Genomic DNA, 144,179 nt, shown 5'->3' on the forward strand with positions numbered 1-144,179 from the left:
TCAAATATAAACTACACAGAATCATTCTGTGAAACTTCTTTCTGATCTGTGCATTCAGCTAAGAGAGTTAAACCATATTTTTATTGAGCAGATCTGAACACTCTTTCTGTAGAAAATGCAACTGGACATTTGGAGCGCTAAGAGAGTAGTAGTGGAAAAAGGAATATATGCAAATATAAACTACACAGAAGCATTCTGTGAAACTTTTTCTGATCTGAGCATTCAGCTAACAGAGTTAAACCATACTTTTGATTGAGCAGTTTTGAAACACTCTGTCTGTAGAAAATGCAACTGGACATTCGTAGCGCTAAGTGGGTAATAGTGGAAAAATGAATATGTTCAAATATAAACTACACAGAAGCATTGTATGAAACTTCTTTCTGTTCTGTGCATTCAACTAACAGAGTTGAACCTTACTTTTGACTGAGCCTTTCTGAAACACTCTTTCTGTAGATACTGCAATTGGACATTCTGAGCGCTAAGAGGCCTATATTGGGAAAAATAATATCTTCAAATAAAAACTACACAGAAGCATTGTGTGAAACTTATTTCTGATATGTTCATTAATCTAACAGAGTTAAACCGTACTTTTGATTGCGCAGTTCTGAACACTCTTTCTGTAGAAAATGCAAGTGGACATTCGGAGCGCTAAGAGGGTAATACTGGAATAAGGAATATATTCAAATATAAACTACACAGTAGCATTCTGTGAAACTTCTTTCTGTCCTGTGAATTCAACTAACAGAGTTGAACCTTACTTTTGATTGAGCCGTTCTGAAACACTCTTTCTGTAGAAACTGCAATTGGACATGCTAAGCGCTAAGAGGCCTACATTGGGAAAAAGAATATCTTCAAATAAAAACTACACAGATGCATTCTGTGAAACTTATTTCTGATCTGTAAATTCAGTTAACAGAGATAAAACTTATTTTTGATTGAGCAGTTATGAAACACTCTTTTGGTAGAAAATGCAAGTGGAAATTCGGAGCGCTAAGAGGGTAATAGTGGAAAAAGGAATGTCTTCAAATATAAAATACACGGAATCATTCGGTGAAACTTCTTTCTGATCTGTGAATTCAGCTAACAGAGTTAAACCATACTTTTGATTGAGCAGATCTGAACACTCTTTCTGTTGAAAATGCAACTGGACATTTGGAGCGCTAAGAGCGTAGTAGTGGAAAAAGGAATATATTCAAATATAAACTACACAGAAGCATTCTGTGAAACTTCTTTCTGATCTGAGCATTCAGTTAACAGAGTTAAACCATACTTTTGATTGAGCAGTTTTGAAACACTCTGTCTGTAGAAAATGCAACTGGACATTCGTAGCGCTAAGTGGGTAATAGTGGAAAAAATAATATCTTCAAATATAAACTACACAGAAGCATTGTATGAAACTTCTTTCTGTTCTGTGCATTCAACTAACAGAGTTGAACCATACTTTTGATTGAGCCGTTCTGAAACACTCTTTATTTAGAAACTGCAATTGGACATTCTGAGCGCTAAGAGGCCTATATTGGGAAAATGAATGTCTACAAATAAAAACTACACAGAAGAATTTTGTGAAACTTCTTTCTGTTCTGTTTGTTCAACTAAAAGATTTGAACCTTAGTTTTGATTGAGCCGTTCTGAAACACTCTTTCTGCAGAAAATGCAAGTGGAGATTCGGAGCGCTAAGAGGGTAATAGTGGAAAAAGGAATGTCTCCATATATAAACTACAGAATCATTCGGTGAAACTTCTTTCTGATCTGTGCATTCAGCTAACAGAGTTAAACCATACTTTTGATTGAGCAGATCTGAACACTCTTTCTGTAGAAAATGCAACTGGACATTTGGAGCGCTAAGAGCGTAGTAGTGGAAAAAGTAATATATTCAAATATAAACTACACAGAAGCATTCTGTGAAACTTCTTTCTGATCTGATCATTCAGCTAACAGAGTTAAACCATACTTTTGATTGAGCAGTTTTGAAACACTCTGTCTGTAGAAAATGCAACTGGACATTCGTAGCGCTAAGTGGGTAATAGTGGAAAAAAGAATATGTTCAGATATAAACTACACAGAAGCATTGTATGAAACTTCTTTCTGTTCTGTGCATTCAACTAACAGAGTTGAACCTTACTTTTGATTGAGCCATTCTGAAACACTCTTTCTGTAGAAACTGCAATTGGACATTCTGAGTGCTAAGAGGCCTATATTGGGAAAAAGAATGTGTACAAATAAAAACTACACAGAAGAATTGTGTGAAACTTCTTTCTGTTCTGTTTGTTCAACTAAAAGAGTTGAACCTTAGTTTTGATTGAGCCGTTCTGAAACACTCTTTCGTAGAAAATGCAAGTGGAGATTCGGAGCGCTAAGAGGGTAATAGTGGAAAAAGGAATGTCTCCAAATATAAACTACACAGAATCATTCTGTGAAACTTCTTTCTGATCTGTGCATTCAGCTAACAGAGTTAAACCATACTTTTGATTGATCAGATCTGAACACTCTTTCTGTAGAAAATGCAACTGGACATTTGGAGCGCTAAGAGAGTAGTAGTGGAAAAAGGAATATATTCAAATATAAACTACACAGAAGCATTCTGTGAAACTTCTTTCTGATCTGAGCATTCAGCTAACAGAGTTAAACCATACTTTTGATTGAGCAGTTTTGAAACACTCTGTCTGTAGAAAATGCAACCGGACATTCGTAGCGCTAAGTGGGTAATAGTGGAAAAAATAATATCTTCAAATATAAACTACACAGAAGCATTGTATGAAACTTCTTTCTGTTCTGTGCATTCAACTAACAGAGTTGAACCTTACTTTTGATTGAGCCGTTCTGAAACCCTCTTTCTGTAGAAACTGCAATTGGACATTCTGAGCGCTAAGAGGCCTATATTGGGAAAATGAATGTCTACAAATAAAAACTACACAGAAGAATTGTGTGAAACTTCTTTCTGTTCTGTTTGTTCAACTAAAAGATTTGAACCTTAGTTTTGATTGAGCCGTTCTGAAACACTCTTTCTGCAGAAAATGCAAGTGGAGATTCGGAGCGCTAAGAGGGTAATAGTGGAAAAAGGAATGTCTCCAAATATAAACTACACAGAATCATTCTGTGAAACTTCTTTCTGATCTGTGCATTCAGCTAACAGAGTTAAACCATAATTTTGATTGAGCAGATCTGAACACTCTTTCTGTAGAAAATGCAACTGGACATTTGGAGCGCTAAGAGAGTAGTAGTGGAAAAAGGAATATATTCAAATATAAACTACACAGAAGCATTCTGTGAAACTTCTTTCTGATCTGAGCATTCAGCTAACAGAGTTAAACCATACTTTTGATTGAGCAGTTTTGAAACACTCTGTCTGTAGAAAATGCAACTGGACATTCGTAACGCTAAGTGGGTAATAGTGGAAAAAAGCATATGTTCATATATAAACTACACAGAAGCATTGTATGAAACTTCTTTCTGTTCTGTGCATTCAACTAACAGAGTTGAACCTTACTTTTGATTGAGCCTTTCTGAAACACTCTTTCTGTAGAAACTGCAATTGGACATTCTGAGCGCTAAGAGGCCTATATTGGGAAAAAGAATATCTTCAAATAAAAACTACACAGAAGCATTGTGTGAAACTTATTTCTGATATGTTCATTAAGCTAACAGAGTTAAACCATACTTTTGATTGCGCAGTTCTGAACACTCTTTCTGTAGAAAATGCAAGTGGACATTCGGAGCGCTAAGAGGGTAATAGTGGAAAAAGGAATATATTCAAATATAAACTACACAGTAGCATTCTGTGAAAATTCTTTCTGTTCTGTGCATTCAACTAACAGAGTTGAACCTTACTTTTGATTGAGCCGTTCTGAAACTCTCTTTCTGTAGAAACTGCAATTGGACATGCTAAGCGCTAAGAGGCCTACATTGGGAAAAAGAATATCTTCAAATAAAAACTACACAGATGCATTCTGTGAAACTTATTTCTGATCTGTAAATTCAGTTAACAGAGATAAAACATATTTTTGATTGAGCAGTTATGAAACACTCTTTTTGTAGAAAATGCAAATGGAGATTCGGAGCGCTAAGAGGGTAATAGTGGAAAAAGGAATGTCTTCAAATATAAACTACACAGAATCATTCGGTGAAACATCTTTCTGATCTGTGCATTCAGCTAACAGAGTTAAACCATACTTTAGATTGAGCAGATCTGAACACTCTTTCTGTAGAAAATGCAACTGGACATTTGGAGCACTAAGAGCTTAGTAGTGGAAAAAGGAATATATTCAAATATAAACTACACAGAAGCATTCTGTGAAACTTCTTTCTGATCTGAGCATTCAGCTAACAGAGTTAAACCATACTTTTGATTGAGCAGTTTTGAAACACTCTGTCTGTAGAAAATGCAACTGGACATTCGTAGCGCTAAGTGGGTAATAGTGGAAAAAGTAATATCTTCAAATATAAACTACACAGAAGCATTGTATGAAACTTCTTTCTGTTCTGTGCATTCAACTAACAGAGTTGAACCTTACTTTTGATTGAGCCGTTCTGAAACACTCTTTCTGTAGAAACTGCAATTGGACATTCTGAGCGCTAAGAGGCCTATATTGGGAAAAAGAATGTCTACAAATAAAAACTACACAGAAGAATTATGTGAAACTTCTTTCTGTTCTGTTTGTTCAACTAAAAGAGTTGAACCTTAGTTTTGATTGAGCCGTTCTGAAACACCCTTTCTGTAGAAAATGCAAGTGGAGATTCGGAGCGCTAAGAGGGTAATAGTGGAAAAAGGAATGACTTCAAATATAAACTACACAGAATCATTCGTTGAAACTTCTTTCTGATCTGTGCATTCAGCTAACAGAGTTAAACCATACTTTTGATTGAGCAGATCTGAACACTCTTTCTGTAGAAAATGCAACTGGACATTTGGAGCGCTAAGAGAGCAGTAGTGGAAAAAGGAATATATTCAAATATAAACTACACAGAAGCATTCTGTGAAACTTCTTTCTGATCTGAGCATTCAGCTAACAGAGTTAAACCATACTTTTGATTGAGCAGTTTTGAAACACTCTGTCTGTAGAAAATGCAACTGGACATTCGTAGCGCTAAGTGGGTAATAGTGGAAAAAAGAATATGTTCAAATATAAACTACACAGAAGCACTGTATGAAACTTCTTTCTGTTCTGTGCATTCAACTAACAGAGTTGAACCTTACTTTTGATTGAGCCTTTCTGAAACACTCTTTCTGTAGAAACTGCAATTGGACATTCTGAGCGCTAAGAGGCCTCTATTGGGAAAAATAATATCTTCAAATAAAAACTACACAGAAGCATTGTGTGAAACTTATTTCTGATATGTTCCTTAAGCTAACAGAGTTAAACCATACTTTGGATTGCGCAGTTCTGAACACTCTTTCTGTAGAAAATGCAAGTGGACATTCGGAGCGCTAAGAGGGTAATAGTGGAAAAAGGAATATATTCAAATATAAACTACACAGTAGCATTCTGTGAAAATTCTTTCTGTTCTGTGCTTTCAACTAACAGAGTTGAACCTTACTATTGATTGAGCCGTTCTGAAACACTCTTTCTGTAGAAACTGCAATTGGACATGCTAAGCGCTAAGAGGCCTACATTGGGAAAAAGAATATCTTCAAATAAAAACTACACAGATGCATTCTGTGAAACTTATTTCTGATCTGTAAATTCAGTTAACAGAGATAAAACATATTTTTGATTGAGCAGTTATGAAACACTCTTTTGTAGAAAATGCAAGTGGAGATTCGGAGCGCTAAGAGGGTAATAGTGGAAAAAGGAATGTCTTCAAATATAAACTACACGGAATCATTCGGTGAAACTTCTTTCTGATCTGTGCATTCAGCTAACAGAGTTAAACCATACTTTTGATTGAGCAGATCTGAACACTCTTTCTGTAGAAAATGCAACTGGACATTTGGAGCGCTAAGAGCGTAGTAGTGGAAAAAGGAATATATTCAAATATAAACTACACAGAAGCATTCTGTGAAACTTCTTTCTGATCTGAGCATTCAGCTAACAGAGTTAAACCTTACTTTTGATTGAGCAGTTTTGAAACACTCTGTCTGTAGAAAATGCAACTGGACATTCGTAGCGCTAAGTGGGTAATAGTGGAAAAAAGAATATGTTCAAATATAAACTACACAGAAGCATTGTATGAAACTTCTTTCTGTTCTGTGCATTCAAATAACAGAGTTGAACCTTACTTTTGATTGAGTCGTTCTGAAACACTCTTTCTGTAGAAACTGCAATTGGACATTCTGAGCGCTAAGAGGCCTATATTGGGAAAAAGATTGTCTACAAATAAAAACTACACAGAAGAATTGTGTGAAACTTCTTTCTGTTCTGTTTGTTCAACTAAAAGTGTTCAACCTTAGTTTTGATTGAGCCGTTCTGAAACACTCTTTCTGTAGAAAATGCAAGTGGAGATTCGGAGCGCTAAGAGGGTAATAGTGGAAAAAGGAATGTCTCCAAATATAAACTACACAGAATCATTCTGTGAAACTTCTTTCTGATCTGTGCATTCAGCTAAGAGAGTTAAACCATATTTTTATTGAGCAGATCTGAACACTCTTTCTGTAGAAAATGCAACTGGACATTTGGAGCGCTAAGAGTGTAGTAGTGGAAAAAGGAATATATTCAAATATAAACTACACAGAAGCATTCTGTGAAACTTCTTTCTGATCTGAGCATTCAGCTAACAGAGTTAAACCATACTTTTGATTGAGCAGTTTTGAAACACTCTGTCTGTAGAAAATGCAACTGGACATTCGTAGCGCTAAGTGGGTAATAGTGGAAAAAAGAATATGTTCAAATATAAACTACACAGAATCATTGTATGAAACTTCTTTCTGTTCTGTGCATTCAACTAACAGAGTTGAACCTTACTTTTGACGGAGCCTTTCTGAAACACTCTTTCTGTAGAAACTGCAATTGGACATTCTGAGCGCTAAGAGGCCTACGTTGGGAAAAAGAATATCTTCAAATAAAAACTACACAGAAGCATTGTGTGAAACTTATTTCTGATATGTTCATTAAGCTAACAGAGTTAAACCGTACTTTTGATTGCGCAGTTCTGAACACTCTTTCTGTAGAAAATGCAAGTGGACATTCGGAGCGCTAAGAGGGTAATAGTGGAAAAAGGAATATATTCAAATATAAACTACACAGTAGCATTCTGTGAAAATTCTTTCTGTTCTGTGAATTCAACTAACAGAGTTGAACCTTACTTTTGATTGAGCCGTTCTGAAACACTCTTTCTGTAGAAACTGCAATTGGACATGCTAAGCGCTAAGAGGCCTACATTGGGAAAAAGAATATCTTCAAATAAAAACTACACAGATGCATTCTGTGAAACTTATTTCTGATCTGTAAATTCAGTTAACAGAGATAAAACTTATTTTTGATTGAGCAGTTATGAAACACTCTTTTGGTAGAAAATGCAAGTGGAGATTCGGAGTGCTAAGAGGGTAATAGTGGAAAAAGGAATGTCTTCAAATATAAAATACACGGAATCATTCGGTGAAACTTCTTTCTGATCTGTGCATTCAGCTAACAGAGTTAAACCATACTTTTGATTGAGCAGATCTGAACACTCTTTCTGTTGAAAATGCAACTGGACATTTGGAGCGCAAAGAGCGTAGTAGTGGAAAAAGGAATATATTCAAATATAAACTACACAGAAGCATTCTGTGAAACTTCTTTCTGATCTGAGCATTCAGCTAACAGAGTTAAACCATACTTTTGATTGAGCAGTTTTGAAACACTCTGTCTGTAGAAAATGCAACTGGACATTCGTAGCGCTAAGTGGGTAATAGTTGAAAAAATAATATCTTCAAATATAAACTACACAGAAGCATTGTATGAAACTTCTTTCTGTTCTGTGCATTCAACTAACAGAGTTGAACCTTACTTTTGATTGAGCCGTTCTGAAACACTCTTTCTGTAGAAACTGCAATTGGACATTCTGAGCGCTAAGAGGCCTATATTGGGAAAATGAATGTCTACAAATAAAAACTACAGAGAAGAATTTTGTGAAACTTCTTTCTGTTCTGTTTGTTCAACTAAAAGATTTGAACCTTAGTTTTGATTGAGCCGTTCTGAAACACTGTTTCTGCAGAAAATGCAAGTGGAGATTCGGAGCGCTAAGAGGGTAATAGTGGAAAAAGGAATGTCTCCAAATATAAACTACACAGAATCATTCTTTGAAACTTCTTTCTGATCTGTGCATTCAGCTAACAGAGTTAAACCATACTTTTGATTGAGCAGATCTGAACACTCTTTCTGTAGAAAATGCAACTGGACATTTGGAGCGCTAAGAGCGTAGTAGTGGAAAAAGGAATATATTCAAATATAAACTACACAGAAGCATTCTGTGAAACTTCTTTCTGATCTGAGCATTCAGCTAACAGAGTTAAACCATACTTTTGATTGAGCAGTTTTGAAACACTCTGTCTGTAGAAAATGCAACTGGACATTCGTAGCGCTAAGTGGGTAATAGTGGAAAAAAGAATATGTTCAAATATAAACTACACAGAAGCATTGTATGAAACTTCTTTCTGTTCTGTGCATTCAACTAACAGAGTTGAACCTTACTTTTGATTGAGCCTTTCTGAAACACTCTTTCTGTAGAAACTGCAATTGGACATTCTGAGCGCTAAGAGGCCTCTATTGGGAAAAATAATATCTTCAAATAAAAACTACACAGAAGCATTGTGTGAAACTTATTTCTGATATGTTCATTAAGCTAACAGAGTTAAACCATACTTTTGATTGCGCAGTTCTGAACACTCTTTCTGTAGAAAATGCAAGTGGACATTCGGAGCGCTAAGAGGGTAATAGTGGAAAAAGGAATATATTCAAATATAAACTACACAGTAGCATTCTGTGAAAATTCTTTCTGTTCTGTGCATTCAACTAACAGAGTTGAACCTTACTTTTGATTGAGCCGTTCTGAAACACTCTTTCTGTAGAAACTGCAATTGGACATGCTAAGCGCTAAGAGGCCTACATTGGGAAAAAGAATATCTTCAAATAAAAACTACACAGATGCATTCTGTGAAACTTATTTCTGATCTGTAAATTCAGTTAACAGAGATAAAACATATTTTTGATTGAGCAGTTATGAAACACTCTTTTTGTAGAAAATGCAAGTGGAGATTCGGAGCGCTAAGAGGTTAATAGTGGAAAAAGGAATGTCTTCAAATATAAACTACACAGAATCATTCGGTGAAACTTCTTTCTGCTCTGTGCATTCAGCTAACAGAGTTAAACCATACTTTTGATTGAGCAGATCTGAACACTCTTTCTGTAGAAAATGCAACTGGACATTTGGAGCGCTAAGAGCGTAGTAGTGGAAAAAGGAATATATTCAAATATAAACTACACAGAAGCATTCTGTGAAACTTCTTTCTGATCTGAGCATTCAGCTAACAGAGTTAAACCATACTTTTGATTGAGCAGTTTTGAAACACTCTGTCTGTAGAAAATGCAACTGGACATTCGTAGCGCTAAGTGGGTAATAGTGGAAAAAATAATATCTTCAAATATAAACTACACAGAAGCATTGTATGAAACTTCTTTCTGTTCTGTGCATTCAACTAACAGAGTTGAACCTTACTTTTGATTGAGCCGTTCTGAAACACTCTTTCTGTAGAAACTGCAATTGGACATTCTGAGCGCTAGGAGGCCTATATTGGGAAAAAGAATTTCTACAAATAAAAACTACACAGAAGTATTGTGTGAAACTTCTTTCTGTTCTGTTTGTTCAACTAAAAGAGTTGAACCTTAGTTTTGATTGAGCCGTTCTGAAACACTCTTTCTGTAGAAAATGCAAGTGGAGATTCGGAGCGCTAAGAGGGTAATAGTGGAAAAAGGAATGTCTCCAAATATAAACTACACAGAATCATTCTGTGAAACTTCTTTCTGATCTGTGCATTCAGCTAACAGAGTTAAACCATACTTTTGATTGAGCAGATCTGAACACTCTTTCTGTAGAAAATGCAACTGGACATTTGGAGCGCTAAGAGATTAGTAGTGGAAAAAGGAATATATTCAAATATAAACTACACAGAAGCATTCTGTGAAACTTCTTTCTGATCTGAGCATTCAGCTAACAGAGTTAAACCATACTTTTGATTGAGCAGTTTTGAAACACTCTGTCTGTAGAAAATGCAACTGGACATTCGTAGCGCTAAGTGGGTAATAGTGGAAAAAAGAATATGTTCAAATATAAACTACACAGAAGCACTGTATGAAACTTCTTTCTGTTCTGTGCATTCAACTAACAGAGTTGAACCTTACTTTTGATTGAGCCTTTCTGAAACACTCTTTCTGTAGAAACTGCAATTGGACATTCTGAGCGCTAAGAGGCCTCTATTGGGAAAAAAAATATCTTCAAATAAAAACTACACAGAAGCACTGTGTGAAACTTATTTCTGATATGTTCATTAAGCTAACAGAGTTAAACCATACTTTGGATTGCGCAGTTCTGAAAACTCTTTCTGTAGAAAATGCAAGTGGACATTCGGAGCGCTAAGAGGGTAATAGTGGAAAATTAATATATTCAAATATAAACTACAGAGTAGCTTTCTGTGAAAATTCTTTCTGTTCTGTGCATTCAACTAACAGAGTTGAACCTTACTATTGATTGAGCCGTTCTGAAACACTCTTTCTGTAGAAACTGCAATTGGACATGCTAAGCGCTAAGAGGCCTACATTTGGAAAAAGAATATCTTCAAATAAAAACTACACAGATGCATTCTGTGAAACTTATTTCTGATCTGTAAATTCAGTTAACAGAGATAAAACATATTTTTGATTGAGCAGTTATGAAACACTCTTTTTGTAGAAAATGCAAGTGGAGATTCGGAGCGCTAAGAGGGTAATAGTGGAAAAAGGAATGTCTTCAAATATAATCTACACAGAATCATTCGGTGAAACTTCTTTCTGATCTGTGCATTCAGCTAACAGATTTAAACCATACTTTTGATTGAGCAGATCTGAACACTCTTTCTGTAGAAAATGCAACTGGACATTTGGAGCGCTAAGAGCGTAGTAGTGGAAAAAGGAATATATTCAAATATAAACTACACAGAAGCATTCTGTGAAACTTCTTTCTGATCTGAGCATTCAGCTAACAGAGTTAAACCATACTTTTGATTGAGCAGTTTTGAAACACTCTGTCTGTAGAAAATGCAACTGGACATTCGTAGCGCTAAGTGGGTAATAGTGGAAAAAGGAATATGTTCAAATAAAAACTACACAGAAACATTGTATGAAACTTCTTTCTGTTCTGTGCATTCAAATAACAGAGTTGAACCTTACTTTTGATTGAGCCATTCTGAAACACTCTTTCTGTAGAAACTGCAATTGGACATTCTGAGCGCTAAGAGGCCTATATTGGGGAAATGAATGTCTACAAATAAAAACTACAGAGAAGAATTGTGTGAAACTTCTTTCTGTACTGTTTGTTCAACTAAAAGATTTGAACCTTAGTTTTGATTGAGCCGTTCTGAAACACTCTTTCTGTAGAAAATGCAAGTGGAGATTCGGAGCGCTAAGAGGGTAATAGTGGAAAAAGGAATGTCTCCAAATATAAACTACACAGAATCATTCTGTGAAACTTCTTTCTGATCTGTGCATTCAGCTAAGAGAGTTAAACCATATTTTTATTGAGCAGATCTGAACACTCTTTCTGTAGAAAATGCAACTGGACATTTGGAGCGCTAAGAGTGTAGTAGTGGAAAAAGGAATATATTCAAATATAAACTACACAGAAGCATTCTGTGAAACTTCTTTCTGATCTGAGCATTCAGCTAACAGAGTTAAACCATACTTTTGATTGAGCAGTTTTGAAACACTCTGTCTGTAGAAAATGCAACTGGACATTCGTAGCGCTAAGTGGGTAATAGTGGAAAAAAGAATATGTTCAAATATAAACTACACAGAAGCATTGTATGAAACTTCTTTCTGTTCTGTGCATTCAACTAACAGAGTTGAACCTTACTTTTGACGGAGCCTTTCTGAAACACTCTTTCTGTAGAAACTGCAATTGGACATTCTGAGCGCTAAGAGGCCTACGTTGGGAAAAAGAATATCTTCAAATAAAAACTACACAGAAGCATTGTGTGAAACTTATTTCTGATATGTTCATTAAGCTAACAGAGTTAAACCGTACTTTTGATTGCGCAGTTCTGAACACTCTTTCTGTAGAAAATGCAAGTGGACATTCGGAGCGCTAAGAGGGTAATAGTGGAAAAAGGAATATATTCAAATATAAACTACACAGTAGCATTCTGTGAAAATTCTTTCTGTTCTGTGAATTCAACTAACAGAGTTGAACCTTACTTTTGATTGAGCCGTTCTGAAACACTCTTTCTGTAGAAACTGCAATTGGACATGCTAAGCGCTAAGAGGCCTACATTGGGAAAAAGAATATCTTCAAATAAAAACTACACAGATGCATTCTGTGAAACTTATTTCTGATCTGTAAATTCAGTTAACAGAGATAAAACTTATTTTTGATTGAGCAGTTATGAAACACTCTTTTGGTAGAAAATGCAAGTGGAGATTCGGAGTGCTAAGAGGGTAATAGTGGAAAAAGGAATGTCTTCAAATATAAAATACACGGAATCATTCGGTGAAACTTCTTTCTGATCTGTGCATTCAGCTAACAGAGTTAAACCATACTTTTGATTGAGCAGATCTGAACACTCTTTCTGTTGATAATGCAACTGGACATTTGGAGCGCAAAGAGCGTAGTAGTGGAAAAAGGAATATATTCAAATATAAACTACACAGAAGCATTCTGTGAAACTTCTTTCTGATCTGAGCATTCAGCTAACAGAGTTAAACCATACTTTTGATTGAGCAGTTTTGAAACACTCTGTCTGTAGAAAATGCAACTGGACATTCGTAGCGCTAAGTGGGTAATAGTGGAAAAAATAATATCTTCAAATATAAACTACACAGAAGCATTGTATGAAACTTCTTTCTGTTCTGTGCATTCAACTAACAGAGTTGAACCTTACTTTTGATTGAGCCGTTCTGAAACACTCTTTCTGTAGAAACTGCAATTGGACATTCTGAGCGCTAAGAGGCCTATATTGGGAAAATGAATGTCTACAAATAAAAACTACAGAGAAGAATTGTGTGAAACTTCTTTCTGTACTGTTTGTTCAACTAAAAGATTTGAACCTTAGTTTTGATTGAGCCGTTCTGAAACACTGTTTCTGCAGAAAATGCAAGTGGAGATTCGGAGCGCTAAGAGGGTAATAGTGGAAAAAGGAATGTCTCCAAATATAAACTACACAGAATCATTCTTTGAAACTTCTTTCTGATCTGTGCATTCAGCTAACAGAGTTAAACCATACTTTTGATTGAGCAGATCTGAACACTCTTTCTGTAGAAAATGCAACTGGACATTTGGAGCGCTAAGAGCGTAGTAGTGGAAAAAGGAATATATTCAAATATAAACTACACAGAAGCATTCTGTGAAACTTCTTTCTGATCTGAGCATTCAGCTAACAGAGTTAAACCATACTTTTGATTGAGCAGTTTTGAAACACTCTGTCTGTAGAAAATGCAACTGGACATTCGTAGCGCTAAGTGGGTAATAGTGGAAAAAAGAATATCTTCAAATATAAACTACACAGAAGCATTGTATGAAACTTCTTTCTGTTCTGTGCATTCAACTAACAGAGTTGAACCTTACTTTTGACGGAGCCTTTCTGAAACACTCTTTCTGTAGAAACTGCAATTGGACATTCTGAGCGCTAAGAGGCCTACGTTGGGAAAAAGAATATCTTCAAATAAAAACTACACAGAAGCATTGTGTGAAACTTATTTCTGATATGTTCATTAAGCTAACAGAGTTAAACCGTACTTTTGATTGCGCAGTTCTGAACACTCTTTCTGTAGAAAATGCAAGTGGACATTCGGAGCGCTAAGAGGGTAATAGTGGAAAAAGGAATATATTCAAATATAAACTACACAGTAGCATTCTGTGAAAATTCTTTCTGTTCTGTGAATTCAACTAACAGAGTTGAACCTTACTTTTGATTGAGCCGTTCTGAAACACTCTTTCTGTAGAAACTGCAATTGGACATGCTAAGCGCTAAGAGGCCTACATTGGGAAAAAGAATATCTTCAAATAAAAACTACACAGATGCATTCTGTGAAACTTATTTCTGATCTGTAAATTCAGTTAACAGAGATAAAACTTATTTTTGATTGAGCAGTTATGAAACACTCTTTTGGTAGAAAATGCAAGTGGAGATTCGGAGTGCTAAGAGGGTAATAGTGGAAAAAGGAATGTCTTCAAATATAAAATACACGGAATCATTCGGTGAAACTTCTTTCTGATCTGTGCATTCAGCTAACAGAGTTAAACCATACTTTTGATTGAGCAGATCTGAACACTCTTTCTGTTGATAATGCAACTGGACATTTGGAGCGCAAAGAGCGTAGTAGTGGAAAAAGGAATATATTCAAATATAAACTACACAGAAGCATTCTGTGAAACTTCTTTCTGATCTGAGCATTCAGCTAACAGAGTTAAACCATACTTTTGATTGAGCAGTTTTGAAACACTCTGTCTGTAGAAAATGCAACTGGACATTCGTAGCGCTAAGTGGGTAATAGTGGAAAAAATAATATCTTCAAATATAAACTACACAGAAGCATTGTATGAAACTTCTTTCTGTTCTGTGCATTCAACTAACAGAGTTGAACCTTACTTTTGATTGAGCCGTTCTGAAACACTCTTTCTGTAGAAACTGCAATTGGACATTCTGAGCGCTAAGAGGCCTATATTGGGAAAATGAATGTCTACAAATAAAAACTACAGAGAAGAATTGTGTGAAACTTCTTTCTGTACTGTTTGTTCAACTAAAAGATTTGAACCTTAGTTTTGATTGAGCCGTTCTGAAACACTGTTTCTGCAGAAAATGCAAGTGGAGATTCGGAGCGCTAAGAGGGTAATAGTGGAAAAAGGAATGTCTCCAAATATAAACTACACAGAATCATTCTTTGAAACTTCTTTCTGATCTGTGCATTCAGCTAACAGAGTTAAACCATACTTTTGATTGAGCAGATCTGAACACTCTTTCTGTAGAAAATGCAACTGGACATTTGGAGCGCTAAGAGCGTAGTAGTGGAAAAAGGAATATATTCAAATATAAACTACACAGAAGCATTCTGTGAAACTTCTTTCTGATCTGAGCATTCAGCTAACAGAGTTAAACCATACTTTTGATTGAGCAGTTTTGAAACACTCTGTCTGTAGAAAATGCAACTGGACATTCGTAGCGCTAAGTGGGTAATAGTGGAAAAAAGAATATCTTCAAATATAAACTACACAGAAGCATTGTATGAAACTTCTTTCTGTTCTGTGCATTCAACTAACAGAGTTGAACCTTACGTTTGATTGAGCCTTTCTGAAACACTCTTTCTGTAGAAACTGCAATTGGACATTCTGAGCACTAAGAGGCCTATATTGGGAAAAATAATATCTGCAAATAAAAACTACACAGAAGCATTGTGTGAAACTTATTTCTGATATGTTCATTAAGCTAACAGAGTTAAACCATACTTTTGATTGCGCAGTTCTGAACACTCTTTCTGTAGAAAATGCAAGTGGACATTCGGAGCGCTAAGAGGGTAATAGTGGAAAAAGGAATATATTCAAATATAAACTACACAGTAGCATTCTGTGAAAATTCTTTCTGTTCTCTGCATTCAACTAACAGAGTTGAACCTTACTTTTGATTGAGCCGTTCTGAAACTCTCTTTCTGTAGAAACTGCAATTGGACATGCTAAGCGCTAAGAGGCCTACATTGGGAAAAAGAATATCTTCAAATAAAAACTACACAGATGCATTCTGTGAAACTTATTTCTGATCTGTAAATTCAGTTAACAGAGATAAAACATATTTTTGATTGAGCAGTTATGAAACACTCTTTTTGTAGAAAATGCAAGTGGAGATTCGGAGCGCTAAGAGGGTAATAGTGGAAAAAGGAATGTCTCCAAATATAAAATACACGGAATCATTCGGTGAGACTTCTTTCTGATCTGTGCATTCCGCTAACAGAGTTAAACCATACTTTTGATTGAGCAGATCTGAACACTCTTTCTGTTGAAAATGCAACTGGACATTTGGAGCGCTAAGAGAGTAGTAGTGGAAAAAGGAATATATTCAAATATAAACTACACAGAAGCATTCTGTGAAACTTCTTTCTGATCTGAGCATTCAGCTAACAGAGTTAAACCATACTTTTGATTGAGCAGTTTTGAAACACTCTGTCTGTAGAAAATGCAACTGGACATTCGTAGCGCTAAGTGGGTAATAGTGGAAAAAAGAATATGTTCAAATATAAACTACACAGAAGCATTGTATGAAACTTCTTTCTGTTCTGTGCATTCAACTAACAGAGTTGAACCTTACTTTTGATTGAGCCTTTCTGAAACACTCTTTCTGTAGAAACTGCAATTGGACATTCTGAGCGCTAAGAGGCCTATATTGGGAAAAATAATATCTTCAAATAAAAACTACACAGAAGCATTGTGTGAAACTTATTTCTGATATGTTCATTAAGCTAACAGAGTTAAACCATACTTTTGATTGCGCAGTTCTGAACACTCTTTCTGTAGAAAATACAAGTGGACATTCGGAGCGCTAAGGGGGTAATAGTGGAAAAAGGAATATATTCAAATATAAACTACACAGTAGCATTCTGTGAAAATTCTTTCTGTTCTGTGCATTCAACTAACAGAGTTGAACCTTACTTTTGATTGAGCCGTTCTGAAACTCTCTTTCTGTAGAAACTGCAATTGGAAATGCTTAGCGCTAAGAGGCCTACATTGGGAAAAAGAATATCTTCAAATAAAAACTACACAGATGCATTCTGTGAAACTTATTTCTGATCTGTAAATTCAGTTAACAGAGATAAAACATATTTTTGATTGAGCAGTTATGAAACACTCTTTTTGTAGAAAATGCAAGTGGAGATTCGGAGCGCTAAGAGGGTAATAGTGGAAAAGGGAATGTCTCCAAATATAAAATACACGGAATCATTCGGTGAAACTTCTTTCTGATCTGTGCATTCAGCTAACAGAGTTAAACCATACTTTTGATTGAGCAGATCTGAACACTCTTTCTGTTGAAAATGCAACTGGACATTTGGAGCGCTAAGAGCGTAGTAGTGGAAAAAGGAATATATTCAAATATAAACTACACAGAAGCATTCTGTGAAACTTCTTTCTGATCTGAGCATTCAGCTAAGAGAGTTAAACCATACTTTTGATTGAGCAGTTTTGAAACACTCTGTCTGTAGAAAATGCAACTGGACATTCGTAGCGCTAAGTGGGTAATAGTGGAAAAAAGAATATGTTCAAATATAAACTACACAGAAGCATTGTATGAAACTTCTTTCTGTTCTGTGCATTCAACTAACAGAGTTGAACCTTACTTTTGATTGAGCCTTTCTGAAACACTCTTTCTGTAGAAACTGCAATTGGACATTCTGAGCGCTAAGAGGCCTCTATTGGGAAAAATAATATCTTCAAATAAAAACTACACAGAAGCATTGTGTGAAACTTATTTCTGATATGTTCATTAAGCTAACAGAGTTAAACCATACTTTTGATTGCGCAGTTCTGAACACTCTTTCTGTAGAAAATGCAAGTGGACATTCGGAGCGCTAAGAGGGTAATAGTGGAAAAAGGAATATATTCAAATATAAACTACACAGTAGCATTCTGTGAAAATTCTTTCTGTTCTGTGCATTCAACTAACAGAGTTGAACCTTACTTTTGATTGAGCCGTTCTGAAACACTCTTTCTGTAGAAACTGCAATTGGACATGCTAAGCGCTAAGAGGCCTACATTGGGAAAAAGAATATCTTCAAATAAAAACTACACAGATGCATTCTGTGAAACTTATTTCTGATCTGTAAATTCAGTTAACAGAGATAAAACATATTTTTGATTGAGCAGTTATGAAACACTCTTTTTGTAGAAAATGCAAGTGGAGATTCGGAGCGCTAAGAGGGTAATAGTGGAAAAAGGAATGTCTTCAAATATAAACTACACAGAATCATTCGGTGAAACTTCTTTCTGCTCTGTGCATTCAGCTAACAGAGTTAAACCATACTTTTGATTGAGCAGATCTGAACACTCTTTCTGTAGAAAATGCCACTGGACATTTGGAGCGCTAAGAGCGTAGTAGTGGAAAAAGGAATATATTCAAATATAAACTACACAGAAGCATTCTGTGAAACTTCTTTCTGATCTGAGCATTCAGCTAACAGAGTTAAACCATACTTTTGATTGAGCAGTTTTGAAACACTCTGTCTGTAGAAAATGCAACTGGACATTCGTAGCGCTAAGTGGGTAATAGTGGAAAAAAGAATATGTTCAAATATAAACTACACAGAAGCATTGTATGAAACTTCTTTCTGTTCTGTGCATTCAACTAACAGAGTTGAACCTTACTTTTGATTGAGCCGTTCTGAAACACTCTTTCTGTAGAAACTGCAATTGGACATTCTGAGCGCTAAGAGGCCTATATTGGGAAAAAGAATTTCTACAAATAAAAACTACACAGAAGAATTGTGTGAAACTTCTTTCTGTTCTGTTTGTTCAACTTAAAGAGTTGAACCTTAGTTTTGATTGAGCCGTTCTGAAACACTCTTTCTGTAGAAAATGCAAGTGGAGATTTGGAGCGCTAAGAGTGTAATAGTGGAAAAAGGAATGTCTCCAAATATAAACAACACAGAATCATTCTGTGAAACTTCTTTCTGATCTGTGCACTCAGCTAACAGAGTTAAACCATACTTTTGATTGAGCAGATCTGAACACTCTTTCTGTAGAAAATGCAACTGGACATTTGGAGCGCTAAGAGAGTAGTAGTGGAAAAAGGAATATATTCAAATATAAACTACACAGAAGCATTCTGTGAAACTTCTTTCTGATCTGAGCATTCAGCTAACAGAGTTAAACCATACTTTTGATTGAGCAGTTTTCAAACACTCTGTCTGTAGAAAATGCAACTGGACATTCGTAGCGCTAAGTGGGTAATAGTGGAAAAAAGAATATGTTCAAATATAAACTACACAGAAGCACTGTATGAAACTTCTTTCTGTTCTGTGCATTCAACTAACAGAGTTGAACCTTACATTTGATTGAGCCTTTCTGAAACACTCTTTCTGTAGAAACTGCAATTGGACATTCTGAGCGCTAAGAGGCCTCTATTGGGAAAAATAATATCTTCAAATAAAAAATACACAGAAGCATTGTGTGAAACTTATTTCTGATATGTTCATTAAGCTAACAGAGTTAAACCATACTTTTGATTGCGCAGTTCTGAACACTCTTTCTGTAGAAAATGCAAGTGGACATTCGGAGCGCTAAGAGGGTAATAGTGGAAAAAGGAATATATTCAAATATAAACTACACAGTAGCATTCTGTGAAAATTCTTTCTGTTCTGTGCATTCAACTAACAGAGTTGAACCTTACTTTTGATTGAGCCGTTCTGAAACTCTCTTTCTGTAGAAACTGCAATTGGACATGCTAAGCGCTAAGAGGCCTACATTGGGAAGAAGAATATCTTCAAATAAAAACTACACAGATGCATTCTGTGAAACTTATTTCTGATCTGTAAATTCAGTTAACAGAGATAAAACATATTTTTGATTGAGCAGTTATGAAACACTCTTTTTGTAGAAAATGCAAGTGGAGATTCGGAGCGCTAAGAGGGTAATAGTGGAAAAAGGAATGTCTCCAAATATAAAATACACGGAATCATTCGGTGAAACTTCTTTCTGATCTGTGCATTCAGCTAACAGAGTTAAACCATACTTTTGATTGAGCAGATCTGAACACTCTTTCTGTTGAAAATGCAACTGGACATTTGGAGCGCTAAGAGCGTAGTAGTGGAAAAAGGAATATATTCAAATATAAACTACACAGAAGCATTCTGTGAAACTTCTTTCTGATCTGAGATTTCAGCTAACAGAGTTAAACCATACTTTTGATTGAGCAGTTTTGAAACACTCTGTCTGTAGAAAATGCAACTGGACATTCGTAGCGCTAAGTGGGTAATAGTGGAAAAAAGAATATGTTCAAATATAAACTACACAGAAGCATTGTATGAAACTTCTTTCTGTTCTGTGCATTCAACTAACAGAGTTGAACCTTACTTTTGATTGAGCCGTTCTGAAACACTCTTTCTGTAGAAACTGCAATTGGACATTCTGAGCGCTAAGAGGCCTATATTGGGAAAAAGAATTTCTACAAATAAAAACTACACAGAAGTATTGTGTGAAACTTCTTTCTGTTCTGTTTGTTCAACTAAAAGAGTTGAACCTTAGTTTTGATTGAGCCGTTCTGAAACACTCTTTCTGTAGAAAATGCAAGTGGAGATTCGGAGCGCTAAGAGGGTAATAGTGGAAAAAGGAATGTCTCCAAATATAAACTACACAGAATCATTCTGTGAAACTTCTTTCTGATCTGTGCATTCAGCTAACAGAGTTAAACCATACTTTTGATTGAGCAGATCTGAACACTCTTTCTGTAGAAAATGCAACTGGACATTTGGAGCGCTAAGAGATTAGTAGTGGAAAAAGGAATATATTCAAATATAAACTACACAGAAGCATTCTGTGAAACTTCTTTCTGATCTGAGCATTCAGCTAACAGAGTTAAACCATACTTTTGATTGAGCAGATTTGAAACACTCTGTCTGTAGAAAATGCAACTGGACATTCGTAGCGCTAAGTGGGTAATAGTGGAAAAAAGAATATGTTCAAATATAAACTGCACAGAAGCACTGTATGAAACTTCTTTCTGTTCTGTGCATTCAACTAACAGAGTTGAACCTTACTTTTGATTGAGCCTTTCTGAAACACTCTTTCTGTAGAAACTGCAATTGGACATTCTGAGCGCTAAGAGGCCTCTATTGGGAAAAAAAATATCTTCAAATAAAAACTACACAGAAGCACTGTGTGAAACTTATTTCTGATATGTTCATTAAGCTAACAGAGTTAAACCATACTTTGGATTGCGCAGTTCTGAACACTCTTTCTGTAGAAAATGCAAGTGGACATTCGGAGCGCTAAGAGGGTAATAGTGGAAAATTAATATATTCAAATATAAACTACAGAGTAGCATTCTGTGAAAATTCTTTCTGTTCTGTGCATTCAACTAACAGAGTTGAACCTTACTATTGATTGAGCCGTTCTGAAACACTCTTTCTGTAGAAACTGCAATTGGACATGCTAAGCGCTAAGAGGCCTACATTTGGAAAAAGAATATCTTCAAATAAAAACTACACAGATGCATTCTGTGAAACTTATTTCTGATCTGTAAATTCAGTTAACAGAGATAAAACATATTTTTGATTGAGCAGTTATGAAACACTCTTTTTGTAGAAAATGCAAGTGGAGATTCGGAGCGCTAAGAGGGTAATAGTGGAAAAAGGAATGTCTTCAAATATAATCTACACAGAATCATTCGGTGAAACTTCTTTCTGATCTGTGCATTCAGCTAACAGAGTTAAACCATACTTTTGATTGAGCAGATCTGAACACTCTTTCTGTAGAAAATGCAACTGGACATTTGGAGCGCTAAGAGCGTAGTAGTGGAAAAAGGAATATATTCAAATATAAACTACACAGAAGCATTCTGTGAAACTTCTTTCTGATCTGAGCATTCAGCTAACAGAGTTAAACCATACTTTTGATTGAGCAGTTTTGAAACACTCTGTCTGTAGAAAATGCAACTGGACATTCGTAGCGCTAAGTGGGTAATAGTGGAAAAAGGAATATGTTCAAATAAAAACTACACAGAAACATTGTATGAAACTTCTTTCTGTTCTGTGCATTCAAATAACAGAGTTGAACCTTACTTTTGATTGAGCCATTCTGAAACACTCTTTCTGTAGAAACTGCAATTGGACATTCTGAGCGCTAAGAGGCCTATATTGGGAAAATGAATGTCTACAAATAAAAACTACAGAGAAGAATTGTGTGAAACTTCTTTCTGTACTGTTTGTTCAACTAAAAGATTTGAACCTTAGTTTTGATTGAGCCGTTCTGAAACACTCTTTCTGCAGAAAATGCAAGTGGAGATTCGGAGCGCTAAGAGGGTAATAGTGGAAAAAGGAATGTCTCCAAATATAAACTACACAGAATCATTCTGTGAAACTTCTTTCTGATCTGTGCATTCAGCTAACAGAGTTAAACCATACTTTTTATTGAGCAGATCTGAACACTCTTTCTGTAGAAAATGCAACTGGACATTTGGAGCGCTAAGAGCGTAGTAGTGGAAAAAGGAATATATTCAAATATAAACTACACAGAAGCATTATGTGAAACTTCTTTCTGATCTGAGCATTCAGCTAACAGAGTTAAACCATACTTTTGATTGAGCAGTTTTGAAACACTCTGTCTGTAGAAAATGCAAATGGACATTCGTAGCGCTAAGTGGGTAATAGTGGAAAAAAGAATATGTTCAAATATAAACTACACAGAAGCATTGTATGAAACTTCTTTCTGTTCTGTGCATTCAACTAACAGAGTTGAACCTTACTTTTGATTGAGCCTTTCTGAAACACTCTTTCTGTAGAAACTGCAATTGGACATTCTGAGCGCTAAGAGGCCTATATTGGGAAAAATAATATCTTCAAATAAAAACTACACAGAAGCATTGTGTGAAACTTACTTCTGATATGTTCATTAAGCTAACAGAGTTAAACCATACTTTTGATTGCGCAGTTCTGAACACTCTTTCTGTAGAAAATGCAAGTGGACATTCGGAGCGCTAAGAGGGTAATAGTGGAAAAAGGAATATATTCAAATATAAACTACACAGTAGCATTCTGTGAAAATTCTTTCTGTTCTGTGCATACAACTAACAGAGTTGAACCTTACTTTTGATTGAGCCGTTCTGAAACTCTCTTTCTGTAGAAACTGCAATTGGACATGCTAAGCGCTAAGAGGCCTACATTGGGAAAAAGAATATCTTCAAATAAAAACTACACAGATGCATTCTGTGAAACTTATTTCTGATCTGTAAATTCAGTTAACAGAGATAAAACATATTTTTGATTGAGCAGTTATGAAACACTCTTTCTGTAGAAAATGCAAGTGGGGATTCGGAGCGCTAAGAGGGTAATAGTGGAAAAAGGAATGTCTCCAAATATAAACTACACAGAATCATTCTGTGAAACTTCTTTCTGATCTGTGCATTCAGCTAACAGAGTTAAACCATACTTTTGATTGAGCAGATCTGAACACTCTTTCTGTAGAAAATGCAACTCGACATTTGGAGCGCTAAGAGAGTAGTAGTGGAAAAAGGAATATATTCAAATATAAACTACACAGAAGCATTCTGTGAAACTTCTTTCTGATCTGAGCATTCAGCTAACAGAGTTAAACCATACTTTTGATTGAGCAGTTTTGAAACACTCTGTCTGTAGAAAATGCAACTGGACATTCGTAGCGCTAAGTGGGTAATAGTGGAAAAAATAATATGTTCAAATATAAACTACACAGAAGCATTGTATGAAACTACTTTCTGTTCTGTGCATTCAACTAACAGAGTTGAACCTTACTTTTGATTGAGCCTTTCTGAAACACTCTTTCTGTAGAAACTGCAATTGGACATTCTGAGCGCTAAGAGGCCTATATTTGGAAAAATAATATCTTCAAATAAAAACTACACAGAAGCATTGTGTGAAACTTATTTCTGATATGTTCATTAAGCTAACAGAGTTAAACCATACTTTTGATTGCGCAGTTCTGAACACTCTTTCTGTAGAAAATGCAAGTGGACATTCGGAGGGCTAAGGGGGTAATAGTGGAAAAAGGAATATATTCAAATATAAACTACACAGTAGCATTCTGTGAAAATTCTTTCTGTTCTGTGCATTCAACTAACAGAGTTGAACCTTACTTTTGATTGAGCCGTTCTGAAACTCTCTTTCTGTAGAAACTGCAATTGGACATGCTAAGCGCTAAGAGGCCTACATTGGGAAAAAGAATATCTTCAAATAAAAACTACACAGATGCATTCTGTGAAACTTATTTCTGATCTGTAAATTCAGTTAACAGAGATAAAACATATTTTTGATTGAGCAGTTATGAAACACTCTTTTTGTAGAAAATGCAAGTGGAGATTCGGAGCGCTAAGAGGGTAATAGTGGAAAAAGGAATGTCTTCAAATATAAACTACACAGAATCATTCGGTGAAACTTCTTTCTGATCTGTGCATTCAGCTAACAGAGTTAAACCATACTTTTGATTGAGCAGATCTGAACACTCTTTCTGTAGAAAATGCAACTGGACATTTGGAGCGCTAAGAGCGTAGTAGTGGAAAAAGGAATATATTCAAATATAAACTACACAGAAGCATTCTGTGAAACTTCTTTCTGATCTGAGCATTCAGCTAACAGAGTTAAACCATACTTTTGATTGAGCAGTTTTGAAACACTCTGTCTGTAGAAAATGCAACTGGACATTCGTAGCGCTAAGTGGGTAATAGTGGAAAAAAGAATATGTTCAAATATAAACTACACAGAAGCATTGTATGAAACTTCTTTCTGTTCTGTGCATTCAACTAACAGAGTTGAACCTTACTTTTGATTGAGCCGTTCTGAAACACTCTTTCTGTAGAAACTGCAATTGGACATTCTGAGCGCTAAGAGGCCTATATTGGGAAAAAGAATTTCTACAAATAAAAACTACACAGAAGAATTGTGTGAAACTTCTTTCTGTTCTGTTTGTTCAACTTAAAGAGTTGAATCTTAGTTTTGATTGAGCCGTTCTGAAACACTCTTTCTGTAGAAAATGCAAGTGGAGATTCGGAGCGCTAAGAGGGTAATAGTGGAAAAAGGAATGTCTCCAAATATAAACTACACAGAATCATTCTGTGAAACTTCTTTCTGATCTGTGCATTCAGCTAACAGAGTTAAACCATACTTTTGATTGAGCAGATCTGAACACTCTTTCTGTAGAAAATGCAACTGGACATTTGGAGCGCTAAGAGAGTAGTAGTGGAAAAAGGAATATATTCAAATATAAACTACACAGAAGCATTCTGTGAAACTTCTTTCTGATCTGAGCATTCAGCTAACAGAGTTAAACCATACTTTTGATTGAGCAGTTTTGAAACACTCTGTCTGTAGAAAATGCAACTGGACATTCGTAGCGCTAAGTGGGTAATAGTGGAAAAAATAATATGTTCAAATATAAACTACACAGAAGCATTGTATGAAACTACTTTCTGTTCTGTGCATTCAACTAACAGAGTTGAACCTTACTTTTGATTGAGCCTTTCTGAAACACTCTTTCTGTAGAAACTGCAATTGGACATTCTGAGCGCTAAGAGGCCTATATTTGGAAAAATAATATGTTCAAATAAAAACTACACAGAAGCATTGTGTGAAACTTATTTCTGATATGTTCATTAAGCTAACAGAGTTAAACCATACTTTTGATTGCGCAGTTCTGAACACTCTTTCTGTAGAAAATGCAAGTGGACATTCGGAGGGCTAAGGGGGTAATAGTGGAAAAAGGAATATATTCAAATATAAACTACACAGTAGCATTCTGTGAAAATTCTTTCTGTTCTGTGCATTCAACTAACAGAGTTGAACCTTACTTTTGATTGAGCCGTTCTGAAACTCTCTTTCTGTAGAAACTGCAATTGGACATGCTAAGCGCTAAGAGGCCTACATTGGGAAAAAGAATATCTTCAAATAAAAACTACACAGATGCATTCTGTGAAACTTATTTCTGATCTGTAAATTCAGTTAACAGAGATAAAACATATTTTTGATTGAGCAGTTATGAAACACTCTTTTTGTAGAAAATGCAAGTGGAGATTCGGAGCGCTAAGAGGGTAATAGTGGAAAAAGGAATGTCTTCAAATATAAACTACACAGAATCATTCGGTGAAACTTCTTTCTGATCTGTGCATTCAGCTAACAGAGTTAAACCATACTTTTGATTGAGCAGATCTGAACACTCTTTCTGTAGAAAATGCAACTGGACATTTGGAGCGCTAAGAGCGTAGTAGTGGAAAAAGGAATATATTCAAATATAAACTACACAGAAGCATTCTGTGAAACTTCTTTCTGATCTGAGCATTCAGCTAACAGAGTTAAACCATACTTTTGATTGAGCAGTTTTGAAACACTCTGTCTGTAGAAAATGCAACTGGACATTCGTAGCGCTAAGTGGGTAATAGTGGAAAAAAGAATATGTTCAAATATAAACTACACAGAAGCATTGTATGAAACTTCTTTCTGTTCTGTGCATTCAACTAACAGAGTTGAACCTTACTTTTGATTGAGCCGTTCTGAAACACTCTTTCTGTAGAAACTGCAATTGGACATTCTGAGCGCTAAGAGGCCTATATTGGGAAAAAGAATTTCTACAAATAAAAACTACACAGAAGAATTGTGTGAAACTTCTTTCTGTTCTGTTTGTTCAACTTAAAGAGTTGAACCTTAGTTTTGATTGAGCCGTTCTGAAACACTCTTTCTGTAGAAAATGCAAGTGGAGATTCGGAGCGCTAAGAGGGTAATAGTGGAAAAAGGAATGTCTCCAAATATAAACTACACAGAATCATTCTGTGAAACTTCTTTCTGATCTGTGCATTCAGCTAAGAGAGTTAAACCATACTTTTTATTGAGCAGATCTGAACACTCTTTCTATAGAAAATGCAACTGGACATTTGGAGCGCTAAGAGCGTAGTAGTGGAAAAAGGAATATATTCAAATATAAACTACACAGAAGCATTCTGTGAAACTTCTTTCTGATCTGAGCATTCAGCTAACAGAGTTAAACCATACTTTTGATTGAGCAGTTTTGAAACACTCTGTCTGTAGAAAATGCAACTGGACATTCGTAGCGCTAAGTGGGTAATAGTGGAAAAAAGAATATGTTCAAATATAAACTACACAGAAGCATTGTATGAAACTTCTTTCTGTTCTGTGCATTCAACTAACAGAGTTGAACCTTATTTTTGATTGAGCCTTTCTGAAACACTCTTTCTGTAGAAACTGCAATTGGACATTCTGAGCGCTAAGAGGCCTATATTGGGAAAAATAATATCTTCAAATAAAAACTACACAGAAGCATTGTGTGAAACTTACTTCTGATATGTTCATTAAGCTAACAGAGTTAAACCATACTTTTGATTGCGCAGTTCTGAACACTCTTTCTGTAGAAAATGCAAGTGGACATTCGGAGCGCTAAGAGGGTAATAGTGGAAAAAGGAATATATTCAAATATAAACTACACAGTAGCATTCTGTGAAAATTCTTTCTGTTCTGTGCATTCAACTAACAGAGTTGAACCTTACTTTTGATTGAGCCGTTCTGAAACTCTCTTTCTGTAGAAACTGCAATTGGACATGCTAAGCGCTAAGAGGCCTACATTGGGAAAAAGAATATCTTCAAATAAAAACTACACAGATGCATTCTGTGAAACTTATTTCTGATCTGTAAATTCAGTTAACAGAGATAAAACATATTTTTGATTGAGCAGTTATGAAACACTCTTTTTGTAGAAAATGCAAGTGGAGATTCGGAGCGCTAAGAGGGTAATTGTGGAAAAAGGAATGTCTCCAAATATAAACTACACAGAATCATTCGGTGAAACTTCTTTCTGATCTGTGCATTCAGCTAACAGAGTTAAACCATACTTTTGATTGAGCAGATCTGAACACTCTTTCTGTAGAAAATGCAACTGGACATTTGGAGCGCTAAGAGCGTAGTAGTGGAAAAAGGAATATATTCAAATATAAACTACACAGAAGCATTCTGTGAAACTTATTTCTGATCTGAGCATTCAGCTAACAGAGTTAAACCATACTTTTGATTGAGCAGTTTTGAAACACTCTGTCTGTAGAAAATGCAACTGGACATTCGTAGCGCTAAGTGGGTAATAGTGGAAAAAAGAATATGTTCAAATATAAACTACACAGAAGCATTGTATGAAACTTCTTTCTGTTCTGTGCATTCAACTAACAGATTTGAACCTTACTTTTGACTGAGCCTTTCTGAAACACTCTTTCTGTAGATACTGCAATTGGACATTCTGAGCGCTAAGAGGCCTATATTGGGAAAAATAATATCTTCTAATAAAAACTACACAGAAGCATTGTGTGAAACTTATTTCTGATATGTTCATTAAGCTAACAGAGTTAAACCATACTTTTGATTGCGCAGTTCTGAACACTCTTTCTGTAGAAAATGCAAGTGGACACTCGGAGCGCTAAGAGGGTAATAGTGGAAAAAGGAATATATTCAAATATAAACTACACAGTAGCATTCTGTGAAAATTCTTTCTGTTCTGTGCATTCAACTAACAGAGTTGAACCTTACTTTTGATTGAGCCGTTCTGAAACTCTCTTTCTGTAGAAACTGCAATTGGACATGCTAAGCGCTAAGAGGCCTACATTGGGAAAAAGAATATCTTCAAATAAAAACTCACAGATGCATTCTGTGAAACTTATTTCTGATCTGTAAATTCAGTTAACAGAGATAAAACATATTTTTGATTGAGCAGTTATGAAACACTCTTTTTGTAGAAAATGCAAGTGGACATTCGGAGCGCTAAGAGGGTAATAGTGGAAAAAGGAATGTCTTCAAATATAAACTACACAGAATCATTCGGTGAAACTTCTTTCTGATCTGTGCATTCAGCTAACAGAGTTAAACCATACTTTTGATTGAGCAGATCTGAACACTCTTTCTGTAGAAAATGCAACTGGACATTTGGAGCGCTAAGAGCGTAGTAGTGGAAAAAGGAATATATTCAAATATAAACTACACAGAAGCATTCTGTGAAACTTCTTTCTGATCTGAGCATTCAGCTAACAGAGTTAAACCATACTTTTGATTGAGCAGTTTTGAAACCCTCTGTCTGTAGAAAATGCAACTGGACATTCGTAGCGCTAAGTGGGTAATAGTGGAAAAAAGAATATGTTCAAATATAAACTACACAGAAGCATTGTATGAAACTTCTTTCTGTTCTGTGCATTCAACTAACAGAGTTGAACCTTACTTTTGACTGAGCCTTTCTGAAACACTCTTTCTGTAGATACTGCAATTGGACATTCTGAGCGCTAAGAGGCCTATATTGGGAAAAATAATATCTTCAAATTAAAACTACACAGAAGCATTGTGTGAAACTTATTTCTGATATGTTCATTAAGCTAACAGAGTTAAACCATACTTTTGATTGCGCAGTTCTGAACACTCTTTCTGTAGAAAATGCAAGTGGACATACAGAGCGCTAAGAGGGTAATAGTGGAAAAAGGAATATATTCAAATATAAACTACACAGTAGCATTCTGTGAAAATTCTTTCTGTTCTGTGCATTCAACTAACAGAGTTGAACCTTACTTTTGATTGAGCCGTTCTGAAACACTCTTTCTGTAGAAACTGCAATTGGACATGCTAAGCGCTAAGAGGCCTACATTTGGAAAAAGAATATCTTCAAATAAAAACTACACAGATGCATTCTGTGAAACTTATTTCTGATCTGTAAATTCAGTTAATAGAGATAAAACATATTTTTGATTGAGCAGTTATGAAACACTCTTTTTGTAGAAAATGCAAGTGGAGATTCGGAGCGCTAAATGGGTAATAGTGGAAAAAGGAATGTCTTCAAATATAAACTACACAGAATCATTCGGAGAAACTTCTTTCTGATCTGTGCATTCAGCTAACAGAGTTAAACCATACTTTTGATTGAGCAGATCTGAACACTCTTTCTGTAGAAAATGCAACTGGACATTTGGAGCGCTAAGAGCGTAGTAGTGGAAAAAGGAATATATTCAAATATAAACTACACAGAAGCATTCTGTGAAACTTCTTTCTCATCTGAGCATTCAGCTAACAGAGTTAAACCATACTTTTGATTGAGCAGTTTTGAAACACTCTGTCTGTAGAAAATGCAACTGGACATTCGTAGCGCTAAGTGGGTAATAGTGGAAAAAAGAATATGTTCAAATATGAACTACACAGAAGCATTGTATGAAACTTCTTTCTGTTCTGTGCATTCAACTAACAGAGTTGAACCTTACTTTTGATTGAGCCGTTCTGAAACACTCTTTCTGTAGAAACTGCAATTGGACATTCTGAGCGCTAAGAGGCCTATATTGGGAAAAAAAATGTCTACAAATAAAAACTACACAGAAGAATTGCGTGAAACTTCTTTCTGTTCTGTTTGTTCAACTAAAAGAGTTGAACCTTAGTTTTGATTGATCCGTTCTGCAACACTCTTTCTGTAGAAAATGCAATTGGATATTCTGAGCGCTAAGAGGCCTCTATTGGGAAAAATAATATCTTCAAATAAAAACTACACAGAAGCACTGTGTGAAACTTATTTCTGATATGTTCATTAAGCTAACAGAGTTAAACCATACTTTGGATTGCGCAGTTCTGAACACTCTTTCTGTAGAAAATGCAAGTGGACATTCGGAGCGCTAAGAGGGTAATAGTGGAAAATTAATATATTCAAATATAAACTACAGAGTAGCATTCTGTGAAAATTCTTTCTGTTCTGTGCATTCAACTAACAGAGTTGAACCTTACTATTGATTGAGCCGTTCTGAAACACTCTTTCTGTAGAAACTGCAATTGGACATGCTAAGCGCTAAGAGGCCTACATTTGGAAAAAGAATATCTTCAAATAAAAACTACACAGATGCATTCTGTGAAACTTATTTCTGATCTGTAAATTCAGTTAACAGAGATAAAACATATTTTTGATTGAGCAGTTATGAAACACACTTTTTGTAGAAAATGCAAGTGGAGATTCGGAGCGCTAAGAGGGTAATAGTGGAAAAAGGAATGTCTTCAAATATAATCTACACAGAATCATTCGGTGAAACTTCTTTCTGATCTGTGCATTCAGCTAACAGAGTTAAACCATACTTTTGATTGAGCAGATCTGAACACTCTTTCTGTAGAAAATGCAACTGGACATTTGGAGCGCTAAGAGCGTAGTAGTGGAAAAAGGAATATATTCAAATATAAACTACACAGAAGCATTCTGTGAAACTTCTTTCTGATCTGAGCATTCAGCTAACAGAGTTAAACCATACTTTTGATTGAGCAGTTTTGAAACACTCTGTCTGTAGAAAATGCAACTGGACATTCGTAGCGCTAAGTGGGTAATAGTGGAAAAAGGAATATGTTCAAATAAAAACTACACAGAAACATTGTATGAAACTTCTTTCTGTTCTGTGCATTCAAATAACAGAGTTGAACCTTACTTTTGACTGAGCCTTTCTGAAACACTCTTTCTGTAGATACTGCAATTGGACATTCTGAGCGCTAAGAGGCCTATATTGGGAAAAATAATATCTTCTAATAAAAACTACACAGAAGCATTGTGTGAAACTTATTTCTGTTATGTTCATTAAGCTAACAGAGTTAAACCATACTTTGATTGCGCAGTTCTGAACACTCTTTCTGTAGAAAATGCAAGTGGACACTCGGAGCGCTAAGAGGGTAATAGTGGAAAAAGTAATATATTCAAATATAAACTACACAGTAGCATTCTGTGAAAATTCCTTCTGTTCTGTGCATTCAACTAACAGTGTTGAACCTTACTTTTGATTGAGCCGTTCTGAAACTCTCTTTCTGTAGAAACTGCAATTGGACATGCTAAGCGCTAAGAGGCCTACATTGGGAAAAAGAATATCTTCAAATAAAAACTACACAGATGCATTCTGTGAAACTTATTTCTGATCTGTAAATTCAGTTAACAGAGATAAAATATATTTTTGATTGAGCAGTTATGAAACACTCTTTTTGTAGAAAATGCAAGTGGAGATTCGGAGCGCTAAGAGGGTAATAGTGGAAAAAGGAATTCAGTTAACAGAGATAAAATATATTTTTGATTGAGCAGTTATGAAACACTCTTTCTGTAGAAAATGCAACTGGACATTTGGAGCGCTAAGTGGGTAATAGTGGAAAAAGGAATATCTTCAAATATAAACTACACAGAATAATTCTGTGAAACTTATTTCTGATCTGTGCATGCAGCTAACAGAGTTAAACCATACTTTTGATTGAGCAGTTCTGAACACTCTTTCTGTAGAAAATGCAACTGGATATATGGAGCGCTAAGAGGGTAGTAGTGGAAAAAGGAATATATTCAAATATAAACTACACAGAAGCATTGTATGAAACTTCTTTCTGTTCTGTGCATTCAACTAACAGATTTGAACCTTATTTTTGATTGAGCCGTTCTGAAACACTCTTTCTGTAGAAAATGCAAGTGGATATTCGGAGCGCTAAGACGGTAATACTGGAAGAGGAATATATTCAAATATAAACTACACAGAAGCATTCTGTGAAACTTCTTTCTGTTCTGTGCATTCAACTAACTGAGTTGAACCTTACTTTTGATGGAGCCGTTCTGAAACACTCCTTCTGTAGAAACTGCAATTGGACATTCTGAGCGCTAAGAGGCCTATATTCGGAAAAAGAATATCTTCAAATAAAAACTACACAGAAGCATTCTGTGAAACTTATTTCTGATATGGGCATTCAACTAATAGAGTAAAACCATACTTTTGATTGAGCCTTTCTGAACACTCTTTCTGTAGAAAATGCAAGTGGACATTCGGAGCGCTAAGAGGGTAATAGTGAAAAAAGGAATATCTCCAAATAAAAACTACACAGAAGCATTCTCTGAAACTACTTTCTGTTCTCTGCATTCAACTAACAGAGCTGAGCCTTACTTTTGAAGGAGCAGTTCTGAAACACTCTTTGTGTAGGAACTGCCAGTGGACATTCGGAGCGCTAAGACGGTAATAGTCGAAAAAGGAATATCTTCAACTAAATACTACACAGAAGCATTCTGTGAAACTTCTTTCTGTTCTGTGCATTCAACTAAATGAGTTGAACATTAGTTTTGATTGAGCCGTTCTGAAACACTCTTTCTGTAGAAAATGAAAGTGGAGATTTGGAGCGCTAACAGTGTAATAGTGGAAAAAGGAATATCTTCAAATATAAACTACACAGAATCATTCTGTGAAACTTCTTTCTGATCTGAGCATTCAGGTAACAGAGTTAAAACATACTTTTGATTGAGCAGTTCTGAACACTCTTTCTGTAGAAAATGCAACTGGACATTTGGAGCGCTAAGAGGGTAGTAGTGGAAAAAGTTGTATATTCAAATATAAACTACACAGAAGCATTCTGTGAATCTTCTTTCTGATCTGAGCATTCAGCTAACAGAGTTAAACCATACTTTTGATTGAGCAGTTCTGAAAAACTCTGTCTGTAGAAAATGCAATTGGACATTCGGAGCGCTAAGTGGGTAATAATGGAAAAAGGAATATGTTCAAATATAAACTACCCAGAAGCATTGTATGAAACTTCTTTCTGTTCTGTGCATTCAACTAACAGATTTGAAACTTACTTTTGATTGAGCCGTTCTGAAACACTTTCTGTAGAAAATGCAATTGGACATTCTGAGCGCTAAGAGGCCTATATTGGGAAAAATAATATCTTCAAATAAAAATTACACAGCAGCATTGTGTGAAACTTATTTCTGATATGTGCATTCAGCTAACAGAGTTAAACCATACTTTGGATTGAGCAGTTCTGAATACTCTTTCTGTAGAAAATGCAACTGGACATTTGGAGCGCTAAGAGGGTAGTAGTTGAAAAAGAATATATTCAAATATAAACTACAGAGAAACATTCTGTGAAACTTTTTCTGATATGAGCATTCAGCTAACAGAGTTAAACCATACTTTTGATTGAGCAGTTTTGAAACAGTCTGTCTGTATAAAATGCAACTGGACATTCGGAGCGCTAAGTGGGTAATAGTGGAAAAAGGAATATGTTCAAATATAAACTACACAGAAGCATTGTATGAAACAACTTTGTGTTCTGTACATTCAACTAATAGTGTTGAACCTTACTTTTGATTGAGCCGTTCTTAAACACTGTTTCTGTAGAAACTGTAATTGGACATTCTGAGCGCTAGGAGGCCTATATTGCGAAAAATAATATATTCAAATAAAAACTACACAGAAGCATTGTGTGAAACTTATTTGTGATATGTGCATTCAGCTAACAGAGTTAAACCATACATTTCATTGCACAGTTCTGAACACTCTTTCTGTAGAAAATGCAAGTGGACATTCGGATCGCTAAGAGGGTAATAGTGGAAAAAGCAATATATTCATATATAAACTACACAGAAGCATTCTGTGAAACTTCTTTCTGATCTCTGCATTCAACTAACTGAGTTAAACCTTGCTTTTGATTGAGCCGTTCTGAAACTCTCTTTCTGTAGAAAATGCAATTGGATATTCTGAGCGCTAAGAGGCCTATATTGGGAAAAAGAATATCTACACATAAAAACTACACAGAAGCGTTCTGTGAAACTTTTTCTGTTCAGTGCATTCAACTAAAAGTGTTGAACCTTTGTTTTGATTGAGCCGTTCTGAAACACTCTTTCTGTAGAAAATGAAAGTGGACATTCGGAGCGCTAAGATTGTATTAGTGGAAAAAGGAATATCTCCAAATAAAAACTACACAGAAGCATTCTCTGAAACTTATTTCTGATCTGTGCATTCAGTTAACAGATCTAAACCATACCTTTGATTGAGCAGTTATGAAACACTCTTTGTGTAGAAAATGCATGGGGACCTTCGGAGCGCTAAGATTGTAATAGAGGAAAAAGGAATATCTCCAAATAAAAACTACACAGAAGCATTCTCAGAAACTCCTTTCTGTTCTCTGAATTCAACTAACAGAGTTTAGCCTTACTTTTGAAGGAACAGTTCTGAAACACTCTTTGTGTAGAAACTGCCAGTGGACATTCGGAGCGCTAAGTGGGTAATAGTCAATAAAGGAATATCTTCAACTAAATACTACACAGAATCATTCTGTGAAACTTCTTTCTGTTCTGTGCATTCAACTAAAAGAAGTGAACCTTAATTTTCATTGAGCCGTTCTGAAACACTCTTTCTGTATTAACTGCAATTGGACATTCTGAGAGCTAAGAGGCCTACACTGGGAAAAAGAATATCTTCAAATAAAAACTACACAGAAGCATTCTGTGAAACTTATTTCTGAACTGTGCATTCAGTTAACAGAGCTAAACCATACTTTTGATTGAGCAGTTATGAGACTCTTTGTGTAGAAAATGCAAGTGGACCTTCGGAGCGCAAAGATTGTAATAGAGGAAAAAGGAATATCTCCAAATAAAAACTACACAGAAGCATTCTCTGAATCTCCTTTCTGTTCTCTGCATTCAACTAACAGAGTTGAGCCTTACTTTTGAAGGAGCAGTTCTGAAACAATCTTTGTGTAGAAACTACAAGTGGATATTCGGAGCGCTAAGTGGGTAATAGTGGAAAAAAGGAATATATTCAAATATAAACTACACAGTAGCATTCTGTGAAACTTCTTTCTGTTCTGTGCATTCAACTAACAGAGTTGAACCTTACATTTGATTGAGCCGTTCTGAAACACTCTTTCTATAGGAACTGCAATTGGACATTCTGAGCGCTAAGAGGCCTATATTGGTAAAAAGTATATCTTCATATAAACACTACACAGAAGCATTCTGTGAAACTTCTTTCTGATCTGTGCATTCAGCTAACAGAGTTAAACCATACTTTTGATTGAGCAGTTCTGAAACACTCTTTCTGTAGAAAATGCAACTGGACATTTGGAGCGCTAAGTGGGTAATAGTGGAAAAAGGAATATCTTCAAATATAAACTACACAGAATCATTCTGTGTAACTTATTTCTGATCTGTGCATTCAGCAAACAGAATTAAACCATACTTTTGATTGGGCAGTTCTGAACACTCTTTCTGTAGAAAATGCAAATGTATATTAGGAGCGCTAAGTGGGTAGTAGTGGAAAAAGGAATATATTCAAATATAAACTACACAGAAGCATTTTATGAAACTTCTTTCTGTTCTGTGCATTCAACTAACAGAGTTGAACCTTATTTTTGATTGAGCCGTTCTGAAACACTCTTTCTGCAGAAAATGCAAGTGGATATTCGGAGCGCTAAGACGGTAATACTGGAAAAAGAATATATGCAACTATAAACTACACAGAAGCATTCTGTGAAACTTCATTCTATTCTGTGCATTCAACTAACTGAGTTGAACCTTACTTTTGATGGAGCCGTTCTGAAACACTCTTTCTGTAGAAACTGCAATTGGACATTCTGAGCGCTAAGAGGCCTATATTGGGAAAAAGAATATCTTCAAATAAAAATTACACAGAAGCATTCTGTGAAACTAATTTCTGATATGGGCATTCAACTATTAAAGTAAAACCATACTTTTGATTGAGCCGTTCTCAACACTCTTTCTGTAGAAAATGCAAGTGGACATTCGGAGCGCTAAGAGGGTAATACTGGAAAAAGTAATTTCTTCAAATATAAACTACACAGAATCATTCTGTGAAACTTCTTTCTTATCTGTGCATTCAGCTAACAGAGTTAAACCATACTTTTGATTGAGCAGTTCTGAACACTTTCTGTGGAAAATGCAACTAGACATTTGGAGCGCTAAGAGGGTAGTAGTGGAAAAAGAATATATTCAAATATAAACTACACAGAAGCATTCTGTGAAACTTCTTTCTGATATGTGCATTCAGCTAACAGAGTTAAACCATACTTTTGATTGAGCAGTTCTGAAACACTCTTTCTGTAGAAAATGCAACTGGACATTTGGAGCGCTAAGTGGGTAATAGTGGAAAAAGGAATATCTTCATATATAAACTACACAGAATAATTCTGTGAAACTTATTTCTGATCTGTGCATTCAGCTAACAGAGTTAAACCATACTTTTGATTGAGCAGTTCTGAACACTCTTTCTGTAGAAAATGCAACTGGATATATGGAGCGCTAAGAGGGTAGTAGTGGAAAAAGGAATATATTCAAATAGAAACTACACAGAAGCATTGTATGAAACTTCTTTCTGTTCTGTGCATTCAACTAACAGATTTGAACCTTATTTTTGATTGAGCCGTTCTGAAACACTCTTTCTGTAGAAAATGCAAGTGGATATTCGGAGCGCTAAGACGGTAATACTGGAAGAGGAATATATTCAAATATAAACTACACAGAATCATTCTGTGAAACTTGTTTCTGTTCCGTGCATTCAACTAACTGAGTTGAACCTTACTTTTGATGGAGCCGTTCTGAAACACTCCTTCTGTAGAAACTGCAATTGGACATTCTGAGCGCTAAGAGGCCTATATTCGGAAAAAGAATATCTTCAAATAAAAACTACACAGAAGCATTCTGTGAAACTTATTTCTGATATGGGCATTCAACTAATAGAGTAAAACCATACTTTTGATTGAGCCTTTCTGAACACTCTTTCTGTAGAAAATGCAAGTGGACATTCGGAGCGCTAAGAGGGTAATAGTGAAAAAAGGAAGATCTCCAAATAAAAACTACACAGAAGCATTCTCTGAAAATCCTTTCTGTTCTCTGCATTCAACTAACAGAGCTGAGCCTTACTTTTGAAGGAGCAGTTCTGAAACACTCTTTGTGTAGGAACTGCCAGTGGACATTCGGAGCGCTAAGACGGTAATAGTCGAAAAAGGAATATCTTCAACTAAATACTACACAGAAGCATTCTGTGAAACTTCTTTCTGTTCTGTGCATTCAACTAAAAGAGTTGAACATTAGTTTTGATTGAGCCATTCTGAAACACTCTTTCTGTAGAAAATGAAAGTGGAGATTTGGAGCGCTAACAGTGTAATAGTGGAAAAAGGAATATCTTCAAATATAAACTACACAGAATCATTCTGTGAAACTTCTTTCTGATCTGAGCATTCAGGTAACAGAGTTAAAACATACTTTTGATTGAGCAGTTCTGAACACTCTTTCTGTAGAAAATGCAACTGGACATTTGGAGCGCTAAGTGGGTAGTAGTGGAAAAAGGTGTATATTCAAATATAAACTACACAGAAGCATTCTGTGAAACTTCTTTCTGATCTGAGCATTCAGCTAACAGAGTTAAACCATACTTTTGATTGAGCAGTTTTGAAAAACTCTGTCTGTAGAAAATGCAATTGGACATTCGGAGCGCTAAGTGGGTAATAATGGAAAAAGGAATATGTTCAAATATAAACTACACAGAAGCATTTTATGAAACTTATTTCTGTTCTGTGCATTCAACTAACAGATTTGAAACTTACTTTTGATTGAGCCGTTCTGAAACACTTTCTGTAGAAACTGCAATTGGACATTCTGAGCGCTAAGAGGCCTATATTGGGAAAAATAATATCTTCAAATAAAAATTACACAGCAGCATTGTGTGAAACTTATTTCTGATATGTGCATTCAGCTAACAGAGTTAAACCATACTTTGGATTGAGCAGTTCTGAATACTCTTTCTGTAGAAAATGCAACTGGACATTTGGAGCGCTAAGAGGGTAGTAGTTGAAAAAGAATATATTCAAATATAAACTACAGAGAAACATTCTGTGAAACTTTTTCTGATCTGAGCATTCAGCTAACCGAGTTAAACCATACTTTTGATTGAGCAGTTTTGAAACAGTCTGTCTGTATAAAATGCAACTGGACATTCGGAGCCCTAAGTGGGTAATAGTGGAAAAAGGAATATGTTCAAATATAAACTACACAGAAGCATTGTATGAAACAACTTTGTGTTCTGTACATTCAACTAACAGTGTTGAACCTTACTTTTGATTGAGCCGTTCTTAAACACTGTTTCTGTAGAAACTGTAATTGGACATTCTGAGCGCTGGGAGGCCTATATTGCGAAAAATAATATATTCAAATAAAAACTACACAGAAGCATTGTGTGAAACTTATTTGTGATATGTGCATTCAGGTAACAGAGTTAAACCATACATTTGATTGCACAGTTCTGAACACTCTTTCTGTAGAAAATGCAAGTGGACATTCGGAGCGCTAAGAGGGTAATAGTGGAAAAAGCAATATATTCATATATAAACTACACAGAAGCATTCTGTGAAACTTCTTTCTGATCTCTGCATTCAACTAACTGAGTTAAACCTTGCTTTTGATTGAGCCGTTCTGAAACTCTCTTTCTGTAGAAAATGCAATTGGATATTCTGAGCGCTAAGAGGCCTATATTGGGAAAAAGAATATCTACACATAAAAACTACACAGAAGCGTTCTGTGAAACTTTTTCTGTTCAGTGCATTCAACTAAAAGTGTTGAACCTTTGTTTTGATTGAGCCGTTCTGAAACACTCTTTCTGTAGAAAATGAAAGTGGACATTCGGAGCGCTAAGATTGTATTAGTGGAAAAAGGAATATCTCCAAATAAAAACTACACAGAAGCATTCTCTGAAACTTATTTCTGATCTGTGCATTCAGTTAACAGATCTAAACCATACTTTTGATTGAGCAGTTATGAAACACTCTTTGTGTAGAAAATGCATGGGGACCTTCGGAGCGCTAAGATTGTAATAGAGGAAAAAGGAATAACTCCAAATAAAAACTACACAGAAGCATTCTCAGAAACTCCTTTCTGTTCTCTGAATTCAACTAACAGAGTTTAGCCTTACTTTTGAAGGAACAGTTCTGAAACACTCTTTGTGTAGAAACTGCCAGTGGACATTCGGAGCGCTAAGTGGGTAATAGTCAATAAAGGAATATCTTCAACTAAATACTACACAGAATCATTCTGTGAAACTTCTTTCTGTTCTGTGCATTCAACTAAAAGAAGTGAACCTTACTTTTCATTGAGCCGTTCTGAAACACTCTTTCTATAGAAACTGCAATTGGACATTCTGAGCGCTAAGAGGCATATATTGGTAAAAAGAATATTTTCATATAAACACTACACAGAAGCATTCTGTTAAACTTCTTTCTGATCTGTGCATTCAGCTAACAGAGTTAAACCATACTTTTGATTGAGCAGTTCTGAAACACTCTTTCTGTAGAAAATGCTACTGGACATTTGGAGCGCTAAGTGGGTAATAGTGGAAAAAGGAATATGTTCAAATATAAACTACACAGAAGCATTCTGTGAAACTTCTTTCTGTTCTGTGCATTCAAATAACTGAGTTGAACCTTACTTTTGATGGAGCCGTTCTCAAACACTCTTTGTGTAGAAACTGCAATTGGACATTCTGAGCGCTAAGAGGCCTATATTGGGAAAAGGAATATCTTCAAATAAAAACTACACAGAAGCATTCTGTGAAACATATTTCTGATATGGGCATTCAACTAATAGAGTAAAACCATACTTTTGATTGAGCCGTTGTGAACACTCCTTCTGTAGATAATGCAAGTGGACCTTCGGAGCGCTAAGAGGGTAATACTGGAAAAAGTAATATCTTCAAATATAAACTACACAGAATCATTCTGTTAAACTTCTTTCTGATCTGTGCATTCAACTAACAGAATTAAACCATACTTTTGATAGAGCGGTTCTGAACACTCTTTCTGTAGAAAATGCAACTGGACATTTGGAGCGCTAAGAGGGTAGTAGTGGAAAAAGGAATATATTCAAATATAAGCTACACAGAAGCATTCTGTGAAACTTCTTTCTGATCTGAGCATTCAGCTAACAGAGTTAAACCATACTTTTGATTGAGGAGATTTGAAACACTCTGTCTGTAGAAAATGCAACTTTACATTCGGAGCACTAAGTGGGTAATAATGGAAAAAGGAATATGTTCAAATATAAACTACACAGAAGCATTGTATGAAACTTCTTTATGTTCTGTGCATTCAACTAACAGAGTTGAACCTTACTTTTGATTGAGCCGTTCTGAAACACTCTTTGTGTAGAAACTGCAATTGGATATTCTGAGCGCTAAGAGGCATATATTGGGAAAAATAATATCTTCAAATAAAAACTACACAGCAGCATTGTGTGAAACTTATTTCTGATATGTGCATTCAGCTAACAGAGTTAAACCATACTTTTGATTGCGCAGTTCTGAACACTCTTTCTGTAGAAAATGCAAGTGGACATTCGGAGCGCTAATACGGTAATAGTGGAAAAAGGAATATATTCAATTATAAACTACACAGAAGCATTGTATGAAACAACTTTGTGTTCTGTACATTCAACTAACAGAGTTGAACCTTACTTTTGATTGAGCCGTTCTTAAACAGTGTTTCTGTAGAAAATGTAATTGGACATTCTGAGCGCTAGGAGGCCTATATTGCGAAAAATAATATATTCAAATAAAAACTACACAGAAGCATTGTGTGAAACCTATTTCTGATATGTGCATTCAGCTAACAGATTTAAACCATACCTTTGATTGCACAGTTCTGAACACTCTTTCTGTAGAAAATGCAAGTGGATATTCGGAGCGCTAAGAGGGTAATAGTGGAAAAAGGAATATATTCAAATATAAATTACACAGAAGCATTCTGTGAAACTTCTTTCTGATCTCTGCATTCAACTAACTGAGTTAAAACTTGCTTTTGGTTGAGCCGTTCTGAAACACTATTTCTATAGAAATTGCAATTGGACATTCTGAGCGCTAAGAGGCCTATATTGGGAAAAAGAATATCTACGCATGAAAACTACACAGAAGCATTCTGTGAAACTTCTTTCCGTTCTGTGAATTCAAGTAAAAGTGTTGAACCTTAGTTTTGATTGAGCCGTTCTGAAACACTCTTTCTGTAGAAAATGCAAGTGGACATTAGGAGCGCTAAGATTGTAATAGTGAAAAAAGGAATATCTCCAAATAAAAACTACACAGAAGCATTCTCTGAAACTCCTTTCTGTTCTCTGCATTCAACTAAAAGAGCTGAGCCTTACTTTTGAAGGAGCAGTTCTGAAACACTCTTTGTGTAGGAACTGCCAGTGGACATTCGGAGCGCTAAGACGGTAATAGTCGAAAAAGGAATATCTTCAACTAAATACTACACAGAAGCAATCTGTGAAACTTCTTTCTGTTCTGTGCATTCAACTAAAAGAGTTGAACATTAGTTTTGATTGAGCCGTTCTGAAACACTCTTTCTGTAGAAAATGAAAGTGGAGATTTGGAGCGCTAACAGTGTAATAGTGGAAAAAGGAATATCTTCAAATATAAACTACACAGAATCATTCTGTGAAACTTCTTTCTGATCTGAGAATTCAGGTAACAGAGTTAAAACATACTTTTGATTGAGCAGTTCTGAACACTCTTTCTGTAGAAAATGCAACTGGACATTTGGAGCGCTAAGAGGGTAGTAGTGGAAAAAGGTGTATATTCAAATATAAACTACACAGAAGCATTCTGTGAAACTTCTTTCTGATCTGAGCATTCAGCGAACAGAGTTAAACCATACTTTTGATTGAGCAGTTTTGAAAAACTCTGTCTGTAGAAAATGCAAATGGACATTCGGAGCGCTAAGTGGGTAATAATGGAAAAAGGAATATGTTCAAATATAAACTACACAGAAGCATTGTATGAAACTTCTTTCTGTTCTGTGCATTCAACTAACAGATTTGAAACTTACTTTTGATTGAGCCGTTCTGAAACACTTTCTGTAGAAACTGCAATTGGACATTCTGAGCGCTAAGAGGCCTATATTGGGAAAAATAGTATCTTCAAATAAAAATTACACAGCAGCATTGTGTGAAACTTACTTCTGATATGTGCATTCAGCTAACAGAGTTAAGCCATACTTTTGATTGAGAAGTTCTGAACACTCTTTCTGTAGAAAATGCAACTGGACATTTGGAGCGCTAAGAGGGTAGTAGTAGAAAAAGAATATATTCAAATATAAACTACAGAGAAACATTCTGTGAAACTTTTTCTGATCTGAGCATTCAGCTAACAGAGTTAAACCATACTTTTGATTGAGCAGTTTTGAAACACTCTGTCTGTAGAAAATGCAACTGGACATTCGGAGCGCTAAGTGGGTAATAGTGGAAAAAGGAATATGTTCAAATATAAACTACACAGAAGCATTGTATGAAACAACTTTGTGTTCTGTACATTCAACTAACAGAGTTGAACCTTACTTTTGATTGAGCCGTTCTTAAACACTGTTTCTGTAGAAACTGTAATTGGACATTCTGAGCGCTAGGAGGCCTATATTGCGAAAAATAATATATTCAAATAAAAACTACACAGAATCATTGTGTGAAACTTATTTGTGATATGTGCATTCAGCTAACAGAGTTAAACCATACATTTGATTGCACAGTTCTGAACACTCTTTCTGTAGAAAATGCAAGTGGACATTCGGAGCGCTAAGAGGGTAATAGTGGAAAAAGCAATATATTCATATATAAACTACACAGAAGCATTCTGTGAAACTTCTTTCTGATCTCTGCATTCAACTAACTGTGTTAAACCTTGCTTTTGATTGAGCCGTTCTGAAACTCTCTTTCTGTAGAAAATGAAAGTGGACATTCGGAGCGCTAAGATTGTATTAGTGGAAAAAGGAATATCTCCAAATAAAAACTACACAGAAGCATTCTCTGAAACTTATTTCTGATCTGTGCATTCAGTTAACAGATCTAAACCATACTTTTGATTGAGCAGTTATGAAACACTCTTTGTGTAGAAAATGCAAGGGGACCTTCGGAGCGCTAAGATTGTAATAGAGGAAAAAGGAATATCTCCAAATAAAAACTACACAGAAGCATTCTCAGAAACTCCTTTCTGTTCTCTGAATTCAACTAACAGAGTTTAGCCTTACTTTTGAAGGAACAGTTCTGAAACACACTTTGTGTAGAAACAGCCAGTGGAAATTCGGAGCGCTAAGTGGGTAATAGTCAATAAAGGAATATCTTCAACTAAATACTACACAGAAGCATTCTGTGAAACTAGTTTCTGTTCTGTGCATTCAACTAAAAGAAGTGAACCTTACTTTTCATTGAGCCGTTCTGAAACACTCTTTCTATAGAAACTGCAATTGGACATTCTGAGCGCTAAGAGGCATATATTGGTAAAAAGAATATTTTCATATAAACACTACACAGAAGCATTCTGTTAAACTTCTTTCTGATCTGTGCATTCAGCTAACAGAGTTAAACCATACTTTTGATTGAGCAGTTCTGAAACACTCTTTCTGTAGAAAATGCTACTGGACATTTGGAGCGCTAAGTGGGTAATAGTGGAAAAAGGAATATGTTCAAATATAAACTACACAGAAGCATTCTGTGAAATTTCTTTCTGTTCTGTGCATTCAAATAACTGAGTTGAACCTTACTTTTGATGGAGCCGTTCTGAAACACTCTTTCTGTAGAAAGTGCAATTGGATATTCTGAGCGCTAAGAGGCCTATATTGGGAAAAAGAATATCTTCAAATAAAAACTACACAGAAGCATTCTGTGAAACTTATTTCTGATATGGGCATTCAACTAATAGAGTAAAACCATACTTTTGATTGAGCCGTTCTGAACACTCTTTCTGTAGAAAATGCAAGTGGACATTCGGAGCGCTAAGAGGGTAATAGTTGAAAAAGGAATATATTCAAATATAAACTACACAGAAGCATTCTGTGAAACTACTTTCTGTTCTGTGCATTCAACTAACAGAGTTGAATCTTACTTTTGATTGAGCCGTTCTGAAACACTCTTTCTGTAGAAACTGCAATTGGACTTTCTAAGCGCTAAGAGGCCTACATTGTTAAAAAGAATATCTTCAAATAAAAACTACACAGAAGCATTCTGTGAAACTTATTTCTCATATGTGCATTCAGTTAACAGAGCTAAACCATACTTTTGATTGAGCAGTTATGAAACATTCTTTGTGTAGAAAATGCAAGTGAACCTTCGGAGCGCTAAGATTTTTATAGAGGAAAAACGATTATCTCCAAATAAAAACCACACAGAAGCATTCTCTGAAACTCTTTCTGTTCTCTGAATTCAACTAACAGAGTTTAGCCTTACTTTTGAATTAACAGTTCTGAAACACTCTTTGTGTAGAAACTGCCAGTGGACATTCGGAGCGCTAAGTGGGTAATAGTCAATAAAGGGATATCTTCAACTAAATACTACACAGAAGCATTCTATGAAACTTCTTCCTGTTTTGTGCATTCAACTAAAAGAGGTGAACCTTACTTTTCATTGAGCCGTTCTGAAACACTCTTTCTATAGAAACTGCAATTGGACATTCTGAGCGCTAAGAGGCCTATATTGGTAAAAAGAATATTTTCATATAAACACTACACAGAAGCATTCTGTGAAACTTCTTTCTGATCTGGGCATTCAGCTAACAGAGTTAAACCATACTTTTGATTGAGCAGTTCTGAAACACTCTTTCTGTAGAAAATGCTACAGGACATTTGGAGCTCTAAGTGGGTAATAGTGGAAAAAGGAATATCTTCAAATATCAACTACACAGAATCATTCTGTGAAACTTATTTCTGATCTGTGCATTCAGCTAACAGAGTTAAATCATACTTTTGATTGAGCAGTTCTGAACACTCTTTCTGTGGAAAATGCAACTGGACATTTGGAGCGCTAAAAGGGTAGTAGTGGAAAAAGGAATATATACAAATATAAACTACACAGAAGCATTGTATGAAACTTCATTCACTTCTGTGCATTCAACTAACCGAGTTGAACCTTATTTTTGATTCAGCCGTTCTGAAACACTCTTTCTATAGAAAATGCAAGTGGATATTCCGAGCGCTAAGACGGTAATACTGGAAAAGGAATATATTCAAATATAAACTACACAGAAGCATTCTGTGAAACTACTTTCTGTTCTGTGCATTCAAATAACTGAGTTGAACCTTACTTTTGATGGAGGGGTTCTGAAACACTCTTTCTGTAGAAACTGCAATTGGACATTCTGAGAGCTAAGAGGCCTATATTGGGAAAAAGAATATCTTCAAATAAAAATTACACAGAAGCATTCTGTGAAACTTATTTCTGATATGGGCATTCAACTAACAAAGTAAAACCATACTTTTGATTGAGCAGTTCTGAACACTCTTTCTGTAGAAAATGCAAGTGTACATTCGGAGCTCTAAGAGGGTAGTACTCGAAATAGTAATATCTTCAAATATAAACTACACAGAATCATTCTGTGAAACTTCTTTCTCATCTGTGCATTCAGCTAACAGAATTAAACCATACTTTTGATTGAGCAGTTCTGAACACTCTTTCTGTAGAAAATGCAACTGGACATTTGGAGCGCTAAGAGGGTAGTAGTGGAAAAAGAAATATATTCAAATATAAACTACACAGAAGCATTCTGTGAAAGTTCTTTCTGATCTGAGCATTCAGCTAACAGAGTTAAACCATACTTTTGACTGAGCAGTTTTGAAACACTCTCTCTGTAGAAAATGCAACTGGACATTCGGAGCGCTAAGTTGGTAATAGTGGAAAAAGGAATATGTTCAAATATAAACTACACAGAAGCATTGTATGAAACATCTTTCTGTTCTGTACATTCAACTAACTGAGTTGAACCTTGCTTTTGATTGAGCCGTTCTGACACTCTTTCTGTAGAAACTGCATTTGGACATTATGAGCCCAAAGAGGCCTATATTGGGAAAAATAATATATTCAAATAAAAACTACACAGAAGCATTGTGTGAAACTTCTCTCTGTTCTCTGCATTCAACTAACTGAGTTGAACCTTGCTTTTGATTGAACCGTTCTGGAACACTCTTTCTGTAGAAAATGCAATTGGACATTCTGTGCGCTAAGAGGCCTATATTGGGAAAAAGAATATCTACAAATAAAAACTACACAGAAGCATTCTGTGAAACTTCTTTCTATTCTGTGCATTCAACTAAAAGTGTTGGACCTTAGTTTTGATTGAGCCGTTCTGAAACACTCTTTCTGTAGGAAATGCAAGTGGACATTCCGAGCGCTAAGATAGTAATAGTGAAAAAAGGAATATCTCCAAATAAAAACTACACAGAAGCATTCTCTGAAACTCCTTTCTGTTCTCTACATTCAACTAACAGAGATGAGCCTTACTTTTGAAGGAGCAGTTCTGAAACACTCTTTGTGTAGAAACTGCCGGTGGAAATTCAGAGCGCTAAGAAGGTAATAGTCGAAAAAGGAATATCTTCAACTAAATACTACACAGAAGCATTCTGTGAAACTGCTTTCTGTTCTGTGCATTCAACTAAAAGAGTTGAAACTTAGTTTTGATTGAGCCGTTCTGAAACACTCTTTCTGTAGAAAAGGAAAATGGAGATTCGTAGCGCTAAGAGGATAATAGTGGAAAAAGGATTATATTCAAATATAAACTACACAGAATCATTCTGTGAAACTTCTTTCTGATATGTGCATTCAGCTAACAGAGTTAAACCATACTTTTGATAGAGCAGTTCTGAACACTCTTCCTGTAGAAAATGCAACTGGACATTTGGAGCGCTAAGAGGGTAGTAATGGAAAAAGGAATATATTCAAATATAAGCTACACAGAAGCATTCTGTGAAACCTCTTTCTGATCTGAGCACTCAGCTAACAGAGTTAAACCATACTTTTGATTGAGGAGATTTGAAACACTCTGTCTGTAGAAAATGCAACTGGACATTCGGAGCGCTAAGTGGGTAATAATGGAAAAAGGAATATGTTCAAATATAAACTACACAGAAGCATTGTATGAAACTTCTTTCTGTTCTGTGCATTCAACTAACAGAGTTGAACCTTATTTTTGATTGACCCGTTCTGAAGCACTCTTTCTGTAGAAAATGCAAGTGGATATTCAGAGCCCCAAGACGGTAATACTGGAAAAGGAATATATTCAAATATAAACTACACAGAAGCATTCTGTGAAATTTCTTTCTGTTCTGTGCATTCAACTAACTGAGTTGAACCTTACTTTTGATGGAGCCGTTCTGAAACACTCTTTCTGTAGAAACTGCATTTGGACATTCTGAGCGCTAAGAGGCCTATATTGGGAAAAAGAATATCTACAAATAAAAACTACACAGAAGCATTCTGTGAAACTTAGTTCTGATGTGGGCACTCAACTAATAGAGTAAAACCATACTGTTGATTGAGTCGGTCTGAAAACTCTTTCTGTAGTAAATGCAAGTGGACATTGGGAGCTCTAAGAGGGTAATACTGGAAATAGTAATATCTACAAATATAAACTACACAGAATCATTCTGTGAAACTTCTTTCTGATCTGTGCATTCAGCTAACAGAATTAAACCATACTTTTCATTGAGCAGTTCTGAACACACTTTCTGTAGAAAATGCAACTAGACATTTGGAGCGCTAAGAGGGTAGTAGTGGAAAAAGGAATATATTCAAATATAAACTACACAGAAGCATTCTGTGAAACTTATTTCTGATCTGAGCATTCAGCTAACAGAGTTAAACCATACTTTTGACTGAGAAGTCTTGAAACACTCTGTCTGTAGAAAATGCAACTGGACACTCGGAGCGCTAATTGGGTAATAGTGGAAAAAGGAATATGTTCAAATATAAACTACACAGAAGCATTGTATGAAACATCTTTCTGTTCTGTACATTCAACTAACAGAGTTGAACCTTACTTTTGATTTAGCCGTTCTGAAACACTCTTTCTGTAGAAACTGCAATTGGACATTCTGAGCCCTAAGAGGCCCATATTGGGAAAAATGATATATTCAAATAAAAACTACACAGAATCATTGTGTGAAACTTATTTCTGATATGTGCATTCAGCTAACAGAGTTAAACCATACTCTTGATTGCGCAGTTCTGAACACTCTTTCTGTAGAAAATGCAAGTTGACATTCGGAGCGCTAAGAGGTTAATAGTGGAAAAAGCAATATACTCAAATATAAACTACACAGAAGCATTCTGTGAAACTTCTTTCTGTCCTCTGCATTCAACTAACTGAGTTGAACCTTGCTTTTGATTGAGCCGTTCAGGAACACTCTTTCTGTAGAAAATGCAATTGGACATTCTGAGCGCTAAGAGGCCTATATTGGGAAAAAGAATATCTACAAATAAAAACTACACAGAAGCATTCTGTGAAACTTATTTCTGATATGGGCATTCAACTAAAAGTGTTGAACCTTAGTTTTTATTGAGCCGTTCTGAAACTCTCTTTCTGTAGAAAATGCAAGTGGACATTCGGAGCGCTAAGATAGTAATAGTGGAAAAAGGAATATCTCCAAATAAAAACTACACAGAAGCATTCTCTGAAACTACTTTCTGTTCTCTGCATTCAACTAACAGAGCTGAGCCTTACTTTTGGAGGAGCAGATCTGAAACACTCTTTCTGTAGAAACTGCCAGTGGAAATTCAGAGAGCTAAGAGGGTGATAGTCGAAAAAGTAATATCTTCAACTAAATACTACACAGAAGCATTCTGTGAAACTCCTTTCTGTTCTGTGCATTCAACTAAAAGAGTTGATCCTTAGTTTTGATTGAGCCATTCTGAAACACTCTTTCTGTAGAAAATGAAAGTGGAGATTCGGAGCGCTAAGAGGGTAATAGTGGAAAAAGGACTATCTTCAAATATAAACTACACAGAATCATTCTGTGAAACTTCTTTCTGATATGTGCATTCAGCTAACAGAGTTAAACCATACTTTTGATAGAGTAGTTCTGAACACTCTTTGTGTAGAAAATGCAACTGGACATTTTGAGCGCTAAGAGGGTAGTAGTGGAAAAAGGAATATATTCAAATATAAGCTACACAGAAGCATTCTGTGAAACTTCTTTCTGATCTGAGCATTCAGCTAACAGTGTTAAACAATACTTTTGATTGAGGAGATTTGAAACACTCTGTCTGTAGAAAATGCAGCTAGACATTCGGAGCGCTAAGTGGGTAATAATGGAAAAAGAATATGTTCAAATATAAACTATACAGAAGCATTGTATGAAACTTCTTTCTGTTCTGTGCATTCAAGTAACAGAGTTGAACCTTACTTTTGATTGAGCCGTTCTGAAACACTCGTTCTGTAGAAACTGCAATAGGGCATTTTGAGCTCTAAGAGGCCTATATTGGGAAAAATAATATCTTCAAATAAAAACTACGTAGCAGCATTGTGTGAAACTTATTTCTGATATGTGCATTCAGCTAACAGAGTAAAACGATACTTTTGATTGCGCAGTTCAGAACACTCTTTCTGTAGAAAATGCAAGTGGACATTCGGAGCGCTAATACGGTAATAGTGGAAAAAGGAATATATTCAATTATAAACTACACAGAAGCATTCTGTGAAACTTCTTTCTGTTCTGTGCATTCAACTAAAAGAGTTGAACCTTAGTTTTGATTGAGCCGTTCTGAAACACTCTTTCTGTAGAAAATGAAAGTGGAGATTCGGAGCGCTAAGAGGGTAATAGTGGAAAAAGGATTATCTTCAAATATAAACTACACAGAATCATTCTGTGAAACTTCTTTCTGATATGTGCATTCAGCTAACAGAGTTAAACCATACTTTTGATAGAGCAGTTCTGAACACTATTTCTGTAGAAAATGCAACTGGACATTTGGAGCGCTAAGAGGGTAGTAGTGGATAAAGGAATATATTCAAATATAAGCTACACAGAAGCATTCTGTGAAACTTCTTTCTGATCTGAGCATTCAGCGAACAGAGTTAAACCATACTTTTGATTGAGGAGATTTGAAACACTCTGTCTGTAGAAAATGCAACTGGACATTCGGAGCGCTAAGTGGGTAATAATGGAAAAAGGAATATGTTCAAATATAAACTACACAGAAGCATTGTATGAAACTTATTTCTGTTCTGTGCATTCAACTAACAGAGTTGAACCTTACTTTTGATTGAGCCGTTCTGAAACACTCTTTCTGTAGAAAATGCAACTGGACATTTGGAGCGCTAAGAGGGTAGTAGTGGAAAAAGGAATATATTCAAATATAAACTACACAGAAGCATTCTGTGAAACTACTTTCTGATCTGAGCATTCAGCTAACAGAGTTAAACCATACTATTGACTGAGAAGTTTTGAAACACTCTGTCTGTAGAAAATGCAACTGGACATTCGGAGCGCTAAGAGGGTAATAGTTGAAAAAGGAATATGTTCAAATATAAACTACACAGAAGCATTCTGTGAAACATCTTTCTGTTCTGTGCATTCAACTAACAGAGTTGAACCTTACTTTTGATTTAGCCGTTCTGAAACACTCTTTCTGTAGAAACTGCAATTGGACATTCTGAGCCCTAAGAGGCCTATATTGGGAAAAAAAATATATTCAAATAAAAACTACACAGAAGCATTGTGTGAAACTTATTTCTCATATGTGCGTTCAGGTAACAGAGTTAAACCATACTTTTGATTGCGCAGTTCTGAACCCTCTTTCTGTAGAAAATGCAATGTACATTCGGAGCGCTAAGATGGTAATAGTGGAAAAAGCAATATATTCAAATATAAACTACACAGAAGCATTCTGTGAAACTTCTTTCTGTTCTTTGCATTCAACTAACTGAGTTGAACCTTGCTTTTGATTGAGCCGTTCTGGAACACTCTTTCTGTAGAAAATGCAATTGGACATTCTGAGCGCTAAGAGGCCTATATTGGGAAAAAGAATATCTACAAATAAAAACTACAGAGAAGCATTCTGTGAAACTTGTTTCTGTTCTGTGCATTCAACTAAAAGTGTTGAACCTTAGTTTTGATTGAGCCGTTCTGAAACACTCTTTCTGTAGAAAATGCAAGTGGACATTTGGAGCGCTAAGATAGTAATAGTGGAAAAAAGAATATCTCCAAATAAAAACTACACAGAAGCATTCTTTGAAACTCCTTTCTGTTCTCTGCATTCAACTAACAGAGCTGAGCCTTACTTTTGAAGGAGCAGTTCTGAAACACTCTTTGTGTAGAAACTGCCAGTGGAAATTCAGAGCGCTAAGAGGGTAATAATCGAAAAAGGAATATCTTCAACTAAATACTACACAGAATCATTCTGTGAAACTTCTTTCTGTTCTGTGCATTCAACTAAAAGAGTTGAACCTTAGTTTTGATTGAGCCGTTCTGAAACACTCTTTCTGTAGAAAATGAAAGTGGAGATTCGGAGCGCTAAGAGGGTAATAGTGGAAAAAGGAATATGTTAAAATATAAACTACACAGAATCATTCTGTGAAACTTCTTTCTGATATGTGCATTCAGCTAACAGAGTTAAACCATACTTTTGATTGAGCAGTTCTGAACACTCTTTCTGTAGAAAATGCAACTGGACATTTGGAGCGCTAATAGTTTAGTAATGGAAAAAGGAATATATTCAAATATAAGCTACACAGATGCATTCTGTGAAACTTCATTCTGATCTGAGCATTCAGCTAACAGTGTTAAACCATACTTTTGATTGAGGAGATTTGAAACACTCTGTGTGTAGAAAATGCAACTGGACATTCGGAGCGCTAAGTGGGTAATAATGGAAAAAGGAATATGTTCAAATATAAACTACACAGAAGCATTGTATGAAACTTCTTTCTGTTCTGTGCATTCAGGTAACAGAGTTGAGCCTTACTTTTGATTGAGCCGTTCTGAAACACTCTTTCTGTAGAAACTGCAATTGGACATTCAGAGCGCTAAGAGGCCTCTATTGGGAAAAATAGTATCTTCAAATAAAAACTACACAGCAGCATTGTGTGAAACTTATTTCTGATATGTGCATTCAGCTAACACAGCTAAACCATACTTTTGATTGCGCAGTTCTGAACACTCTTTCTGTAGAAAATATAAGTGGACATTCGGAGCGCTAATACGGTAATAGAGGGAAAAGGAATATATGAAATTATAAACTACACAGAAGCATTCTGTGGAACTTCTCTCAGTTCTGTGCATTCAACTAACTGATTTGAACCTTGCTTTTGATGGAGCCGTTGTGAAACACTCTTTCTGTAGAAACTGCAATCGGACATTCTGACCGCTAAAAGGCCTATATTGGGAAAAAGAATATCTACAAATAAAAACTACACAGAAGCATTCTGTGAAACTTCTTTCGGATCTGTGCATTGAACTAACAGAGTAAAACCATACTTTAGATTGAGCCGTTCTGAACACTCTTTCTGTAGAAAATGTAAGTGGACATTCAGAGCACTAAGAGGGTAATAGTTGAAAAAGGAATATATTCAAATAAAAAGTACACAGAAGCATTCTTTGAAACTTCTTTCTGTTCTGTGCATTGAACTAACAGAGTTGAACCTTACTTTTGATTGAGCACTTCTGAAACACTCTTTCGGTAGATAATGCAACTGGACATTTGGAGCGCTAAGTGGGTAATAGTGGAAAGAGGAATATCTTCAAATATAAACTACACAGAAGCATTGTATGAAACTTCTTTCTGTTCTGTGCATTCAACTAACACTATTGAACCTTATTTTTGATTGAACAGTTCTGTAACACTCTTTCTGTAGATACTGCAATTGGACATTCAGAGCGCTAAGTGGCCTATATTGGGAAAAAGAATTTCTTCAAATAAAAACTACACAGAAGCATTCTGTGAAACTTCTTTCTGATCTGTTCATACAGCTAACAGAGTTAAACCATTCTTTTGATTGAGCAGTTCTGACCACTCTTTCTGTAGAAAATGCAAGTGGACATTCGTAGCGCTAAGATTGTAATAGTGGAAAATGGAATATCTCCAAATAAAAACTACACAGAAGCATTCTCTGAAACTCCTTTCTGTTCTCTGCATTCAACTAACAGAACTGAGCCTTACTTTTGAAGTAGCAGTTCTGAAACACTCTTTGTGTAGAAACTGAGAGTGGACATTCGGAGCTCTAAGACGGTAATAGTCGAAAAAGGAATATCTTCAACTAAATACTACACTGAAGCATTCTGTGAAACTTCTTTCTGTTCTGTGCATTCAACTAAAAGAGTTGAACCTTAGTTTTGATTGAGCCGTTCTGAAACACTCTTTCTGTAGAAAATGCAAGTGGAGATTCGGAGCGCTAAGAGGGTAATAGTGGAAAAAGTAATATCTTCAAATATCAACTACACAGAATCATTCTGTGAAACTTCTTTCTGATCTGTGCATTCAGCTAACAGAGTTAAACCATACTTTTGATTGAGCAGTTCTGAACACTCTTTCTGTAGAAAATGCTACTGGACATTTGGAGCGCTAAGAGTGTAGTAGTGGAAAAAGGAATATATTCAAATATAAACTACACAGAAGCATTCTGTGAAACTTCTTTCTGATCTGAGCATTCAGCTAACAGAGTTAAACCATACTTTTGATTGAGCAGTTTTGAAACACTCTGTCTGTAGAAAATGCAACTGGACATTCGGAGCGCTAAGTGGGTAACAGTGGAAAAAGGAATATGTTCAAATATAAACTACACAGAAGCATTGTATGAAACTTCTTTCTGTTCTGTGCATTCAACTATCAGTGTTGAACCTTACTTTTGATTGAGCCGTTCTGAAACACTCTTTCTGTAGAAACTGCAATTGGACATTCTGCGCGCTAAGAGGCCTATATTGGGAAAAATAATATCTTCAAATAAAAACTACACAGAAGCATTGTGTGAAACTTATTTCTGATATGTGCATTCAGCTAACAGAATTAAACCATACTTTTGATTGCGCAGTTCTGAACACTCTTTCTGTAGAAAATGCAAGTGGACATTCGGAGCGCTAAGAGGGTAATAGTGATAAAGGAATATATTCAAATCTAAACTACACAGAAGCATTCTGTGAAACTTCGTTCTGTTCTTTGCATTCAACTAAAAGAGTTGAACTATATTTTTGATTGAGCCTTTCTGAAACACTCTTCTTGTAGAAACATTCAGGCTGTAGATATCACCAGTGTACCTTGCCTTCCTGGTAATAATGACATAATCTTTCTTCCTCCCCTGGCCACTCTCAGCCTTGGAAGTTACTGGCTAGTGGATAGTAGATACTTGATGAGCCATCACACGGTGGCCCTGGCACAGAAAGCCTGGGTGACACGGCTCCACACAGCATAATTCAGACGGGCTGTGGGAAATATCATGTGGGGAAGCAATGTCGTTTCAACAAAGAACTCAGCAGGATAAATACGACCAATCTCATGTCTCACAAATGATCACTTGTGTCTGAATGTCTTCCATTTCTGTTCGTATTCATGCCTTATGGGTTAAGTCTCATCCCCAAGTATGTTTCTAGTGAATATGAAAGACCCTATTGTCACATATTTCTTTCTTTATATGCAACTACCACCATTTCATTAACTTTTGCTTAAAGGAACAATTTTTAAAAGTAATCTGACCTGTTACTTTACCATTTTTTGATCAATTTATTTTGTGTCTTCTTTACATATATTTTGAAGGGCCATATCTGAAACAGAACTTTCCTTTTTCATTAAAAAACTAGCATATGTGGGCTATGTGCCTTTATATTCATTTTATTGACTATTTTACAATGAACAGTCTTATATTTTACTTTATACTAATTCCTCCAGATTAATGACAAGTATTTAACCTAACATATTGATCCATCTCACTTAATATTAGTTTAACTTCAATTAATTCCTTCCTTTTTACTCATAATCAACATTTTTCCTGATGAGAAATTAAGAAAGAAGATATGTTTGGCACCTCTGTCCATATCTTTGCCCATTTCTTACTCCTCTAAGAAGGCAAGAGATTCTAATCTGATTACACATTACCAATTAATTGGGCCACATTTACTTGTGGGCCATCTGGCTGAATATTTTTTAATCATGAGCAAACCATGGTGCTCTTCTTCTCTCTTGCCCCTGCCTTAACGCAGTAAGGCATTTTCCTTGGCTTATTTCCTTCTCATTGCAGCAGAGTTGAAATGTGAGACGGGGTGTAGCTTCTCCTAACCCCTGGCACATCATCTGATGGAACTGAAGAGTGAGAAATGACCTCCACGGACCTGGAGCCTCAGCTTCAGGTCTCCACCGAGATGCCACATTGGAGGCAAGCTCAACGCAATGCCTTTATTAGAAACGTTTTTAAAAGGGAACCCGTATTCACGTTTGTCAGGACACTGCTTATCTCTCTAGTTGAACCCGTATAACTTACTTTATAAGATGGTAAGATACAAAGACTCTTAATCTTCCATCTACCAGGACTCTTGACATAAATTGAAAGCTCACTTATAACAGCTCTAGCATCCCAAGTGCCTTTGACTACACTCCAATTTAACTTATTGTTCAGTTTTTATGTAAATGTCTTCCTTATATTGTGCTTAATTTTCTTATTAATTTAACATTTTCAGAAGAATACTCATTCTGAGAAGTTCACAAATCAGTTAGGCTTAAGTTTTTAAATAAATGTTTTAAAAATATTAAAGGCACACGTATGAAACAATGATACTAGACTTAATTATGGAGAGCAGCCTCCCCTACAAATTTCAGCCACAACACAAGAGCAGTAAGCAGATCAGTCCCCTCACCTTCATTCCAACATTTCAAGTGACTGGGGAAAGAATAGGGACAAAATAAAATAAATCAAAATAAAGGTTTCTTGTGGAACACTGAAAAATTATTATGTGCTAAAGTGTAAGAATGCTTTATATCCATCCCATCGTTTGTCCTGGGAGGTACTTTCTATTATTGATTTCATTTGACAAATGAGGAAACAGAGGTCTGAATAGGTAGAGAAACAATTGTCAACTTTCTACTTCTTAGTATAACTTTACTACCTCTGAGGCCTGCCTGCATTCCTGCACTGGGGTTTCATGGACATTGCTCGAGACCACTGGCCCTATGTCTGTCATCTTTTATGTTTCATTTATAAACACCCTCAGCTCTTGATCTGTGAGGGTCTTAATAAATAGAGCTGTATTAAATTTTTGCGCTTTAAAAATAATATATGATATTAAGAAATAGTATTTCTGATAACAGCTTAAGCCATAATATGAAGTGTGCTGATACAAGAGGAGTTTGTAGGTCTTAAAAAAAAAAACAAAAAAAAAACTAAGCTTTAATTTAGTACAAGTTTCTGACTTTACTGCTAAAATTTATCTAGGAGTATATATAAAGAAAAGGCCTTATTGAATAAACTGGTAAATGCATCTCTCAAGTTTTATTTTATATTCAACATAATATGAAGTAAAAATAAAAATAAAATACAACTAAGAAATATAGCATTGGCTACTTTTCGAAACATTTCTCCACAAAATAGGGGGTAAAATATGAAAAAGTTTTGACACAATGTTTTGAGTCTCTATTTATTTATAACCTAAAGGAAATAAGAATTTGATATGCCTCAAGGAAAAAAAATCCAACGAAGAGTTTTTTTGTGGGGGAAAGAAAGCCTACTATCCAGCCTCAGAGATTAGATTTAAAAGCCAAAGAAAACTTTGTTAGATTATAGTGTGACAGAGCAAACCAATCTTTAAATCTACCAAAACACTTCTAGAATGCTAGAACACAGTATGTGTGAGAAAATAACAAGTGTTTTGAGAAACATCATTTTTTAATGTCCTAAACCACTGACTTACAACATATGAAAAGATGTGGCATGACACGAATTTGAGAATATATACTGTAGAACAGCTATTAACAAGCTTTTCTTGGTACTGAAGTGTGTTCCACAAAACAGTTTTTACTCTTACATGAAGAAGACAGTGAACCAAAGTAAATTAAACTACCAGAAACAGGTGTTAGCTTGACATTAAGAACCCACAAATCTACATTTGTTTCCATTCCTAAAAATCAGCTTTCAATTAATAATAATATAATCATTAAAAAATATATATTTTTAAAGCGTCTGTTTACTTTCCTTAACTTGTAAATCACTACTGGTGTTTCCAACTCTCTTAGTGAATTTAAATGACAATATCATTCCTTAATTTTTCTATGACCTGAAAACGTCCGATTAGAAAATGAGCAAATTGCTCACAATGCTGATAAAAATCAAAGTAAAAGCTTGTATTTAAGAACATCAGTCTCTACTAAAACGAGAAATACCTAAAAATACGAATATATCCGAAATGTCGCAAAGCACATAAACCAGGTTGAAATAAAAATTTGAATGGGCAATTATGTAACATAAAGCCAGATAACCCAACCAGTTCATACATTTTATACTCAATATAGGATATTATAAATTAGATAGTTACTGATGAGATAATAGCTTTTATAGTTAACTCTGTAGTAATTAAGCAGGATGGCAAGGCAGCAAAGAGGTCAAATTAATTTCTGAGTTCTTCCATTTATCTTTAGAAATGATAGGGAAAATTCTAACTCCAAAAGTGTTTTGTGGGAATCTAAAGAACAGTTTTGACAAAGAGGGGGTCTCAAGAAAGCATTTATGATTAAGCAACCTGACATAAACAGTAACTGCAAATTATTAGAACCAGTTGATGTTTATCTAAATGGATAAATCATTCATCTGAATAATTATCAACCCAGACAAACTATAGGCCCTGAAATTGCAATTATGAAAGAGAACCAATCAAATGTTAAGACCAAATTTAAAATTTTAGCAATGGTAGAAACTATGAATCATAAAATGCTACCTTTGACTCAAGAAATGCAACCCTTGGTTAGACAGCATATTAAAAACTAGATGGCTAATGAGGTATTTGTATGGTTTCTTTTTGTACTTGTTTTTGTGACATTAAGAATCTCAAAGAATCACAAATTCAAATAAAGCAATAGGCCTCTTCTCTCTGAGTTTAGCTTAGACCTTCCCTTACCTAACACGTCTGAACGTGTTCTTTGTTCTTGAACAAGATTTCGCCATTAAAACTCACACAGAAAGAACTTGTCAAGACTTTACTAAACAAAGTTTAGGATGTTTCTAATTTTCATTAAAAAATAGTGTAGGAATTTTAATGAGATTACATAATTTCTAAGTCAGTTATTTAAGACCCACCAAATTACAATAATTTATTTCTTTCAGGAAAAAAAAAAAACTAGCCATCAGCCTGCTGTCCGGCTTCATCAGCTCTAGACGCAAACAGGAAACTAAGGCAATATTCCATTGAGAGCTGATGGTGGTTTATACCAAGTAGTGTCAGTGCAAATTACCTCAACAGGCATTCAGTTTAAAAGTAGACTTGCAGGATTTCCTGATGGATTGAATCTGGGAAAACTAGAAATAGCAGGTAAGGATAACTTCATAGAGTTTGGTTTAAATTATCGAAGAATAAAACTGTCATTTATTGAGCTGGCCAAGTTGCGGCAGAACCAGGTTTAGGGAGAAAATCAGAGGGTCAATTTTGCAAATAATAACCTTGAGTTACTTATTAGATTTCAAGAAGTGATATCAACTAGGTGGCTCAATGTACAATTCTAGAGTTCTACAGCACAATGAAGGCTGGGGATTAAACACTTGAAAATCGGCAGTATACGCATAGGAGTTAAAGCATGACACCATCTGAGATAAAAAAGAAAATGCATTTAAATAAAGTAAATAAATGCCAGAATCATCCCTTCTGTGCTGTAACTGAGAAATCAGGAAGATGGTGGTGAACGAAGGAACGCAGGAAGCAGCAGCTGTAACAAGGTGAATGGAACTGACAATACTGTGACCTGGAACCCAGGTGACAAACATGTTTCAAGGAGAAGTCAGTGATTACCTGTGTCAAATTCTGTGAAAAGGACTAAAAGTTGAAGAATATGGAGATCAATGTTGTCCTTGGCAACAACAAATTTTGGACAGTAGAAAAGGAGAAGGCAGATTGGGGTGGAATCTTTAAAAACCAAGATGAAAGGATTTGGGTATAATGGGTGCATGGAGTTTTGCTCTGAGGATCAGAGAACGGAGGCAGTATCTTGAGAGATTTGTAGAATGTGGAAAGGTATTTTAAAATAAGAATAATTGTAGCATGTTTGCATATGAAGAATATTATTAATTAGCAAGAGGAGAATTGATGATGCAGAAGAAAGGGAAAAGTTGGGGGAATGATGTTCCTGCATTAGGTGAGAGGTGACAGTGTCTGGCACACAGGTAGAAGGCTTAGCATTTCCTATGAACACACTGTGGCCTCTTGGGGCACCTTCTCCATGGCACCCACAGTGACAGTTTCTCGTATTAAACCAGACCATAAGGTATGGCTGGTTACAAACTCCTCAGTGGCTTTCCATCTCATTCAAAGTAAAAGCCTGAGGTGTTACGGAGGCCTACAAGGAACTATGTAATTTGGCTCCATTACCCCGCTGTCCCCTTCTGCTCTCACTGTCCTTTTGCTGACTACAGCCCAGTCAGACAGAACTCCTTACCCTCCCTCAAACACACCAGACACCTGCACGCCTCTGTACCTGCAAAGTCTGTGCTCTTAACAACTAGGCTATTCTGCAGGGCTTGCCTTCTCTTTTCATTTGTGCCTTTGCTCACATTTCACCTGCTTAATGAAGTCTTTCCTGACCTTGCAACCCTCCACCCTCCACGTGTACTTCTTCTCCTTAGCACTCACCAATACACGACATATTAAGAGTTTTAAATATTTTCTTTGATAATTGTCTTACCCCTTTAGATTTTAAGAGAACACAAATTTTTACCCGTCGTTCACTGCTATATATCCAGCAGCTAAATTACTATCCATCACATATTACATGTTCAGTAAGTTTGCCAGATAAATGAATAAAATGATATTTTAGGGCTTAACCTCAAATTTTTACTACTTTGCATAAAAATCCTAAAACAACAATGTTTACACTATATGCAATCATGTACACTAGAGGGTATTGTAGTTTTCAGTGAGATTTCTCGTAAGACTAGAAGGCAAAAATAAATACTGGTAACTAGAGCACTGGTGAAAGTTTACAAAATAAATACATTTCCTACTTTGTAATTGGAAGAAACCAGGCCCTCTCGCAAAGGTTTTTGATATGACACCAAGTACAGATAAATGCTACAGGATAATAATAATATAAAAAAGATTCTTTTTCTACTTAATTGTGCGGAGCCTGATATATTTATGGATCTTTAGGTAAACAATAGTTTTTTTTAAAAAAAACATTTCCAAGGCTCTGGTATCTATTGTAAAGAAAAGCAGTGAATCGCAGGAATTCTGTAAACTATTTGACTAAATTTGGCTGCCAATCTCTACCATGTTTTCCAAACATTTGTTCAGAAAGATTCCTCTTAGTCCCTGTTACTAGTATACACAATAGCTGTTATTTGCTGATTATTATGCAGATATTGTCCTCCTTTGATCTTGATATACAATAATTAATCATACAACAGATGTGAGCTGTGTTGTATTCTTTATTATCCCCATTTTTAACAGAAGGGAACTGGGGCTTAGAAAAATCAGATAACTGGCCTGTGATCACATTTCTGATTTGTGTCTAATCTGGGATTCAAACCAAAAAAGCCGACTCCAGAATTCACAACCTGAACCACTTTGCTCAGCTATTGCCTCGGGCTTCCTGTGTCAGCCACACAACCTCAGGAACCCTACAGTCATCGAGCTGGAGACTCGTATTTGTCCATGGAAAGTGTCTTTGTTTCGAAAGAGCTAATAAAGAATTCACATTAAGGCAAAAGACAATTGAAAAGAAATTGCTGGCTTCAAACACGCAGCCAAGAAGATAACACCCGGATTCCAAAAGATTCTGATGCAATCTAAGCTAACTTGATTGATTATATCTATCAGCTTAATTATCTTTTAATATTTATATATTATTTCTTAAATTCTTAAAACTCAACATGAAATTTTAAAGAGAACAGAAAAGAACTTATTATAAAGTACCACTAAGATAAATGTCTGAAAACCTAATTTCTAATTTCATTTCTTTGTCAGTCTAACTGATTGCATTCCTTAACATAGGTGAGCCTATGTTTTTTCACATATAAAATTGGCAGACTAAATCATATTTCTCTATTCCTTTCTTCTCTGTGGATTCTAATATCCTTAAAATAAAGTTTTCTCTTAAATTTATTCTTGCTAATTTGAAAAATGTTCAACAAACATCTCAATTTTTGCAAAGTCTTATTAGACTTATGTCTATTGTATTATTCTTAAGAAAATGGTTCATTATAAAAAATATTTGGTTCCGTAATTTAGTATTTTGTACAACTAAAGAAGTTAACTTATATAAAATATTAGCAAATAATTAAATAATTTTGAGTATTCATTTGCATTATCCATTCTAACTTATAAATTGGTGTAAGACTACAGATTTAATGCAGAGACTGGATGCTGACTAATCATTTTGATGTAAGCTTACAAAGAATAATTTCAACACTCTCCAAACTGGAATGATTTATTAGCATGTCATGCTATTTATTGTGTGATATGATAAATATAATATGATTCATCATGACATTCTATAAATATTGCAAAGGATTATTAAAGCGATAAAATCCATTGGCAGAAATATAATGAGACCATGTCACATTTGTACGAAAGCTACATGATAAGAGGCTGTTGTAACCTTAGACGGATTTAAAGTGAGAATTCTTAGAACAACAAAGCAAAAGAAAACAATCCTAAATCGTACCTAGGGTTCAATTAAGAGCAGCTGTTGAGAGCAGGGAATAATACAGAAGTACAGAAAGCTTATCATCTGCACTGCCATGGGATGGACAATTTTTCAATACAGGGACTATTCTTTAAATAGTTAATCTAAAATATTTCAGACAAAATTTGGAATAACCACTGCACTGAATCAACATGTCTAAGTAAAACTACAAATGGCAGCATATATGTGAGTGTATATATATATACACATGCTTATATTTAGTTTAAAAATTGGTATGAATGTGAAAACTCATATCAGGCTGTATTTTTAGGCATTTAAAATTTTACTTTGTCAAATAATTTTTATTTCTTCCATAACATTACAAAAATATAACCCTTTGGAGGAAAGGTTATTATAAGGGAAATTTCATTTTCTAAGTAGAGGCTTTTTAGGTTTCTGATGCTTTTACAGACAGAATTTGCCAAAGATTTTGTTTCTTATAGTTCAAAATATGGTTAACTAGTGGCCAACAATCTTTGGCATCGATTTGGAAGTAAGTATTCAACACAACACGATTGTTATGTCTTTACCAATGATTTTTGAATCATATACACAGTGTTTTAAAAGCCGCTTTGCAGTCATCTTCCTTGAGATTGTAAATTGTTCTCGCACATTATTTAAAATATCCTGAGAATAAGCACTAATTACTACTTTACAATTGAGCAAAGAAAAACATATTCTATAATTCTAGGATAAGCAACCACAATGATTGTTGAAAGCACTTTTTTGTGAGGAAATCAAGTTAACTCTGACAACAGAGAGATACGGAGCCTGTGTCTCTCACCACATTAATGAAATCTTTACGGGCTACAAATCTTTCGGTTTCTTACAATAATTTTTATGCTATTATATTTATTAACCACTTTTGCTTCATTTCTTTCTGAAAGTTGTTTCAACTTATCTATTTCCCTATATATGGACAATCTGGAATGCAAATATATATATAATAACAATCTGGAATGCAAATTGATTAATGACTATACATATAATCTTTGTTATACTCCTGTGATAAAGATATACAAGTCAAACACAAACAAACAAAGAAAAAAAACTTACCTTTATTTTATGGCAGCATGGCACATTTGAAATAAAATTGGAAAAGATAGGTATTATTAGGTACATACACCCTTTAAAATATTTAGATCTTTCTCTTTTTTATTTTTAAAATGTTATTTCCAGGAGCATAGATTCAAGCTGCCCTGAATAGACACTTCCTCAAATATCTTAGCTCTATTGTGCTTTTACATTGTATGTATTCTTTCAGGCCCCCAACTTTTATTTTCATTAAAAGAAAATCAGTTTAAAAGACCTGATTCAGATGTACTTATATTTGCTAAAGGAATAAAAGTAATTATTAGAAAATCTTTCTTTCTTTTTAAGGATTGTTAGAGCTAATCATATATTAGCATTCAGATAAATTTCAAATCACCAATAATTTGTCTTTAAATTTGGTCATCAGAGGACCAAACCGTAATTCTCTAATGAGAGTGGAACTACCTAGGAGCTTGGCCCAGAGGACAAGGGTTGTGCTAGTTCCCTGGACTGGTTCACGGCTGAGTCCTCGAATTTGAAGGCAACCATCTATAATGGGAGAGGCCAGAGGATTTGCAGCTGAGCTTCCTCAGCAAAATACTTAACTCCTCATCAGCTGTGTAACCTTCATAATATGTCAGTTTCCTCTTGCTGCATAACAGATTACAACAAAATTAGAAGTGTAACACAACACAAGTGTATTATTTCACATTTTCCATGGGTCAGGAATCTGAGTGTGTGACTCAACTGCATCCTCTGCTCTGGGTCTCACAAGTCTGAAATCAAGGTGTCAACCGGTCTGCAATTCTCACATGAAACTCGGAGGTCTTTTTCCAGTCTCATTCTGATTGATGGCAGAACTCAGCTTCTTGCAGTTAGAGGACTGACGTCCCTGTTTCTCTGCTGGTTGTCAACGAGAGTTGCTTTCAGCTCTTGGAGGCCACCTTCAGATCCAAGCCATATGGCCCTCTCAACACATAGCAGCTTACTTCTCTAAAGCTAGAGGAAACTCTCCAGCCTGCTATAAGGGAGGCTTATGTAACAAGAAATAATCCCAAGAGGATCACTCTTGTGGTATAATTTGCTTAGTTATATTCACACACACCAATTCCACTTAAAGGTAGGGTATTAAACAAAGCACATGTACACAGGAGACAAAACAGATGTACAGAGATTTTACTCTGCCATAAGTCTGCTGAGTGACCTTTGTCAAGTTACATCTCAGTATATGAATAAGCTTAGCACCTATTTCAAAAGTTTGGTAGAAAGAAAAGTTAACACAGGCTAGGTACAGTGGCTTATGCCTGTATTGCCAGCACTTTGGGAGGTCGAAATGGGAGGATAGCTTGAGGCCAGGAGTTCAAGACAAGCCTGGATCGCAGAGTGAGGTCTCATCTCTACAAAAAAAATAATAAAATTGGTCATGTGTGGTGGCAACACCTGCAGTCTCAGCTACCTGGGGGTCTGAGGTGGGAGGATTGCTTGAGCCCAAAGGGAGTCAAGACTGCAGTCAGCCACCGTTGCACCACTGCACTCCAGCCTGGGCAGCAAAGTGAGACTCTGTCTCAAAAAAAAAAAAAAAAAGGCCGGGCGCGGTGGCTCACGCTTGTAATCCCAGCACTTTGGGAGGCTGAGGCGAGCGGATCACGAGGTCAGGAGATCGAGACCACGGTGAAACCCCGTCTCTACTAAAAATACAAAAAAATTAGCCGGGCGTGGTGGTGGCGCCTGTAGTCCCAGCTACTTGGAGGCTGAGGCAGGAGAATGGCGTGAACCCGGGAGGTGGAGTTTGCAGTGAGCCAAGATTGTGCCACTGCACTCCAACCTGGGTGACAGAGTGAGACTCCGCCTCAAAAAAAAAAAAGGGGGGGAGGAGGGCAGCATAAAAAAATTCTCAGAGCAACGTCTACGGTCTGGACTCAGTGAATGGCAGCTATTTTTAGACTTCGCCCAGTAACTCAAAAGGCCCCATGCCCTCTGCCACATTACATTACGCTCATGATTAACAATGCAAAACTTTTGCATAGCTGCCAAGTATGGTGACTCATTCCCTCTTTAAAGACTATAGTTAGTGTTACCTTGCATAAACATAGGTTAAGTATTTGAGTATCAGTTGTTTAAATGAGCTGATATGTGACAAAATGTAACCAGGCTTTTAGAATGAATGAATCTAATAAGCTTAATCAAGAACTTACAGTAATAGATTTCTTACTTATGAATAGAAAATCACTTAAATGAACTCTGATTGTTAAAAATGACATAGACAAATATTAGTATCAGTAGGCATAATTTTCTCCTATATTAACTCCAACATATATGATTTTAACAATTTTGAAATCTCCCCAAATGTTTTCTGTGATTTCTCACCATTATCTGGGGGAAAACAGAACAAAGCTATGATTTGCTAGGGTCAAGCAACGATTCCGTTCTGACAGCCCTATAGCTAACACTGTTCATGCTTTTTGATCTGCATTTCTTTGAATACTGTGCCTGTGTCTGGGAAAATTTCACCTTATAAATTCTTCTCTAAGATGAAAGCAAAAACCCAATTTCCTTTGCATCTAGAACACAGGCCTATAACCCAAGTAAGAAGAAGAATGCCAGGTAAGACTGAGTATTGACTTCACTTTTTATCAATGAAGGAGGGAGAAACTTGGATTTGAAATTTCGCGTTTTGTGACTGACAAAACCTGGTACAACGTTTTGCTAATGTCGTAAAACTACAGTGACTCGTACACCTGTAATTGTTTGGGGATCACATTAGTGAAGTAGTCGGACAGCATATAACTCTGCTAGGATTTCTGATAAAAAAAAATATGTTTCAATTGAAATTTGTAAGTTAACTTTTAAAACAAATTATTTTAGACGTGCTGTTTTGATTATCTTATTAATATTTAAATTTTACTGTTGCACCCAAAAATCAGTTATGCCTTTCAAAGATTGTTTTAAGAGTTGGCTCCATCTTTGTGGTGGGCAGAACTAGGCCATATCCCCCAAGAATGTCCGCATTCTAATCTCTGTACACCTGTGAATATGTTAGGTTACACGGCACAGGGAAAGTTAAGATTGCTAGCCAATTGGCCTCAAAATAGGTAGATTATTTAGAGTCATCCCAGCAAGCCCAGTGACATCAGAATGGTCTTTAAAATGGGAAAGAGAAGCTGAAGAGCGAGAGTCAGAGGGAGATGTGACTATGGAAGAAAGAAACAGAGAGAGCAGTGTTGCTGGCTTTGAGGATGCTGTGGGACCAAAGGAATGCGGGTGGCCCCTGCCAGATAGAAAAAGAAAGGAAATGGACCCTGTAGAACCTCCAGAAAGGAATTCAGTCCTGCTGATACCTCGATTTCAGCCCACTGAGACCCTTGTTGAATTTCTAAGATACATAATTTAAGATAATGGATTTCTGGGGTTTTAGCCACCAAGCCATTAGAGGTAATTTGTTACAGCAGCTGCATAGAACTAACACAATTAAAAAGTGTGACTTTACTTTCTCCAGGAGGGAAATTTCTGGTGCTTCCAGCTGTATATCCAAAAAGTATTTGGTAAACAGGTTCATCTAGATAAAATATGTTTTTTTCACAAATTTCAACAGAACATGTCTCTACTATCAAACAACTCTGTTAATAACTCCTGGTCAAATATAGAAAATACAGGCAAGCAATATTTTATATCTGTGTCCACCTTTAGTTACAGAGTAAACAATGACTACAGGTTCCTTTAAAAGTAAAAAATACATCTTACCAAAAAAAGAAAAAAACAATCTGAATAATGAGACTATACTTAAACACAGAGAGCTCAAACAACTCAGCTGAAATGCGATGTGTTTCCTAATTATTAACTTGGTTGCTGACCATGAGATGCAGGATGCAGGTGTTCAAAGGAAGCATGCACTTTACCTGAATTTATTCAGTAAAACAATTCCAGCTTCTAAAATTGGTTTTAGGAATGATAACGACATTTTTTTTAAACTTTGACATTAAATTAACTTGTTGCTGAGAATTTGCACATGTGAATTCACCCTGACATTGATTTTTCGCAATCTTTATAAAGAAGAATAACATAAATAAACATGGCATTTTCCAGATGGCTGCAAATCATACCAGGGAAAATAAAATCCTCAAATCGAGTGGAGTTTTGCAATAATCTTGTCCTTGGGGTGAAACTATAGCAAGAACATGCTTCTAGGATTTCTAATGTTGAAACACTGACCGCTGTCCAAGGTGAAAGAACATTAAATCAAATTCCAAGGTGGGAACAGGGATGATCATGAGATGGCGAAGTTTGAGATTTCTTATTCTCTGTTATTTCTCTGCCCATAACAAATCATTTTTCCAAGTTAAGAGTCACAGACAAGATCTATTAATTATCTTTCACACAGCAGTAAGAAGGAGATGTCTATTCCTGACTTGAAAAAATTCAAAAGAGTTGTAACATTGGTGTGACACCTTAAGCAAAAACCTTGGACTAGTTATTTACAGTTGTAAAGGGACCCAAATTAGCCACAGCAGTCAGATTATATTTACACTTCCCATTGTTAGGGATGAAAATCCTCGGTGACAGTCACCAGCAGAAATCGCTGCCAGCCTTCGAAACGACCACCTTCTGTGGAAGCCAATGTTTTCCCAGAAGACAACAGATCCGGGGCCAAAATGTCCTGTGCTGATTAAAATAACTAACCCTAGCATAATTTTATAAACCTCAGAGAGATGCAACAGCAGATGGGTTTTATTATTTACTAAAAGGTAAGATATTTCTCAAGATTATGGTTACAGATATAGTTAATCGTTCCTTCACCACATGGGATTATTAATACAATACCCATATTAGGTTTTATTCTATTTCTGATGTACACAAAAATCAGGTCTCTGTGTGAAAATGCTTTTTAATTTATGTATGAATGAACATTCAGCATAGATGTGATTGCTAATAATTTTCCCACAGGTAGTTTTTGGATTATAAGAGCATGGAAATGATTTATAGTTATAGTCAGTGATGATAATCAAATACTCAAATCACATTGTCTTTTTTTAAAAAAAAACATTTTCTAGCCGATTCTGCTGGAAATCACACCAAAATACCTTGATGTGATAATGTCTTAAAAATATATAAAAGAATTTCTCTGGTACCAAAACAGAGATATAGATCAATGGAACAGAACAGAGCCCTCAGAAATAACACCACACATCTACAACCATCTGATCTTTGACAAACCTGACAAAAACAAGAAATGGGGAAAGGATTCCCTATTTAATAAATGGTGCTGGGAAAACTGGCTAGCCATATGGAGAAAGCTGAAACTGGATCCCTTCCTTACACCTTATACAAAAACTAATTCAAGATGGATTAAAGACTTACATGTTAGACCTAAAACCATACAAACCCTAGAAGAAAACCTAGGTAATACCATTCAGGACATAGGCATGGGCAAGGACTTCATGTCTAAAACACCAAAAGCAATGGCAACAAAAGCCAAAATTGACAAATGGGATCTAATTAAACTCAAGAGCTTCTGCACAGCAAAAGAAACCACCATCAGAGTGAACAGGCAACCTACAGAAAGGGAGAAAATTTTCACAACCTACTCATCTGACAAAGGGCTAATATCCAGAATCTACAATGAACTCAAACAAATTTACAAGAAAAAAACAAACAACCCCATCAGAAAGTGGGTGAAGGACATGAAAAGACACTTCTCAAAAGAAGACATTTATGCAGCCAAAAAACACATGAAAAAATGCTCATCATCACTGGCCATCAGAGAAATGCAAATCAAAACCACAATGAGATACCATCTCACACCAGTTAGAATGGCCATCATTAAAAAGTCAGGAAACAACAGGTGCTGGAGAGGATGTGGATAAATGGATAAATAGGAACACTTTTACACTGTTGGTGGGACTGTAAACTAGTTCAACCATTGTGGAAGTCAGTGTGGCGATTTCTCAGGGATCTAGAACTAGAAATACCATTTGACCCAGCCATCCCATTACTGGGCATATACCCAAAGGATTATAAATCGTTGCTACTATAAAGACACATGCACACATATGTTTACTGAGGCACTATTCACAATAGCAAAGACTTGGAACCAACCCAAATGTCCATCAGTGATAGACTGGATTAAGAAAATGTGGCACATATACACCATGGAATACTATGCAGCCATAAAAAAGGATGAGTTCATGTCCTTTGTAGGGACATGGATGAAGCTGGAAACCATCATTCTCAGTAAACTGTCACAAGGACAAAAACCAAACACCACATGTTCTCACTCATAGGTGGGAATTGAACAATGAGAACACATGGACACAGGAAGGGGAACATCACACTCCGGGGACTGTTGTGGGGTGGGGAGAGGGACAGCATTAGGAGATATACCTAATGTTAAATGACGAGTTAATGGGTGCAGCAAACCAACACGGCACATGGATACATATGTAACAAACCTGCACGTTGTGCACATGGACCCTAAAACCTAAAGTATAATAATAATTAAAAGAAAAAGGCAAAGAAACCATCTTGCAACCAAATAGCAAAAAAAAAAAAAAAAAGAGTTTCTGCTGTTTCGACATGTGATAGTTCATGTGTAACGTTCATCAACAAGTGGAAATTGTCACTCTACCTATTTAATCAATTAGGTCGCAATGAGTTTTATAATTACCCACTAGGTGCTTCAGGCAAAAGGCAGTATTACATTCATAATATGAACTTATTAGAACTTCTAAATACATTCAGTAGTAATAACTATAGTATCTGTTTTCCTTTTAAAAATATTCTCTACAGAAAACCAAACACCGCGTGTTCTCACTCCTAAGTGGGAGTTGAACAATTAGAACACGTGGACACAGGGAGGGGACATCACACACTGGGGCCTGTCAGGGGTGGGAGTTATGGGAGGGAGAGCATTAGGAGAAATGCCTAATGGAGGTGATGGGTTGATGGGTGCAGCTATCCACCATGGCACGTGTAGACCTACGTAACAAACCTTCACATTCTGCACATGTGTCCCAGAAGTGAATGTATAGTTTAAAAAAGGGGAAAAAAAAAGCTCTTTATAATGATTACAATTCTGAAAGTTACAACACTATCCTCCTAAAATAACATTATTGGATTTCTTTTATCTACCTCACTCAGGTTCCATTTTTAATCATAACCCTTCACAAACACATGGTAAAAGCAGTGATTTACTGTACTGGATTTTTAACTACCTATCTACATTTATGCTTTGCTGTTAAATCTGTCATTCCTGACAAACACAGCTAAACAAAAACATTTGTTTATGGTATGAGATTAGGAACAAAAATCAAGAAAAATGATTTAGAACAGGGAATGATCTTATTTTTCAGACCAAAAAACTAATTGAATTGTTACTTCAACAAGGAAAGATAAAACAAAGGACATTTGGTGAATATTTGCAAAAAGGGAAAAAAAAGCTGGTCTCATTGGTCAGCAGCAGTGATCTACAGCTCTGTATAATACGGTTCCAGCTCTATAAATCTGTTCTACTCCACAATACTTTCCCGAGAAAGTGATATATCTCTAAAAAAGTTCCATCTACGTGTCACCCTGAAAGCTTACTATGCTGAGGATAATTCCAAATGCAGAAGTGTGCAGCACAACCCCTTTTTGTGACCCAAAACTGACTTATTTATCAACCATGAACATGTTTATAAAGGAAATATGGAAATATTCTAGCTTTTTAAGAGAATGCTTGTCTCCTTTAAAGTATTTCGAACCTTCCAAAGCTTCTAAATATTAACATCTCTAAGCATAAGAACTTTGTTCCTCCTGAGGTACTGAGGATCATTCATACTGAATTACTGAAGTAACAAATGTGTCGTATAAACCCAAGGATGGAGAGTCTAAATGACTTTAAGAAACTCCTTCGATGTCATAGGCACTGCAGGCTGTGAGTGGCACACATTTGAATAAGCCTGCATACGCCTAGTATCAGATTGAAGCACGTATAAATAAAAGGCCCTAGAAGGTGAGAGATGATGGTAACTTAAAATATTACACACAAAGGAACGGAATCCAGATGCTCATGATAAAATATTTTAAGATCTCATTTTGTTTCTAACTGGTCTTTAGAAAATTTGGGGAACTCCAAAATTAAGTAGACAGAATATTTAGGTAAATAACATATTTTAAATACATACACATGCATACACAACATAATTATTTTTTTTTAAAAAAGACCATAATTTTTAGCTGTTTTGTTTTGTTTTAATGAAGGATTGAAACTGCATACTATTAACATATGCCCCAAAATTGCAATTTGCTACATCTGACATTACACTTTCCTCTATTATAGGGTAGACTTTAGCAAATCAATTTGCAGATTATAAAGTGCTACCAATCACCACTTCTGAATTCATAATCTACTGATGTATGTTTAAGATGTGTACCTCCTTAAATTGCCATAAACATCTGCAACCCTCCCATCATAAATGTTCCTCAGAATGTTACAAGACTCAAATTTAAGTCTATGCTAAGTATTCTGAAGGCAATTGCTTCAGTGTAGTGATACATGTAAGATCCTTTTTCTTTTCTTTTTTTTTGGTAACCTCCTCTATAAACAGGCAACAAAACCTCAGTATTTTAAAAGTGAATGGGTTATTTTTTTTCGATTTTATTTTGGAGACCCTTTTAGAACATGTAGTTAAAATTAAATACAACCAACATGATCGTGCCTTTTAAAAAGTCACCATTTTTTAAAGAAAATATCATGTAATTTAAAGGTTTTAAAAGCAGGGTTAGTATTAGAACTATATTATATGGGCCAATGGCTTCTGTTTAAGAATATTTTGTTTCAGTCTGAATACAGTCATCCCTTGGTACCTGTGGGGCGCTTGTTCCAGAACGGACCCTCCTCAGAATCTGCAGATACTCAAGTCCTTTACATAAAATGGTGTAATATGTGTATATAATCTATGCACATCCTCCCGTATACTTTAAATTATCTACAGAGTTGTTATAATACTTAATACAATATGAATGCTATGTAGTTGTTATACTGTATTGTTTTTAATTTGTGTTATTTGTATCTTTTTTTGTTTTTCATTTTTTCAAATATTTTCAATTAGCACTTGGTTGAATCCATGGATGCAAAACCAGAGGATGTATTTTTAATCTCCAAAGTGTTGAATGAGTCGTGAGTCACAAAAACTAGTAAAATTAGTCAATCAAGTTTGTTTTTAAAAGCTGGTGGTCCAGCCGGGTGTGGTGGTGGTGCCTGTAGTCCCAGCTACTTGGGAGGCTGAAGCAGGAAAATCGCTTGAACCCAGGAGGTGGAGGTTGCAGCTAGCCGAGATGGCACCACTGCACTCCAGCCTGGCAACAGAGTGAGACTCCATCTCAAAAAATGAAATTAAAAAAATAAATAAATAAAATAAAAGCTGGTAGTCAACAGTTGATTAGATTTAAAAAATGTATATATACACCATGGAATACCATACAGTCATAAAAATAATAAAATCATGCCCTTTGCAGCAATGTGGATGGAGCTAGAGGCTATTATTCTAAGTGAACAAACCCAGAAGCAGGAAATCAAATCATTTCATATTCTCACAAGTAGGAGCTAAATAATGGGGACACATGGACATAAAGATGGAGATAACAGACACTGAAAACTCCAAAAGCGGGGAGGGCGATGGGAATGAGGGTTCATAAACTGCCTATTGTGTATAATGTTCACCATTTGGGTGACAGGTGTACTAGAAGCACATTCCCTACCATCACGCATGGAATAGCCATGTAACAAATAATCTATGTATCTAAAATTAGACATAAGATAAATACAATAAAAAGATGGTGGTGACAATTAGTAAGGTCTGCCTGATATGGTTTGGCTTTGTGTCCCCACCCAAATCTCATCTTGAATTGTAGCTCCCAGAATCCCCACAGGTTGTGGGAAGGACCCCGTGCGAGATACTGAATCATGGAGGTGGTTATTTTCCATGCCGTTCTCGTGATGTTGAATAAGTCTCATGAGAGCTGATGGTTTTATAAAGCACATGCCCTCTTCCCTGCTGCCATGTAAGATGTGACTTTGCTCCTCATTCACCTTCAGCCATGATTGTGAGGCCTCTCCAGCAATGTAGAACTGTGAGTCCATTAAACCTCTTTCCTTCATAAATGACCCAGTCTCGGGTGTGTCTTTATTAGCAGCATGAGAACAGACTAGTACACTGCACTTTCAAACTGATAATCAATCAACTCAAGGATATGTCCAGAGATTCCTCACCTCCCCAAACTCCAGCTTAAGGGTTTCAGGGCTGACACGGGATGTGTCAGTTTATGCAAGCTAATGCATAAGCAAGCATACCAAGAGGACAGCTAGAAAATCTCTGCTCTTCTCTCCAACTTTCCCTGATAAACTATGCCAAAAATGCGTTTCAAACTTCCATGTTTAAAATTATTTTTGAAATAATTATTATGCACCTCCACTGATAGGCTCATAGGACTTAATGTGAATAATATAATACATAATCCAAATCCTGTTGGAATTCCCAGTGTCTGTTATCTCTGTTTATGTCCATGTGTCCTTACTCTTCAGCTCCTACTTATAAGTGACAACATGCAATAGGCATGTAAACAAGAAGGCATTAAACTTGGAGGGAATAAAACTAGAAGTATTTTTGGCCGGATAGAAAAATGAAAGTCATGATAACAGTGAACAACAGGGGTATAGTTAACTTTAGTTGACGTTTCTGAATTTCTGTCTAAACTCACTCTATGACTACTACTTTTAGAAGTTTATTCCTCAAGAGAAGTGACTTGACATGTCAGTAAGTAGATTTTCCAATTATTGGAGGTAGGGCTAGGCAGGAGAGGTTTTTCAATCTGAACTAAAGAACTAAATTCAGATAAAATATTTTATACAAATTACACAATACTGTATACAATTTATACAAACATAAACTAAGACATTTCACCTCACCAAATCAGGATTCATTCATGATAGGGGTTGCCTTATGATTGTAATTACTTATAACATTTAAATATTCGAGTAAAAATATAACTCTCAATTACAAAAAGGCAGGACTTAAAACATATTTCCATAAAGACATAAAACTTAAATTTCCCTATGTGTTTGTTAATGTCTTTGGTCAATTTAGTTTCAAATAGATAAATTACATTGTTAGACAATGGTAATAGATATATAAAGTACGGATTATTGACTTAAATTTAGTATGTTTGCACGATATTTTTGGGAAATAGGCAAATGTTTATTAAACTATAAAAAGCTCTGAAAAACTATTTTATGAGTACTACTGTATCTGCTAGCCCACTTAATCTACATCAACAAGAGTTCATACAAGAAGATATATCATCAGGAAGCCAGGATTTCAATTTGCCTCTTATCACAGTAATATGAAGTCAATCTCCAAAATAAAAAAGGTGGGTGGAAGAAGTTAATGAACGCATTTATCTTAATGTATGGAAAATCTAATGCCAAAACGGCACATGATATTGTATTCACTATTTTCCTAGTGCATCCTACATTATGGAAGAGTTATTTTATAGCATCTGATAACATTTCTTTTGACTTCTATTTGTATGAAATAATAGTTTAAATATAAAGAAATGTTTTCATGTAGAATGTATTCAAATGCTAAAATATACATACATGTTATTCTCATCACAGTTGTAACAAATCTTTGCTTATTAATGAACTACCTTTAAATAATAGAACATTGTTTAGGTTTTGAAATGAAAGGAAAAGAACATCTACAATGCAGTTTTAACCTTTTTACAACTAGAAAATAGTCTCAGACTTTAAGTGTTTTATTTAAATTTAACTCTAGAAATAACAGTGCACTTCTCAAAGCTCTGTAAGTCTCAGTAACTTTGTATTAGTTGTAAAATTTAAAGAACTAAGTCAGCAGACTTGGCCCTCAGATATTTTATTTTAAAAACAAAAACTAAATGAATCATGTACTTTAACGTAAAAAGTAAAACTGACCCTGAATAAGTTCAGTGGATTATATCAATGTCAGCATCTTTGTTACGATACTGTCCTATAGTTTGGCCTACATGACCACTGCGGGAAGCTAGGCAAGTGGCAATAAAATATCTCTGTATTATTTCTTATAACTGCCTATGAACATATAATTATCTCAGAATTAAAGCTTAATTCATAAAACTAGCTTCTTTCAAATATAAATAACCAAAGGTTATATTTCCTGAGGAAAAATCCAGACTTGAACACTTTCAATGTTTAGAATTTCCCCAGTCAATTTAACATGTGATATGACCATTAGCTATTTTGAAGGTGACAACTTTGTGTTCCCTTGTCCGAAACACAGAATGAGTTTTACAAAATATCACTTACAAAGAGATTGGTCAGTTTATCACATCAGATCTGAAGATATGAATGTTAGATTATGCAGGGAAAATTTCAATTTGGAACCACAAACAATAATTCCTGAGAAATCTGCTGTAAAAAGACATCAACATAGTGAAGGATTACAAAGATTTCTGGTTCTTATATTTTGCTTTATAAAGCAGAAAGAGTATTTGCCAAAGTCCTTACAGAAACACTGAGAAATTTTACTTTAATCAGAAAATAAGGAGATACCCTAAGTTTTAAAAATACTTCACGCAAAATGTGTATCATGCAGTTTAACAAAAAGAATCTCAAGGACAGCATCTGAAATAATTGGGGTAGGAAATTCCATAAGCAAACATTACTAATTTAGATTAACCAAGCATTTCTTTGCTAGAAATTAAACCCATTATTTTATTTCACCAATTAACTTTATTATGGAACACAAACCATCTATGCGTGCATGTGTCAGTCCCAGCATACACATTTGATGCTAGATGATAAATGTTGCAATTTGCAGGGTAAAGTTAGTATTTGCATTACTCCGTTGTCTCTTAATTTTAAACAGAATTGGCACCTCTTCCTGGAAGACATCCTGTCCTTTCCTGTGCCATTTCAAGGGTTGTTAACTTTTTCTGACTGCTGTAGTTCTTAACACATCCTATGACACTGTTGTTTACATATGGGTTTTTAAAATAGATTGAGAACTTTTTAATTTATGAAGTGTGTGTAAAAGAATGTATGATCATTCATATTCCCATTTCATGAAAAAATAAATCATATTTTGGACGTAAAAATTGTTAAAGGAAAGCTTTTCTATAAATATTTTCTTTTAATAGTACTTTTAATCATTGAAATTTAGATCATTCAATTATGGAGATTTCTTCATTGAAGAGAAAATATCTCTTCAAAACTCTAAATAAGCTGAGCTTTATCAACTAAATTTATAGGAATACAGGCTTCAGAGGTATTAATTTATCTTACAATATTTTCCCTTCTAAAATTTGTCATGTTTTGTCACAGGTTTAAAGTGCAAGGCAACTATTGACATGAAAGATAATGTGGTATATGTAGTATAAGTGAACCTGATCTTTTCTCAAATATTTATTATTTTTATTTTCTTTGCTGTCAAGAAGAGTGGTAACAAATACGTATTATTTGTAAAGCCCCACAAAATTTGCATGAAAATAATTGTTGCATGAACTAGACATGCTTTCTGTGATATTAATCTGCAATATTCTGCAAGCCCCCCAAAAAATTCACATTCATTACAAGAAGCTTATTTCAGCATTTTACCTGTCAGAAACAGTGATTAATGTAGTTCAAATTATTTCATCAGCTAAATTCCCTTGAGATGTGTAAGATAAGGTGGTTCTTCAGAGGAACTTTGGACGGGAACTTATGACTGTAGTGACATGAATACATATGAAAGTACTTCATTTTTAAAATATAGAAAACAGACATGAAGAAAATGTACTTTAGAGTTTCATATCACTGAAATCATTTTTTTCAAATGAGGCACTAAGTAAGTGCATACGTCAATTTTTTTCCCAGCCTAGGCAATATGGCAATATATATATTACGAAAGAACAGAAGAAAACTCAATTGTTGATGTGGGATAAACTCATCACAGGATATCAATATATCACCAAGGTTTGCACATTTAAAACATGGGCAGGCCACAAGGAGGAGCTCTTGTGCAGGGATAGTGGCCTTTAATCTTCTATCTTCACTGTTTAATGAAAACGATAGGAATGTTAGTAATTTCAAAAAGCATCACAGCAGTATTCATTAGAGAAGAATTGTGTGAACTGCCTTTCACCTGCTGAGCCCTGTTGGAAGGAATCAGCTGTAGGAGGGAAGAAGGCATTTATAAAGGCAAAAGATCTGGAAACAGCTCTGGCCATCAGGTACTGAGAGAGAAGAGGGAGAGCACAGCAAGCACACAGCCGTTGCGAACTCGATGGAGAAATAAACACTGTAAGAGGCAGTGGCCACAAGAACCAGCCTGTGGGTGGTATTTACAACTTAACTGTACCTCCTAGCTGGGTGTATTAGTCAGGGTTCTCTAGGGCGACAGGACTAATAGGATAGATGTATGCATGAAAGGGAGTTTATTAGGAGAATTGACTCACATGATCTTAAGGTGAAGCCCCCAATACGCCATCTGCAAGCTGAGGACCCAGGAAGCCAGTCTGAGTCCCAAACTGCAAAAGCAGGGAAGCCAGCAGTGTCCCCTTCAGTGTGTGGCCGAAGACGCGAGAGCCCCTGGCAAATCACTGGTGTAATCCAAGAGTCTGAAAGCTGAAGAACTCAGAGTCCGATGTTCGAGGGCAGAAAGCACCCAGCACGGGAGAAAGATGGAGACCTGAGGACTTAGCCAGTCTGGTCCTTCTGCGTTCTCCTGCCTGCTTTTATCTTAGCCACAATGGCAGCTGCTTAGACAGCGCCCACTCAGATTGACGGTGGGTCTGTGTCTCTTAGTCCACTGACTCAAATGCTAATGTCCTTTGGCAATACCCTCAAAGACACACCCAGGAACAGTTATTTGCATCTTTCAACCCAATCAAGTTGACACTCGTTATTAACCATCACACTGGGGAATAGCAAGCATCAGCTACCAACTATTCTCTACTCATTTAATCAAAGCTTTGCTATGCTTGGGTTGTATTACAACACGAAGAAGAAGAGGCCTATCTTTTTATCATTTTTAATACACTGGGGCAGGAGGCAGAAATACAGAGGACTCTACCAATTGACCTGATTTCCAGAGAGGGACTATGCACTACCAGGAGTGAAAAATTTGCAACATGCCACCCAGGGTACGAGGACACACACATATCTTCCTCGTTTGATGAAAAAGTGGCACAAATTAGAGGACACTGGACAATAACTTTTATGAATTAAATTCAGAGAAGAATATGTGTAAATAATAAAGTAAGAGGAGGTGCTTCTCTAAAGAGCGTGATATAAATAACTTTACTTAGAAAATATTTAAGGTCTAAATATTTTCTCATTGTTTGTCCTTGTTGGAATATTGAATACATAGACACTAAAGGAACGCTTGTGGCCAGGCTCTGTGGCTCTCGCCTGTAATCCCAGCACTTTGGGAGACTGAGGGAGATGGATCACTTGAGTCCAGGAGTTTGAGATCAGCCTGGGCAATATGGAAAACTCTGTCTCTACACACACAAAATATATATATATACACGTAAATTAGCCAGGGGTGGTGGCATGCGCCTGTGGTCTCAGCTACTCCAGAGGCTGAGGTGACAGGACTGCTTGAGCCCAAGAGGTCGTGGCTGAAGCAGTGAGCTGTGGTCACATCATTGCACTCCAGCCTGGGCAGCACAGCAAAACCCTGTCTCAAAAAAACAAAAGCAAAAACAAAAAATGCTTGTGATAAACGTGAGACACTGAGATTAAATGTAAAAGGGTGTTCCTTACACCCACCGCCTAGCTACCCAGCTCAAAATAAGAAGTTGCTGAGGCTGGGCACGGTGGCTCACGCTTGTAATCCCAGCACTTTGGGAGGCCGAGGCGGGCGGATCACGAGGTCAGGAGATCGAGACCACGGTGAAACCCCGTCTCTACTAAAAATACAAAAAATTAGCCGGGCGTGGTGGCGGCGCCTGTAGTCCCAGCTACTCGGAGAGGCTGAGGCAGGAGAATGGCGGGAACGCGGGAGGCGGAGCTTGAAATGAGCCGAGATGGCGCCACTACACTCCAGCCTGGGTGACAGAGCGGGACTCCGTCTCAAAAAAAAAATAAAAAAAAAAGAAGTTGCCGAAACCCTTAGGGTCCCTGAGGGTCCCTCAACCTGACAACTCTCTCCCCCAAAGAGATTACCATTATCCTGTATCTTGTGTGGTTTTTAATTCCTCTTTATTTTTATTAATAGTTGTACCATCATATGTGCCTCTAATATGTTGTTTAGTGTTGCATGCTTTGAACTTTATTCAGGTATACTCAAGAAGTATGTATCTTTCTGTGGTGTGCTATTTTCATTCAACATTGTGTTCCTGAGATTAATCTTGTTAACATTTACAGTTCCGGTCCCTCATTCACACTGCTGTGTAGTATTCCATTTGTAAACATGCTATGATTTGTTAACTTGCTCTCCTGCTAATCTTCAGTGCCCCGTTACCGTAGACAGAGCTGCCATGGATGCTCTTGTGTGTCCTTATGCACATGTGTCTGAGCTTCCTTGCTAGCTTTTTAGGGGTTGTGAGCATCTTAAAACATATTGTATAATTTCATATTGTTTTTTCAACCAGTGTGACAATCCATAATCTCATCTGCAGTGCATAAGGGCTGCAATATTCCCATGTTCAAATTGTCATTCATATGATCAAAAACATTGACTAATTATTTACTGCTTACTATATTAAGTAAAAATATTTGCAGTTTACGTACAAACTCATTTTTCTGGCTTATCACTGTCTGTTTGCTACTCTAAAACATAAACCTGAGTGCCAATCATGATGTGTGCCTCCCTGTCATTGCAGGAAAAATTCACAATTTTCAAGTTATACAAATACAAGTTTAATTTTTAATTTTATCTAAAATGGTATGATTTCAATCAGAATTGCCCTATCACTAGCAGAAGATAGAGCTTTGCCAAACCCCACCGTGCAAAGGAAGTGTGCATATAGGTTAAGAGATGTGAATGCAACTATTTTCTTTTTTTTTTAGCATAAAATACCTGCCCACCTAAGGGAATGCAAACAATTTACTCCACTTATCATTCTCAAAATGTTGACAATGCATTCCATAAAATGTTTTACGATGACTAAATGAGATAATATATGAAAAGCCGCTAATACAACGCTCAGTATCAAGCAGACATTCAATAAAGCTATTGTTATTCAGCAACAACGCATTGATAAATCACCAACTTTGAGGGCTACTCTAATAACGAACAGGTATAATATAACCATATTCATTAAAAATATAATTTCTCCAAAGTTGTAACTTCAATAATATTTAATATTCCAGGTAAGATAACCTTACTATATTTTAAAAGCCCAGGTGTTCTTTATCGTAATAAAAATGTAGTAATCTGCAGATGAGATTATTAGATCAGAGACTAACACACTTCTTCGTAGAAATTAACTGGGGTCAAAGAATGTACATGCTTTCCAGACATACACCATGCACACAGGCATATTGTCTCTGGTCTCAAGACTGAATTCAAGGCTAGCCTTTTGAACATCTACATCTTATTAAATTATGTTTACACTAAGTTAAAAGCATTTTAATATAATTATCGCTGAGGCTTGTCGTCACTTACAAATCCCAGAAGGATTGTGTTGCATGACAAAGCAGACCAGAGATCCAGATCCTAAGTGGTAAACAAGACTCCTTCTCACCTCCACACAGTGCTGTCAATCTGCACTGAGGGCAATCTCTGTATCACTAACATCTATTAATGTCACACACATGTTGAGGGCAGGCTAGGTCTTTTCATAGAACCAGACGGACAGAGAGAAATGGAGAATGAATATTAGCTTTAATGAATGGATGCAGAGGATCAAATATTATCCTTAAAAGAATATTTTTGGTTCTTTTCATCTCTTTCTCCCTATTTAGCTATATTTTTCATGAGGAATATTAATGCATTATTAGTCCACAAGTTCAACCTCTGTGCACTGAGAAATAGGATTAGCATGGCTTATAAAATTTATCTGGGGGGAGGTTTCAGCTATCGAGGAATTATAGGGTGTATTAATTCTTACTTATTTAGGTTACAGACGGTTAAGCCAGGAATTATGTACTTATAATTAGGTACAGAATCGATAGCGATCCCATGGTTGCTACTTATCTATCACTTCTGTTCCCAATGCATTTAAGTTGCTTGCAAATGCATACAATATAGCAATATAAAATACTTAAACTCTTTAGAAAGAACCTTTAGAAAATACAAAAAATAGGGAAGCAAGATGGTGTCAGAAACGTGGTCAGTGAACAAATGGACACTTTGACGAATCATGCACTGAGTCAGGGCAGAGCACAAATTTGACTTTGAGTTTTCTAATTAACATGCAGAAAGGAGAAAATATAACCAGTAACAAGACCGTGCATGATATATTCTAGTTATTTGGGAGAACACCAATATGAAATAAGAGAAAATATTTCCTACGGCCCCTCAAGAAGAGAAGGTTTTATGATGGCTAAAGCAGTTCAGTAAGAAGCGACTGTGTTGGGCCCAGTATGATGTGGTCCAGTTAGGCTTCTTTTTCTTTTTTCTTTTTTTTTTTTTTGAGACAGAGTCTCACTCTGTCGCCCAGGCTGGAGTGCAGTGGTGCAATCTCGGCTCACTGCAAGCTCCGCCTCCCGGGTTCACACCATTCTCCCACCTCAGCCTCCCAAGTAGCTGGGACTACAGGCGCCGCCACCACGCCTGGCTAATTTTTTGTGTTTTTAGTAGAGACGGGGTTTCACCGTGTTAGCCAGGATGGTCTCGATCTCCTCATCTCATGATCCGCCCGCCTCAGCCTCCCAAAGTGCTGGGATTACAGGGGTGAGCCACCGCACCCGGCCAGTTAGGCATTTTTGATGGTCTCACTTCATCTTGAAACAGATTTTAGATAACAATGCAGAATAGATGGCTTCGTTTCCTCCAGGCCATCTTTCATAAATATTATTTATCTTATCCACGTGTCTGAAAAGTATCCAGCTGCAGTGAATTCGTGATTATAGTCCCTGACAAGTACCGGGAAAGCTGTAATTCTATGTTTTCATTTGCAAACAAAGCATTACACTCCAAAAGTCAACAAAATTGCATGTAGCACAAACATCCTCATGTGAAAAGCAGGAGCTGGATAAAGATGGGCCTTAACAGACCGCTCAATTTCTGACTTGAAAGGTACACAAGCAGCGCTGGCAGTCAAAGTGAAGAGTTCCTCAGAAAACAATTTTGGGACTACTTTAATGCAAAGAAAAGCAGGAAATAAAGTTCAACAGCTGCATTCCATAAAGCATACTGGCAGTTATTTGTCAAAAAAAATAAATAAAAATAAAATTAAAAATAAAACTCTTCTAGTGAAAAATGGCTCAAGCCTTAGGAAGGAAGAAGGAAGAGAGAGGAAGGGAGAGGAGGAAAGAAACCAGCTCCAGCTACAATGCTTGGTTTTGAGCAACAAAGATTCCTGAAATACTTTCCAAAATAAACCTGTGGCAAAATGCTGAACTTGGAAACAGAAATAGACAACTTGATGCACAAAATAATCAGTTCTAAAATAGTCAAAATGTACAAAAGGATACAAAGCATTTGTGGTGTTGACTGAGAAATTAACCATGTACATTTGCTAAACGTAGAAATCTGGGGACAGAGACTGAAAAATACAATGATCCCCAAGGCTATTTATTTTGGCATTACTTATTTATAAAGTAAATACATAAAATTGAAAGTCTTTCCTATAACCTGCTTCTCCAAATCTCTCGGAGTCTTTGTTTCAGGTCTAGTCTGGCCTCCCTCATTTTTGTTCTCAGTCTGCCTGGATCCTGAGGTCACTGGAGTCTGTGCTCCCAGCGCGTGTCCATTCCACAGTGGAATGTGAGAACGTAGTAAAACACAAAAATACAAATAAATAAGATTCTATGTTTGAGTCTGAGTGAGAGCAGCTAGAGGTGACTTAGATTAACTGAAAAAGGTGTAAAAGAATTTTGCTAAAATCATGCCTCAAAGAGTCTACAGTATTAATCGTGTAATACAGCACTACGCCACACGAGGGCACTATATGGTCAGCTTACTCAGATGAAAGCAAAATGTAAACGGAGTTTATAAGAACAAGATTTGATGAAAATAAAATTACATTCTCTCCCAGGTAATAAAAAAAATCAAAATTCTGGAACATTTAAAGACCCTATGTGTGGTTTGTAATAAAATGGTAATAGCTTGACTTGCTCTCATCCATTTCACCTGCAACTTGGCCGCTATCAGTTTTTCAAACAGCTTAGGAATTTTTCAACGTAAAGTCATTTACACATTCTATTTATCTCTGCCTAGGACACTCTCCGACCTCATTGTAATCTTTTAGGTCTCAGCTGAAATGCAATTTCCTCAGAGACAGCTAACCTAGACACCTTACCTAACGCAAGTCTCTCTTACGCAACATGCAACTGTATGTCAGCCCTCGGTGTATTTTAGTCATGGCACTTACCGAAAGTATTTTATTTATGCACATCGCACATTCCTATGTGAGTTTTGTCTGTTCCCTTCAATATGCTTTAAGCTCCATGAGGCTAAATACCTGTCAGTTTTGGTCACTGTCTAATCCCCAGAGCCTAGGACACTGGGGCATAATAGAAACAAAGCTATGTGTTGAATGAATGAATGAATCTCTGTGACTGTGGCTTATTTCTCCCTACAAAGTTTGACTGAGCCCCACACTCTCACAGAAATCTTTAAAATAATAACAAAAAAGTAGTGAATGTCACCATGTGTTTTCTGACCAATAAACCTGAGAGCTTGTCTGGAGGTTATATGAATTATGGAGCGTCATGATATACTCTTTATTCAACATTGCTTCTCTTCTATTTAAAAACCTGCCCTTCTTTGGAAAGGGTGAAGTGGGACAGGCTGAAGAACACAGATGTTTGAGGGAAGAATGCTTACATTCACCTACTTTGTGATAACTTTACCCTTGTTAAAACGGAAATACAGAAAAGAGGTTACGGAGGAGTTTAATGCTGCCCTTTCTTAGAACGAGAACAACACAATTCTCTTTTCTTTGTCTCCAACTTTACAGGTACTTACTGTGGCGTATAAAATGGTCACTTACAAATTAGACCAACAAAAGGGTATTAAAAGTATTTGTTTATGGGACATCGGGGTGTAAAACACACCACTCAACATCGTGATGTAACTTTACACGACAATAGGGAAGGAGATAGAAAAGACAAAATGCACGGGGTGGGGGGACAACAGCAGGGCAAAGTGATCCGAAGACAATCTCCACAGAGTTCCAAGATCATGTGGATTCCAAAAGGCCAGAGGCCATTTGCTCCTTGATATTAACTCCAGGCTTAGCGTGATACTACAACGTAATTGTGGATGAAGTAGATAAGTGCGTCTTGAAGGCTTAAACCAAAACTATGGTTGGTCATAAAGAGGTGGCCGTGTTTTTTTGTTTTGTTTTGTTTGGTTTTTGGTTGTTTTTTTTTTTTTGGCCGAGGAAGAATTGGTTAGGGTATAAGGTCTGCATTTCAGGCTTCCATCATCAAAGACTGACAAATTCAGGCGAGCTGGAGTGAAGGTTAGGTCTTCCCCAGCCGTGGTCTTCACAGAGTGGGGGATCAGACCAGCAGGATTAAGGGGAATTCGGTGACCTTGTTACTCATAGGTCAGTAGCTTGGGGTTGCGCTTTCTCCTTTTTTCAACCTGTAGTCGACACAGCAAAAAGGCCCAGAACTGGCGAAGGAACAAAGCAGCAAAAAGTGAGGCCCAATAAAAGCTTCAGGCTCAAGAAGACCCCTGAGAAACGAAAGGGAGAGACTATTCCAGGGGACAGTAGGTGAAAAGGAGATAACTAAAAGCGCAGTGGCAAAATGTTCTTACACGTAAGGGATGTTCGTTAATGGACAAATATTCATGGCACTATGATCTGTTAGGACAAATGTAGAATCATCTGTATGCTTTAAATACCGTGTGTGTAAGATTTTAACTGTTTATTAGAAGTCCGAGAACCCCGTTTAAGGTATCTGGATATTCCCTCCCCTTCCTTTCCAAGATTCAGACACTACTAAGTGTGTAGCAGGATGAGCCGCAGACAAAACCCCTCAGACGCCGAGTTGTAGAAGGAAGGGCTTTATTCAGTTGGGAGCATCAGCAAGCTACTGCCTCAAAACCCGAGCTCCCCAAGTGCACAATTTCTGTCCCTTTTAAGGGCTCACAACACTAAGGATTTCACAAGAAAGGGTCGTGATTGATTTGAGCAAGCAAGGGGTACGTGGCAGGGGCTGCATGCACCGGTGGTCAGAGTGAAACGGAACAGGGCAGGGAGTTTCACAATGTTCTTCCATACAATGCCTGAAATCTATGGGTAACATCGGGTTCTAAGTCATGAGTTGATTTTTAGCTACTAGGTTTAGGCCAGGCAGGCCCAGGCCTGGTTTTGGGTCTGGCGCTGGGCTGCCTGTCTTTGATTTCACTTCCTTGTTTTTTTCTTAAAACAGGTACTGAGTATAAAACAGTATAAAACAATATGAGAGGGTCTCTCTCTTCCCTCAAGGGTAAAAATAAGATTGCGACAAATCTAAACTTTATGGAAGTCAAATAAAAAACACTTAAACATATGTAAATAATTGCATACATAAAATATTGCATTAAAATGCCTCCTAAGTGTCACGTAGTCTTTAAACAAATACATTTTCAATGATGGCACAGCTTTTTGGTTCCATTTCTATTTTAATCTCTGATATTCGCACATACCTGTGCACACGTGGAAACATCTATTACTGTTTCAAAAAGACAACTATTAGCAAAGTTCTTACATACACCTGCATATCATGCATTAGAATCAAGTACTTTATTCATTTCATGTCTTCAAAATTACGTTAATGTACTAATCAGGTATTCCATCCTTTCTACAGTATGGTCTTCCTAGAATAAGCTACCCAACTTTCTCAAAGGTGCAAAATGACCATATTTAAAGTTTGGATGAAATTTAATTCATCTTTAATTTGTTTCTGTCACTTTACTATGTTCTGGGGTGTTTTTTTAATCTCTCTCTCTCTCTCGCTCTCTCTCTCCCTCTCTCACTGTCACACACACACAAACACACATGCCTGGTGCTGTCAGCTCTGAGATTTCTGATGATCAAGAGAAACAGGACATCTTTTAAACTTGAAGTACATTCATATGTCAATGAATGACAATGTGTTTGCACCATTACAGACAAAATCACAGCAGTCTTTATTTCCAAAAGCCAAAAATGTAGGGCTCAATCAACATAAAATGTCATAAGCAATAATTAAATAAATGCCAATAGAATGACCTTATAATTTTCAAACCCATGTCAGATAAAGCTATAAGAGATATCCAAATGCCAATACATATGATATTAATACCTGTGTTTTGTGGTATTAAGAACACGAAAAAATAGAAAATTCTATGAAGTTCAAAGTTCTTTAAAGTTAGATGGAAAAGGCATTCATTGGTATTCCCACGAAGTTTTACGGTTTAGTTGGAAAATACACATATGTTTCTTAAGAGCTAAAATAATGCATTCGACATACAGACAAATGACCAATGTAGGTGGGAGGGCAGAGTTCTGTGATTAGACAGGAGAATTAGAAAATCTGTTCCAAGTAACTCCAGGGAATGGGTGGTATAACTTCCTCCTTGAGGTCCGAGGGTCACCAACATAAAAGCTCTACATAAGTTTTTATTAGTAGCTCAGAAAAAAAAATAGAATCTAAAAAGATCAAAATCCTGGCAAAGGTTTCCGGTCATAATAAATCATAGTCGCGCAGGATGACATGATCTCCCACAGCATAAGATTTAGAATTAAGTGTTTGGTACTGTGAGTATCTTCAGTTACCAGATAGTCGTTGCTTTCATGATGTGTACACGTCTCCTTAGCCTCGGCAGGGTTTCCAATTAAGCATAGAAATACTTTAAAAATTTGAAATCCTAGTAAAGATAGTTTGGCATTGGAAAGGATCCAATCTGTGTTGGAAATCTACATACGTGTAATGTTTAAGAGAACTTCGCTTATGAGAGAAAGCTTCGTTTTGTTTTTTGAGAGAGAGTCTCACTCTGTCGCCCAGGCTGGAGGGCAGTGGTGGGATCTCAGCTCACTGCAACCTCCCCTCCCAGTTCAAGCAATTCTCCTGCCTCAGCCTCCTGAGTAACTGGCACTACAGATGCACCCCACCACGCCCGGCTAATTTTTGTATTTTTAGTAGAGACAAGGTTTCTCCAGGTTGGCCAGGCTGGTCTTGAACTCCTGACCTCAGGTGATCTGCCCTCCTTTGCCTTCCAAAGTGCTGGGATTACAGGCATGAGCCCCCATGCCCAGCAGAGAGTGAGTTTTAAAGGTACAATATCTAATATGCAGTTGAGTACTTGAAACAGATATTTGATTTTAAATTTCTTACTAATATAAACAATATTGGAACATTTGGCAAAGCGTTTGGATTCACCATATTGATTGTTCTTACAAAAATAAAATTATCGGGGAAATTTTGTTTGTAGATGCAGACACTAAAGAACTTAAGTGAAATAAAATATATTACATTTGGAATTCCTAGTGAATTGGAATGATGGTTTCATAATTTCAAACTTAAAATATGTAATTATTTGCTTGATTTTGACATGGTATTTTAAATTGATATTTTAGTATTTATATATTATTTTGGAACAACTAGATGCATTTTAGGGTCACTATTTTTATTAATTAGATTTATAAAAGTTATTTAGATATGCAGAAAAAATTTACTGTCCTAAATTTGAAGCACTCAAAAAATAAGTTATAAAGGTTTATAAATAAATTTAAAAATATTTGAAAATGTCTTACATTTGTAAACAAGATTAAAAAAATTCATAAGCCCTTAAAATAATTGCTGCAATTTCCCATTTTAAAAATAAAATAATCTCAGTAATGAAAGAGACCTAGAGAAGAACTAGGCTTATAAATCTATAAATTGAATAGCAAATGTTAAAAATGAGCTTTAGAAGTTTTCTCTGCACAAAAAAGAAGACAAAAGAAGTCATTAAACCCTACATTCATTTTTAATTACAAGTCGGATATTATTTAAGAGAGCAATAATATGTCCCCTTTCATGTAATGTCCAGAATTCAAAGGAACCACAGGATGTCATGTCGTTTATTCTCCGAAGTGGAATGCCATCACTTCCGCAGATAATACTGATTAATTTGAGCCAGCCTTCCACCTACATCCCCTATGAAAATAAACTTTACAAAGCCTTTCATTACATTATATACAAATATTTCTTCTCTTCAGCAGTCATATTCTAATTATAGAGGCTCAACCAGGTAAGTTTAGCCTGACAAATATCTATGCTTATTATTATAGATTCACAAAGAGCTCCTTCTTCCTTATTAGTCAGATAATGTTCTTTCCTTTTACCCTATAGACAAAGGATGCGATTCATTAGGAAGTATTCCCCAACAGAGAAAATGTTTATATAAGCTTATTGATGTGTTCTTTTCAAATGCAAGGTAATTTAAATTTTCTTTAAATGGTATTTTTCTTAAGAGAGTTAAAAAAAAAGGGAAACAGATGTTTTCATCACAAACACCATTTACCAACCAACCCAAAATGCATGGCCATTTATATTAAACAAGAAAACAAGTAGAACATGTGATTGCCTACATTTGTGCCGTATAAATTCATTGTCATTACTCTCAACTGAACTCCTGATGCTGCCTAAAAAAAAAGAGACCACGTTTATTTTCTCAATTCAACCCATCACCCTTCAGAATGACTATTTTAATCTTTCACCACAAACACAACCTGTATTTCCCTCTGCTGTCCTTAATCTTTGTCTCTTTCTTCCCTGAAACAAACAAAAGCCAAGACAGGAAACTGTGCTGCATCCTCCTCTAGTCAACCTAACGCCAGTCTTTCCTATGGCCCCTCCGCCACCTGTGGAGGAACATTCCAAAGTCAATGTCATTTCTTCCACCTGAAACAAATTTTACATGTGTTACCACTGTCCTGATTTTGTGTTTCCTCCTAAGCTCTTCAGGAAGATTGTCAACATTACCCATCCTAAGTCTCCCTCTCTTATTCCTCTACACGGTCCAATTCCATTGCTGCTGGCATGACTTGACCAATTTAGCTGCATTCACTACTGAAACAAAAGGGCGAATCACTACTTTGTTCCTATTGCAGACATTATTTATTGACTGTGCAAGATTACTAGACACAATCTAGCACACTCTTTTAACACACACATACACACACACACATAAACACACATACACACACATACACACACACATACATACACACACATACACACACATACACACACACACATACACACACATACACACACATACATAAACACACATACACACACATACATACACATACACACACACATACATACACACACATACACACACAGATACACACACACACACACACATACACACACACACACATGCAGTTTTCCATGTGCTACCAGTTGTGTTCCCAGGGAAGGAGAATGTCAGATGGATACTAACAAGAAGGATGTCTTTTATGGAATTCTCTTGGGATCAATACCTAGGAAAGTAGAGAGAAGCATGGTAGGACAAGGAGAGAAAGTGGGCTGGACGCAGCTTCAGCCTATGGGGACACTGGTAAAATAACACTTCAGAGTTGTATAAAGGCCAAGTTCTAGTTGGAACGGGTAGACTGTGCCTTCATATCCGTCTATTGATCAGTCATTGGTTGCAGGCAGTTGAGACCACCCTTAAAGAGGGCTGTGATCACAGCACCCATCATACAATGTAACCTCATTCTGAGGATGTTCCTCACACCTCTATCATTCTTGCATCTTGATTGTTCCTTACCAGGTCCTACTTTTCTACTTAATTTTAAAGTGTTGAAGTTTCTCATAATTTATTTTCCCCACTCTTCATGCAATATACACTCAATGCAATCTCACCTACTCCCATTCTTTCCTTTAATAATGATAGACTGAAGGGACCCAAATTTATATCTGTACCAGATATTTCTTCTAGCTCTACACATATATTTGCAAAACCTACTTGTAGAATTCTACTCACCATCTTCCCCCACTTCCTGTTCTTTCCCAAACAATCTTTCTTTTTTCTTGCTCCACAAACAGAAACTAGAATGATTTCTTTAAAAATACAAATGAGGTCAAGTTACCCTTCTGCTGAAACTTTTCGGTATCTTCCCAGTACCCTTCAGAAAAGGTAAGAACATTCTTAAAATGACTCTTTCAAAGCTCTGCACATTCTGATCTACGTTTCTTCCTTAAGTTCCTCTCTAGGTTAATTTTACTTATTCATACGTCCTCCTTGATCCCTGTCATTCGGTGAATCTTTCTTTATTTTTAAAGTATCTGTTTAAATGGCATTTCTTTAAAAACTCTTACTCATTGTCCAAAAGTAGTTAAGGATTTTGTTCTATAATATCACTCTATCTTTGTGTTTATTCAAATGACAAAATTATTTACTTTATTCTTTTGTTTCATATATTTTTCTTCTGTTTGACCGTGAGTTTCAAGGGGGCAGGGGAACAGATTATCCTATTTTGTTTGTTTTTAGTCTATCCCCAGTGCCTAGAATAAGGCTTGATGCACAGAAAACATTTTATGTATGTATACGCTGAGAAAAGCAGTATGATTGAAGAATGCGTAAATAGTGACTGGAAAATGAACATGTGAATCCCAGCACTTTGGGAGTCCGAGGAGGGCAGATCACGAGGTCAGGAGTTTGAGACCAGCCCAGCCCACAGGTGAAACCCCGTCTCTAGTAAAAATACAAAAATTAGCCAGGCATGGTGGTGGACACCTGTAATCCCAGCTACTTGGGAGGCTGAGGCAGCAGAATCGCTTGAAGCCAGGAGGCAGAGGTTGCAGTGAGCCAAGATCGTGCCAGTGCACTCCAGCCTGGGCAACAGAGTGATACTCTGTCTAAAAAAAAAAAGAAAAAAGAAAATGTACATGCATAATTTAGCATGTGTTTCTACCACTGAACACAGTGTGGGAAACATAGGAATATAAATCAGGATGATGCAGATGAGTAAATAATTCTGAATTATTTAATAGTCAGGATTTATAGCTAGGATTATTTTCAAAGGCCTATTGATATGCAATGGAGATGGATGAGCATGTACTACTTGAGGGCAGAAGAAAATCTCAATGAAAAATAGGGAGTAGAAATCTGAAGACAACAAAGAGGATGGCAAGATAATTGCTTTTCCAAAGTAATACAAATGAACACACTTAAAAACAGGCATGGGTAAGTTCACTATGGCAAAATGTCCAAATATATACTGGGAAGCAAATGGAAAGTTTTATCTTGACTTTCGAGGTGAACAGAGATCTACAGGGATAAATATTTTATAGCTGAGAAAACATGTGAAAAAGGGGAGAAATGGCTTGGCACGGTGGCTCATGCCTGTAATCCCAGCACTTTGGGAGGCCGAGGCTGGCGGATCACCTGAGGGCGGGAGTCTGAGACCAGCCTCACCAACATGGAGAAACCCCGTCTCTACTAAAAACATGAAATTAGCTGGGCATGGTGGTGCATGCCTGTAATCCCAGCTACTAGGGAAGCTGAGGCAGGAGAGTCGCTTGACCCTGGGAGGCAGAGGTTGTGGTGAGCTGAGATTGCGCCATTGAACTCCAGCCTGGGCAACAAGAATGAAACTCTATTTCAAAAAAAAAAAGAAAAACAGGAGAAACTTGCCCCAAATCATTTGGTTAAAAAGTTGCATATTTAAAATGTGAACCAGCCAGGCGCGTTGGCTCACACCTGTAATCCCAGCACTTTGGGAGGCCGAGGCTGGCGGATCACCTGAGGGCGGGAGTCTGAGACCAGCCTCACCAACATGGAGAAACCCCGTCTCTACTAAAATCATGAAATTAGCTGGGCATGGTGGCACATGCCTGTAATCCCAGCTACTAGGGAAGCTGAGGCAGGAGAGTCGCTTGACCCTGGGAGGCAGAGGTTGTGGTGAGCTGAGATTGCGCCATTGAACTCCAGCCTGGGCAACAAGAATGAAACTCTATTTCAAAAAAAAAAAGAAAAACAGGAGAAACTTGCCCCAAATCATTTGGTTAAAAAGTTGCATATTTAAAATGTGAACCAGCCAGGTGCGTTGGCTCACACCTGTAATACCAGCACTTTGGGAGGCCGAGGCAGGCAGATCACCTGAGGTCAGGAGTTTGAGACCAGCCTGGCCAACATGGTGAAACCCCATTTCTACTAAAAATACAAAAATTAACTGGGCGTGGTGGCGGGTGCCTGTAATCCCAGCTACTTGGGAGCCTGAGGCAGGAGAATCACTTGAACCCGGGAGGCGGTGGTTGCAGTGAGCCGGGATCGCACCACTGCACTCCACCCTGGGCAAGAGTGAGATCCTGCCTCAAAAAAAAAAAGAAGTGAAACAGTTTCTTTCTAACCTCCAAATGCACAATATTCCACGACACCAACCCTACACCAAAGAAATGTGTAGAAGTTTATAAAAATGGTTATTAACTGATTTTTTTCAGCACCAGAATCAACTATCCTGACTCTAGCTTTAGAAACGTAAGTTAAAAAAAGAGGAAAATAACTTCGAAGGAAGTAATTCTTTGAAAGCCGTTAGGACAACACAATGATTTGAGGGTCTTGTGCTTTTCCATGAAAAGGTGGGGCTAAGTCTGTTTTAGAGGGTGAAGGAGACACAGGAGTTAAAAATGTGCCAACACCGTGGCCCTTGGAAATAACTTGTAAGATCAAATGAAAATCGCAATCGAGACTGTCACTTTTCGATCAGATTGTTTTCAATCGATAATGAGTGCAGGCCCGCAAATGTGTATGGGTGTTATGTGGCATATCAAGGTACATTTCTGCAGAACATACTCAGTGCAATATGGCTTGTGGGTACAACATTCCTTTATATAATTGCACTCAACTAATGTATGCCTTGGAAAGCAAGCACATCAAACATTATGTCTTAACAGACTTCTGAAAGAAAAACTGGAGTTCCTGGTGGCTCTTAAACAGTCTGCTGGTTATTTTATGGCATAGAGGAGAAAATTTACCCTGCAGAAATCTAGCCGAGCACATCCTCAGACTGATCACATTCACCTTCTCATCATGCTTCCAGTCTCAATTAAAAAAAAAAAAAACAAAAAAGAATCATATTTGAGTAATCTGTTCTGAATCATACAGGGAAAGTCCATGCTGAGATAATACTTATGCATCTGTCTTAGAACATGTCTAGAATATTTACTAGGAAGACTCACTATCAAAAGGGATTTTGGCATATGTGCATTAATTCAGCAAGCCTCATTTCTTCAATACCAAACATGCGCCAGACATTGTCCTAGGAAGAGAGGATTTAGAAAAAAAAAAAAATAAAGATATATTTACCGCAGTCCAGCCATAGAAAAAGATAAGTAAGTAATTAAATGCAGGAGTATACTATAGCTTCAAAGATAAAACTTATGAAGGTCTGGAAATTAGCACACATGGGATAAAACAGTCACTTCTACATAAGAGGAGGCGATTATAAAGAAGATTCACTTAAGATTCAGTATTGGCTAAGGTTAAAGAGAGAAGCATTGTTCTTGGACCAAGTTTTCTGGGAGGTGGGAGAGTAAAAGAAGTCCGGGACCAAAGGAAGCTACAACAGAGAGCACTGAACGAGCAGCCTTGCAGGTCTGACCCAGACTGCCATCTGAGAAAATTACAGGCAGTTTGATTGGCTGGGGCACAGGCCGTGAGGTGGGGCATGATGAGTGACAGCTGGAACCAGGCAAGGCTCATAAATGTCACACTAAGGAATTTTCACTGTTTTCTACCAGCCACTGGAAGAAACTGAAGAGCTTAAAGCAAGATAATGGCACATCACAAAACACATGGATTCGAGGTGGTAAGACAAAAAGAAGTTACTGTAGCAGAAGCATCAGGAAGTAGACTTGTATTAATTTAACTGCAAAATAATTACTTCTCCTACCCCCACAACAACATTCCAACACACAGAACTAATGTGGGTTATTAATTATTTCCCACTGTTCCCTACTGAAACAACATACTTTCAACTTTATTCTTTCAGTTCTGAGCGTGCTTATCTGCAAAGATATATAACCTAGTCTCCACGTCTTATCATAGAAAATTAGTACAGGTGACTTGTCTATTTTCAAACAGGGAGAAAAATAGAAATAGATGCATTTAGTCCTTCTGAATTAACCAGCTAAGCTACTTGAGGAGGAAGAGATTATATCAAAATTGTAAACTTTTAAAACTAATTTAACATTATAACCACAAATGGATATATAAATTTTTTTCCTTCAGGGAATACTTGGGAGAAAAATTAGAATCCATGCTCCTGCCTTATTCAAAGCAAAATGATATTGGGTACAGCTGTTCATTTCAAAGGCCACTGCACATCTCCCATAAAAGCAGTGTGCTACAGTGATGAAAACTGCCCACCAATGGTCATGTCTATGCGCGTTTTCTAAGGTGTTTGCCACCCTCCTGTCAAGAGGTGAAGTCTGTTTCTTTAACTCCTGAATCTGGGTTGCCCACGTGGCTTGCTTTGATCAATGAAATGTCACAGAAGTTATGTTCTAGGACTTTTGAGCTCAGGTCTTCAGTTTCTACTTTCCCTTTCGGAACTCAGCTCCGAATAAAGAATTCCGGAATCTCCTATTAAGGAGGGTAACCACACAGAGAGACGGGAGAGTGACAGGCCACAGGCAGAAACACAATCTACATGGAAGAGACCCATGGCATTCCAGCCAACAGCAAGTACCAGGCCCCACGTGCAAATGAGGCCAATGGGTTCCACTATGTCCAGCTGAGCTGTCCCAGCCAAAACCATGTCAATCATGGACGAGTTCTCTCTTCTTCATCCTGCCCATATTGCTGTCTCATGGCATCATACCCAATAAAATGGCTGTGATTTGAAGTCATTAAGCTTTGCGGTGCTTTATTACATAGCAACATATAAATAATAATGAGTAGTAAAATGCTTATTGCTAACTTTTCAGTGTAAAATTCCAGTGGCAGACCATGATGCCATGTAGAAAATATCTGGCTCAATTCGTACAAAAATGGCACAGCGTGTGGGACTCAGAGGAAACACCACGGTAGCAGGCCCTATATGCACAGCAGGACACACAGGAAGCCAGTGTCCAAGGAGCTGAAGGTGACCCTGTGGCCTTTCAATATTCACACGAAGAAGCAAAAGCAATAGCACAGCATATCCTGGTCGGTGATGTGTGTGTATGTGTATGTGTCACAGCTGCATTAGACCAGACCACGTGGTAACATTGTCTAAAGAAAGAAATAGAAAATACATAGAAAGCTCTAAACTTGTTTTTCTTTAGAAGTTATGTCCCAACCATGATAAAAGTGTTATTTTTCCTCCTTGAGGAAACAAAGAAAAATCAACGATAACATTTCTACCCATTTTTTTTTTTTTTTGCTGTTATATCCATTTTATGATGCTTTGCAAGTACTATTTATTCTTACTTTTACAGCCAGTCAGAATGTGTTTGGGTTTCTCTTATTTCTGTCTTTTTAAAGCTTCAACATTAAAGTTCTTTAGTACATCACACATTGCAATATTAAAAGAAAACACTATCTTGCCTAAATAAGCAGTATCGTATAATATCCAGTCGAAACTAACTTCAATGTACGTGATATGAATATTGCTTTCTGAAAACTTTACGGTCTGTTTGGACCACTCAATATGTAATTTTTAAACTAGGATGCCATAGTGTTTAAGCAGTTTTCACATCAGAAATGTAAGAAGTGCTTCTCCTCAGCAAATGTAAAAGAACACACATCACAACAAACTATCTCTCAGACCACAGTGCAATCAAATTAGAACTCAGGATTAAGAAACTCACTCAAAACTGCACAACTACATGGAAACTGAACAACCTGCTCCTGAATGACTACTGGGTACATAACGAAATGAAGGCAGAAATAAAGATGTTCTTTGAAACCAATGAGAAAAAAGACACAACATACCAGAATCTCTGGGACACATTCAAAGCAGTATGTAGAGGGAAATTTATAGCACTAAATGCCCACAAGAGAAAGCAGGAAAGATCTAAAATCAACACCCTAACATGACTATTAAAAGAACAAGAGAAGCAAGAGCAAACACATCCCAAAGCTAGCAGAAGTCAGGAAATAACTAAGATCAGAGCAGAACTGAAGGAAATAGAGACACAAAACACCCTTCAAAAAAACCAATGAATCCAGGAGCTGGTTTTTTTTAAAAGATCAACAAAATTGATAGACCGCTAGCAAGACAAATAAAGAAGAAAAGAGAGAAGAATCAAATAGACGCAATAAAAAATGATAAAGGGGATATCACCACCGATCCCACAGAAATACAAACTACCATCAGAGAATACTATAAATGCCTCTATGCAAATAAATTAGAAAATCTAGAAGAAATGGATAAATTCCTGGACACATACACCCTCCCAAGACTAAACCAGAAAGATGCTGAATCCCTGAATAGACCAACAACAGACTCTGAAATTGAGGCAATAATTAATAGCCTACCAACCAAAAAAAGTCCAGGATTCACAGCTGAATTCTACTAGAGGTACAAAGAGGAATTGGTACCATTCCTTCTGAAACTATTCCAAACAATAGGAAAAGAGGGAATCCTCCCTAACTCATTTTATGAGGCCAGCTTCATCCTGATACCAAAGCCTGTCAGAGACACAACAAAAAAAGAGAATTTGAGACCAATATCCCTGATGAACATCGCTGCGAAAATCCTCAGTAAAATACTGGCAAACCGAATCCAGCAGCACATCAAAAAGCTTATCCACCAAGATCAATTTGGCTTCATCCCTGGGATGCAATGCTGGTTTAACATACGCAAATCAATAGATATAATCCATCACATAAACAGAACCAAAGACAAAAACCACATGATTATCTCAATAGATTTAGAAAAGGCCCTTGACAAAATTCAACAGCGCTTCGTGCTAAACACTCTCAATAAATTTGGTATTGATGGGACGTATCTCAAAATAATAAGAGCTATTTATGACAAACGCACAGCCAATATCTTACTGAATGTGCAACAACTGGAATCATGCCCTTTGAAAACCGGCACAAGACAGGGATGGCCTCTCTCACCACTCCTATTCAACATAGTGCTGGAAGTTCTGGCCAGGGCAATCAGGCAAGTGAAAGAAATAAAGAAATAAAGAGAAATAAATATTCAATTAGGAAAAGAGAAAGTCAAATTGTCCCTGTTTGCAGACGACATGATTTATATTTAGAAAACCCCATCATCTCAGCCCAAAATCTCCTTAAGCTGATAAGTAACTTCAGCAAAGTCTCAGGATACAAAATCAATGTGCAAAAATCACAAGCATTCCTATACACCAGTAACAGACAGAGAGCTAAATCATGAGTGAACTCCCATTCACAATTGCTACAAAGAGAATAAAATACATAAGAATCCAATTCACAAGGGATGTGAAAGACCTCTTCAAGGAGAACTACAAACCACTGCTCAATGAAATAAAAGAGGATACAAACAAATGGAAGAACATTCCATGCTCATGGATAGGAAGAATCACTATTGTGAAAATGGCCATACTCCCCAAGGTAATTTATAGATTCAATGCCATCCCCATCAAGCTACCAATGACTTTCTTCACAGAATTGGAAAAAAACTACTTTAAAGTTCACATGGAACCAAAAAAGAGCCTGTATTGCCAAGCCAATCCTAAGCAAAAACAACAAAGCTGGAGGCATCATGCTACCTGACTTCCAACTATACTACAAGGCTACAGTAACCAAAACAGCATGGTACTGGTACCAAAACAGATACATAGATGAATGGAACAGAACAGAGGCCTCAGAAATGCCACCACACATCTAAAACCATCTTATCTTTCACAAACCTGACTAAAACAAGAAATGGGGAAATGATTTCCTATTTAATAAATGGTGCTGGGAAAACTGGCTAGCCATATGTAGAAAGCTGAAACTGGATCCCTTCCTGACACCTTATACAAAAATTAATTCAAGATGGATTAAAGACTTAAATGTTATATGTAAAACCGTAAAAACCCAGAAGAAAACCTAGGCAATACCATTCAGGACATAGGCATGGGCAAGGACTTCATGACTAAAACACCAAAAGCAGTGGCAACAAAAGCCAAGATAGACAAATGGGATCTAATTAAACTAAAGAGCTTCTGCACGGCAAAAGAAACTACCATCAGAGTGAACAGGCAACCTACAGAATGGGAGGAAATTTTTGCAATCTACCCATCTGACAAAGGGCTAATATCCAGAATCAACGAAGACTTTAACAAATTTACAAGAAAAAATCGAACAGCCCCATCAAAACGTGGGCAAAGGATATGAACAGACACTTTTCAAAGGAAGACCTTTATTCAGCCAACACACACATGAAAAAAGGCTCATCATCACTGGTCATCAGAGAAATGCAAATCAAAACCACAATGAGAAACCATCTCACACCAGTTAGAATGGCCATCATTTAAAAAGTCAGGAAACAACAGGTGCTGGAGATGATGTGGAGTAATAGGAAGGATTTTACACTGTTGGTGGGACTGTAAAGTAGTTCAACCATTGTGGAAGACAATGTGGTGATTCCTCAAGGATCTCAAACTAGAAATACCATTTGACCCAGCAATTCTATTACTGGGTATATACCCAAAGGATTATAAATCATGCTACTATAAAGACATGAACACATATGTTTATTGTGGCACTATTCACAATAGCAAAGACTTGCAACCAACCCAAGTGTCCATCAATGATAGATTAGATTAAGAAAATGTGGCACATATACACCATGGAATACTATGCAACTGTAAAAAAGGATGAGTTCATGTCCTTTGTAGGGACATGGATGAAGCTGGAAACCATCATTCTGAGCAAACTACCGCAAGGACAGAAGACCAAACACTGCATGTTCTCACTCACAGGTGGGAATTGAACAATGAGAACATTTGAACACTGGGTTGGGAATATCACACACCAGAGCCTGTCATGGGGTGGGGGGTTGGGGGAGGGATAGCATTAGGAGAAATACCTAACGTAAATGAGGAGTTAATGGGTGCAGCACACCAACATGGCACATGTATACAAACCTGCACATTGTGCACATGTACCCTAGAACTTAAAGTATAATAATAATAATAAAGAAATGTAAGAAGTGCTAAATTACAGATTTTCAAATATTTAGGAGACATTAATATAATGCCATGTTTTTTCTGAACACTTATTAAGCACAGTTAACAAAAACAAATAGAAATGATAAAGTTTTGTTAATATTTCATGTTAACTCCCATTTTTATTTTAATTAATTTCTGGCTTGAAACCATTGGAAATTTGTTTTTAACGAACAGAATTAAATACATTAGGTCCTTGATAGAATTCTTTTCCTCCAAAGAATATCACCATCCCCCACTTTTAGCTAACTGTCATAATATGTTCTTTTTTTCCAGATGCTTCTTGTTCCAGAACTGTATACACAAGTTGGACGACTAAACTGATATTTGCATAACAAGAAAAGTGGTCTTTAGACAATTTGGCAAATACGCTCATAGCAGCACTGCCAGGAACTAACCCCCAAAATAGGATCACAGCAGAGTTGGAACGCCAGTGATAGGGCTTTATTTCCAAGCACACAACCAGAGTTAGAGAACACATTCAAATAACCCAGGCCTTTTTTTATGTAAAAATTTTTAATAATCATGGCATTTCCAATGCAAATTTAAAATCTAGTCAGTAGCTTATTTTATTAAGAGACTTCATGGTTTTGACAGGTAATGATCTTTGCTAGAAAGGTCCCCCTCCTCCTCCTCCTCCTCTTCTTTCTCAGGTCTATTCTTGATTCTGAAATTCACACCACTGGAATTTTATACCACACCACAGTTAAACATTTTTTTCTGAATTTTACTATATTGCATTTTCCTGAGGATTTCTTTAATGCATGCCCTAGTTCTTTGGAGACTTTCAATGCCTGTTTAACAGCTTTCCTTATTCATTAGCAACTTCCTTTAGAATCTAACAAGTCTCTTATGATCCTGGAGTTCTGTCAATTGTAGTAATTTTTTATTGTTTTTATCACACGGTTGGGAATATTTCTGCTACTTTTTACCCTCACTTAGAAGCTTAATATAACTACAAAAATGTTATATAACTCTTATTAATGTCTTCATCTTTTGTCATTATGAGTGGCCTAGCCCCTCCATAGACAATTTGAGCCTATGATTTTTCATGGAAGAGGGCATAGTTTAGCTTCATGTATTATTATCCTCTCTCATATTTGCTCTATCAGTATATATTGGAATATGGTTGAATTCTATAGCATGTATTTTATTGCTTTCACACGTTTTATTGCGCTTATGTTTGGATTTCTTCTCATCTGAGAAAGGATTGATTTTCTCATCTCAGTATATTTTTAATAAAATCATAGCTAAGAAAGAACATTTCATCCATCTAAAAGCTAACTTCCTTTCTTTTATTTTGTCCTGAAAAATACTACACCCACACATTTTTGCCAATAGCCTAAGACATTTAGCCATACTAATCTATCCTATTGGCTCCTTGGCTTTGATTGATGGACTAACAAAAATAGCTTGCTTGATGTTTCCAGAGAAAGTATCTTACCCTCATCTGTCTAAAGTATTCCTAACATAGGATTGTCAGATTTAGCAAATAAAAATATAGGATTTCTACTTATATTTCAATTTCATGTAAAAAACAAATAACTTTTTAGTATAAGAACATCTTAAATACTTAGAGGCTTATCTGAAGTTCACATTTAAATAGGTGCCCTGTAAGTTACCAGGCAATCCTGTCCTAAAGGAATAATATTCAAATCTCTCTTTAGCTTTTCCTCCAAATGTTGCTTAAAAATTTTCTGGGAAAATCATTAGTTTTATCTCCAGAAGCAAGACACTGTTGTCAGAAAAGGATGGGTTTCATTTTCTATTATTTTCATGTACTTGATTATTTATGATATTAGAACTGGGATCTCAGGAGTGGCCTTGTGTAGCAATCAATGGTGGCTGACCATTGGTTGCTCTTTAGGAAAAAGGGTCATAAGCCCCCTTTTGCTCACTTCCCTGCCCCTTGAAATTAACTTATTGATTTAAATTAAAAGCATTGCATGCCTACTCTACGATGAATATTGTGATGTCAAGAATCCCAAACAAGCAGCAAGATTCTGTCCACCAGAAATGTTAAGCATATGTAAACCGGAGGCGGGCGACTGGGAGGTACCAGAATATGCTCTTTGTATTGATTTTAGTACCTGAACTTATGTGCTTTAATTGAGTTATACTTACCTATAAATTGATGCTCCCATCATTGAAAACAGCTTATGCTGTTACAGAATACATTGCGTAAGTGTATGGATTCCTTTACAGTCAACCAAAGGGTAAAGGTGACATGAAGAAGAAAAAATACGCTAACTAAATGAAAATTGGGAGTCATAAAAACATTTTTATAGAACTATAGAAATGATCTAAATCTCTTTTGGTGGGCTTTCTTTGCATCAGTACTACAAATGTTGGATTGTCCCAGCTCTGTCCTCAGACATCTCTGTAATCAGTATCTTGTCAGAGATCCCTGAAGAGGGGTTCTGGAGAGCCCTGGAAGGTTCTTGAGACCTCTCGAGGCAATCCAAAATGTCTTCCCGAAATGCCTTGGCCCATCATTTCACTCAGATATCTATATAAAGTCTCCCCTTAGACAGATCTTCTCTGACAACCCATTAGAAAATAGCAGCCTCTGTTACTTCATCACCTTCCCTACTTCACATTTTGTATAGTTCTGTTGCAACCTGAAATAAAATAATTTAAACCGAAATATAAATAGCACATTTGTTTATATTGGGTTTCCCACACAAGCTCAAAGAATGTAAGGACATGTACTTTTGTTTATTACTTTATCCCCAACACATTCAATAGTACATACCATATTGCATGTCTACAGAAATCGTTTGTAATTTTTTTGTACAATGAATGTATTTTATCTGATAGTTTTTCTTGGCAGTGAAAATATGCTTTTCCCTTACAGCTGCTCTTATTGAAAGACATTACTCTTAAGTGAATTTCCTCACTCCAGTAATTCAAGAAGAAAAAGTGTATATAGAGAAAAAGCATTAATAGTGTTTTATAACTTATTCCTAAAAATGGGTTGATTAAATGTTTATCATTAGTGCAGCAATGAAGTTTCTTTTAAACTCTGAAAATGAGGGCACATTCAGTGACTTATATTTTCAATGCCTTGTGTAGACCAAAAATAGATAAAAACAAGAATCACTAGGAAAGTAATATTGTATAAGCCAATCTCTAACAGAGTCACAATAAAACAAATTAATGTTTGAAATTATCACCATTAGGTCAAATCTGTGTCTTGAGCTTCAAAATACTTCATTCATTCAATGGTTAATCGGTCACTGACTACTGTAGGCTGGGTACTGGGGAGCCAAAAGAGAAATTAATCACGGTCATCAATTTAAAAACCAAAAACTCTGTCAGCCAAGTGTATGCAACAGTTTTGCAGAATAAACACAGTGAGTTTGGTTTAAGACAGAGAAATTTAAGTTTCCAGAATATTGGGGAGAAAGTGTCTAATAGGATGGTGGAGTTCATGTAGAGATTCTGGACTGGAAAAATGATTTGGCCACCATTAGCATAGGACTAGATGCCACTAAAGTGGCAGAGATCACTTAGAATAAATGGCAAACAAAAAAGAGGCCTTACTTCCTTGAGATTCTTCTGACTAGGAGCCAGACACTACAGAGCATGGAAAATATTTTGTAAGGTAGAGTTACCGAAGACGGCCTTTTTCTCCGAGATATGCTGACATGCTTAATGTGGGCTTTCTTTACAACAATGTGATCATTCCAACAACTACTAGTTCCACGATGTTTTTAGAGTTTACAAATGTATTACTACAGTGAGTTTTATTGTATCTGAGCCTCGTGAGAGATTTACGATTATCCCTATTTTATGCAAAACTTCAGAAAGTTTAAATGAAAAGTCACAAATAGATGATTGATACCTAATCCACAGCTCTTGGATGACCTATAGCGTCAATGTTTTCAATGAAGAGAAGGTGATTTTCACCCCATCCTTCACTTCTAGTTTTTCCTAATTGTTCTATATGACTTTATTGAAAGCTTCACTTCAAAATCAATCTCTCCCCTTCTCAAACTATCTTTCTTAATAAGGATAATTGTTAGGAAGTTCCCACAGCTACCTAACACCCTCTAATTCCCAAGACCTTGTGAATGCTTCTGACTATGAATTTTGAAGGCATTCCAGAAATACAGTTTCAGTTTGATTATAAAGCAAATAACATCTTGGATATTATTATATTTAAATATTTAGAATTATTTAAAATTAATTTTTTGCAAAAAATTCTTGGAGGGAAATGAGAACAAGAGTTTATTTAAGAAGTAGAATTTTATTTCTTTTTCTACAGGTCGACTTACTAACACTGTGGTTCTCCATAGAAATAAATAAAATTCACATACATAAAAAACGGTAGAGAATACTAAATGTGCCAAATAACGAATTCCTTTAAGCATAGATATATATATACACATATATACACATATATATATACATATATACATACGCACACATATATATACATATATATACACACACACACATACATATACATGTATATATACACACATACATACTTATATACACTTTTATACCTGCCAAGAAAGGTAAGTTTGTCACTGCTTAGAGATTGCTGAAAGCAAAATGAAAGAGTTCCATCAAGTGGTCATATCAAGACACAGCAGTTTGTATTTCACCAATAGAAAGAGGAAAACAATTTCTCTGAAATCTAGTTCAGACATAGATTTCTAACCGAGCTATTAAAATTTTATGCCATGCAACATTAAAAAACACAATTAAATGCATTTTAAACATTATTACTAATTCATTTTCCAATTCATTTTTAAACTGCAAAGAAAATAGAAACTATGTGATTTTTATTTTTTATCTTTTTCATAACGAATACTCTCTCCATATAGTTTGCAGTTGAAAATGCGTGGTTATAATCTTAATTTGCATGTTAGTCATTTTTTTAAATTAGCAGGTAAACCACAGGTAATACTAAACTAAGTATTTGGATTGCACCGAAAATTCAGAAACTAACTACTTGCAAATGACCTATACATCTTAAAATAGTACAAAATAAATACAAAGAAAACTCTACTCAAGGTTGTTTTAAAAAATAAAATAAGTTATAAAACATAAACATGAGTTAACTTGCTTCTTTTAACAATCTATAGTTTTTGCCTTGCCAAATTTCATCTCCTTCATAAAGACAGACAAAACAGGCATCTTTCTTTTTAAAGTATAATTGATTTAAGGGGTCATTTTCTCATTATTTTGGAAAAACCATCATGGCTTATTTTAATGTTATAAATGCTACTTCTAAATATATATTACAGATTAAGATTTGTTTCTTGCTTAATAAAGCAGTAGTTCATTTAAGCAACCATTGTTTAATTAAACTTTCTGAATATTATATATATATTACTAATGAGATGAGGTTAAACAATAGATTTTTATATAAAACCTATGAAATATATATTATCTAGACATAAAATTGGAAGCAATGTATTTAATGATTAAGATCATGGATTTTGGCATCAGAGAGATTTGATTTGAATCTAATCTCTTCCACTTTTTTTCTCTGTAACCTGGAGCAATGACAAGCGTACTTTGTTTCATTGCACTTTTCTTGTAGATGTTGTGTTTTTTACAAATTGAAGGTTTGTGGCCAGCCTGCCTTGAGCAATTCTATCCACACTATTTTTTCCAACAGTATGTGCTCACTTTTGCTTTCTGGGTCACAGTTCAATACTTCTCACAATATTTCAGATTTTATCATTGTCATTATATTACTTATGGTTATCTGTGATCAATGATCTTTTATGTCACTATTGTAATTGTGGGACACCATACACTCTGCACATATAAGATAGCAAACTTAATTAATATCATGTGTGTTCCCACTTCTTCAGCAGCTAGCTGTTCTTCCATCTCTCTTCTTCTCCTCAAGCCTCACTATTCCCTGAGACACAACAATATTAAAATTAGACCAAGTAATAACCCTGCAATGGCCTGTAAGTGTTCAAGTGAGAAGAAAAGCATCATACATCTCCCACTTTAAGTCAAAAGCTGGAAATGATTAAACTTAATGAAGAAGGCATGTTGAAAGCTGAGAGAGGCTAAAAGCTAGGTCTCTTATAACAAACAGCCAACTTATGAACACAAAGGAAAAGTTCTTGAAGGTAATTGACAGTGCTACTACAGTGAACAAATGAACGATGAAGAATGTAAAACAGGCTTGTTGCTGATATGGAGAACGTTTTATCAGTCTGGATAGAAAATCAAACCAACTACAACAAGGCCCAAATTATCTTCAATTCTCTTCAGGCTGAGAGAAATGAAGAAGAAAAGTTGGAAACTAGAAGAAGTTGGTTGATAATTTTTAAGGAAAGAAGCCATCCCAAAATAAAAGAAAAAGTGCAAGGTGAAGTAGTAGCATGTGCTGATGTAGAAGCTTTAGCACATAATCTGGAAAATCTAGCTAAGATAATAGATGAAGTTTGTTACACTAAACAAGAGATTTTCAGTGTAGATGAAACAGACTTATATTGAAAGAAGATGCTGTCTAGGACGTTCATGGCTAGAAAATAAGTCAATGCCTGGCTTTAAAGCTTCAGTGCACAGGGTGACACTCTTGGTAGGGGCTAATGCAGCTGGTAAATTGAAGTTGAAGCCAATACTGATTAACGATTCTGAAAATAGCAAGAATTATGCTAAATCTACTGTGCCTGTACTCTATAAATGGAGCAAAGTCTGAATGACAGCATATCTGTTAACAGTATGGTATACTGGATATTTTTATCCCGCTCTTGAGACCTACTGCTCAGAAAAAAAAGAGTCCTTTCAAAATATTGCTGTTCATTGACAATGTACCTGACCACCCAAGAGTTCCGATGGAGGTGAACAAGGATATTAGTGTTTCTAAGCTCGTTAACACAACATCCATTCTGTAGCCTCTGAATCAAAGAGTAATTTCAACTTTCAAGTTTTATTACATAAGAACTAAACATGGTAAGGTTATTGCTGCCATAATGACTACTCTGATTAATCTGGGTAAAATAAATTGAAAATCTTCAGGAAAGGATTCACCACTCTAGATGACACTAAGGACATTTGTGATTCCTGGGAGGAGTCCAAAATATCAACAATAACAGGAGTTTAGAAGAAGTTGAGTCCAACTCTCACAGATGACCTTGAGGGGTTTAACTCTTCAGTGGAAGTAAATGCGGATGTGGTGGAATCAGCAAGACAACTAGAATTAGAACTGGAGCCTGAAAATGTGACTGAGTTGCTGCAGTTTCAAGATACAATTTTAATGCATTAGGATTTGTTTCTTAGAGATGAGCAAAGAAAGTCGTTCCTTGAGATAGAATCTACTCCTGGTAATGATGCTGTGAACATTCTTCAAATAACAACAAAGAATTTAGAATATTACAGAAACTTAGTTGATAAAGCAGTGGTAGAATTTGGGTTTGAAAGAAGTTGTACTGTGGGGAAAAAGCTATCAAACAGCATCACGTTACAAAAAAAAAAAAAAATCTTTCATGAAAGGAAAAGTCAACCAATGTGGCAAACTTCATTGCTGCCTTGTTAGAAGAAATTGCCACAGCCACATTAACTTTAAGAAACCACCACCCTGATTGGTCAGCTGCCACCAACACTTGGACCAAACCCTTTACCTGTGAAAAATCACAACTTGATGAAGGAACAGATAATCATTAGCATTTTAGCAATAAAGTATTTTAAAATTAAAGTATGTGCATTGTTTTTTAGACATACTTCTATTGCACACTCAGCTGCTTATATTGTAATGTAAACATGACTTTTTTATGCATTGGAAAACCAACAAACTTGTATGACTCACTTTATTGCAATGTTTGCTTTACTGCAGTGGTCTGGAACTGAATCTGTAATATCTCCAAGGTATGCCTGTATATCTTCATGTATAATAGGGAAGTAATTCTACTGATACAGGTATGGTAGAGCTTAGATAATGTCTCTTATATCAAGCATCTAGATTAGTAGCTGACTATCATCAAAATGAAAACACATGTTTGTGAATTAATATTTCCACTGTTCTATCTTGTTATTGGTAGGTGAGAGTGGTGGTGAACTTTCACCTCAAATTGTTTGATTTAAATAGTTGAAAAAATATAAACAAGTAAGGAGACAAAAGACAAATGTATTGCTTCTATGATGACAATACGATCATATTTCTTCTGAGTGCTCTATGACCTTCCTCCAATCTAAGCAATATTTCCATTTCTACTAGAAGCCAGAGAGATTCACACTGTTACCCTTCTTTCTGTCTTTTGGAAATTTGCAGTGATAATAAGTTGATTTAAAATCCTTACTTAATATCAAGAACAACTCTTCCTGTCAACATGGTAATAAAATGAACACTGAGGATGAAGAGAGAGAGAATGATAAAGTGCATTCAGTAAAACATAAACAAGTAAAGGATGTGGGCGCAAGGTATATAGGAAGTATTAATAGTTGTACTCCTCTCACATATTTTGTCATGTGTGAAATAATTCAAAAGTAAGATGTAAGTAAACCTAAAAGAAAAACTAAAACTCCCTTTAGGAAACCTAAAAGTGAATAGATTCACACTTCAACAAACTTTTGACGATATGTCAGCAAGATGGAAAATAACTACAAAAGGAAAGCTGCAGATACAAGAAGAAATGTTGAGTGAAGAACATGGAAAGCATGTAGATAAACCACAGGGTCTGTGTGAAATAACAAAAAAATTAAATTTGGGAATACAGAAAGGATATAATTAAAATATGGGACAATAAGTAAGACTAGCAGGTGATTTGATTTTTATAATTCTAAGGTCCCTATGTTATATAAAGAAGGAATAGAGAAAATGATTAATGTAGACTTTAAGTAAATAAATCTGTTAAAATTTCATGGTAACTATTAAAAGAATAAAGAGGGAAATAGAATTTAAATAAAAACTTCATGTAAAAGATGCAGAAAAAGTGATAAAAAGTAAAAGCGATGAAGCAAAAGAGGAACATACAAAACAAGAAATAGGATGGTAATGAATCCAAATATATCAGCAATCCTAATAAATGTAAATAAATTAACTTTCTAGTTAAAGGTTAAATTCAATAAAAGATAAGATCCAGGATTATACTATCGAAGAATCACACATGAAAATAAAAACATGGAAAAACTGATACACAAAGGATAAGAAATTAGGCAGCTTAAATATTAGTCAAAGGAAAGCTGGTGTATCTATATTAATATTATAGAGTGAAGTCTTTAAGGCACAAAGCATCATATAGAATGGAAAACATCATAAAACAATGATAATTATACACTCATTTCAACTTTGATGCCTCTAATAACTTGCCTCAAAACATATAAAGAAGTCAACAAACCCATCATACCAAGGAATACACAGTGTTCTCAGGTACGCACGGAACTTCAGAGAAAGCCGAACCACATGGGGAAGACATAATGCACATATCAGCCAATTCCAAGGAATTATCAGACAGATATACTTCTCTTAGCACAACGAAGTTCAAAGTCAGAAAAAAACTTTTTTTTTGAAAAATTTGTAGATTTGGAAATAGGAAAGCATATTTAAAACATACAAGAAAGCAATAAAGTCTGAAAACCGATAAATTCAACAGTTAACTTAAGATATTAGGGAAAATATAAGAAACCCAAGCAGAAGAAATGCAATTATAAAAACCAACAATAATAATGAATGAAATAGTAAATAGAGATACAGCAGATTAAAACAAAAAGATTAACAAATCGAAAGGCTAATTCTTATATATTTAATATATGTGTGTGTCTAATCTACTCTCAATATTAAACTATTAATCCTTTCTTTCCTAAATATATATCAACAATGATTGTTATATTTTTTCTATTTTTGTATTTACACAGGGAAATGTGATATTCACCATGTTTCACTTAGTGTTTTTTAACTCAGTATCATTTTTGAGGCCAATTTTGAGACCCATGTGTATAGAGAGATACTTTATCCCTTTTAACTCTTGCCCAGTAATATATAGATTAAATTTTTATCCATCTATCCCCCATTTGCTATCTACTAATAGTATTTCAAAGCACATCCCTGAATTTTCCTATGCATCTCTGTTACACGTTACCCTAAAGAGAAATGACAAGCTTTTTAGAGAAGTGGCATACTCAATTTCCCTAAATGTTGGCAAATTGATTATTTAAATGGCATTTAGCAGAAAATCTAACAAAACATTTTTCTTCACATTAAAAAAGAAATCCTTAAATTGCTTCTTAGTTTCTATAAAAATGGAAGAGTGGAGAAGTATTCAGGGCTTTATGTTTTATTCAATTGGATCAATATCCTCCATAATCCTGTGAATCACCTTTTTAAAAAATTTGTAAAACTTAAGACAATATTTTATAGTTTTGCTCCACATTGTTTGAAATTTAGAAACTTTTATTTCTAATTAGATTGCTATGACATTAAGTGTGTGTGTGTGTGTGTGTGATTGGTAGGTATATAAATTATCTACTACATGCAAGATATAAAAATATGATAAAGTGTTTGGACCTTACCCTTAGAAAACAATATCTCAATAACTGTGGTGTGGCTGAGATGATGTTCAGGTATCATCTCATATTTGCCTACATTTCTAAGTTTATTTCTACATTGCCAAGTTTGTCACTATAACATGGCCATTTCCTGTATAGGAGACAGATGCTCTTTAGGTGTGTCCATCATAAAACTAGTTTAATAAATCAGGACACATTGAAAATAAAATAAGCCTCAAGCATAAAGCAGGACCAATCCTTGAACAAAGTGTATATTCAATATATACTCCATTGGCTTCAATAGTGAAAATATACTGTGAGCTGTCACAAAGTTGGTAGGCTCTGATCCCCAGCGGGTACTGTGCCTGTCCTTTGCATAACTAGAGGGATTGTTAGTCCTCTTTGCATACATCACGATTGTTAATAAAGTGACATTTGTCAAAATGAGTAAGCACCTGTTGCCATGGAAGGTGCCATAAGCAAGATTATAAAACAAATTGTTGTAGTTGGCTAGGAACCAGGAGGAAGATGAACACCAGAAGAAAAGGCATTCTTTCCTTAATTCCTCATACCCATTTTACAATGCATTGCATACAGTTGTTTATGCAGAACACAGGCTGTTTTCTTTTTTTCTGAAACCTCATGTAACCGATGGTATTTTAAATGAGCTCTAATACAAAATGCCTCACACACTGCTATCCTATGCCTCATTTAACCCATTATATGGGTTCCCTCTTGAAACATTTAGTCTTCATTTGTCTATTTTTCCTGTAACTTATTTTTAGGAATAGAAAAATCATGTCCTGGGAAGCATGTCTTCTGGCACATATTTAAAATACCTAAGGGGGCTCAGGTAACATCAAGACCCTAGTAGGTGCAGACGGGTCCCCACCAATATCTTGGCATTTTATTTCAATTATTTACTATCTTTCAATATGGCCCACAGCATGAAGATTTTGCATATACCAGTTTATTTTTTAATTGAAAATTGAAATAATACCAATACTCATAAAAAAATCCATTCAATTCTATTCAGTAAACAGTCTTCCTCTTCATGCCAGTAGATATCTGTAACTCTTTCCCCAGGTTCCTTATTTAAAGTATCTTTACCAAAAAAAGCAGACAGGCTTCAAATAACCGTCTGACATTGGAGAATGACAATATTTTTTCTTGTGAATTAGCATCCTAGCTAGGCACTGATATGAGATATACTGACATAGCTTTCCTGCCAAATCTCATTCTTGTATTGTTCATGAATAGATTCATTATTTTGGTACAAAGACTTTAAATATCAAGTTTAATTGATCTTTTATATCACACTTCTCCAGAATTTTTTACTGAAGGATAAATTTGTTCCTCTAAAAAGCACAGCCTGTCCCGAGCAGATGCATGCCATTAAAAAAAAAAAAAATCACATAAATGTCTTCTTTTGGTTCTATCACAGCCTAACATATGAATCCATGTTTATTGTGGTAATGATTCAAACTAGTAAAATGGGGTATAATTTTTGTTTGTATTATAATTGCAGTGCTGCTCATTTCTAGGTACCCCATACTGGCTATTCTCATGTTTTATGTGAATCTCAGGGTGTATTGACTAGCTCTGTGATCTTGGAAAAAATGACTGGCTGCAAAAAGTTCTCTCATTTCTTCTGCCAATCCCATTCTCTGAAGAGGAAAATGTAAGACTATGTGTGCAAAAATTCTAAGACACTGAGAGTCCAAAGAAAATAGAGAATAGATATTTAAGCTTGAGACCAGAAAGCATTTGTGATTATTAAGACTGAATTCTTGTGACTTTGAGTCAGAATGGCTTGTTTTTAGTTGGAAGTTATCTTCTAGATCCTTATTCTCTGATTATATGCAATTTGGAAATGTCCTACATAAAAACTGCTGCCTAACTTGTCACCTGGTTTTCTTCCAATGCACAGAAAGAACTAGAAGCCCTGCAACAAATGGATTATGTGCACCATCTGGCCATTTTGTGTCGCATACTAAATTTTAAACTAAAAATGCCTTTCTTCTTCCCATACTAGAACATAAGAAATTTGCTATCTTTTCTGGCTTGATGTATAACTTAATTTATTTGTTAATATAAGTTGTTGATGGCTAAAATTGTGTAAAATGTAGTTATACATAATTTTTAGCTTCAAAGTCACAAATTTTGTCACTTTATTATGGAGGAATTGCAAATATCTCTAGGGTATAAACTCAGCCTGATTTCTGGATATCTGTTTTTTTCTATTTGCAACTTCAAATATGTGTGTAACGCCATTGCGAACTCTCAATTTTGTTAGGTGTCTTTCAAGTATATATGAGAAGTTAACATATGCATATTTTATATAATTTTTACATGTAAGTGCATATGAGTTCCTCTGAACTTTGAGAAACTAAACTGTCCAGAAAGGTATGTTTTTACATGTAGCCATTTGTAATTTGGTAACCACAGGAAATGTAAATCTGAAAATAACTATAAAACAGTTAAGGATAAGTATATAGTGTGATTCTTTTCCTTATCTAATATAAATTTTTAAAGCCACAGGAAAAGGAGCTGAAGACTGGACTATAACAGGTTTGGAGGCTATGAATACATAGAATGATACCAATTTATGGAAATACAGATTGATATTAGCTCATGTTATTGAGGGCCTACTCTTTGCCTTTTTTGTGTATGTATGTATGTATGTCTTTATTTATTTATTTCTGTATTTATTTATTTTTAGAGACAGGGTCTCACTCTGTGGTTCAGATTGGAGGGCAGTAGCGCGATCACAGCTCACTGCAACCTCAACCTCCCAGGCCTAAGCAATCCTTCTGCTACAGCCTCCCAAGTAGCTGGGACTACAGGCACGTGCCACTGCACCCAGCTAAATTTAAAAATATTTTGTAGAAACTGGGTCTTTCCCTGTTGCCCAGGCTGATCTTGAACTCCCGGGCTAAAGTGATCGTCCCACCTGGGCCTCCCAAATTGCGGGGATTACACGCACAAGCCACCGTGCCCAGCCACCATTGCCTTTATACATATTACCTCATTTAAATATGCATTTTTCCAATGGAAGGAACTGGAGCTTAGATAAATTCTATACCTCTCAAAATAACACCACGTGGATTTTTAAAAAAATCTTTAAGCATTTACCTACTTATTTATTTGGCTAATGGGAAAAAAAAGCTCCCAGTCACAAACATCCCCCGTCACAAACATCACGATCCATGATGATAGAGCAAAATCAGATATGCTAAATTTAGCCAAATGTATTGCATACAGTAGGTCATCAATACATGCTTATTGAATTAATTAAAATCCAACTTGAAAAGGAAATTGACCCTGTCAAATATTTGTATATTTTATCTCATCAAATTTAGTTGTGTGTGAGCCAAAGAAAACATATGAAAAGTGTTTTATTTTGCAGGGACAGATGTATAAAATATTATCTAATTTTAATATACTAAAGGCATAGTTATAGTTTTCCTTTAAACATCATTTTGACCTTAATGATGTGACTTACTATTTTACCCTCCAAAAACAGTACACTTTATAATTATAATTGCTGGAACACGCCACTTTCTAGAATTACGAAAAATAATTCATTACACATAAAGGCTTTATTTTGGAATGAATAAATGAATGTTGGCTGTCATCGTAATTTGTGCCTCCCGAAAGATTGGTTTCCTACCTCTAGATAGAGAGAAAATAAAATTTAATCTTTAAGAATTCACATTTCTTGTTTGGCAAGAGTTTGTATTGCTACTAATTAGCTGAAACAGAAATTAAAGAATCTCGGCTACATTGAACAACTGGGCTTTGAATGTCTAAAACTGTTTCCTCAGAAGAGAACAGGTGATGTCATTGCATCAAGTCACTGGGATGAATTGCTGAAAGGGAGATGCATGGAAACAATATCGTACCCTCAAAATTTCCATTGAGGAGCACAATGTCTCCATATACACTATTACCAGTTTCCCTTCAGAATTTTCTCTATGTCTGCTTTTAATTATCACAAATTCATTTATCCCCCCTATTTAAGTTCCCCCTCCCTCTTCCCCTATATTTCCCCTTGAACCTATCTTTTCTGTATCCATTGCAGAGAGATCACTTCGTTGTAACTGAATACAGATCTGAATGCTTACCACTTGCAGAGTCCAATTCACAAGAGTGAGGTCTGGTGGAAAGAAAGGGATTTTACTAACCAAAACTAGTAAAGGGGATGTGGCCGGATTCCCATCCAAAGCAACCACTTCAATTTTGGGGGTGAGGGTAGGAGTTTAAGTGTGGAAAAATTGATAAGGAAGGCGCGCAAAATTGTGCTGAGTACAATGTCTGTGTGTCTTGCTCTGGTGGCTATTTTGTGTCTCAGTCCTCCTGAATCACGAGCTGGCAGCATCTCAACAATGGCGGGGTTGTTGACTAGCCAGCCACCTTGAAATAATCTTGGGAATTTTGCAGCTGAGTCTCCAAGCTTCCTTTGTCAGACTCAAGATTAGCCCCTGCAACTTCTAAGAAGGCATATAGACGACAGCATACAATTAGATAAATGTGAAGGGAGTATACATGGTAGGAAAGGGAGGGATATGGAGTCTATTTTATGGCTAAGAGAAAAGGCTTCTACAGTTTTCTTCAAGGTTTTATCTTGAAACCCAAGACTAAAAAAAATAAAATGCATTTTGAAGTTAAGCTATCTGGTTTTTTAATGATTTATAGCTCTGGGGGTCTTCTCTTTTCTAAATATCCCCAAGCCCTAGGATGTATTTTGGGCAATAATTTGTACTAAATATGTGAGTTCAAAATGAGATATTTATTTACCTTGTACTTTATGTTGCAAATTTCCTAAAACTGTAATTTTAACAATCTACACGTTTATATTTATGTGATGGTTTTGTTAATTTCATTTCAACACTTTTCTCCAACAAGTGGATTTATACAAAACTGACAATGTGAATCTTCTTCAGCATCCCCCTTCAACATCTTAATAGGATAAAATGAATCATAATTTTAAACTACATTTCTTAATTTAAAGAAAAAAATTATGTGGACATATTCACATTCAAGGTGAGTATCCAGCAAACAGTAAATCAGGCAGGTGGTTATGTTGGGAAATGGTAGCAAAACATTTACAATTGATGCCATATGGCTTTCAGCCTAGTAGGGCCAACTAGCTGTGTTCAATGACTCTGGGGAAATTAAGCTGTTTGAAGGTCATTAATGCTAATTCTAAACCTCTGGGGCAGTGACAGGAAGTTGGCAGCAATATGCAGGGAAACCATACCTCCAACTGAGTGGATAAGCCTCCTTCATAAGTGGACCGAGGATTGTTCTTGTTGGGCCTGTGCTCTGATTTGGAGACAAAGAACCAGGTATAACCACTATTGCTGCATATACACAGCAGGCAGTAACGTATATTCTGATCCTGCCATTGTCTTTCTTAAACTGACCAGGAGTCCTTATCATAAAGTTCAAATCCCCTTCCATTATCTTCCTGTTTCAGCTGATACCACTGTCCTCTGGACTAAGCCCCAGGCACATTAAGTTTCTAAGTTGACATTTTTAATTAAGTTTTAAAGACATATTTGGAGAATTTTTTAATGCACAAGTATATGTCCAGCTCAAATAATTCCACTTTCAATGTGCTTTCCTGGGTTTCTTGAATGCCATTGAGAAATTACAGTACATATAAAGAAAATAGAAAAGAAATAGTAATCACTGAATCAATGATTAGCGAAAAAAAAACAGCAAAAGCTAAAGCTTTTCAGCAATTAAGTTCACCAATTTTCAGTAAATAACTCAAGTGAAAAAAATTAATTTATCTACTTGAAAATGGCTAATGCAGAGTCAAAGATTAAAATGTTGGAAATAAATTTTCTTCTTCCACGCCAACCTTTAAGGAAAATATTATTGAACTCTTCTGGAACACAAAATCTTTGCAACCAGCATTATTATGTATATTATCCACTTACATTAAATTAAAACTCTATATGCATGAGGGAATGTTTCTTCAAATATTAACCATAAATAGAAATTAGAAAAATGTATAAAATTAGGTTGTATATTTCATTCCTAAGATTTTCTAGACTGGGTTTTCTGAAAGATGCAACACCATTCTCTTGATATTCTACAAATAGAAACACGCTACCCCAGAGCATTGGGTTCAGAACGTGCTACCCCAGAAGATGGCACCTTCACATTTGAGAAAATCACAAAGGAGAAAGGTCTCTGACCTTCTCCAATCCTTCTTCTCTGAAGCAAGCTGTAAAAGAATCTGATCTTCAGCTGGGTGCGGTGGCTCACTCCTGTAATCCCAGCACTTTGGGACGCCGAGGTGGGTGGATCACGAGGTCAGGAGATTGAGACCATCCTGGCTAACACGGTGAAACCTCGTCTCTACTAAAAATACAAAAAATTATCCGGGTGTGGTGGTGGCACCTGTAGTCCCAGCTACTCGGGAGGCTGAGGTAGGAAAACGGTGTGAACCCGGGAGGTGGAGCTTGCAGTGAGCGGAGATCACGCCACTGCCCTCCAGCCTGGGCGACAGAGGAGACACTGTCTCAAAAAAAAAAAAAAAATCTGATCTTCCTCTGAAGTATGTGATAAGAGCCTCATGTGCCTCATATCTGGAGACAAGGAATGTCACACTGGGACACAGAAAATAATATGAACAAACAGGCCTTGCTAAGTTCCCCCAGCTTATTACCATTAGATCATACTCCCTCTGTTCAATCATGCTTCCTCATGACTGTCTACTCCCCATCCAACCTAAGCATAAATATACATAGATTTCGCCATTTCTTTGGGTCTTCATTTCTGAAGGTCCACATGTCACATAAAATTTACATTAAATAAATATGTATGCTTTTCTGTTGTTAAACTGCCTTTTGTTATAGGTGCTTCAGCCATGAACCTAGTGATGGATGAGAAAAAAAAATCCCTTCTACCCTACACTAACAAGGAAGGACGAGAGAGAGAATTCTAATTTCTTACCATAGGTATTCAATGTGATGAGAGGGTGGTCATTTGATGTATAAAATTAGGAATTCATTCTAAAACATGTTTGAAACTTTTGTTTGCTTTATTGCAGAGGAAGGGGCAAGTTTGGTGCTCCAAATTCCTGTTTTATTTGCCATCATAGAAAGGATTTGAATTTGCAAGACACTTCAGAAAAGTCTGATTTTTTTTTTCACTTTAAATGTGGTATTGTGGTTACCGTAATGAGGTGGCATCGACACTGCTAATACTTACCCTTTGGAGTTTACCCCAAGGCTTTACCATAAGACATCATCCAGATCACTGTGCTTTCTTTTAAAAAACAAGTCTTTATTAAAAAGAAAAGCACAAACTAGACCATCACAAATAGAAATTAGTAATAGCCAGAAACGTATTTAGCAGCGATATTTTTTCTTTTTTTTTTTTAACAGTCTTGCTCTGTCTCTCAGGCTGGAGTGCAGTGGCGTGATCTCGGCTCACTGTAACCTCCACCTCCCAGGTTCAAGCAATTCTCCTGCCTCAGCCTCCCAGAGTAGTTGTAACTAGAGGTATCCACCACCACACCCAGGTAATTTGCATATTTTTAGTAGAGTTGGGGTATCACCATGTTGGCCAAGCTGGTCTTGAACTCCTGACCTCAGGTGACCCGCCTACGAAAGTGCTGGGATTACAGGAGTGAGGCACTGCACCCAGACTTATTTAACATCAGTTCTAAACATTGTTGACACATTGCAGTATCTAATTTTCTCTAGTATCCTTAATTAATTATATAATGTGACTTTTGAAGAATTCTTATATACATTAAGATAAAGTTCAAGAAGGCCATTAGCAAAGGATTTTAAAAAGAGTAGTTTTTTTACAAAGATTTTCCATTTTAAACAGATTTTTCTTATAAAATAAATTTCTCCATGTCTTTTAAAAATACGAAACTTGGCTCCCATTAAATATGCTCATTTTTAGTTACCCATGGGATACCCTTACTTATCTATGATAACAGATACTTGTCATAATTTCCTGTATACTCCTAATGTCAGAGGTATGTTTACAAGTGGTATCATTTACTTCTGGATTTCATTTCCAGCTATTTAACCTCCAGATTCATGATAAAGCATTTTTAAGATTATCTCTGAAAACAATACCTGCTTTTTATTTACTCAAAATATATCTACACTTAACATAAGTACACTTTGGATAAGCAGTTATTTTTAGGCAAACTTTTACTAAGATAAGTATATGACAACATAAATAATGGAGGATATCCATGTGTAGCTAAAAGTGAAAATATTTACTTTACCTGGAAGATGTGTTTTTTTTAAAAAAAAAACCCTGAAACAATTGATTTCATGCAAAAAAAGTGCTAAAAGAAAAATGCGTAATCTCTGTATGATAAAAACATTTTCTCGAGCTGTGCAAATGACCTTGTTGATTTTTATTTTATCTAAGAATGATTTTAATATGCAATAATACAACTTACAGCAACATATAACAATGCATTTAATAGTAATGCACAAAAGTAACAAAGCAATGCAGATAAAAATGTTATACTGAACTCATCATTTGACATACTTCCTGTATTAGAATAATTTGCTGAATAATGTCAATTATCAAAACATGTAGCTGCTATGTAGTCCCTTAAAAACTGATATTTCCAGCATGTATATAATACACATATAAGTATATTCGTGTTGAACATAGCTTTAGTACTTTTTATATTTTTTTAAAAAGAAATTGTATGCCTTTTGTTCAAAACCACTATAACTTACTTGACCTGTGTGTGATTTTTATTTTCCGTTAAAATATTTAATTTCCAATATAGTTTGGATGTAGGACAGTCTGCATTTTAGGAAGCAAAAAAATAAATTTTAGAAAGGTAAAATATCAAAGCCAGTTTTGTAGTAATAGTGATGTCTAAAAGTTGAAATAGTAGCTGTCATTAAATGAGCACCTACTATATTTCAGGCACTAAACTGGATTCTTATAGACTCTTTAATAATAATATCATACATTATAAATGTGAAATTTTAGACTGCAAAGTACATAATTTGCTAAAAGTCACAGATGTAATAAACTGTCAATCCAGAATTTGAACTTAAATCTTTTGGCTGCAGAGAGGAAAACAAAAGAACGGTAGGTAAATAGCTAGATGAATCCGTTGACTGACAGTCGTATCAGCTTCCCTTTACTGAATGCTGATCTCATCACACCAGTATAACTTTGTAAAATGTGTTTATTATTTCCATGTTCAAAGTGAGTGACTTAAGGCTAAAAATGATAAGAAATGTGTCCTTGATGGCAGCTATCACTGGAAGATCCAGAATTTTAACCAATATTTCACTATCCAGTATTACTCATTTCAAAGCACTCAGCCTTTCTGCTATCACATACAATTTCCACTTCAAGTAACAAATTCAAATATAATCGGTACAAAGTTTATCCTACCCTGAAAATGAAATGTATAATATTCAAGAACAACTTGATGATTCACATCTGAGAAAACATAGTACTCTCAAAGTGACAAATACTGAATAAATAAATATTACCTCTGTATTGGATGTCTAAAAATGAGTAAGGACAAGATACTTCAAGCTGGAAAAATTAGAATGCAAACAAAAGACAACGGAGAAACCAAACATAGCTGGTCACATATGTATTTTTGTAACGATTTTTAAGTCTGGGAGTCTTGTTTCCTAAGCAAACATTTATTTTTTTGTTAGCCAGAAGTTTATATCTCCCTAGATTATGTAAAATACTGAAAAAAGAAATATGAAAACTTTATTTTTAGTTGTGTCATCAAACAGTGCCTTACATATTTGAATGACTACACTTTCAAAAGCTGCCAAACTTTAATTTCTTCTGTTAGTATCTATATCTACACATATTCAACATTCAAAGTAAGGAATCTTGTAGTGTGTGTTATATTGTTCAAGTATTGATGATTTTGTTGCAACTCTGGGAACACTTTTTAGCCCCTGAAGCCTGAATTAGGGGTATCTATATAGAGAGGAAATTATTGGCTTATCAAAAGTGTGCATAGATTCTGTAGGTCAAGTCTATCCATCATAGACTTCCTAAAAGGTGGATTAGATTTGAAGCTCTCCCAATTTATTTTGTTATGGTTTATTGGCACATTCATTTTGCACAACTGTTTATACAAAATAAATGGCTGCTGATATCTTAAGCCCCTCCATTAGTGGAGTCCAATTCACCATCTAAGATAACAAAAACATAGGAATCTTCAGTTCCTACTGCTACCATTACAGAAGGCTCAAGCTGTAGAATATTTGATGCTTTCTGCTCTCAAAGTTCTGATCCAGTCCTTTCTCTTACATAACATCTGTCCATGGCCTTGCTCAGAGGGACCCAGTGCTCATTCAAAGATCCCTTTATTGTGGTGAATGTTTAATTTCTTACTAATATTCATTCAAATGCAATACATGTATAGTTACATTCAGTCTGTGCTGCTATAATGGAATATAAGAGACTGGGCAATTTGTAGAGATTCTTCATGGTTCTGGAAACTGGAAAATCCAAGATGCAAAGGCAAGTGTCTGGTGAGGACCTTCTTTCTGTGTCATCTCATGGTGGAAGGTGAGACAGCAAGAGATTGAACTCCCAGCTTTAAGTTATTTTAAATCAGCATGAATCTGTTCACAAGGCTTCAGCCTTCATGACCTAAACACCTCCCATTGGGCCCCACCTCCCAACAGTGGTTCATTGGATTATGTTCCAACACATGCCTTTTGGAGGGACACAGCCAAACGATAATGATATATAACAGCATTTTCTAAGTGTTCATTTTGATGAATTTTGACAAATGTTTACAGTAGTGTAACAACCACTTCAATGGAGACGTTTCATCCTAAAAATTCCCTTGTTCTATAGATTCAATTTTTATATTCTTCTGAAATTTTATGCTGAAATCTAATACCCAATATAATGGTATTGCGAGTTGGAGGCTTTGGAAGGTGATTAGATCATAAGAACAGAGACTTAATCAAAGGAGTTAGTGCTTTTTATAAGAGACCCTGGAGATATCCCGTCCTTCTACAATGTGAGGAGACAAAAGAATGACAGCCACCTCTGAATCAGGAAGTGAGTCATTACCAGGCACTGAATCTGTCAGTAACGTGAATTTGAACTTCTGGTCACGAAAACTGTGAAAAATAAATTTTGGTTGTTTATAAACTACCCAGTCTATGATATTCTGTTACAGCAACCTAAAGTACTATGTTACCTGGTGCCCCTTTGTAATCAGTCCTCGCCCCCAACCTGACACCTAGCCCCTGTCTACCCCACTCAGATTTGGGTGGCTACAGTTTTGGCTATTAAATAATGTCACAAAAATTGAATCATATACTATGTAGCTTTGATTGTTTTTTATTGAGTTTACTTAATGCGTTGGAGATTTATTCATGCTGTTACATATGTCTATATTGTATTTTTTTATCGCAAACTAGTGTTCCATTTGATTATACCTTTACTAATACATGGGCCTCTGGATTATTTCTAGTTTAAGGCCATGCAAATAAAGTTGCTATAAACATTAGCAAATGGGTCTCTGTATGAACATGCTTTTATTTCTCTTGGGTAAACATCCAGGAATTGACAGTTGAGTCATATGATAAATGTATATTTAAATTTAAAAGAAACTTCCCTATTGTTATCCAAAGCAACTATACCACTGATGTTTCTACATATCCTCATCAGTACTCCGTCTTCTGTGATTTGATTATAGCCGTCCTAGTAGCTGTATAGAGCATCTCATTGCAGTTTTAATTGCATTTTCCTAATGACTAGTGGCGTTAAGCAAATTTTCACTGCTTATTTGCCATTGGTATATACAGTGGTTCCACGTTCTCCGTGAGAGATTAGTTCTAGAACCCTGATGGATGCCAAAATCCAGAAATGCTAAAATTCCAACATTGGTCCTGTATAACCTGGGAAAATTAAAACTGAGCCCTCTGCATCCTTGGGCTGCCCAATCTGGGAATACTATATTTTCTATCCATAGTTGGTTGAATCTGTGAATGCGGAGCTCGTACACAGGAAAGGCCAACTATATTTTTTGAAAGTCCAGTTTTTAGTCTGTTTCTACCAGTTATAAAAATTTCCAGTTCGCATATATGGAAACTGTTTTTATGTGGATGGCTGAGGATTCTTTTGGAAAAACATACTGTCAAGAAAAGAACATAGGGATTATAAGCCTGACTCTATAGCAAAATCTGATTTTTTAAAAAGAAATTTTTATTAAAATGTCTAAAAAACACTGGGGCCCTGTTGACATCACTTGGATACCCGGCTGGTATAATCTATGACAGTATAAAGAGCCCGTCTATGTACTCTTCCATGGAATATGAGATGTTGAGGACTTTGGCATGTCGGTAGTTATGTCCACTGGTATTTATTTAGGCAGAGTATGGGGGGTTGCCAGGATTAAGAGAGGGCATAGGGTCAAGTGTGCATCCTGAGAAGCCATAAACAGAAAAGAAAGTGTAACCTAGTAAACCGTGCAGTTCCCGCAGGAATCTGGCAGGAATGGGACACAGTGGGCCCAGCATGGTCTACCAACCCCCTGCCGAATCCTTGAAATTCCTTCTGAAAACCTCCAGAAAGAAAGGACAGAGTACTGCATAGAGGGTTGAAGGTTCTGGTTTCTCCTGGCTCTTGTTTCTGTTTACGATTTGTATCTGTAGTAGTTTCCTGGGACTGCCCTAACAAAACAGCGCACAGTGGGTGGCTTAACCATAAGTGTACTGTCTCAGAGTTCTGGAAGGCAGAAGTCTAAAATCATGGTGTTGAAAAGGTGGCTCCTTCTGAGAGCCACAAGGAAAAAGCTATTCCAGAGAAGTCTCTCTCCTTATGTCATGCAGCTTTGGGTGTTTCTTGGTGTTTTAGTCTGTTCTCCTGCTGCTCATGAAGACATACCAGAGACTGGATAATTTATACAGAAAAAGAGGTTTAATGAACTCACAGTTCCATGTGCTGGGAAGGCCTCATAGTCATGGCAGAAGACGAAAGGCTCATTTCACATGGCGGCAGGCAAGAGAGAATGAGAACCAAGCAAAGAGGAGACCCCTTATCAAACCAACAGATCTTGTGAGACTCATTCACCACCACAAGAACAGTATGGGGAAAACCACCCCGTGATTCAATGATCTCTCACCAGATCCCTCCCACAACACATGGGAGTTACGGAAACTACAACCATGATTCAATTACCTCCCCCAAATCCCTCCCACAACACATGGGAGTTACAGGAGCTAAGACAGACCATATCGCTTGGCTTATCAATGGCATTCTTCCTGTGTCTTCACATCGCCTTCTCTGTATACCTATCTTTCCCTGTGTCCACATTTCTCCTTTTTGTAACTACAGAGTCATATTGGATTGGGCCCATCCTAATGACTTCATCCTGACTTGGTCATCTGCAAAGGCTGTATTTCCATACAAGGTCACATTCACAGCTACTGGAATTACCGCCTCATTATTTGCTGAAGGTACACAATTCAACCCATAACACTGTCAGTCTAGTAATTGTGCCCTTTTAGGTAATTTCTGTTTTCTACTCATAATTTAAAATGAAAGCATCTTGAAATTATAAAAGACAATAGTGCTAAGAGAAAATTTCCATCAACCTATGATTTTAAACTCTTCAAAGTGCTAAGAGAAAATATCCATCAATCTATTATTTTAAACCTTTCTAAATTATTAAGAGTAAGATATATAAAATAAGATAATTTTCAGGACAGCCATGGTTGTTCATGCGTGTAATCTCAGCACTTTGGGAGGCTCGGGAGAGCAGACTGCTTGAGCTCAAGAGTTCAAGACCAGCCTGGACAAGATAGTGAAACTTCATTTCTACTAAAAATACAAACAATTAGCCTGGTGTGGGCATGGTGGCAAATGCCTGTAGTCCCAGTTACCCAAGAGGCTGAGGTGGGAGACCTGCTTGAGCCCAGAAAGTCAAGGCTGCAGTGAACCATGATTGCACCACAGCACTGCAGCCTGGGTGACAGCCTGAGACCCTGCCACATACACACACACACATATTCAAATAAATGATTGAGTTTACATACCAAAGAGCACCAAAATATATGCTTCAATGAGAAGAAAAGAGTGAGATCTAAGTGGCACTGAGTTATACAGAAACTTGAAAACACGTTGGTGTATCTAAATAATCAATAACCAAAGTAACAGCAATAATAACATTAAGGATAATGACTATTTAGCTTGGAATTTAAAAAACAATACATAATTATATTTACAAATTGCAATAATATAAAAACTGGAAGAGATGATCATATCTAAAATTTTCTACAGCCTTTAAATTGTTCAGGTAGAAGGAGATGATTGTTTCAAGTTGTACTTTGCTAATGCAACCTTGTGCTTCATTAGTGCTAATGCACTTTGTTCAACATTTAATAACTAAAGAGCAATGAAAAGCGACACAGATTAAATGGAAAAGGAAATATACAAACAACACACCCCCCAAAAATATGCAATCAAGTCAATGAAAAGCAGAAAACAAACGAAAAAAGTAAAGAAGTAAAAATACAGTGAAATTTTATTAAAGATGCAGAAATATATCCATATGTGTCAAAATCATATTTAGTATAAATACATTAAGTTCACTATTAAAAGATAGAGAGTACAAGCTATAATGACAAAGGATTTTTACACGCTGAGGGACATAAAATGATATGCCAAAATTTAGATTGTATAGTGACATTAATATCTCATTAAATATGCTAGAGCAAAATCTGAAATATATTCAAAAATTAACTTTGGGAGCCCGAGGTGGGTGGATCAAGAGGTCAGCAGATCGAGACCATCCTGGCTAACATGGTGAAATACAATCTCTACTAAAAATACAAAAAATTAGCCAGGCATGGTGGCAGGCGCCTGTAGTCCCAGCTACTAGGGAGGCTGAGGCAGGAGAACAGGGTGAACCCGGGAGGTGGAGCTTGCAGTGAGCCGAGATCGTGCCCCTGCACTCCAGCCTGGGCGACAGAGCCAGATTCCATCTCAAAAAAAAAAAAAAAAAAAAAAAAAAAAGCTTTCCAGTTGAAATATCTTTATAACGTAATATTGAATTCTCATGGCTAAGGAAAAATAATTTTATAATTAATCAGGTCTAAATAAAATAAATTAAATACTGAAAGGGCAAAAAATTATCTTAAAGCTTTTACACTTCAATGCTCAGTTTTGCTGTGAACCTAAAACTGTTTTAAAATTAAATTATGTTAAATAGAAATAATTATTTGTGGGACATTTAATGTTTCTTGATTAACCCTTGGACTTGTAGAGATTTTAACTTAGAACAGGCATAAAAATTGTAACAATTGTTATTGTGAATAGAATAGAATATTGTTCTGAGAACAGTAAATATTTCTTGAGAATTTCGATGTGTCAGAGGCTGGAATATTTTCACATATTGTTTAACTCTTTTGTCTTATATACTATTTTGTCTTTAAAACAATCAGATGAGGAAAATGAGGCTCAGATAGCAACTAGCCTGACCCAAATCACACAGCTAGAAAGCAGAGGATGCAGGATTTAAACCCAGAACCTGTTTGACTATTCACTACACTCTACCACCTCCAAGGAACGTGGTGCGTATATGATACTTGAGGACATATCAACAGTCACGACTAAGATTTAGTAAAACGGTGGAGAAATGAAGACAATGTTGAAAGAGAAAGAGTTCTAAGCCAACCACAATTAAAGTCTGAGTATGAAGAAGTCATGCAAAATATTTAACAATTTTACAAATGAAGAAGATGAGGCTAAGAGAGAATTCATTGCTTGCCTTATCGGACATCACAGTCCTCACTAATTATTTTAGTTTGTGTTTTCTTTCACATGTCTTGAAACTTGCACCATCCTATAATAGTCACTAGAATTTAGTACTTAATTTTTCTCTCGTTTCTGTGCATCTGTGCATGGAGAGGGATACCCCTGCTGCATGCTGATAGAAACTGACATTGTTTGAAAACACCTACTTTCATTTCCTAAATATGTGACTTCAAATATAACATAATTAAATATATAAATACTTAGGATATTTTTCTCTCTCTTAAAATTTATCTTAGCTTTGCAGGCCATAAGCTCAGAAATATGTGTTCCTTGTAAAAGCCACCATCTTGACCTCTTATTCTCCAACCATTAGCACAGTAAGTGTGCATTTAAACAGTTAACTAGCTATGAAATTGTTGGTAGAGGAGTTCTACAAAAACTGCAATGTATTAAAATCCTGTTTGGTCACAACTTTCTGAAGGAGGGAAGAAAACTTCATATGAGTTATGGCGATGTAATTTATGTTGATTATAAGAAAAAATTTGTTTAGGCCAATAAAATTCAAATTAACAAAGCACATTCAGAAACGAGGTTTAAAACATAAATAGCATGAAATAGGGGAGATTAGAGCTAATATTTTCCAGGAGCTAAATAAACACACAAGCTCATATAGCATTTATTGTAAAGGTTAGAAGAGAAATCTAATTCAATATATTTAATGTACATGTAGAATGATTAGAATCTGTCTGGTTCTTGATAAATATAATCTAAAGAATTAGTTTAGACATCTTTCTCCCATCTTCAGTCAGAGTTTTATAAATTAATGAAATTATCTATTATCATTTCATCTTAGATGTCATAAGACTTTGGAAACAGGGGGTATTAGGGACTAATTTACAACACATAAATAGCTTGAACAGGTGGTACTTAATACCATCACAGATACTGGTCACTGGGTAGAGTTCACAGTTATGGAAGTGAATGCCAATTAGAAAAATGTTCATATCCTCATCACTGAGTAAACTTAAACTAAGTGAAAAGACACCACTTGCCAGGTGCAGTGGCTCAGGCCTATAATCCCAGCACTTTGGGAGGCCGAGGCAGGCAGATCACGAGGTCAGGAGATCGAGACCATCCTGGCTAACAGGGTGAAACCCCGTCTCTACTAAAAATGCAAAAAAAAAATTAGCCAGGCGTGGTTGCGGACAACTGTAGTCCCAGCTACTCGGGAGGCTGAGGCAGGAGAATGGTGTGAACCCGGGAGGCGGAGCTTGCAGTGAGCCGAGATTGCACCACTGCACTCCAGCCTGGGCGACAGAGCGAGACTCCGTCTCAGGAAAAAAAAAAAAAGAATGGATGAATACAAATGCCTTTAATTCCGTTCAGACTTAAGACTTCACAGTTCTCAGAGACACCAAAGAAATTCTTTCCAAAAGTTTTTTTTGCAGAGATATATTTAAAGGCATAATTATATTTTTAAGAGCTTCCCAGATTGTAACAAATATAAGTAACTTCAACTAGCAAATAAGAAATTCATAAATGTAGCTAGCTGCTCAGTATTGCTGATTTGATATCATTTGATATCTTCGAAGTGTACCAACATTTAATGAGGATATAACTGAGTGAATCCTGCAACAGAAATATTAACATATGTGCTAAAATGAGCTATAATGGATATATATATTTCCAATGTCATTTAGAGCAAATACTTATATTAATCAGGCTGAATTATATGACTCCTACATTGAATCTTTGAACAATTGAGTTACAGTGGCAAATAATAGACAAATAAAGAAATGACATAATTAGATCATAAACTGATTTAGTAGTCTTATATAATTTTTATGTAGAGCCTGAAGGAAGAGTGCTGATCATGAAATAGTATCCTAAAAGAATGCAGCTATTACTTAATAATACAAGGAAATCATAAAATTTGTCAAGGATCATGCAGCATAGTGAGTAGTGATGATTTACATATATCTGAATAGATGATTTACATATATCAGAATAGATGATTTACATATATCAGAACTGATGATTTACATATATCAGAATAGATGATTTACATATATCAGAATTGATGACTTACATATATCAGAATATTCATCCCTTAACTTAACTACTCATAGATAACAACTTGAGCATTGTGAAATGTTGTTTTCTCTCTGAGGTATTCTTTCAGATCCTACATACCAGTGAAACTACTGACATCAACTCCTCCGAAGGGCTCCAGGAGAAGCTGACTCACTAAAGGGTGAAGTTTCTATATCCTGGTGATTTAAGATTTAATCCCCCTAACCCAAACCAGTCAGTGACCCCATTTATCCAGCCCCTGGTCCTCTACAATCCCTTCACCCCAACCAAGTACTCTCTGGAAAGACAGATTTGAGGGTGCTCGCATCTCCTCACTCAGCTGTCCTGCAATCATTAAACTCCTTCTTTACTGCAAACTCTGTTTATCAATTTATCAGACTGTGACTGCACAGCAGTCAGAGAATACAAACACGTGAGTCCTGTATCATTTATAAATATTTAACTTTTATATATATTTAACTTCTATACACATAATTTACTATTTTGTATATTACTATTAGTAGGTAATAATAATATTTATATTTCCTCCATAGGTAGCTTCTGGGGCATTTCTGCCTGGTAAATTTTATTCTTTAATGACAAAGACTAAAGTAAGTAACTTTAAAATATTATTGAGAATTTTTTTTCTATTGATGGGACACTGAATTTGTAGGTAGAAATAAAAACCTAGCTTTTTACTAAACTTAATTTTAAACACAATTCAAAATATAAATATAAAATTAAGAATTTCCAAAATTAAACTTAGTTTTAGAAACTCACATAAGCAAGTGTAATACTGAAGAGCAAAGAAACTGTGGTCTACAAAAAAAATTATAAGTAATTCATGAAATCTAAGGGCTAATTTGTGAAGTAAATTAGGAGGATATTTTATGCTGTAGCACCATCCTAGAGACCAAGAGAATCGCTCTAGGAAAACCTGCTCAACTCTTTTTAACCAGAAATTCTTTCTTTCTCCAGAAATCCCTTTCAGGTAATGCCTAATAATATCTCACTGAACATGTATTAGAAATCGTAGTTTAATTTTTAATTAAATAATTCAGTGAAAATATATTAATTGTAAAGATAAATTTTAACACATATGGGAATACTAGACTTACGGTGGTCATCAACCCAAAATGCTACAAAATTACATGGAATGGTTAGTTTGGCAAAAATAAATATCAACACTACCACCAAAAACCTAGGTTTCAAAAAGAAATACAAGAAGCATTCCAAAATGTTAAAAATTTTTCATTTGTCTACTTTCTAAATGCTCTTTAAAATACTTATGTCATCATAATTTTGAAGTTTAAAAGTAAAGAAATAGTTCTCCTAGTTAATATACTGCCTTAAAGTTACTCTGGCTCACAAACAGAACAAATCAAAGCATGACTTGACAGCCGTCAAATTACAGGAAATTGAAGCTAAATGAAATTGGACACCTCACCTCATCTAAACTCCTTACTTTATAAGAAGGAAAAGCCTCACAAAATGTTGAGGTCATTTAGCTTAAAGTCATCAGGTGAGTTAGAGATAATCTGAGAACACCACTTTTTTTCTCTTTGTTACTATTCTCTCATGAAATTTTGCCTGAAAACAGGTCTACTAAAGATATAAGAATTTGTAATGAAGATGAATATATATCATTGTCTTTCTGCTTAGGGTTGTTCAATATTTTCCCATTGATAATATATAAAATCCTACCTACTTTGACCTCCTATCATTGCCTTTCTGCTTAGGGTTGTTCAATATTTTCCCATTGATAATATATAAAATCCTACCTACTTTGACCCCCTATCATTGCCTTTCTGCTTAGGGTTGTTCAATATTTTCCCATTGATAATATATAAAATCCTACCTACTTTGACCTCCTCTCCCACCATTTCCTTGCTATCTCCTAGAACTTCATTCTTGACTCCAAAGCTGCACCCTCCTGCATCAGTTTCCTTTGTTTGAAATCTTCAGCCCTTCATAAATTTCATCCACCAAACTCCTATTTATCCTTTAACTCCCTATTATTTTTTCTTACACTGCCACATTTTCCTTCATTAGCACATATCCAATTTAAAGTTATATAGTTTGAGTTTTTGCTTGACTTTCTGTTTCTCCATTAAAGCATAAGCTCCACAAAAGCAAGTATCATGTCTGATTTAACAGGGTATATTCTATTCTTCTAAGAGTGCTGCCACGTAAGTGTCAATGAATGTTTGTGAAATAAATGAAGGACTAAAGGAGTGACTGAACAAATAAAAATAAGTTCTCTGTGTGTATTGTATGTGTGAATAAGATTTTGAGTTTGGCCAAGGCAGTTAATCACATATTAACAACTCATTAAAGTTTATTGCTATGAGGTACACAATTGGTTCAACACCAAATTCTAAGATGAAACAAGGTTTGTGTTCAGAAATATAGTGTCACTTTTTCTAATATCAGTTGCCCTCCAACTATCAGCATGACACATGCAAACCATTGATACGTGTTTTTCTGTTTTTTTTTTTTTGTATTGAAGATACAACATGAAGGAAAATTATTATATTTCTAATAGGAAGTCCTGTTCTAAATGACAACAAATCTGAGCGTGAACACATTTGTTTAAAAGAGAGAGATTAAAAAGATGAGATTCTGTTTGTACAGTATATAACTGAAGAGAGTTGTATCTAGCAATTTGACAAGAAAGGTGAAACAGAACATTAACCTGAGCACACAAGTTCAGCTAATGATCTGGGATGGGGAGTTGTGGGTAGAGAGGAGGACAAAGACGAAAGACAACCGTTTACCCCAAGTTACTCTCCAAAGATGAGAAAAAGCCCTCTTAGTAATGTCTTTCAAAATCTAACTACTTTCAAGAACACATCGATAAGATACAGAGAGATAACAATCAAGTTGGACAGTAACTTAAAAGTCAGATGTCTTTTTAAGCATAAGTAACTTAGAACTGTAAAGTAAAAAACACTAAATGTCATTGACTTTAAAGTGGATACTGAAGAAAAAGAAAACCCTTCTATTAAAAACTAGACTACATGCAGTAACTTATGTAGAAAACTTAGCATAAATATTTATACAAAATTGCCCTACCCTATTTTATTAAAGTATGACATTATAAATTAAGAGAAAATCATTTTAAAAATGAGTTATATTTTAGGCCTTTTTTCTCAAAATGAGTTTCATAAATTGATATGGTTATTAGCATAGGAATTTCAATAATAGGAACAAAGAAACCAAAAGAAAATGTGTGTGTGTGTATGTATACAATTACCTGGCATTCCAACTTCAACATGTTTAAAAATATTTCAGTAAAAAATGTTAGATTTATTTTAAGGTAGTTTGTAAGATATTTATTAGGTTTATTTGTAGGCCTTGCACACTAAGTTAAGCAACACTATCATAAAATAAATTATTTAATAATGAAACAGAAACTCAAAGCTTCATATTATAATTAAATAAACTCTAAAGTATCTAGTAACTTCAACTGTATCCCTAAAATAACATCAGGTCTACAGTGTGTATCAACTTGCCCAGAGAAAACGCAACAATGAAAGAAAGAAAGAGATATCTATTTTTTCATAAAAGATCAACACACTTTGTCCAATTTTTTTGTCCAACTGCTATCAAGTGGGCCAACGCTAATGGCAAATAAAAGAGCTGCCATTCAACATGCATTCTAGTAGTGAATATTAACTGACTACTCTGTGAAAGCAGTGTTCGTTGAACAAATAAAAGAATCTTTGCCTGCGTGACGCTTATATTTTGGTCACTTTACATTTTACTGGAGGAAACGTGAAGAATAGAATACCAGCAATATTAACAACATTATCCCACTAGAAGGTCTCCAGTGACTGATACTTTCAGACTCATGTCAATGACCCTATATGATCTTTATATTCCAAGGAGCATGGCAATGGATTTTAACATTTCCAAATTAAAAGGTAATGGTAAAGTAATGATAACCAACACAAAAATGACTCCCTGGAAACGACAGCAACTCATTTCAAATGGCTTTGGAATGCCATTAGGACAGTACCTTTTTCTTTGTAATGCAAAAGTCTCACAATCCAGAGAGCAGGTCTTGTGAATTTTGTGAATTTTGATGAGAGGTAAGGCATTACAGAAAGACCCAAAAGTCATGCTCCAGATTCCGGCAATATAGCTAGTAGGACAGACACAGAGTACATAGTTTTACTACTGATCACAGTGATTTAGAGATTGGAACCCATAGTTCTGTGAGATCAGGCATCACTTCAAGATAAATTTACATTTTTAATAAATGCAAACTTTGGCTCAGCTAAACAAGGTACCTTGGGCTATATTAACTGTAGATAGATAAATTTGGCGTAATTAACCCTTGCACAGTCTAAACATACCATGTGCCAAAAATGATGTAAAGCACTGAATATGTGAGATAAAGTATGATGAATTCCATTGACAAATACAGGCAATAGCTTCCATTTAATTGAGAAGAAACCGTATACCTAGCACAAGTCTTTTTCTGTGCATTAACTTTTCATAATACAACTATATGAAGTATATAGTATAAAATAGTATATGAAACTATTTTATATATAAATAAAGGTGTTTCCAAAGGTTAAGAAAGGGCACGGTGAGAGTGAGAAGCACAGTCTGGGTGGGCAGGACAATCTAGTTGTCTATCTGTGCTTTAAACTCCAATAAACATCATCTCCCACACCACGGCATCTAACTCAGAGTCACATTTCAATTGCCAGCAAATGGAAGCCTCATAAACCCAAAATGTGAACGGCAATGAAGTTCATAGAGCACGCTTTGAGTGCACAGAGTATCTTTGCAAACATTATCTTTTTTTATTACACTTCATGTTTTAGGGTACATGTGCACAACGTGGAGGTTTGTTACAGATGTATACATGTGCCATGTAGGTGTGCTGCACCCATTAACTCATCATTTAACATTAGGTATATCTCCTATTGCTATCCCTTCCCCTCCCCCCAAACATTATCTTTTAAGACTTTCACAATCACGGCATGAGATTATTCCCATATCAAAAAGTAGGAAATGAAAGCCTGGAAAGAAGTTATATTGACATTAAACTGCTCTCAAACCCAAGTGTACAAATGATTCTTCTTGCAAAGAAATTCATATTCTACACAAAGTTCTATTTCAAAATGAATTCTGGAATTCAATTAAACACTCATCTGGAAAACGAGAGCTTAAGTGGAAATTCCTCACTGGTATTCAAGCAAATAAATTAAATAATGATATTAAACCTACATCTAATCTCTTATTATTACATATTCAAAGTTTGCTATACAGCTACCACTAAGTTATACATTTCCAGTGACACAAACCATAAAATGAATTTGTTTCTATTGGTACTAGCAAAAAAAAAAAAAACCTGCGTAGACAGCAAAAGGGTCAATCTACTAATTTATCTTCTAATAACTTTCCACCCAGGAGCATTCGTCCCTCTCATTAGACAGTTGTTCTATGCTTCTTTTTTTCACATTCTAATTGCCTCACCTGAACCAAAAAAAGAATGTGGATCTAGGATCAATACCTTTTGAAAAGTCATTTATTTCATTATATTATTTTTTCATATATCTGCATTATTGCATAGAATACCTGATTGGTCTTATGCTAAGTTTTTCATGTAACATTACCTCTGCAAGATGTTAATAAGTATCCTTCCAAAAATGTTTGAAAAATCTTGGGTAAAACATATTACGTAAGTTCCTGTTTTATAGTTTTCCAAGAGTTTTACTATCCTTGGCCAATGACAAAATTCAAAGCAGAGATACAGTACACAACTTTTGTAAAACTTACCTATTTTTCTTATAAGACTGTGGCTTTGTTTTGTTTTGTTTTGAACTTCTTTTCTGTGATGTGACATGAGACTGTGTGTTGAGTTAGGGGTGGGGACATACATTAACAGAGGTTTAGGAACTGCTTTGCTAAAGCAAGTTTGAGGAGAAAATGGGGAGACTAATACAAGATTTTCCTTTAAGCAGTGGGAGTTGAAGGGGTAGGTGGTTTTTGGAGAAAGAAGAGACCCATTCATGGCACAGGCTTCTTTATGTTTCTGCTCTGTGTGATACTTAATGAGGATACAGACATTCACTTCCTCTATTTCCCACCCCTGGCCGGGGGTAACCCAAAGGTACCTGATAAAGACACAGCCTTATAGCTGTATCAAGTATCCCTGAGTGTGTTAGGACTGGAGAGGCCTGAGGAATAAAAAACATACATGCATTAAATGGAACAAATACAGAGAAGAAGAAAACTCAGACATGGTACATTAATTGTGTACCTTTCCTTACAACCCAGCACATCACAGGGTACATGACCTGCTTCCTTTTGACCTGCTTCCTTTATGTTCACTGCATGAACAGGGAAGGGGGTTGGGGTACACGTGGGAGATAATTGTGTTTACTATGTACCTGGTATTAATACATCTATAGAGACAATTGGAATGACTATACTGGAGAAACAGCAAGAGAAGAACTGAAAAGGCTAAAACAAATACTTGGTTCTCTAAAAAATACTCCAAAGGATTTCTCATGTCTGACAAATTACATTTTAGTCTAATAGTAATAAGTGACCAAAACTAAGGTGATTTGATAAATATCATAAGGTATTTTACTGTGAAATTGATATCTATACGTATTGCTTATAAAGCTCAGTAATCTGTTCTTGAATTGAGAAATTACTGAGACAACATCAAAAGCTGTCATTTTTGTTTCTATGTTGTCGTTGTTATTGTTTGTGAGGTCAGAGCTTCTAAACTTTATGACTGTTTGAAAGGGGCCTATATAGACCTTGCCTGAGTATTAAGTCATGTGAAATGATAAAAAGCTTTCTGATTTATTGGGTTAGACAAAGAAAAAATTGAGAAATTGAGCATCATTAAAATTAAAGACTTTTGTTATTAAAACTGTGCTTAGAATGAAAACAAAAGCCACAGGTTGGGAGAAAATTTTTTCAAAACATATTCAAAACATTTTCAAAACATATCAGATAAATTACTGGTATTTAAAGTATACAGAGAACTCGAAAATAAGAAAGAAAACAACTCATTTAAAAAATAGTCCAAAGGTCTAAATACAGCTGTCAAATGGGGATTTTGAAGTTACTAGTCATGTATCATTAGGGAACTGCAAGTCACAGCAACCGTGAGATATTATTACATGACTATTAAAATGACCAATATCCAAAAGTCTGATGATACCAAAAGCTGGCAAATGTGAGGAGAAACAGGAACTTTTATTCATTGCTTGTGAGAATGCAGAATAGTACAGCTACTTTGGCAGTCAGTTTGGCAGTTTCTTATAAAACTAAACATACTCCTACCACACAACCCAGCAATTACATTCCCGGTATTTACTTAAAGGATTTGAAAACTTACATGCACACAAAAGCCTTCTTCCCATGAATGTTACAGGAGCCTTATTCATGATCACTAAAATCGAAATGTCCTTCAGGAAGTGAATGGAAAAATAAACTGTGGTATATCCAGGCAATGGAATAGTATTCTGTCAAGCTACAGAAGACACACAGGAACCTTTAAATGCATATTGCCAAGTGAAAGAAGCCAGTCTGAAAAGTCTACATACCGTATGATTCAACTACATGACCTTCTGGAGAAAGCAAAACTATGGAGACAGTAAAGAGATCAGTGGCTATTAGGGATTTGGAGGAGATTTGTGCAGTCTAAACATGTCATGTGCCAACAACGACGTAAAGATATGTGAGATAAAGTATGACGAATTCTATTGACAAACACACGCAATGGCTTCCATTTAACTGAGAAGAAACCATATACCTAGCACAAGTCTTTTTCTGTGCATTAACTTTTTGTAATACAACTATATGAAGTTATAGCCTATTTTATATATGAATAAAAGCATTTCCAAAGGTTAAGAAAGGGCACAGTGAGAGTGAGAAGCACAGTCTGGGTAGGCAGGTCAATCTAGTTTTCTATCTGTGCTTTAAACTGCTATAACCATCAACTCAATCTACTAATTTATCTTCTACATAAATTAGTAGAGGAAACGATGAACGGATGGAGCAAGGAAGAATTTTAGGAGAGTGAATCCATTATTCTGTATGACACTGTAATGAGGATTATTTGTCATTACACATTTGACAAAACCTATAGAATTCATAAGACAAGGAGTAAACTCTAATACAAACTACATACTTTAGTCAATAGTAATGTACCAATATTGACTCATCAACTATAACAAATGTACCACACTATTGCAAGATGTTAAAAATCGGGGAAATTGGGGTAGAGGCTGAGGATGACGTGTGAATGCTTATTCACTTCTTTCTACAAACCTAAAATTGCTTTTAAAGAGTCAATAAAAATTAAAACAAGGCAGGGTTTTCATGCAATGGAAAAAAACACACAACTTTAGTAAGTGACTCATAATTATGCTTATGCCACTTTGCTAGATTACACTTCATTAATAAATATAGTTTCATTCTTTATGTTATAAAGCAGAATAAAGTCAGATATCTAGAGAAATTGATTTTAATGATTAGAGTAAAAGCATTTTCACCTCCAACGTCAGAATGAGTTCTTCAGAATCAGTCCATTTTATAGTTAAATCAATCATTGATTTTAAAAAAATATTGAGAAAAACTTTAACTTCACTTTTTCCATCAAACTCAATGTCATGACAGCATTGTCATTTCAATCTAGGATTAAAACCTATTTCTGGACCCAGTGGACTTACTGTGATAGATTCTGAAAATGTCAGACGTTAAAGTCCAGTCTTTGATCTGCTGTCCTCTGCAGTTATCAAAAGGTCAGTTTATCCTGCTTCTTTTCTCTCTTTTTCATATATCTTGCACTTCAGCTTAATATTAGTATTAAGCTAAATTTCTTATTTTATTTTGATTGATAAAGGAAAACAGATTGTTTCAATACAGTTACTGAGAATAAGCAGCAAAACGTACTTATAAAGTACACAAGAGAGCTATAAGATAAAAATTTGTTCAAAAAAAGATTTGGAAATTTTTATTGCATGAATGTTCAAATGGAAAGGAAAACTTTCTGGATTCTTTTTCCACCACACAGGAGTAGCAGCACTAAAGTAGTGAATAATGTCCGTTCAATTGGTAGTTTTCATGTATTTCTGATATCAGAAACGGACTGTTAGTAACTAGTTTTAAAAGCAGAGCATTTTTGTGCATGGCATTCCCCTGAATTCCAAAGCCCAAACTTAACTTAGGCTAATTTCTCTCTGCTGGGAGCCCCATTAATTTCTCATAGATAACATTTCATATATATGCGGCATTCTGATGATGTAAAGGAATTCACACCTTATGGGCCTACAAGCCAAATTTAATCAATGGCTTGCTTCATATGGCTGAGAGCTAAAAATTGTTTTGGCATTTTGGAAGTGTTTAAAGAAGGAGAAGGAAGGGGAGAAGAAGAATGAGTAGATGAAGGAGAGACAGAGACTACATATGGCCAGCAAAGCCTATAATATTTACTGTCTAGTTCTTTACACAAAGAACTTTTCCAATCTTGAACAAAACACACACATTTTCGTTATGCCAAAAAAGGACTACAATAAGTCTTCACTTAACATCATTGACAGGTGCTTGAAAACTGGTCATAGATATATATATTTATGGTCACGTGATGTTTTGATACACGCATACGGAGGGATAAATTGGGGATGGTTAATTGGTACAAAAATACAGTCAGCGAAACCCATTTTACCATAGGTTGACATCAAAAGAGTTCAGCTTCTATGGCTTTTGGTAACTAAAACGTCAACAAACTTGTAAATAAAGATCAAAACACTTCTAATATTAAATGCTGAAATAAATTTCAGCTATTCATACGTTTAAGATTAATAAAAGCTAGTAAAATCATTATTTACCTACTTATTTCAGTTTAGGGTTGCAGTTGACCGCAGCCTATCCTGTCAGCTCAGGACGCAATGTGGGAACCAGCCCTGGACAGGGTGCCGTCGCATTGCAGGTGCACTCACACATACCCACAGTTACTCAGACTGGGACCACATAGACACGTCAATCAACCTCACATGCACAGCCTTGGGAAGTGAGAGGAAACTGGAGCATCCAGAGAATATCAATGCAGACATGGGGAGAATACATAAGCTCTACACAGACAGTGAACCCCAATTGGAATCAATTTGTTTTTTCTCATCAACATCATAATGAAATGACATTGAATGAAACGTCGTTATTCAAAGACCTGTTGTACTCAGTTCTAAACATTTCAGAATTAAGAGATCTACACACATCCTCTTCTATATAATGGAGTGGGTCTCTTAAAATTTCCTGGCAACATACTCTTAGCCTGCCTAGGAAACACTTTAGAATACAACTGCATTATAATAAATTTTCATATTCTATTCATATCTTCATATTTCTCCCTCTACTTATTAAGGTATAGTCTTGTATATGTAATCCTTCAGTTCCTGAACAAGGTGAACATATGATCTCATGATGTGTGTTTTAATTTCTTAACTTTGTTGAGATTTGGGAATGTGAGGATGATGGAAAGGAAAGAAAGGAATTCAGCAGCTATAAAAGAAATCTGACCTTTAATTTTTTTATTGAATTTGTTTCTTGTTTTATTTTTCCTTCCTTTGCACAAATGAGAACTTCTAGTTTTACAAAGGGTACCATCAACTTTAGGACAAAAATTTGTATTTGTGGCATAACACAAGTTGGAGACACAATGATTTAGAGATTGCATATCAATTTTATCAAATAAATGTGATAAAGTAGGTGATATGCACACACACACACATTTGTAGTGACAAAACCATTGACACAGATACCCAGATGGCACTTAATGTACTTTCAGCCTTAAATTCTTTCTCAAGGACAAGCCATTTGTTTGCAAATGATTTAGCATTCAAAAATGATTAAACACGGGAAAAAATGCATTGCACATAAAGTTCAGATTACAAGTGAATTAAAGTCACACTAATATAACTATAATTTATAATGAATTCAAATGGTTTTCAGAAGGGTCATCTGTGGAAGGTGAAGAGCAATCTGAATTTATTTTTCTGGTAACTGGTCACAGCAATGTTTTCTAGACTAGTGAGTGAGTGCTCATACAGCACCATGTGTGTTCAACAACACATAAAGTTGGATGACAAAATCTACTTTAGTGAGAAGGTAGCTATTTCCAGGGGCACCAATAGTAATGTCAGTTTTGAGTCTTGGGTTTGCTTTTGTTTGTTTACAAGGCGATGAAATGTTTAAGGAAAAAATAAATTCTACCAATCCATGTTGAGTGAACATTTCAATCCTTGTAAAGACCAAAGTCAGCTGCCACCATGCCATGCAAACCTTATAGTACATGACATGTTAAATCGGTAACCTCGAAAGGGACTTCTGAGAAGCTATGAGTAAAAGGCACATACAAAATGCCTCTGAGATGAATTCACAAATGAAATGGAAAAGGATAACTGTGTACATCCAAGAAGAATAGTAATTAACAGAAAACAAGAACACTTCTAAATTGAAAGAATCCCTAAAGTAAAAGAAGACCAAAGAAAAAGAAATAAAGATGAGAAGTGAAATGAGGCGGAAATGGTGAGCGACAAGGAGATACACTGAGAAAAAAAGTAGCTAAAGTTAGTGTGTTATTATTTCAGCAAAATTAAGTATATCAATACTGAGAAATATGACTTGAAATAGATTCAGTACCTCAAGCAGAAACATAAACAAATAACATCTGGGTTTTTCTTTTGATAACCAGTATTTTAAATACAAAAATCTAAAAATTTTGTCTTTGTGTAAGAGTTACACATTTATCATACCAATCAATAACAAAAAGGCGCTATAAATACTGTATGGAAATAAATGTCCTAACAGATGTTAACCAGACATCAGTCTTCACCGGTAAGGATTAGATTTGAAGGTGTTTGCAGATAATTAAAACTTGTTTTTATAACATAACTTAGCAGCTAAGTAGTATAATGAAAATGGGATATTCAAATTATAAGATATAAAATATTAAAGATAGAAGAACATGTTTATTTTTTCAATATAAATATTGTTACAGCTCAGAGAAACAGTATGAAATCTCAGGGCTCATGAAAGGCCACATTCTAGAGATAGTGATTGACAGGTATGGTAATTCCCCTACAGCGTGGTGCCTGTTGTCATGGAGTAGCATGTCTCCTACAGGGTACTACCAGCAGGTTCATGTAGGAAGAGCCAATAGTCCATGTGAGAAACCCCGGAAGGCTAAAGATAGAAGGAAATATTTGTGCCACGTTGAAGAGCAAGTTCACCAGGTGAATTGGCATGTGGCTAGGGTACAACTTCCCATACATATATAAATAATGAAACACACAAAAAATTATCAGAAAAGTATTTTATTATTATTAGAGTCACGATTAGCACTCTCCTCATCAGGAGAGTTTTAGGTTTTTTTCTAGCCCTACTCTATACTTTTTAAACACAGTCTCCAAGTTTCAAAATAAAAGTTTCTTATTTTTAATTCAAATCTCAATTAAAATAAAACAAAAACCGAAAATGTAGAAGTTCCTTATTTTGACCATCTATATATCATACACAACAAAAAGACTGATAAAATTCCACTAAACACAACAGCTAGATCCGTATTCCCGTTACTGCTTAAGCCCATTCCAATAAGGATTTTATACCAAATCTGCCCTTGCCAAGGCTACCTGGGGCCTTCATTTTATTATTTGCAATGGACAATTTTAACTTCACATCCATGTTGGCTTCCTTACATCCTAGATGCACATACAGCCAGATTTTTTTCCATCAGATGTGATTTGATCCTCCAAATTCGGAATGCCTTGATGACCTCCTCTTTATCTAAAGATCACTTTAAAAAGCCTGAAGTATTTGGCTCTTCCCTAAATCTTTGGCCAGATGTAATGTCATCCTCCCATTGGCTTTCTTTGTCCAAACTACATTAGCCTTATCTCAGATCTTCAAACAAGTTATATTTCCTGCCTAAGATCTTTCTACGAGTGAGTGAAAGGTGTGACGAAGATAGTTCCTCTTTGCCCCCAAAGGTTTCATTGATCACGCTGATAATGAATTTACTGTTATTTTAATCTCTTACTGTTATACTCAGGCTTAAATTCTCTACCCTACACACTTCAGTTGACATAATTTTAATTTCCACTGTGATGCTTCTCTCTCTTCTGTCAACACTCTCTCCTCACAGGGTTTCATCCAGATCAGGAGTCAGTAACATTTTTGACAAAGAGCCAGATAGTAAATATTGCAGGCTTTGTGTTGCCAAGAGGCAAATTTATGGAACTTTCCCTGCTGAAAAATTTCCCTGTATTTTACATTTTAGACTTATAAATGCCACACGTACTTATAACTCATGAGCCATACAAAAATAGGTGGCAGACCAGATCTGGCTCATGGGCTATAATAGTTTTCCAACCCCTCACCTAGATTCATGACTTTAGGCATGCTCTATAGGCTACGATGATCTAACTCACATCTCTAGCCAAGTCAACTTGTCAGTGCCTACTTGATGTCTCCACTTGGATTCTAACTAGCGTCTTAATTTAAGATTAAAAAATGTAAAATCAATCACACATACGCACCTACCCACACCTCTGTCACTTGCAAACTGCCTCATGTCATCAAGACTTTGCCATATCACTAAAAGTGACCATAATCCCCCATGTCCCTAAATCCAAATACCTTGATATAATTCTTGCTCAGTAAATTCAATCATCTTCAAATCAACTTCCAATCTCAACTGATTTTCTCCAACTTTATTGCTACACTCATAATCCCAACTACCATCATCCTTCAACTGGACAGGTGCAATAGTCAGCTAAATGAACCCCCTTCCTTCACTAGTGTACCCTTCCACAATAGTACACCCTCCTAAGAGCTAACCTCATCGTATCACACATCCATCATACACTTTTCAATGTAGTTAATTTATATTCACATTTTGATATAAGATCTAGATTTGGTCCCTGAGAACACTCATGTAATCTCTCTCCATGCTCTTCCTTCATGGACATTCCAGCCAAACCGGCCTTCTTTTCTTTGTAAGAAACTATCAAGCTCTCTTTTTAAATTACAGAATCTTTATATCTGCCCTTCTTTCTGCTCAGAGCACCCCAGATCTTCAAAGTACCTTCCTCTTTGTCTTCACTCAACTCTCAAATGAAATATTACCTCCTCAGAGAGAAAAATGCTCTGAAATACCTACAGCCAGATCAGTGCCTTCCTCCTTGACAGTTTTACTCAGCCATGTTATCACATGTAATCTTCTTCGTAGTAGTGTACTTTATAGCCCTTCACACCATTGCTTTTTTTAGGTATTTGTATGTCTTCCTCCTCTTTCCCTCCTCACTACAGTATAGCCAATTGTGTCTTTGCCTTCTTCACTGCTATATCCCCTAGTGCCTGGTAGGCTTTCTATAAACAGCCATTTATTGACTTATTGACTACATGTATATGCTAATCCTTTTTACTAATTGTTGTTACACTATAAATTTCTCTTCTCCCTCTCTTCGCTTCCCTCTTCTCATGTCCCTTGATGCTTCCTACTCAATATTAACATGGACATCATTTTGTGTCTTCAGCATTTCTCTTTTCATTATATTATGATAGGTTAATTTTCCTAAGAAAACACTATTTTGACAAAAGCAAAGCATTAAAGTAAAGCAGCATAGGATCAATTTTTTCCTATTGAAAAGGAAACACCATCTTTCCGAGAAGACAATTCCACCAGGAAACAAAAAAAACACACACATTTCCGGTAAGTCCTAGTTCCCAAGACTTGAAGCCAGTATGTTTTTCCACTTTCAAGTATCCTTGACTGTAGAGATAAAAGGTATCCACTTAGAGATATTAACTCATTACCACTGCCTAAATTTGGTTTCCAGAAACACAACTTAATATGACATCAATGGATGTGATAATCATTTGAAAGTAGCTTTATCAAAATCATCCAACAGAACAAGTTACTTTCCTAATTAGCATCCTCGGTTAAATACCTAAATCTGATGAATAATAAGTTATGCATTATGCTAAATTGCATTGGCTCACTATCTTAGAATGCTTTCAAACTAATTAAAAATGAGATATTCAGTGATGAGAAACATAAAAAGATAAAAACCTATTTCAATCAGTTTAAATTAGAATTTAACATTTCTTCAATACGCTCTTTTGTAGTCAATTGCAAGAGTAATAAAGCAAAATTATTGAGTCTATAATAGTGACCGTTCAAAATTCATAGTGAATTATTAAAAAGAAAACTAAGGTCCCTGCCAACTTTCCACCTCACTTCAAAGCATAGCCAAGGTCATTACAACAGCAAGTAAAAGACTCCACACAATTCCCACTTCTTCGCCTCTATACTGTTACTTCTGGAATCTTCTACTGCTCCAAATTGTGTGTTTGCTCCAGACTCAGCAGTTCTCACCACCTTGTTCTTCCAATTGCCATCTTCTCTGTGCGGCCTTTCTTGACTACCCAGTTAAAAATTATCCTATCAAAATTATCTGATCCCCATCCAGGATTACTTTTCACCATCTAACTTACGATACTTTGCATATTTATGTGGCTCATTGTCTGTTATCTGTCTCCCTAAGTTAGAATGCGAGCTTCATGATGGCAGAGTTTTGGTCAATTTCCTTCACTCAATAATTCCTGACCCAAAGTAAACACTTCATAAGTATTTTTTGAATATACTAATATATAGTCCGAATTATCAAGGAACTTATAAATAAATAAAGACACAACCCAGCATATAGTGCAGCTTGAGAAATGTTGATAGTGTGGTACAGGAGGAGGTATGTAAACTATGAGAAGCAACAGTTAAATAAGAAGCAATCCAGAAAGACACACAGTGTGGGTGACATCTGAGTTAAAGGACAGAAGGTAAGAAGATAACCAGATGGAGAAAAGAGAGGAAGATCTTACAAACAAGCATCAGAAGTTACCATAAGAAAAGCAAGTACAAAATCATCAGAAGAAAAACAATTGCATCCCAGTTATTACCACAAATATAATTAACTATGAAAACCCAGAACAGTTCATGCTTTGATAATGCTAAAGTTGATACGTAGATTAAGATGTGATATAACAATCTGCAAATCTTAGTTTTCAGAAAACCTTTTTAGGCAAGATATGATGATTTAAGGAAGAAAAGTTGCTGATGGATGAGGCATGTTGTCCCTTAAAGACAAACACTATGAAGACTGCGTACAGCCTTTATAATGGAAAGGTGCCACGTTTTTTCTTTTCTAAGTCCTTGGAATCTCAGTTGGCAACTTTGAAATTCATGTGTAATTCATGAGTTTTTTAAAAGAAATGTAATAAGTAACACAAGTGA

Source organism: Symphalangus syndactylus, chromosome 12, assembly GCF_028878055.3.
Source record: "Symphalangus syndactylus isolate Jambi chromosome 12, NHGRI_mSymSyn1-v2.1_pri, whole genome shotgun sequence".
Taxonomy (NCBI): domain Eukaryota; kingdom Metazoa; phylum Chordata; class Mammalia; order Primates; family Hylobatidae; genus Symphalangus; species Symphalangus syndactylus.